Raw genomic sequence first — 104,976 nt, forward strand, 5'->3', positions numbered from 1 at the left:
AGGAAATCACTCACCCAAGAATCGATCTGAACCTTTCTGGAACCTGCCTTGGCTCTGGGAATGAACTCCGTTTACTTACCATTGCTGGGTGAAGAACAATTCCTTTTGTTGAGTTAGAATCGACTACCTAGCACTTAGAATGGTGCTTCACACATAGTAAGGACTTAACAAATGCCATCATCATTATTACTATTATTATTACCCTGTGAGCTTCAGGGGTTATCCCCATCCTGTTTGGCATATGGTGAACAACAATTCTGTCCACACCCTGTCCACGCCCTTTGTGACTTCGGAGACTTCAGTCACACCACCTCTCAGTTTGCATCTTTCAGGCAGGAGATCCTAACTCGATCAATGCTATTTATTGAGTGTTTACTGTATGCAGAGCACTGTACTAAGCACTTGGGAGAGGACAATACAGAGAGAAGCATTATGGTCTAGTGCAAAGAGCACAGTCCTCCAAGTCAAAGGACCAGAGTTTCAATTCCAGTTCTGCCACTTGTCTGCTGTGTGGCCTTGGGCAAGTTATTTAACTTGTCTGTGCCTCAGTTACACCTGTGAAAAGGGGATTAAGACTGTGAGACCCACATAGGGCATGGACCATGTCCAACCTGATTAACTTGTATTTATCCCAGTGCTTAGTACAGTACCTGGCACATAGTAAGCACTTGACAAACACCATAAAAAATAGCTCCTTCCTGGATGCAAGCCCTGCAAAAAGGAGCAGTTAATATTGAGAATAATAATAATAATGATGATAATAACTATGGTATTCGTTCAAACCGCACCATTAAAAAGAAAACAAAATGGTAGAGATGATCCCTGACCACTAGGAACTTTTCTAGACCTTCTCCAGGTTGACTGTCATTTCTGGACTTTTCTGGTTCTCTTCTATTTTTTCTGAGTTGTGGCAGCCAGAGCTGAACACCATATTTCAGGTGCCGAGGGGTGCAAACAGACCAAGTGCTTAATACAGTGTTCACCACATTACAAGGGCTCAATAAATACCACTGATTGATTGATTGATTGAAACTCAAACTTCTGGTCATGGTGCAGCCCTAAAACCTTACTTCCCTAGGAGGTTAGCCTTTGAGAGCACTCTTTGAGAGTCTGGTTGAAATAAATCTGTCAGAAAACTCTTCTCCCTCCCATTCAGCAAGATAACAGAAAGTTAGCATTATTTCCCAGGAGAGGTCTTTCACACTAGGATGACCAGACAGTTAATTTTGGATGGTCTGGTTTTCAGCGGGTATTCCTGGGTGCTTGTACATCCAGTATTTTAATTTTCAGCATGCAGCCTCCCTCCGCCTCAGCTTCTGTAGTCGAGTTCCGTGGCTTGGAAGAGGCTCCCGTGCTCACAGGGATATAAGAGAGGAACTCAAATGCTCTGGAGCAAGTTGGGGAGAGATTTGCTCAGCGATACCCTGAGAGAAACGTTTTAGGGTCTTGTGAATTTGGATTAACTTCCACAACATGGTCATTTATTCATTCAATCATTTATTGAGCGCTTACTCTGTGCAGAGCACTGTACTAAGCGCTTGGGAAGTACAAGTTGGCAACATATGAATAAATGGCATTTATTGAGTGCTTACTATGTGCAGAGCACTGTACTAAGCACTTGGGAGAGTGTAGTACCATAGAATTAGCAGACTCATTCGCTGTCCACAATGATCTTACAGTCTAGAAGGGGAAGCAGACATTAATATATATAAGCAGCATGGCCTAGTGGATAGAGCACAGGCCCGGGAGCCAGGAGGACCTGGGTTCTAGTTCCTGCTCAACCACTTGTCTGCTGTGGGACCTTGGGCAAGTCACTTAACTGCTCTGTTCCTCAGTTCTCTCATCTGTAAAATGGGGATTAATTCGGGGAACCCCATGTGACTGTGTTCAACCTGATTACCTTGTATCAACCCCAATGCTCAGAACAGTGCTTGACACATAGTAAGCACTTAACAAATACAATTATCATTATTATTAATGTATTTTCAAGATATGTGCTTAATGCTAGTGATGGCATTTATTAAGCGCTTACTATGTGCAAAGCACTGTTCTAAGCGCTGGGGAGGTTACAAAGCGATCCGGTTGTCCCATGTCTTAATCCCCATTTTACAGATGAGGGAACTGAGGCCCAGAGAAGTTAAGTGACTTGCTCAAAGTCACACAGCTGACAATAGGCAGAGCCGGGATCTCCCATTCTCCTGTCTCTCCCCACTTCAGTCTATACTTCACCTGCTGCCCGGATCATCTTTGTGCAGAAACGCTCTGGGCATGTTACTCCCGTCCTCAAAAATCTCCAGTGGCTACCAGTCAACCGACACACAAGGCAAAAACTCTTCACTCTCGGCTACCAGGCTCTCCATCAGCTCGCCCCCTCCTACCTCACCTCCCTTCTTTCTTTATACAGCCCAGCCCACACCCTCTGCTTCTCTGCCACTAACCTCTTCACTGTGCCTTGTTCTTGCCTGTCCCACCGTTGACCCCCGGCCCACATCCTCCGCATGGCCTGGAATGCCCTCCCTCCACACATCTGCCAAGCTAGCTCTCTTCCTCCCTTCAAAGCCCTACTGAGAGCTCGCCTCCTCCAGGAGGCCTTCCCAGACTGAGCCCCCTCTTTCCTCTCCCCCTCCCCATCCCCTCCGCCCTACCTCCTTCCCCTCCTCACAGCACCTGTATATATGTTTGTACAGTCTTATTACTCTATTTATTTTACTTGTACATATTTACTATTCTATTTATTTTAATGATGTGCATCTAGCTTTACTTCTATTTATTCTGATGACTTGACACCTATCCACATGTTTTGTTTTGTTGTCATCTATCTCCCCCTTTAGACTGTGAGCCCATTGTTGGGCAGGAACCTTCTCTATATGTTGCCAACTTGTACTTCCCAAGTGCTTAGTACAGTGCTCTGCACACAGTAAGTGCTCAATAAATACGATTGAATGAATGAATGAATGAATGACCTCTGACTCCAAAGCCCGCACTCTTTCCACTGAGCCACGCTGCCTCTCATGGTATATGTGAAGTCATTATGGAACACTGCCCCTCCGTTTCATCCTGTGCCACTGGGACTCCCATCAGCCCCTGCTCCAGCCCAGGAAGAATTCAAACAGTGGGAGCCACTTGGGCCACCCACCACCCCTTACAAACGATCTCCAGGGCACAGCATTTTGGGAAATTGCTGCCCCTTCCCCAAGACACCAGCATTCCCAATAAACTCTTCTTCACTCCAGATCGGCCAGAACAGTGGTGGCAATCTGAGGCCTTCTCAACTTGAAAACATGGAGATGCTCACTGCCACTTCCACAACAGGGACTGCTGGTTTGAGCCGTGAGGAGTCCCAAATCCTGTTGCTCCTTTCGTCCTTGTCTTCTATAGTTTTGCTCACCTTTCTTTAGAAGTCTTTCCTCTATTATTCTTAGACTCTGATCCCCTCTGGGAGATGGGTCTACATCTCATTGGTGTATTTCTTCCCCAGAACAGGGAAGTGGTTGAGCTGGGATTAGAAGACAAGAGTGCTAACTGCCAGGCCTGTGTTCTTTCCACTAAGGATTAACTCAAAGATGCCACTGAGGCCGGTTGGACTTTTTGACAGCTTTGGAGTCAGCCTCCCTCCACCAGGTGATTGGCTATTTGGGCCAATAGTGTGGCGATGGTACTGGGGTTCCAACTGGAGAATGTGAATGGAGAGAAGTAGCATAGCTTAGGGGAAAAAGCATGGCCTTGGGAGTCAGAGGATGTGGGTTCTATTCCCTGATCTGCCACATATCTGCTGTGTGACTTTGGACAAGTCACTTCACTTCCCTGTGCCTCAGTTACCTCATCTATAAAATGGGGATTTAGACTGTGAGCCCCATGCAAGATAGGGACCACGTCCAACCTGATTACCTTGTATCTACCCCAGCGCTCATAACAGGTTTGGCACATAGTAAGTGCTTAACAAATGCCACCGTTCTTCTTCTTCTTCTTCGTATTTCTGTTCCCAGCAGAAAGTAGGAATCTTCTGTCCCCACGCCCATCCCCAGCCCGCAATCACCAGACCAGACGGCAGGCGCATCCAGGGCACAGACTTCGCCCTTCTAGAGCCTTCTGCTGCAGGAAGCACATACCATCTGGTCTGGCAGCACTGCTCCCCTGCCACCCTCCATTCCACCCATTCCAAGTCCCCAGGGACACCCCCCTATCACCCCATCACCCCGACACGGGGATCCGTGGCCTGCTAAGTGGGCAATAGATGTCAGGGATAGGCAGCTCACCTGGGTTTGTATCCCTTCCCTGCTACCCTCCCCTCACCCTCTGCAGCTTCCCTGGCCTCCCTGAGGCCCTCAGACCAGACAAACACTATGAAACTGAGGTCTCCCTCTGCCCACAGATCACTGGTCCTACCTCAGTAGTTCTCCCCAGGGCTTGCATATGGAGGCTGGGTTCCTTGGGCTGAACTCTTGCGGGGTATCCACAGGGTTCTCAAGGAGGTCCAGGCCAATTCTGCCCCCATTCTGCCCACCTGGGGTTTCTCCATCTCCATTTTCTCTGTGGCAGGTTGATAATAATAACTGTGGTATTTGTTAAGTGCTTACTATGTTTCAAGCACTGTACAAAGTGCCGGGGTAGATACAACATCATCAGGTCCCACATGGGCCTCAAGGTCTAAATACAAGGGAGAACAGGTATTGAATTCCCATTTTGCAGATGAGGGAACCGAGGCCCAGATAACTTCAGTGACACACCAAAGGTCACACAGCAAGCAAGTGGCAAAGGTGGGATTAGAATTGGTTCCCATGGCCCTGTTCCTCCCGACCACAGGCACCCTGACCCCGAGTTTACTGTACACCCCAAAGCACTGAGTTCACCAACAGGGAGAGGAAGGAAGTCCAATAGAACTCACTCAGGGCTTTGAGGCTTGGCTATTATAATAATCTCTGGCCAGAAACCTCTGGCCAACACCTTCCTCTCAGGCCTGCTGCTTCTCTCTCTCTCTCTCTCTCTGAGTCTGTCTCTCTCTCTCTCTGAGCCTAGCACAGAGAGGAAGGCAGAAAGCATCCAGGATTCCAGTCCCCAACAACCCATCAGGTCTTCTATGCCCACAGCTGAAGCAGCTGGAGAAACATTTTATTAATCTCCAGAGTGAATCTGCTCTTGAACAAGGAAGATCCCCAGCTCCTAGTGCTTTCTCAATCATTGATCAGACCTCAGGTTGGGTGCTAGCCCCCAGATAAGTCCCCCAGATAAGTCTTGTACATAAGTGTCCTCCGATGTCCCAAGCAGAGGCCGATGACCACCCTCTCCATGGATGACTCAACCCTCCACCCATTCCCAGCCAATCCATGGCTTTCCATCACCCCTCTACTGATAATCCGGAGCTGTTTCTGGGCTCCCTCAGGTCCCTGATGCCTTCTTGGCTGGAAACTGGGCCGGTTTCAGCTGTTCGACTTCCTGTTGTGCCATGGTGGAGGATCCCTCAATGGAGAGGAAGAGGTTCAATGGAGTCCCATGCGTCTGTTTCCAGTGTGATGTCTGCCTCCTCCATTCCAACTGTCCTCTTGGGGCCTGGACTGAAGCCTGCGACCGAGGCATTCTCCTGAAGAAACAAGCAGAGGCAGGAGCATTGGAGCCCTTAGCCAGGGTTGAGCAGGCACCAGAACTGTCTGGCAATTTTTAGTGAAATCCAAGCCCCTCAGATGTCCCTCTTTAATAATCGTGCTATTTGTTAAGCGCTCACTATGTCCTAAGCACTAGCCTATGCACTGGGGTAGATACAAGATGAACAGGTCAGACCCAATCCCCATCCCACGAGGGACTCCCAGTTTAAAGGGGAGGAAGGACAGGCAATGAATCCTCATATGATAGATGAGGAAACTGAGTCCCAGAGAAGCAAAGTGAATTGTCCAAGTTCCCAGAGCAGACAGGGGATAGAATGAGGATTAGATTCCATGTCTCTGAACTCCCAGGCCTATGCCCTTTTCACCTGGCCAAACCCCTTCTCTTTCTGCAGAGTGGGGGTGGGGGGCGGATCTGGGTTTTCAGGTGCCCCGCAAGGAGGTGGAAGCCCCTGGCAGTGCATGAGCTGGTAGGATTTGAGTGTGAGATTGGTCGACTTGTGTGTGGGGTGAGATTGGTGGTAGGGGGCAGCTTGCTCGGACCTGGCATGATGATCAGTGTTGGGCCAGTCAGAGGCGTTTATCGTCTCTCTCTGACTCGCTGTCTCCCAGGATGTGCCTTTGGGATGCCCCGTCTCCATCCAAGCACTTGGCTTGTTTGGTCGCAAAAACGTAAGCTCCTTGAGGGCAGAGACCATGTTTGCCAACTTTATTGTATTGTATTCTCCCAAGCACTTTGTACAGTGCCAAGTACTCTGTAAAAAATCAGTTAACACCACTGATCGATTGAGTGATTGACTGATGGGAGGAAAAGGCAGGACTTTTTGGGTTTTGGGTGCCTGACCCCTGGTGGGTCAGTCAGTCAATAGTATTTATTGAGTGCTTACTGTTTGCAAAGCACTGTAACTAAGTGCTTGGGAGAATACAATACAAAGATAGAACAGAAACATTCCCTGCTCTCAAAGGGCTTACAGCCTAGAGGGTGAGACCCACATTAGTATAAATAAATAAAATTACAGATATGAAGATAAATGCTGTGGGGTTGGAAGTGGGATGAATAAAGGGAGGGTGACGCAGAAGGGCATAGGAGAAGAAGAAAGGAGGGTAAAGTCAAAGAAGGTCTCTTGGAGGAGATGTGTCTTCAGTAAGGCTTTGAAGGTGGGGAGAGTCAGACCTGGCCTGTGTTAGTCACCACAGGGCCCGCACTCTGCCAGTCGGGCTTCATCCCAGCCAAGATGGACTCCTGCCTGCCAGCCAGCCTGCCTGGGGCTGCTGATGCTGGGCCACCCCTGGCAGGGGCAACTCAGGATCTGAAGCAGAACCATCTTCTTGGCTCCCTAAGCCTCACCACGGGGAGGCAAACCTGGGAGCCTCTCCTGCCTGCCCTGCTGCCATGCAGATCCCAGAAATCCACCTGAGCTGGTGTCCCAAGGGGGCACAGATCCAGCCAAACGAGAAGCTTGGTGGGCTGCATCCTGGACTCTCTGGCTTTCTGCCAAACTCCCCCCACACTTTTTTTTTTATATGGCATTTGTAAAGTGCTTACTATATTCCAGGAGGCACTGTTTTAAGCAATGGGGTAGATACAGGCTAGTCAGGCTGGATACAATCCCTGTCCCACATGGGGCTCACAGTCTTAATCCCTATTTTACAGCTGAGGTAATTGAGGCACAGAGGAGTGAAGTGACTTACCCAAGGTCTCATGGTCGACAAATGGTAGAGTTGGGATTAATACCCAGTGCCTTCTGACTCCCAGGGCCTGTGCTCTATCCACTAGGACCTGAGGCTTCTCTGCTACAGCACACTCCCACCCTCACCTTACCGTCCACTGCTCTGGACTCGCTTAGCCTCCAACCTTTCACTGATGCCGTCTCCGCTCCAAATCTACCAGCCCCCAGTTCACTCCGTCTGCAAATTCCACCTCCTTCAGGAAGCTTTCTCCAGTCAGTCCCCAAACCCACAGCTGCCTTTAGGCACTGATGCAATTTACTACCATCCTCAGCATGCATGCACCCAGGTAATTTCAATTGTCAATTCCAATATTTGATCTGGATCATTCTCACACCCCTCTAATATCCTTGTTCCACTGCCTCCTGCTCACATAGTGTGATTGACTTCTGTCTGTCCCCTCCCAAGTTAGATGCAAAGTTCCTAGAGGGCAGAACATGTGAGCCTTGCTTCCTCCGTCCTCTCCCAATTGCTTAGTACAGTGTTTCCCACTTAGTTGTTGTTGTCTGATGCTGTTGAGTCGCGTCCAACCCATAGCGACGCCATATATGCATCTCTCCCAGCACGCCCCACTTCCACCTGCAAATGTTCTGGTAGTGTATCCATAGAGTTTTCTTGGTAAAAATACGGATGCGGTTTACCACTGTCTCCTTGAGTGCAGTAAATGAGTCTCTGCCCTTGACTCTCTGCCATGCCGCTGCTGCCCAGCACAGGTGAGTCTTGACTTGTAGCAGATTGCCTTCCACTCACTAGCCACTGCCCAAGCTAGGAATGGAATTGGTAGGCCTCTGCTTGACTCTCCCTCCTGTAGTCGTGACTGGTAGAGTACTGGAAACTCTCCAGGTACGACCCTGAGAAGGGTTCCCACTTAGTAGGGACCCGGTAACTCCGGCTGAATCGATCGATTGAAGTGTGGTCTTCGGAGTGGCCCCCCTGTACTTGGGAGTGTCAGGATTGGGCAGGAAGCCAGCAGTGCTCCGGGGCCAAGAGGCTACTCTGTAATATGGACTCTAGACTGTAATCTCACTCTCTAGACTGTGAGCTCATTGTGGGCAGGGAATGGGTCTGTTATACTGTTATGGTGTGCTCTCCCAACCGCTTAGTACAGTGCTTTGCACACAGTAAGCACTCAATACAACTGACTGACTGACTGACTGACTCCCAGGCCTCTACAACCTACCTTTCCCCACACACCCACTGACTTGACTTCCCTTAGTGGCCAGTGATTTATGGCTGGTTAATCTGGGCAAGAAATAAGGTAGAGGTGGGTGGGCACAAAAACTGCAGGTAAAATTCTCCTCCCTCCCTTGCTCCATCCCTCCCTTCATCCCCCTCAGCTCCAGTCACGGCACCGGCCATGGGGCCAACCATAGCACTGGCCCAGAGTCACCATGGCAGCTTCCCCTGTGATGGGCGGGCAGCCGTCTTGCAGCTGAGCTCAGCACACAGAAGGAGGTGACCCTCCCCCCCCAACACACACACACACAAACACACACAAAGCTCCCACCATGGGTGGTGGCGTGAAGCAGGAAGCAGCCCCGGGGACAGATAGTGTTTCCTGGAGGAGGGCTGGCCCGGAAACCTCAGCCAGCAGGAAGGGAGCGGGCATTTGCGCCCGCCTGAGCCTCCTTGCTGGGTGGGTGGGAGGGCTTGGGTGATCTGCTACCTTCCCGTCGTCCCCAGACTCCCACCTTGGCGTTGCAGCCTGGCCTCTTTGGGGACGTTTGTTGTTTAGGAAGCTCTGGACAGAGCCTTTTCTGTCTCAAGCCTTTCTCACTAACTCCTTCCTCTCACAGAGGGGCATGCTGGTTGGGGTGGGAGTCAGGGAGCTGGCTGAAACTTCTGCTTTGGAGTCCCTGGGAGAGACAGGGGTGGGAGGCAGTGGGCCAGGGTGGGGTTGGCGGGAGGAGGGTGAGGATTGGGGAGGAGGGGAGACACTTTATTTTCTCTGCGGTTTCCTCACAGCTGCTGCTCCCCTCCTGAGTCACGCCCCCGTCACCCCCCCAATCCCCAGGCTCCGAGCCTGAAGGGGTTCCCGCCCACAGGTAGGCCGTCTCATGCGAACACAGGGCCCGGAAGAGGAAGAAGCAGGGGGGAGTGGGGAGAAGGGGTGGGCTGGGGGGTGGGGAGAGTGGGGAGAAGGAGGAGGAGGAGGTCAAGCATGTGGTGAAGCCAGCAGGAACTGGGCTGGGGATGTAGGGTCTGTTATTATCTCTCTCACGAAGGACTTGACATTGGACTCCAGCTTCCCTGCTTGGCTGGCCTACCCTTTCTAATTATTCAAGCAATTAATCGATCGATCGTATTTATTGAGTACCTACTGCAGGCAGAGCACCTTCCTCAGCACTTGGGAGAATTCAGCAGAGACAAGACACTCCTGGCCTCAAGGAGCTTACAGTCAAATGGAAGAAACAGACAGACAGACAGACAATATTTAGTAAGAGTAGTAACCACATTTATTGAGTGCTTACTGTGTGTGGAGCACTGTACTAAGCACCGGGAAAGATGACATAGGTGGGAGTTAGAGATGGTCCCTGTCTGTAGGAGGGCTCATGGTCTATTTACATTGGCATTCCTGGCATTTCTTCAGGAATCTTGGAGGAGCCTCAATCCTGAGTTTCAGGGCAAATAGTCATAATAACAATAATAACAATGGCATTTATTAAGCTCTTACTATATGCAAAGCACTGTTCTAAGCGCTGGGGAGGTTACAAGGTGATCAGGTTGTCCGACAGGGGGCTCACAGTCTTAATCCCCATTTTACAGATGAGGGAACTAAGGCCCAGAGAAGTTAGGTGATTTGCCCAAAGTCACATAGCTGACAATTGGTGGAGCTGGGATTTGAACCCATGACCTCTGAATCCAAAGTCCGTGCTTTTTCCACTGAGCCAACCCTTCTTCCCCATCATAGTAATGATGGTATTTGTTAGGCACTTACTATGTGTCAAGCACCGTTCTAAGCCCTGTTACAAGCTAATCAGGTTGGACACAGTCTGTGTCTGACATGGGGCTTCCACTCTTAATGTCCATTTTACAGAGGGGGTAACTGAGGCCCACAGAAATTAAGTGACTTGTACAAGGTCACAAAGCAGGCGTGTAGTGGAGCCAAAGGAATTGATGATGGTGTTGACAGTTTGCTCAGTGCCACCTACATGCCCTTGCCCCTGTAGGCAGCCGTGCTCCCACTGGTGCAGGGAGGTCTACAACTGAATAAGGGAGCAATATGTGGCAAAGTGTTTGTTTTATGGTATTTGTTAAGTGCTTACTCTGTGCTGAACACTGTTCTAAGTGCTGGGCTAGATAAAAGTCAATTAGGTTGGACCCAATCCCTGTCCTGCATGGGGCACACAGTTCCAAATAGCAGGAAGAACAGGAGAATTGAGGCACAGAGAAGTGAAGTTACTTGCCCAAGGTCACATGGCAAGAAATTGACAGAGCCAGGATTAGAACCCTGGTTCTCTGACTCCCAGGTCCGGGTTCTTTCCACTAGGCCTTGCTGCTTCTAATGCTTGCAAAGATTCTTAATACCAACCCCTGTTGGGCCCAGCAGCTACAGCATGCTGGGACCCTCGGCAGGAACTGGGGAGAGACCCCCTAATCTGGGAAGTCATGTTGGGGTCCTATTCCTGTCAGTTTTCCCTTCGGCTCTTGTCAGGTTTGCTGCTGGCTCTTCTAATGACGTGGGCAGAAAGCAGGTAGCAGCGGCCCGTAGCCGTGGTCAATAGGGTGATGAGTTCAACTCTCGAGGAGATTTTTAAATGATGTGAAGATGACCTGTAGGAAAATGGGGGAAGGAGAAGGGGTGGGAGTGGGAGGAAGGGAAATGGAGGTCCTGGGGGAGGAGGGAAGGAGAGGGAGCCTTGGGACAGAGAAAGGTTGGGGGCACGGGAGGGCAGGGAACAGCTTAACAAACAGGCAGAAATCAGTAACTGTCCCCGCCCCTGGGGCCACTGCAATATGGCACCAAAACCCGATGCTGGAAGGGAGATAGGACGTGTGCCAAGTGAGAACAGCCTCTGGCCCTGGCACCTGGCACCTGGCAGGCAAATCGGGGCAAGGTGCAGGCCTCACCCACCCTCAGAGGCAAATCACTCCAACTTCCCGGCCCCAGGAACCGCCCTTGGCCAAGGCCTCTCTGGCACTCTCGCCCGCACCCTCTCCCGCACTCTTGCCCGCACCTCTCCCACACTCTCACCCAACCTTCGTCCCCGTCTCAGTTCCACATCTGATGTCTTAGTTCCACAAGCGAAATACAGCAGAGCAACATCGCCAACTTCCCGCCCGCGGCCACGCTTCCTTGCAAAGCCAGAAACTTGGTCTGAAGTCCTGGGACCTGTTCAAAACTCCCGGCCCCGGGGTTGGGAGAGTAAGGGAGGGGGGAACCTGTCCAGAGATCATCCCCTTTGGGTTTGAGAGAGGGGAATTTGTCTAGAGACCCCTCCCTCTAGAGTTGAGAAAGTGTGGGGGTGGGGAGGAACCTGTTCAGAGACCCCCCCCTACTTCTCTGAGCTTGGGAGAGTGTGGGGAAACCTCTCCAGAGACACCCCCTCTCTGGGGTTGGGAGAGTGTTGGGGTGGGGAGGAATCTATCCAGAAATCTCCCTTTCTCCTGGGTTTGGGAGAGTGTAGTGGCCGGGGGGAACCCATCCAAAAACCCCTTCCTCTGGGCTCGGGAGAGTGTGTGGGTTGGGGGGAACCTGTCTAGAGACACTCCCTCTCCAGGGTTGGGAGAGTGCTGGGGTAGGGGAGGAACATGTCCAGAGACCTCCCCCTCAGGGCTTGGGAGATTATGGGGGTGGGGGAGGAACATGTTTAGAGACACTCTCCCCTCCAGGGTCGGGAAAGCATGCCCAGGTGTCCTGGCCCCATTTCTTCTGGGAGCCTGCCATTCATAACTCCTTCCTTCCAAGCCCCGGTCCCTATTCAGAGCATGTGGAGTGCGGGCAGTTTCAGTGGGAGGGAAAAATTGGGTTCCCTTCGCCAGCATCCCAGCGTCCTGGGCCGGACACAATGTGGGTACCCTGTCAATGCCAAATTCTTCTACCTGGCTGGGTTCTTCCATGGGTCAGCGGTAGGGGACAGGCTGCTGCAATATACCAATGGGCTGATAACCTGCTCTCCTTATTTGCAAGGCTGCCCTCCCTAGCTCGTGCGTAGCAGCTCGGTGAGGTCAAAGGTCACTCTCTTCAGACTGCACAGTGGTGGGTAGGCAGCAGGAAGCAGCACCAACAGCCCTGGCCCTGTTTCTGATTTGCTTGTCTCTGGGCAAGCTCCAGGTGAAAGCAAACTACAGCTGAGCTCCTCAGATCACAGGCAAGCTGCTTGTGCCCTGTGGGTCTGGCTAGGGAAGTACTGGAAAAGAGGGGAGCTATGTGCCAGCCCTGGCCCTCAGAGCACCCACTGGCTGGGGACAAGTGGTTTGTGTGGAATAGCCTCGCTGAAAAGCAGTACAGCCTAGTGGATAGAGCATTGTCCTGGGAGTCAGAAGGACCTGGCTTCTAATCCCAGCTCTGCCACTTGTCTGCTGTGTGACCTTGGGCTAGTCAGTTAACTTCTCTGTGCCTCAGTTACCGCATCTGTAAAATGGGCATGAATTCTGTGAGACCCCATGTGGGATGTGAACTGTGTCCAACCTGATTTGCTTGTAGTTACCCCAGTGCTTAGTGCAGTGCCTGGCACATAGTAAGTGCTTAACGAATATTTTTTTTAAAATAGCCCCTTCCTGGACACCTGCCCTGCAGAAAGGAGCAATTAATATTATGATGATCATTATTAATAGGAATAATGATAATAATAACTGATATTCAGCCCTTATAATGTGCTAAACACTGGGGTAAATTCAATACCATAAGATCAAACACAGTCCTTATCCTACACAGGACTCATGGTCTAAGTAGGAGGAAGAAGAGATATTAAATCCCCATTTTACAGATGAGGAAACTGAAGTCCAGAGAAGTCAAGTGATATGCCCAAGGTCACAAAGCAGGCAAGTGGTAAAGTCAGGATTAGAACCCAGGTCTCCTGACTCCCCAGTGGCTACCAATCAATCTGCGCATCAGGCAGAAACTCCTCACCCTGGGCTTCAAGGCTCTCCATCACCTCGCCCCCTCCTACCTCACCTCCCTTCTCTCCTTCTACTGCCCAGCCCGCAACCTCCGCTCCTCCACCGCTAATCTCCTCACTGTACCTCGTTCTCGCCTCTCCCGCCGTCGACCCCCGGCCCACGTCATCCCCCGGGCCTGGAATGCCCTCCCTCTGCCCCTCCGCCAAGCTAGCTCTCTTCCTCCCTTCAAGGCCCTGCTGAGAGCTCACCTCCTCCAGGAGGCCTTCCCAGACTGAGCCCCTTCCTTCCTCTCCCCCTCGTCCCCCTCTCCATCCCCCCATCTTACCTCCTTCCCTTCCCCACAGCACCTGTATATATGTATATATGGTTGTACATATTTATTACTCTATTTATTTATTTATCTTATAAATCCTATTTATTTTATTTTGTTGGTATGTTTGGTTCTGTTCTCTGTCTCCCCCTTTTAGACTGTGAGCCCACTGTTGGGTAGGGACTGTCTCTATGTGTTGCCAATTTGTACTTCCCAAGCGCTTAGTACAGTGCTCTGCACATAGTAAGCTCTCAATAAATACGATTGATTGATTGATTGATTCCCAGGTCTGGACAGTTCTGCAAAGAGGCCATCAGGCAACTGATTCAGGCCTGAGGGGTTTGCAGTGAGCCTTGGTGGGGATCCGGTCATACCATGGTCATCTCTCCAGAATGTCCAGTCCTCCATTCTGTAGTCTGCTCCAGACCAGGGCCGGGGGAGTGGCGGGATTGAACAACAGAGCCCTTGATTGGTAGGTTTTGGATGGAGGACCAGTCCGGGGAGAGGCAAGAGCCCCAACTTTCAGGAAGCAAGATCCTAGTCACCCTGGGACAAGAGAGCAATAAATCACTCAATCAAGCAATAGGTATCAATCAGTCTTATTTTTCAATCAATCAATCGTATTTATTGAGAGCTGACTGTTCAGAGCACTGTACTAAGAGCTTGGGAGAGTTTAATATAACAGACTCCATACTTCACTCTGCTGCTCAGATCATTTTTCTACAAAAACATTCAGGACACGCTTCCCCACTCAAGAAATTCCAATGGTTGCCCATCCACCACTGAATCAAACAAAACCTCTTCACCATTGGCTTTAAAGGACTCAATCACCTTGCCCCCTCCCATCCCGCCTTGCTACTCTCCTACTGCAAACCAGCCCATACACTTTGCTCCTCTAATGCTAACCTTCTCACTGTGCATCGATCTCCTCTATCTCACCGCCAAACCCTTTCCCACTTCCTGCCCCTGGCCTGGAACACCCTCTCTCCTCAAATCCGACAGACTCTCCCCGCCTTCAAAGCCTTACTGAAGGCACATCTTCTCGGAGAGGCCTTTCCGAACTAAGTCCCTGTTTCCTCTTCACCCATGCCCTTCCCGGTTGCCCTGACTTGCTCCCTTTGTTCTTCCCCTCTCCCAGCCCACAGTACTTATGTACATATCTGTAATTTATTTATTTGTATTGATGTCTGTCTCCCGCCCTCTAGACTGTAAACTCGTAGTGGAAAGGGAATGTGTCTGTTTACTGTTGTATTGTACTCTCCCAAGCACTTAGTACAGTGCTCTGCACAGAGTAAGCGCTGAATATATATGATTGATTGAATGAATGAATGAACAGAGTTGATAAAGGCTTTCCCGGCCCACAACAAGATTACGGTCAAAAGGGGGAGATTGATATTAATGTAATGTAATGTAAATAAAGTAAAAAAATAATGGATATGTACATAAGTGATGTGGGGCTGAGGGAGTGGTCAATAAAGTGTGTAAATCCAAATGCAAAGGAGATGCAGAAAGGAATGGGAGTAGAGGAAATTAGGGCTTAATGTGGGAAGGCCTCTTGGGGGGATGTGCTTTTAACAAGGGTTTGAAGGTGGGGAGAGTGATCGTCTGTTGGACATAAAGAGGGAGGGTGCCCAGGCCAGAGGCAGGAAGTGGGATAGGGGTCGGTGGTGAGATAGACAAGAACTAGTTGCAGTGAGAAGATTGGCATTAGAGAAGCAAGTATGGGGCTCAGTTGTAGTAGGAGAGTAGCGAGGTGAGGTAGGAGGGGGCAAGGTGATTGAGTGCTTTTCAAGCCAATGGTAAGGAGTTTCTGTTTGATGTGGAGATGAATGGGCAGCCATGGAGGTTCTTGAGGAGTGGAGAAAAATGGACTGAACAGTTTTAAAGCCCTACTTTGAGTGCAGGACTGGGCTAAACCCTTGAGAGAGTGCACCAGACGCAAAACACACAACCACTCAATCAATCAATTAATCATCATTATTTATTCAGTGCTTGTACTAAGTGCTTGGGATAGTAATAATAATAATAATAATAATGTTGGTATTTGTTAAGCTCTTACTATGTGCCAAGCACTGTTCTAAGTGCTGGGGGGATACAAGGTAATCAAGGTTGTCCCACATGGGGCTCACAGTCTTAATCCCCATTTTACAGATGAGGAAACTGAGGCACAGAGAAGTGAAGTGACTTGCCCAAAGTCACACAGCTGACAACTGGCGGAGCCGGGATTTGAACCCACAACCTCTGACTCCAAAGCCTGTGCTCTTTCCATTGAGACACGCTGCTCCTCTACATTCTCTACATTACATGTACATTACAATACAGTTGGTAAGCATGATCCCTGCCCATAGAGAGCTTATCATCTAAAGGGATCTGGTCTGGAAATCTGTCAGGAGCCTGGCACTCCAGGATGGGTAATAATAATAATATTTGTTCACTACTATTATTTAATTGCTTACTATGTGCTAAGCACTGCTCTACAAGCAAATTGGGTCAGACACAGTCCCTGTCCCGCATAGGGCTCACAGTCTTAATCCCCATTTTACAGATGAGGTAACTGAGGCCCAGAGAAGTCAAATGACTTGCCTAAGGCCACACAGCAGATGAGTGGCAGAGCTGGGATTAGAACCCATGACCTTCTGACCCCCAGGCCCGTTCTATCCACTATGCCACGCTGCTTCCCAGAACAGTGCCTCCATGTTCAGTATCAATCAATCAATCAAATGATCTATCAGTTGTATCTTTTGAGAGCCTATTCTGTGCACAGCAAGTCAATACCATGAATTGATCAATTGACTAGCTCTGAAGGCTCAAAGCTTTGTTTGTGGTATTTGTTAAGCGCTTACTGTGTGTCAAACACCATTCTAAGTGCTAGGATAGGTACAAGTGAATTAGCTTGGATACAGTCCCTGTCCCTCATGGGGCTCACAGTCTAAGTAGGAGGGAGAACAGGGGATCCGAGGAACAGAAAAGTGAAAGGAACTGCCCAAGGTCACACAGCAAGCAATTGACAGAGCCAGAATAAGAACTCAGGTCCTCTGACTTCCAGGCCTATGCTCTTCCCATTAGGCCACACTATTTCTCAAGCTCTGTCTTCTGCATCCCCCTTTCCCACATTGATATGTTCCCTGGATGGGGCCACCCATCCCAGCTAAAGCTTGACTCCACCCTCTGTGCTCCGCATGCTCTGCTACTATGTTGCAGAATTTGGGGGACAGGGGGAGTTGGGGTTGAGAAAAATGAGGCCGTGGGCCCGACTCTGGGCCAGTCAAGACCCGTCTCCCCCAGCCAACGTCCATCCACCTCCTGGACCAGGGGCAGGCTTCGCTCTGAGAGAAGCGTGAACTTGGACCGACAGACGGATGGACGGACGGAAGCTTTCCAAGCGGCTTGAGGGCTCGCTCCCTGCTTATGGCTTGGGATCAGGTTCCGTTACAATGAAGGGATGCTAGCCCCAGCGTGCTTTGGCCCCCCTGCCCAGCCAGGGTGTGGGGCCGAGTGGGGCCAGATGGGGTGCAACCGGGAGTCAGGAATTCAGGATTCAGTCCTGGCACTGCTCCTGTGGGATTCTGGGCAAGTTACCCCCTCTCCCCAGCTAGGGAGTAAGCTCCTTATGAGCCAGGAATGTGTAACTTTATTTCATACTTCCCAAATGCCTAGTACAGTGCACTATGGCAAGTGGGCACTCATTAAATTCTTCTACTATTACTACTACTACTACTACTACTACTACTACTACTACTACTACTACAACAACTACTACTACCCAGTCAATCTTATTTATTGAGCACTTACTGTGTGCCTAGCACTGTACTAAGCTCTTTGGGGAGTACAATATAATAACAGATACATTCTCTACCCACAACGAGTTTACAGTCTAAATCTACTACTAATACATCCACTACTGCTGCTATTACAAGGATGACTACTCTCTCAGCCTTGATTTTCGCACCTGTGAAAGGGGAAGACTCCAACGGGGCTGGTGGGAGAAGAAATGAGACCATTAGAGGGTTCTTGGATATTCAAGTTCCAGTGAGCACACCTAGCCACTAAGGATTGAGCGTGGACTGTATGTTGGTTTTTTTAAATGGTATTTGTTAAGTGTTTACTATGTATCAAGCCCTGTTCCAAGCTCTGGTGTAGATACAAGATAATCAGTTCGGACACAGTTCCTATCTAATACAGGGCTCACGTTCCAAATTGGGGGAAAGATGAGGTAACTGATGGGTAACTGAGACACAGAGAAGGTCAGTGACTTGCCCAGGGTCACACAGCAGAAAAGTGGCAGGCCCGGGATTAAAACCCAGGTCCTCTAACTTCCCTGTCTCCAGGCCTACAGTTCCTCTCCCTTGAGCCTCCCTGACTCTAGTGACCTCTCTCACTCTCACTCCAACCGAACCCCTGCTTCTCTTTCCTCTGCCCCCCGCTGCCCGGTCCCTGGAAAATACCTAGAAACTTCCCCCAGCTCAGCCCAGACCCAGAACCATTACAGCTGCTGAAGCAGCAACATCACAGATGGACCAGAAAGGGGGCTCAGCAATCAGTCAATCAATCAATCAATGGTATTTATTGAGCACTTACTGTGTACACTTGGGAGAGTACAGTACAACAGAGTTCATTCATTCATTCAATCATATTTATTGAACGCTTACTGTGTGCAGAAGCACTGTACTAAGCGTTTGGGGGAGTATAATATAAAAACAAACGGACACACTCCCTTCCCACAACAAGCTTACATATGAGCCCCACCCCCACGTAGTTCACAGTCTTAAGGGAGTTAATAATCTCAGCGACCAACCACTGTCCCTAATCTTGTCCGACCAATGTCCTGGGGCCTGGAGATTTCTAGTTACGCTCTCAGGTCAATCCTCAAGTCTTGCCTTTGGCCACTCGGCGGGGCGGAATAAGGCGAGGGAGGCATGTGAGGCCATGGAACCAGCATGGCCTAGTGGAAAAAGCACACGTCTGGGAGTCAGAAGGATCTGGGTTCTAATCCCAACTCTGCCACTTGGCTGCTGGGTGACCTGGGGCAAATCGGTTAACTTCGCTGTGCCTCAGTTCCCTCATCTGGAAAATGGGGATTAAGACTGTGAGCCCGCTGTGGTACAGGGACTGCATCCAACACAACTGTCATATCTAATCCAGTGCTTAGAAAAGTGCCTGGACAATAGAAAGCGTTTAGCAAATACTATTATTATTGTTATTATTATTATTAATAATATTATTATTATTATTACTGGATTAGAGGCCCATCCCCACTGACAAGACACCTGGATTCTAATCCCTGGTCTCCTGGCTTCCAGTCCCAAAAAGGCCATGTTGCTTTCTCATGAAGCTTGCTGGGATTGAAGTTTCTCTTGAGTTCTCCCGAGAGTCTGGGCCCAGGACTGTCCCGGGGAGGAAACCCTGGCTGGCACTGGGGTGGGGGTGAGGGAAGTAATTGGTCCTGTGGGGGCTTCAGGTGTGTTAGGAAGGGGGCAGAACCAGTGGTGGCCACAGTCAAACTCCCTCAGATGGAGGACCCAGCTGGGTCTGGTCAGATCAGGGGGCATGTGGAAGGCCCTCTGGTTTTGGGCATTGCCGAAATTCTCCCAGTCTGAGTTTCCCTTTATCTTAGTCCTGGCCCAGTGAAGTCTGGAAAGTGAGACGTCTCCCTACCCCATACCACCCAGGGATGCACAGTGGGGCAGCAATATTACATTTAGATTGCACTACTGGGGGAAGAGAGGTAGGGAGGCCTAGTGGAAAGAGCATGCGTCTAGTAGACCCGGATTAGAATCCCGGCTCTGCCACTGCCTGCTTTGTGATCTTGGACAAGGTACATAACCTCTCTAATCCTCAGTTTCCTCATCTGTAAAATGGGGTATGGCTTATTTGAAAGAGCATGGGCCTGGGATTCAGAGGTCCTGGGTTCTAATCATTCATTCAATCATATTTATTGAGCACTTACTGTGTGCAAAGCACTGTTCTAAGACCTTGGGAGACTACAATATAACAGACACATTCCCCACCCACAACAAGCTCACAGTCTAGAGGGCTATCTACTTCCCAGGTGGCTTTGGTCAAGTCATTTCATTTCTCTGTACCTCAGTTCCCTCAAATGAAAAATGGGGATTCAAGACCTGTTCTCCCCCCTACTTAGACTGTGAGTCCCACCTGGGACCTGATTGTCTTGTATTTACCTCAGCTCTCAGTACAGTGTATGGCATATAATTAATTAATGATGGCATTTATTAAGCGCTTATTATGGGCCAAGCACTATTCTAAGCATTGAGGTAGATACAAGGTAATGAGGTTGTCTCACAGGGGGCTCACAGTCTTCATCCCCATTTTACAAATGAGGTCACTATGGCCCAGAGAAGTGAAGTGACTTGCCCAAAGTCACACAGCTGACAAGTGGCAAAGCTGGGATTTGAACCTATGACCTCTGATTCCAAAGCCTGGGCTCTTTCCACTGAGCCACACTGCTTCTTTAGTAAACACACAGTAAACACTTAATCAAACTAATCAATTGTATTTATTGGGTTCTTACTGTGTGCAGAGCACTGTATTAAGCACTTGGGAAAAGACAATAGAACAGAGCTGGCAGACACTTTCCCTTCCCATAATGATCTTATAATCTAGAGGCTTAACAAACACCACAATTATTATACTGCTCCCCCTTCCCTTAGTAATAACTGTAGCATTTGTTAAGTGCTTACTATGTGCTAGGCACTGCACTAAGTGTTGAGGTGGATATGAGCAAATCGGGTTGGACGCAGTCCCTGTCCCTCATGAGGCTCGCAGTCTTAATCTGCATTTAACAGATGAGGTAACTGAGGCAGATAAGTATTTTACATATACAATGGAAAGAGGAAGAAAATAGCAAAAGTAAGGAAAAATGAAATAAATGAATGAAAGGAAATAAATAACTTGGGTAGGTAAATTGATATGCAGTCAGTTCTGCAATGGTATTTGTTTTCATGACACAATTTGGGTATAGCATGATGGAAGAGTTTTAGGGACAATCCATTCTGGTATAGTACAATCCACAATTCACAGCAATTATATTCAGAGGAAGAAGAAAGGATTGGATGTATGATCAGAAAAGAAGCTTGAGAAACAGCGTGGCTTAGTGAATAGAACATGGACCTGGAAGTCAGAGGGCCTGGTTCTAATTCCAGCTCCCCCACGTGCCTGCTGTGTGACCTTGGGTAAGTCACTTCACTTCTCTGAGCCTCAGTTACATCATCTGCAAAATGGGGATTAAGTCCACATGGGATATGGACTGTGTCTAACCTGATTAATTTGTATCTGCTTGGTATGGTGCCTGGCATATAGTCAGTGTTTAACAGAGACCATAAATATATATATATATGGGCACAGGAATGGTCAGAGCACAATGCTGTTATACTTGTGAGCCCCTGCTTCAGCCTTCAATTTAGGATAGCCCAGTATGCTCTGATTCTGCAAATTTATGGAATTTGATACAGTAAAATAACAATGTGCAGCAAAGATGAAAAGCATTCTGCTAGTGGTGGACATTACAATAGTGTAGAGATCTGTATTTTCAAATGTCAGTCATGGTGGCATCTTCACACCATCACCCCCCAACCCATCAATTCACACTGAATCAATTGCTTCCATAATCATAATTGTAGTCTTAATTAAATGCTTACTATATACTAAGAGCAGATTAGATGACAGAGTCTCCTTCTCCTCTTCTTCCTCCCCTTTGTCCTTGTTCTCCTCAGTCACCTTCTCCTCCTCCTCTCCCTCCTCCTCCTCCTCCTCCTCTTCCTGCTCCTCCTCCTCAGCTCTCCCCCTCTGGTCGGCTTCCATCCCAGACCCTGCCAGTTTATCTGACAGCCCCACCCAGGCACCTTCCAAGTGGTGGAACCTTGGTTTTCACTGTAGAAAAACAAAAAGGCTCCAGGATTTCCTCTCCCAGCCACTGAGGTCAGGCTGCTTCCAGGGTCCTGGGCCAGAGCCTGGGGCCTGGCAAAGATGCCAACTCCACCAATGGGCTTCCCTGGGGACCTTCCCTCCTGTCTGGCAGCCCATGAGCCCTGGGCCAGCCTGGTGGCCCTCTCCCTTTCCCTCTCGCCTGGGCCTCTGTGGGGGCTGGCACCCCTCCCCCAAATGATCTTGTCTCCTTCTCATGATCCACTGTCAGCAGGCACTGAAGCCCTGGCACTGCCTGCTGACTCCTTTTTCCTTTCCCAAACCCCTTTCCCTTGGAGATGGTCCCACCATACCTCTACCCGACCCTTGGGTGACCCGTCCAACTCCTCTTCAGGCCAGGCTGGAGACTTGGCTTCACCTAACCTCGCTAGGACTCAGTTTCCTCATCTGTAAAATAGGGGCATGATGCCTACTCTCTCTATCTCTCTCTCTCCGTCTTGGACAGTGAGTCCAGTGTGAGACAGGGCCAGCCATCTTTTACCTACCCCAAAGCTTAGCCCATAGTAAGTGTTCCAGAAATGCCATCCTCAATTGCCTCAAAACAGGATTGTCCTGAGCTACAGAGCTATCTGGTCACCTATCCCAGAGGACAACTTACTCTAGGGACGCCCACCATCTATCGGAACACTCAGACCCTTTCAGGGCAACAGCAGCAGCAGCAGCAGCATGGCCACAGGAACACAGACAAGCTGCTCCTTCTGCCTGAATGGAAAGACTGGGGGTTTCCCCCAGGAAGGAGGAAGAGCTGCCACTTCCTGTCCCACTCTGCCCCTCCCTTTCCCCCCACCCAGAGTGTTTCCCCCACAGCCCACCACGCCTCTGGCCTGTGACCCTGCTTCTGTAGCAGCAAAGCCAGGCAGGAAAAAACCCATTTCTGAGGAAAAACCCCATTTCTGCCAGAAGCAAGGAGGAGGCCGTCTTCTGCCCCTTGGGAAGAACGATCATGAACTTTGGCTCTGGGGCGGGGCCTTTCGTCAGGCTTAGGCCTGCACAGCCAGGTCAGGCCCTGGGGGTTCTGTCGTCTTAGACCGCAGGCTCCCTGCCCCAACCCAACTGGTGATTTGGGGGCTGGGCTCCACCCCCCTGCCGCCCTCAGGCGACCCTTGGAGAAGCGGCCCACCCCGGAGTATTGCTAACCGAATCCTCGTTCACCCTAGGGGACGGGGAGAGGACATCTCTAGGGGTCTGGCATACTGCTTGCTGCTCAGACACCAGATCCACAATGCATCTGGCAGTGCTGCCCCCCTGCAGGACCTGCCCCACTGCCCAGACCATTCTGCCACCACTCCAGAGCAAAGTGGGGGTCAGGACTTATGTCTGGGGAGTGGCAATGCCAGTCAGTCAACGGTATTCATTAATCAATTATTGTGTGAAGAGCACTGTACTATGTGCTTGGGACAGCACAGTAGAGATAAAAGATCCCAGTGAAGGAGGTTGCCTTCTGTTTGGGGAGGGAGGGGTGGGGAGAGGAGGATCAGTAGTTTCAACTGAAAGATCACTGCCCTTGGCCAGTCCCCAGTTAAAGAGGATGGGCGTGGCCAACAAGAGCTATGTCTGGAGGAAATGTTGGGGGGGGGCTTGGAAACATTGCATTCTGGGCCCAACACACACAGCAGACGGAACTGAGGTGATTCTGGGGGCCGAGAGGGATCCTGGTTGAGTGGCTTTGTTTGGGGAAGCACCAGGGTTGGGCTAATTAGGTCCCCTAGTATGAAAAACAGTATGGTCTAATGGAAAGAGCATGGGCCTGGGCGTCAGAGGGCCTGGGTTCTAATCCTAGCTCTGCCACTTATCTGCTGTGTGATCTTGGGCAAATCACTTCACTTCTCTATGCCTCAGTTACCTCATATGTAAAATAGGGGTTAAGACTGTGAGCCCTATGTGGGACAGGAACTGTGTCTAACCTAATCATCTGTACTTTCCCTAGTACTTAGTACAGTGCCCTGTACATAGTAAGTGCTTAGCAAATACCATGAAAAACAAAACAAAGTCATGGAAGGGAGCACCCTGCTCCACTTCCCCTTACTTCTCCAATCAATCAGTCAATCAATGGTATTTATTGAGTGCTTACTCTGTACAAGCAGGGCACTGTACTAAGCACTTGGGAGAGTTCAGTAGAGTATAGGAGAGTGCAGTAGAGTAGACATATCCCTGCCTTTGAGCTGGGCTTTCTCCCAGTGCCAGGGGAGAGTCGCCGCCTAAGGTCTTGGACAGCTGGCCCCTTGCCCCCACCCAGATTCCGAAGGTCTGCGAGACCAGTGCCCAGGACCACCCTAGTCCAGCCCCAGGCTACTGTGAGGCTCTGGCGTTTTGGCCCCTGGGGCATGGTCAAAGAGAGTTCTGCTCCTCCTAAAAAGGTGCCATTGGAAGGATGGAAGCAGCCTCCACCCCCTTCCCTCCTGCTCATCGCCCCTGGCCTTAACAACTCCCCTTCCCTCCAGGACTGTCCTACCAGGAGGCTGGCCAGCCCCTCTGAAGGGCAACACTGTCTTCTTTGTTGTTCTGCGGGAGCGGGGGGGGGGGCGGGGGGGGGCGGGGAGTGGCGGCGGGCCCTGACACCTTTATAGGGAGGCCTCAAGGGACATTCCAAGCCCGGGAGCTCTGTCTGGGAACCGGGCAGTCCAAAACCAAGGCCTAACTTCCTGTCCTCCTCACGAACAGCCCCAGGCGCTGGCTGGCAGCTTGTGGGAGCAGCCGTGAGACACAAGTTTGAGATGTTTATACGAAGCATCTGCTGCTCAGCTCAGGAATGAACTCTGCCACCCAGGGAGCGTCTGAGAGAGGGGCAGTTAGGCCACCCGGCATCAACTGCAGTCCGGTCCAGTCACAGTCCAGCCCAGCAAACAGCTGCCCGGGACCCTCCGCTTCCCTCCCCCACCACCAACCCACAACTGGGTATCAGGTGCAGATCTGGGACTTGGAAGAAAATGAAGAGAAGAGAGGACTCGGGCCACCATTCAGTGATATTTACTGAATGCCTATTGTGTGCAGAGCACTGTACTGAGCAGTTGGGAAAGTACAATACATCAGAGCTGGTAGACATGCTACCTGCCCACAAGATGCATACAGTCTACATTGGAGACGGACATTAAAATAGATTACGAATAGGGGAAATAGTAGAATATAAGGACTGTGAGGTTCAGGCTGGGGGGATATAAAAGTGCTTAAGGAAAAACGGGTTTGTTCCATTCTTTCTGGCTTTCTTGACAAATAGGACTACTTGGGGAATCCAAGGATGTTACCTGAGTTCAAGTGTGCGGGGAGAGTGACAAAGAGAGAAGGGAAGGAAGAGAGTAAGTGTGTGTTCTGGGTGTATGTGTTGTGTGGGTATATGTTGTGCGTATACTCTCAAGCAGCCGAGCTGTGGAACAAGTGGAGTGGTAAGTTTCTGGGTTCTGTGAAGCAACTGGGCCTTTATGGAATGGCAGTGTGTTGGCGAATCCCTTAAAGATTGGTTGTGGTGTTGCAGGATGATTCAGCGCTTTCCCAAGTCCTTAAAGTGTCACTAGCAAAGAGGAGGCAGGGCAGGGCAACCTAGCAGGTTCGGATCTTCCTCTGAAATGCCCCACTTGAGTGATCGCTGAACCTAAACTATGCTAAGGAGGGTCTCCATCACAACCCTCCACCACCCCCATTCCCTGACCAGACCAGTTGTACTACAGAATTTTCATTATACACATTTTAAAACAAAAACCTGATTTTTTATTCTTTAAGGATTCTATTTTTTCTTTTAAATAGTATTGGTTAAGCACTTATTATGTGCCAGGCACTGTACTAAGTGCTGGGGTAGATATAAGATAATCAGGTTGGACACAGTGCCTGTCCCACATGGGCTCACAGTCTTAATCCCCATTTTCCAGGTGAGGTAACTGAGGCACAGAGAAGTGAAGTGATTTGCCCTGGGGCTCACAGTAGAGTCAGGAGTAGAGCCCAGGTCCTTCAGACTCCCAGGCTCTATCCTCTAGGCCACGCTGCTTCTCCAAACATTTCAAATTATGAAACATAAAATTCCCTCCTGTCAAAAGTTGCAGTCCCTGCCATTTCATCACCCCTTCCAACACAAATCTCCACCCATCAGATCCTCAACTGGCAGATTGGCAGATGGGTCCCCCTTCTAGACTGTGAGCCCACTGTTGGGTAGGGACTGTCTCTATATGTTGCCAACTTGTACTTCCCAAGCGCTTAGTACAGTACTCTGCACACAGTAAGCACTCAATAAATATGACTGAATGATTGAATGATAAGGTCCTGTCTGGGGGAACCAATGGGAGGAGGCAACCCATAAACCTCCCATAAAGCAATGCTTTCAACTGGTGGAATGAGATCTAAGACGGTCTTCTGGGACCAATTGTTCTCTAGTCCTTCATACCTTAGCAAGGTGCATCTTTATCGTGAACCCCGTTTCCATTGCTTGTGGGCTTCATATCTTCATTTGTGCTGCGCAGCCTCTCGGTTCCTTGAGCACTCCTCTAGGCCGGTCTGACATCTGGCTGACCCCTCAGGCTGACCCCTCCGGTGGACGCCCTGCATCCTCAGTTCCCTGGGATTGTGTTCCTGTGAGTCAGAGTCAAGGGGAATGTCAAAGACGATGCAGTCACTGGACTTGGTGCCTTATCTCACTGGCTCCAGCAGCGGGGGGAATTCTGCTCCTGGGTGATCCAAATCAAGCTCAGGAGCTTGGTAGATAAGGAGCTCACTCTAAAGTCGCTGCTTCAGGGGCTCCGTCTTACATCATTTTCCGAAATCCCCTCAAGGCCCTGAAAACTCCCCCTCTAAACCGGAACCCCCCAAGGGGAATCCCTCACCGCTCCTGGGGCCAGCCCTGGACTCTGGTTTCTGAACTTTCTGCTCACAGAACTTGCCTTGACCCAAATTTCTCCGGATTCCAAACAGTCAATGTCTTCCCTCGCCCCTTGTGGACCACGTCCAGCTAACAACTTGATTTTCACAGGTCCCTTAGGATGAGGGCCTCTCTTGCGCCTCCCCCATCTCTCCCCAGAGCAAGGTGAGGCCTGAGTGTGGTCTCCCCGGCTTGGAGCCTCTCCCAGAGTCCGGGACTCCCTGCCATACCCTGAAAACCTCTGAACTAGCCCACTCCAGGCCTGGCTCTAGCCCCCTGGTAGGGCTCCCCTGAAGCGGAATGGCCAACGACACTACGTTTGCCTGACAACCAGATGGGAACAAGATCTCCGCTCCCGGCGGGGGCCCCTATGGGCCGGGGCAGCTCTGGTCAATCATTCAGTCAGTCAATAGCATAGTGAGCACTTTACTGTGTATAGAGCCTTGGGAAGCTCTGAGAAAGGACAATATAACAATAAACACACACATTCCCTGCCCACAACGAGATTACGGTCTAGAGGGGGAGGCAGACATTAATATAAATAAATTATAGATATGTACAGAAGTTCTGTGGTGATGAATAAAGGGAACAAGTCAGGATGATGCAGAAGGGAGTGGGAGGAGAAGAAAAAAGGGCTTAGTCAGGGAAGCCCTTTTGGAGGAGATGAGCCTTCTATAAGGCAGTGAAGAAGGGGAGACAAATTGTCTGACAGATAAGAGAGAGGACATTCTAGGCCAGAGGCAAGACTTGGGCTAGATGTCGGTGGTGAGAAAGATGAGATCGAGGTCCTGGGAGAAAGTTCGCATAATAATAATAATTGTAGTATTTATTAATTTCTTACTATGTGCCAGACACTGTACTAAGTGCTGGGGGGGATTCAAGCAAATCAGGTTGGACACAATCCCTGTCCCACATGGGGCTCACCCTCTCAATCCCCATTTTACAGATGAGGTAACTGGGGCCCAGAGAAGTGAAGTGACTTGCCCAAGGTCACCCAGTGGACAAGTGGCAGAGCCGGCATTAGAACCCATTACCTCCTGACTCCCAGACTCGTGCTCTGTTCACTAACCATGCTGGTTGGGATGGCTCTGTGCCTGTCTGGGTGATGTGGACTCCGGGCAGATTGTGGAGGTGCCTGGGAGTCCCTGAGGGATGGCCGGAGGATTTAGTTTTAGTTTAGGTGGGATGGGGAGTCTCTTCCACTGGGATTTAAGATCCTCCAAGTCTTTCATTTCTATGTTCCCCAAGTGCCCAGAACAGGGCTGTGCACATGCTAGGTACTCAGGTGCCCAGCACACAATAGGTGGAAAAGCACCATGGCCTAGCTGAAAGAGCAAGGGCCTGGGAGTCAGAAGCCCTGGGTTCTAATCCCAGCTTCCCCATTTACCTGCCTGTGCAAGTCAAGGCACTTTGCTGTGCCTCAGTACCCTCATCTGCAAAATGGGGATCCAATATCTATTCTCCCTCCTTCTTGGGAGCCCCATGTGGGACCTGATTATCTTGTATCTACCCCAGTGTTTGATACAGTTCTTGGCACATAGTGAGCACTTAACAAATACCACAATTATTTTTAGTAGGCACCTGGTTTGGTGCTCTTGATTAGGTTACCTACCACACAACTATTTCTCCTATCCCTAATCTTCTTAAATGTCTATGTCCCCCAGAGATGGTAAGCTCCTTGTGGACAGGCATCATGTCTACCAACTCTACGGTACTGTACATTTCCAAGCGCTTAGTATGGTGTTCTGCACACAGTAAGCACTCAATACATACCATTGATTGATTGAAGAATTGAAAATAGGTGCTCAGAACAGTGCTCTGTACACAGTAGATGCACAATGCTCTGCACCTAGGAAGTGATAAGTACAGTGCTCTCACACGGCTGATGCCCAAAACAGTGCTCTGCACATTTTGGGTACCCAGGGCTAACCAAATGACCATCAGTACTAGCCATACAAAATTATATGGAGACACACACACACACACACACACACACACACACCACACCCCCCCCCCCCCAACCCATAAACACCTAGAAGACTCATTTGCTCTTTTGGGGGGATTCAGAATGATTTTGTTAAAGACTAAAAAAGGAATTCAGTTGTTTCACTCTGGCACTGAAACAATAAGCGGGCTGGATTTTTTTCTGCATTTCCAGAGATCACTGTTCCTTAAAAAAGGCTTGGTTGTTTACACCTCTCTCCGGGAAATCACTGCAAATATGCTTCCTGATTTCTCATTTTGGCCAGAGGCCTTAAAATTCCATCTGAGAAGGGGCCATGAAATGGCACTGGGGATATAGAGCCTTTCTTACGGGTGACATTTGCTTTTAATCAATCAATCAATGGTGTTTTATTGAACACTTACTGGGTGCAGAACACGGTACTAAGCGCTCAAGACAGTACACTACAACAGAGTTGGCAGACACATCCCTGACTTTTACCCTGTGACCGCTGGGCTCCTGGTTTTAAACTCTTTCTTGGTTTCCTCTTCTCCCTTCTGATTTGGTCGGTTGGGTGGGGCGATACCAGGAGGCCCCCTTCCCGGGCAGAGGTGCCAAGGGCGGTGGGGCAGGTTCCGTGGAGGAGTGAGGGACTGGGATTGGAGGGCAGGAGCTGGTTTGTGATGGCAGTGTCGGGGTGGGGCAGAAAGAATGCTGTTTCCAGCTGGGGCAGGCCATGTTTCCAAGAAGGACGGTTGTGCTGTCGTTGTGGACGGCAAGCCACAGGCAGGGCGGCAGTGGGTGGCAGCGGCATGAGGAGTTCTTTGTTCCCCTGCAGGCAGGCCCAAGATAAAGTGGGCAAAGGAGAGGTCACTGCCTACCTCAGCCCTGTGGTCAGCATGCCCCTGGTCTGCCAGCAGAAATGGATGGGGAGGTGATGGGAAGAAGCTGCCCCTTCAGGATTACTTGCAGGACCATCCTAGCAGGAGAGAGGGCTGTTCTAGTTCTGGATCGGCCCCCCTCCAGGGGCTCTAAGGAAATGGGTGACTCACAGAACCCTTCCATGGCCTTGATTTCCTCCCCCTCCCAGTAAATGAACGTACCATCAGTAGGGATTTCAGGGCCTGGAGGAGCCTAGAAGATAGGTTGGAGAGTCATCATAGCGTGGAATGGGGGCTGGAACCCTCAGTACAATGATCTGCCCGGAGAAGACACCCAGTACAGTGCCCTTTGCACAGCAGGTGCTTAGTATGGTACGCAACATAGAGCAGGAACCCAACCAGTCCTCTGCATACAATAGGAGCTCAGTATAGTGCTCTAACATATAGTAGTAGGTACCCAGTATAGTGCACGGCCCACTGAAGACACTCAGCAGCATTCAGCAGTACTCAGCATATAGTAGTCAATCAATCCATCAATGGTGTTTATTGTGTGCAGAGTGCTTGGGAGTGTACAATAAACAGCCAAGATCCCTGCCTTCAGGGAGCTTACACTCCAGTGGAGGAGACTGATATTAAAATAAATTACAGGTAGTGGGGAAAACACTGAATATATAAGTATATATTCTTCTTTTTATTACAAGAAGAATAATGGCATTTATTAAGCGCTTACTATGTGCAAAGCACTGTTCTAAGCACTGGGGAGGTTACAAGGTGATCAGTTTGTCCCAAGGGGGCTCACAGTCTTAATCCCCATTTTACAGATGAGGTAATTGAGGCCCAGAGAAGTTCAGTGACTTGCCCAAAGTCACAAAGCTGACAAGTGGTGGAGCCGGAATTTGAACCCATGACCTCTGACTCCAAAGCCCATGCTCTTTCCATTGATCCATGCTGCTTCTCTCTTATACATGTCTAAGTGCTGCGGATGGTGGGGGTGGTAAGTATCCAAGTGCTTAGGGGTTAGGACTAACCCCTAAGTTAGTCCTTTTAGACTGTGAGCCCACTATCGGGTAGGGACTGTCTCTATGTGATGCCAATTTGTACTTCCCAAGCGCTTAGTACAGTGCTCTGCACATAGTAAGCGCTCAATAAATACGATTGATTGATTGACTAAGTAGCATTGGTGAAACAGAAGGGAGAGATAATGAAGTGGGGAGATGAAGAATCAGTCAGAGAAGGCTTCTTGGAGGAGATCCAATTTCTGTAGAACTTTGAAGATGGGGAGAGTGGTGGACTATAAGGTACAGATTAGATTCCAGACTGTAAGCTTCCTGTAGACAGGGAACATGTCTACCAACTCTGTTATATTGCACTTTCCCAACTGCTTAGTACAGCGCTGTGCACGATGTAAAAGCTCATTGAACTGGACTGATTGATTGGCTGTAGGCTATGAAGAGGAAGAGAGCTTCAGGCAGGAGGGTGGGTGTGAGGGAGGGGCCAATGGCGTGAGAGGCGAGGGTGAGGCCCAGTGAGTAGGTTGGGGTTAGAAGAGTGAAGTGTGCAGGTGGGTTGCAGTTGGGAATAAATGAGAATTTAATTGCCGGGTTTTATTCATTTATAGAGAAGCAGCATGGCATAGTGGATAGAGCACACGCCTGGGAATCAAAAGGTCATGGGTTCTAATCCTGGCTCTGCCACTTGTCTGTTGTGCGTCCTTAGGCAAACCACTTCATTTCTCTGGGTCTCAGTTACCTCATCTGTAAAATGGGGATGAAGACTGTGAGCCCCATGTGGGACAACCTAATTACCCTGTAATAACAATAATAATATAATAATAATGATGGTATTTGTTAAGTGCTTACTATGTGCCAAGCACTGTTCTAAGCACTGGGGTAGATATAAGGTAATCAGATTGTCCCATATGGGGCTCACAGTCTTCGTCCCCATTTTACAGATGAGGGAACTGAGGCATAGAGAAGTTAAGTAACTTGCCCAAGGTCACACAGCAGACAAGTGGCAGAGGCGGAACCCACATCCTCTGACTCCCAAGCCCGTGCTCTCTCCACTAAGCCACACCGCTTCTCTGCTGCTTGTACCTACCCCAGCACTTAGAACAGTGCTCGGCACATAGTAAGTGCTTAACAAATACCATTACTATTATTATTATTAAAAGGGTTGGTTGGGCTGGGGCTGGGGTTGGAGCTGGGGCTGGGCTTGGTGTTCAGAGGTCAGAGTGGTTGTCGGGGTGGGGGCCAGACTGGGGCTGTGGCTAGGCTGGGTCAGGGGGGCTGGGGCTGGGCTAGGAGTAGTGAGACTTGGGTTGTGGCTGAGGGGACTGTGGCTAGGAGCAAGGCTGGGGCTGGGGCTGGAGGACTGAATCTAGGGTTGGAGGTGAGGGGGGCTGTGGCCAGGACCGGGGCTGGGGCTGGGCTTGGGGTACTGAGGCCCGGGGGGGATGTTGCTAGGACTGGGGCCGGGGTTGGGGCTGGGCTTGGGGTACACAGGCTGGGGTTGGGACTGAGGGGGGCTGTGGTCAGGACCAGGGCTGGGGCTGGGGCTGGGCTTGGGGCACGGAAGCTGAGGGGGGCTGTCACTAGGACCAGGGCTGGGGCTGGGCTTGGGGTACTGAGGCTGGGGTTGGGGCTGAGGAGGGCTGTGGCCAGGAGTGGGGCTGGGGCTGGGCCTGGGCTTGGGGTACTAAGGCTCAGGGAGGTTGTCGCTGGGACTGGGGCCTGGGCCAGGATGAGGACCAGGACCAGGGCCAGGACCAGGATTAGGGTTGGGGCTGGGCAACGGTTGAGGCCAGGGCTGAGGTTGAGTCTGGGGCCAGTGGATGGAGCCCGGGCCTGGGAGTCAGAAGGACTGGGTTCTAATCCCAGCTCCGTCACTTACCTGCTGTGTGACCTTGGACAAGTCACTTCACTACTCTGTGCCTCAGTTACCTTATCTGTACACTTTGCACATAGTAAGCGCTTAATAAATGCCATTATTATTATTACAATGGGGATTGATCGTGAGTCTCAGGTGGGACATGGACTGTGTCCAACCTAACTAGCTTGTATCTACCTTAGCGCTTAGTACAGTGCGCCTGGCACAGGCTAAGTGCTTAACAAATACTATTTAAAAAAAAAAATCAGGGCTAGGGTTCAGTGGATGATTGTGCTGTGACATTTCTTGATTGATATGTCTAGAGCCATACAGCTCGGCTTTAGAGTTCTGATTTTCTGTCTGTGTTGCACTGGTTGGAACAGCATTCAGAGAAAATGACGAATCTAATCTGCAGGGCCTTTCCCATCTCCACCTTTGAGTAGTTTTATTGTTGGGGGGTGGGGAGGGTTGACCCTGTTTTTACCTCTTGGTTGTTTTTAACTATTCTTCCACCATAAGATGTTCTGGACTGATTTTTAACCTCTCATTTGGGGAGGGGTGGGGAGAGCCCGCATTTGACTGAGTAAATTCTGGACAGACAGAAACTTCTGTTATGCATCAAAACAGTCCTGCTTTCCCCGGGGCCAGCCCCCAGCTCATTACAGCCTTCTAATGTCTTCATTTCCTCCCAACCACCACCTCAGCCCCTCTGAGCTAATCAGTCAGTCAAACCACATTATCTACGGAGCACTTACTGTGTGCTGAGAGCAGTGCTAAGAGCTGGAGAGAGTACAATACAACGGCATTGGTAGACGTGTTCCTGGTCGACAACAAGCTTACAGTATGGGGGGAGAAGGACATTAAAATAAATAAATACATATATACTTATGTGCTGTGGCGCTGGGTACAGAGCCAAGTGCATAGATGGCTCAGAAAGGAGAGGGGATTGGGGAAAAGAGGACTTAATTGGGGAAGGCTTCTTGGAGGGGATGTGACCTTAATAAGTCTTTGAATGGGGGGAGACTGGTGATCTGGCATATATGGAGGGGGAGGGAGTTCCAAACCACGGGGAGGATGTGGAAAAGGGGTTAGCAGCAAGATAGATGAGACTGGGGCACAGTGAGCAAACTGGTACTACACGAGTGAAGTGTATGTGTTGGGCTATAGTAGATCAATGAGGCAAGAGAGGAGGGGGAGAGTCGATTGACTGCTTTAATGCCGATGGTAAGGAGTTTCTGTTTGAGGCGTAGGTGGATGGGTGCCTGCTGGAGGTTCTTGAGGAGTGGTGAGACATGGACTGAATATTTTTGTAGAAAAATGATCTGGAAAGCAGATTGAAGTATGGGCTGGAGAGGGGAGAGACAGGAGGCAGGGATGTCAGCAAGGAGGCAGATGAAGCAGTCGAAGTGGAGCTCTCTGCTCAGTAAATATGATTGAATGAATAAGTGCTTGGATCAGCATAGACTGGACTCCATTAATAACCAAATAATAATAATAATAACAATAATAATAATAATTGACTGTAAACTAGACTGTAAGCTCGTCCTCTACTTTTTATGCTCACTGTGGGCAAGGAATGGGTCTAACAGCCTCTGTTATATTCTACTCTCCCAAGCGTCTGATACAGTACTCTGTATACAGTAAGCACTCAATAAATAAAGTTGATTGATTATTGGATGGAGAGGAGAGGACGGACTTTAGTGATGTTGTGAAGGTACAATCCATCACTCAATGGTATTTATTGAGTGCATACTATGTGCAGAGCACTGTACTAAGCACTTGGGAGAATACAACAGAATCTGCCCATGATGAGCTTCGAATTACCCATCCAGAGTCATCCATTAATCAATCAGTTGAATTCATCAAAATCCACTGTGTGCAGAGCACTGCACTAAATACCTGAGAGGATACAATGGAGTATTTCCTCAGTTGTAAAATGATAATGATAGTATTTGTTAAGCGCTTACTATGTGCCAAGCACTGTTCTTGGGAATGGGAATTAATGCTGTGTGCCCCATGTGGGACAGGGACTGTGTCCTAACCAATTTGCTTATAACCATCCCAGTGCTTAGTACAGTGCCTGGCACATATAAAGCACTTAACAAATACCACAATTATTTCCATGTATATGGACTTTAATAATTCAGCACTCATTCAATTACAAATCCATTTTTCTCTTCTCCTCTCTGTAGTTCGCTTTGTGTCTGTCTTCCCAGCTAGACTGTAAGCTCCTTCATCAGTCAATTAATCAGGTTATAACCATTCCAAGATGATGATGATGATGATGATAGTCATATAATAATATTTTTTAAGCACTTACTATGTGCAAAGTAATGTACTAAGCACCAGGGTAGATACAAGATACAAGTCCCTGTTCCATTAAGAGGTCTACAGTTTAAGAAAGAGGGAGCAGAATTTCATCCCCATTTTACAGATGAGAAAACTGAGGCATGGAGAAGTTAAGTGACATGCCCAAGGCCTCACACAACAGGCAAGTGGTAGAGCCAGAATAAGAACCCAGGTTCTTGCCCTTTTCCATTAGGCAACTCTGCCTCTCCCACACACCTTCTTGCCAAATCCAATGGCCTCTATGCCATTCTACTCCTCCTTGACCTCTCAAATGCCTTTGACACTGTGGACACTTCTCCTGGAAAAGTTATCAAACCTTGGCTTCACTGACTCTGTCCTCTCCTGGTTTTCCTCTTATCTCTTTGGCAGTTCATTCTCAGTCTCCTTCGCAGGTTCCTCCTCTGCCTCCCACCCCCTAACTATGGGGGTCTCTCAAGGTTCAGTTCTGGGTCCCCTTCTCTTCTCCATTTACAGCCACTCCCTTGGAGAACTCATTCGCTCCCATGGCTTCAACTACCACCTGTATGTGGATGATACCCAAATCTACATCTCCAGCCCTGACCTCTCTCCTTCTCTGCAGTCTCACATTTCCTCTTACCTTCAAGACATATCTATTTGGATGTCCTCCCGTCACCTCAAACTTATCATGTCCAAAACAGAAAACTCCTTATCTACCTACCCAAACCCTATCCCCCCGTGACTTTCCCATCACTGTAGATGGCACCAGTAACCTTCCTGTCCCACAAGCCCATAACCTCGGTGTTATCTTGACTCCTCTCTCTCATTCAACCTACATATTCAATCCATCACTAAATCCTGCTGGTCTCCCCTTCACAACATCACTAAAATCCACCCTTTCCTCTCCATAAAAACTGCTACACATTAGTACAATCACTCATCCCATACTGCCTGGATTAATGCATCAGACTCCTTGGTGAACTTCCAGTCTCCTGTCTCTCTCCACTCCAGTCGATACTTCACTCTGCTGCCCAGATCATTTTTCTACAAAAACGTTCAGGACATGTTACTGCGCTTCTCAAAAAAATCCAGTGGTTGCCCATCCACCTCCGCATCAAACAAAAACTCCTCACCATTGGCTTTAAAGCAGTCCACCACCTTGCCCCTTCCTAACTCACCTCACTACTCTCCTTCTACAATCCAGCCCACACACTTCACTCCTCTAATGCCAACCTCCTCACTGTGCCTCGATCTCACTTATCTCGCTGCCAAACCCTAGCCCATATTCTGCCTCTGGCTTGGAACGCTCTCCCTCCTCAAATCTGACAGACAGTTATGCTCCCTGCCTTTCATTCATTCGGTCGTATTTATTGAGCACTTACTGCGTGCACAGCACTGTACTAAGCACTTGGGAAGTACAAGTTGGCAACATATAGGGACAGTCCCTATCCAACAATGGGCTCACAGTCTAGAAGGGGGAGACAGACAACAAAACAAAACAAAACATGTGCACAGGTGTCAAGTCATCAGAATAAATAGAAATAAAGCTGATGACACATCTCCTCTATGAGGCCTTCCCAGACTAAGCCTTTCCTTTCTTCTTCTCCCATTCCCTTCTGTCACCTTGACCTGCTCCCTTGGTTCTTTCGCCCCTCCCAGCCCCACAGCACTTATGTACATATCTGTAATGTATTTATTTGTGTTGGTGTCTGTCTCCCCCACTCTGGACTGTAAGCTCATTGTGGGTACGGAATGTGACTGTTTATTGTTGTATTATACTCTCCCAAGTGCTTAGTACAGCGCTCTCCACACAATAAGTGCTCCATAAATACGACTAAATGAATGAATGATCATGAAGGAACAGACGTTATGGTTTGCTACTCTACTCCAGGATACCCCATGATACCCGTTGTTGGGTAGAGATTGTCTCCATCTGTTGCCGAATTGTACTTTCCAAGTGCTTAGTACAGTGCTCTGCACAAAGCAAGCACTCAATAAATACAACTGAATGAATGGGTGAATGAATAGCCTGAGACTAAAACCCCTGGGGATACACCCATCATCATCATCAATGGTATTTACTGAGCACTTATTGTGTGCAGAGCACTGTTCTAAGCACTTGGGAGAGCACAATACAACAGAGTTGTTAGACACATTCCCTACCCAAAAGAAGCTTACAGGCATGATAGCTTGATACCTCTGCAATCGATGCACCCTTCCAAGATTCCAAAACACACAAAGAAGCTATGGCCTCTTCACTGTCAGGAAATATTTTGGAATGAAGAAGTCTTGTATCAGTTTGAAAGAAAGCAGTTCAAACAATCAATCATTTAATTGATGGTATTTACTGAGTGCTTACTGTATGAAGAGCACTGCACTAAGTGCTTGAAAAAGCATAATACAAAATTGTTGGTAGATGGGACTTTATCAAGAAAGCATTTATTCAGTTAAAATTGGGTCATCAGAGTTGAAAAACCACCATCACAACCAGCAGAACAAGCTTCTACTTTTGCAAAGATTCACACTCATTTTACAACTCCTGAGTTAACATTATGATCTTATAATAACTATAGCATTTGTTAAGCACTTACTATGTTCCAAACACTGTACTAATTGCTGGGGTACTTACAAGATCATCAAGTCCCACATGGAGTTCACAGTCTAAGAAAGAGGGAGAACATTTAGCAGATGAGGGAACTGAGACATACAGAAGTTCAATGACTTGCCCCAGGCCACAGAGCAGGTTTGTGGCAGAGCTGGGATTAGAACCCAGTTCTTCTGATTCCCAGGCCCGTGCCCCTTTCACTTGGCCTCAGTGCTTTCCCAGCATCTTATGCCATGAATTACTTTCACTGAGATTAAACAATAATTTAGCAATGCTTAATGTGACAGTAGGGAGTACATAAAAACATTTCATATTATTTTCCCAGGGGTTTAGGAAGAATGAGTATTTAGAACACGTAAGTCTGTGGGCAGACAATGACAGCATTTGTTAAGTGCTTACTATATGCCAGGCACTGTACTAAGCACTGCAAATTGAGTTGGATACAGTCCCTGTTCCATGTGGGGCTCACAGTCCCAATCCCCATTTTACAGATGAAGTAACTCAGGCACAGAGAAGTGAAGTGCCTTGCCCAAGATCACACAGCAGACAAGTGGTGGAGCTGGGATTAGAACCCATGACCTTCTACCCTTCTGCCCTACGATACAGTCATTCATGATATGTCCCCGTTTTCATCATCCCTGTATCATGGGATACATCTGTATCACCCTTTCCCAAGGACTTAGTACAGCTCTCTCTCCCAGTAGACATGTGACAAATACTACTTACTGAAATAGAATTGACTGATTGATCGATTGATTGATTGGTGTCCCGTGAGCTGGTCATCCCTTTCCCTGGCACTCATTTGGACACCTCTTTCCTGGTGCTCCAGGACCCAGTAGGTGACCCTGGAGGTTGGAGGAGAAGGGGGTAGCCCCGTAGGCTGGGGAAGGTCCCTCTCTCTCCTTGTTACCCAAGAGCTTATTCCCCAGACTCTGGCCTGCCTGGCCTTGCCAACGAATCCTAGAGCAGCTGGTGGCAGCCTCCAACACAGGAAGAAAGAGGTTTAGAGGGAAACTGTTCTCCCTGCTACATTCACACTTCCCACCGAAAACTGTCTCACTTCACTTCAATGCCTACTCAGGAGCTCAAAAGTGATTTTCTCTCCCCGCCCAAAATTTCCATGACTCGGGTCATCCCCTTTTCGCTGTATCCCAGAAAAATTGCTCCAGGGAGGGACCTCCAGATTGTGTTTCACAAGTGCTCTGAGATCGTCGGGATCTCCAATAGGGGAAGGTCAGGCAAGACTGATGGTCTGCCCTTAAATTTGGGTCTACCGTCCAGCAGAGAGAAAGCTGAGGGGCATGTTGGCTAGTGGAAAGAGAATGGGCAAGTCTGGTAGTTAAGAGACTCCAGTTCTAGCCCCACCCCTGCCACTGACCTCCTGTATGACCCTGGGAAAGTCACTTAACCTCTTTGTGCCTCACTTTCCTTACATGTAAAATGGGTATAAAATATCTGCTCTCTCATCTTAGATTATGAGCCACATGTTAGACAGGAATCATATCTGATGTTTATCAGATCGTAAGCTAGTTTTGGGCAGGGAAGGTCTCTGCTAATTCTATTGCATTATATCATCATCATCATCAATCATATTTATTGAGTGCTTACTATGTGCAGAGCACTGTACTAAGCGCTTGGGAAGTACAAATTGGCAACATATAGAGACAGTCCCTACCCAACAGTGGGCTCACAGTCTAAAAGGGGGAGACAGAGAACAAAACCAAACATACTAACAAAACAAATTATACTCTCCCAATCACTTAGTACAGTGCTCTGCATACAGTGAGTGCTCAATAAATACCATTAACTGATTGATTGATTGGAAGGAGTAGTAGTAATAGTGATTTTTTGAAGTGCTTGCTTTGTAGAGAGAACTATACTAAACACTGGAAAAGAATACACAGGTGAAAATTAAGCAAGGTTCCTGGCCCTCAAGGGATTGAGAAACTAAGAATCAGGGAGGGGAGAAGGAGATGGTGACAGACAGATAAGAAAGGGTGAAAGAATAAAAACACAAAAAAAATTTCTAAGACATAACAAGGATAAGTTGTTATATGATAACAGGGATCAATCAGTCAATGGTATTTCTTGAGCGCTTATTGCAAAGCACTGTACTAAAGCACGTGGGAGAGTACATTACAATAGAAGGGGTAAGCTCACTGTGGGCAGGGAATGTGTCTGTTTATTGTTGTATTGTACTTTCCCAAGTGCTTCGTACAGTGCTCTGCACACAGTAAGTGCTCCATATATACAACTAAATGAATGGTAGGCACGATCCCTGCCCACAGGGAGTTTACAGTCTAGATAGGGAGGCAGACATGGAAATAAGCTACAGGTAGGGTCAGTGACAGAGTACGATGATACGTACATAAGTGTTGTGTGGCTGAGGATGGGGTCACCATCAAGGGCTTCAGGGGTGCAGATCTGAGTGCATAAACATGGCAGAAGGGAGGTCGAATACAGGAAATGAGGGGTTATAGAGCACTGTGGCTACAGCAGCAGTGATTCGGCACCCTGACATTCTGAAAGTTGAGACCAGTCTCATGCCACTTTTTGTGACTACCCCAGTGCCTGGCACTTAGAAAATGCCTAAGAGATACCGTAATGATCATTATTCATGGCATTTGTTATGTGCTAACTCTGTGCCAGGTACTCTAATGTGCGCTGGGGTAGATACAGCTAATCAGGTTGCACAGAAACCAAGTCCCACATGGGGCTCACAATCTAAGTAGGAGGGAGAAGAGGTATTGCATCCCCATTTTTCAGATGAGGAAACTGAGGCCTAGAAAAGTTAAGTGAGTTGCCCAAGGGCATGCAGTAGACTAGTGGCAGAGGCAGAATTAGAATGCAGGTCCTTCTGACTCCCAGGCCCTGATTCTATCCACTAGGCCACGCTGCTTTTCAAAAATGAGGCCTCAAAATATTAGTTACAATGCATAATTGTTCCTCTCCAAGAAAATCTTTAGTAAAAGACTGTGTCTAACCTGTGTCTGACCTAATTCACTTGTATCTACCTCAGCGCTTAGACCGGTGTTTGACGCAAAGTGTTTAACAAATACCGTTGTCTTAAAAAAGGATGAAAGATGTATGCAATCTGAAGAGAAAACAGAGTATTTCAAGGGAAGCATTTCTTCACTAATAATGAGCTGCCCTTGGCTGTCCCTCTCATCTTGAGAGAGAGAGAGAGAGAGAAAGAGAGACAGAGAGAGGGAGAGAGAGAGAGAGAGAGAGAGAGAGAGAGAGAGAGAGAGAGAGAGAGAGAGAGAGAGAGAGTGCTGACCGTCCCTACCTTAGGCAAGTCCCTCAGGGTTCACTCTGGGACTGTCTTGTGAGACCAGAAGGGAAAACCTGGGACCAGAACACCAGGGTCCCCATCCCCCAACCCTCAGGGGGCTCTAAGGGGGCCCAGCAAATTCTGGGCCTAGAAGGAAGGTAGGAACATAGCTATCCTTGATTAAGGGGTAAATATAAAGCTGATCTTCAGAGGTGTGTGGGGGGTGTGAAGTGGGGAGGTATTTAGTGGGACATGCTTCTTGTCTGCAGAAGAAAATCTTTGGCATCTGTCAAATACCGTAGGTAATTCAGAAACACAAAAGTCTCAGGTCTGGTGAAGGATCTGGCTCTCTCTGCCATAAGACAAGCTATTTGTCAAGCAAAAACTCCTCATTATTGGCTTCAAAGCTCTCCATCACCTTGCCCCCTCTAACCTTACCTCCCTTCTCTCTTTCTCCATCCCAGCCCACACACTCCACTCCTCTGGTGCTAACCTTCTCACTGAGCCTCATTCTTGCCTGTTCCACTGTCAACCCCTGGTCTGGAATGCCTTCCCTCCTTAGATCCGCCAAACAGTCACACTTCCCCCCTTCAAGGCCCTACCGAAGGCTCACTTCCACCAGGAGACCTTCACAGACTAAGTCCCTCATTTTTTCTTAGTTCCCCCTCCCCTCCCCATAGCCCTGACTCACTCCCTTTGCTCTACCCCCACCCCACCCACATCACTTGTGTATATATGTACATATATATAATTCTATTTATTTATAATTAATCCCTGTTTACTTGTTTTGATGTGCTTGTATCTATAATTCTATTTATTTATATTGATGCTATTGATGCCTGTTTATTTGTTTTGATGTCTGTCTCCTCCCATGTAGACTGTGAGCCCGTTGTGGGCAGGGATTGTATCTCTTTGTTGCTGAACTGTATTTTCCAAGCACTTAGTACATTGCTCTGCACATAGTAAGCACTCAATAAATATGATTGACTGAATGAATATTCAAGGACACTCCTCCCACCCCCTAAAAAAGCCCGACCACTGAGCAGTTAAAGGGGAGCGCATACTCCCATTTGCACTTGGATCTGTGACCTCTGATTTGATATTTGGTCATTCGATCATTTGATACTCCCACTACTGACCCTACAGCACTTCCATATCTTTAAATTATAAAGTATAAATTACATATTTATTTATATTAATGTCTGTCAGCTCCTTATGGGCAGAGATGGTATCTATGCTCTATTTAATTATACTCTCCCAAGTTCTTAGTACAGTACAGTGCTCTGCACATAGTAAGCGCTCAATAAATGCCACTGATTGATTGTGGAACGTAGTGGTCCTTGATTTAGCACTAAACATTAAAGCGGGTTTTTGGAGGTTGGGTGGTGGTGTTTCCCCATGCAACTGCTGATCCAGGGAAAAAGCTGGAGGGAAACTCCCCAAATAGCACGGAAAGCCCAGTCTTCCCTCCTCTAGACTATAAACTCTCTATGGGCAGGGACCGTCTCCATCAACTCTTTTGTATTGTACTCTCCCAAGTGCTTAGTACAGTAGAATGATTAGCATACAGAAAGCACTTCATAAATATCACTGACTGATTGACTCTCTTCACCCTTGACGCCCTCCCCTCCTGCCTCCGAGATTGGCCACGCCACTGTGTGATGGAATGCAGGGTGCCAATCTTCAGTCCCAATCTCCTCTGGGATCCCCAGCGACTCCCCTCTCCCGGCCCCTAGAACCCCAAGTTCAGGGTTAGTGACCCGGAGGGTCCTTCATAAGTAGGTATGAAGATGTGGAGAAATAATAGTAATGATGTATTTGTTAAGCACTTACTATGTGCCAGGCATTGGGGTGGATACAAGCAAATTGGGTTGGACACAGTCCCTGCCCAAATGGGGCTCACAGTCTCGATCCCCATTTTATAAATGAGGTAACTGAGGCACAGAGAAGCGAAATGACTTGTCCAAAATCACACAGCAGACAAGTGGCATGGCCAGGATTAGAACCAATGACTTCCAGGCCCATGCTCTAGATGGTGCCAAGCAGGGCTGGACTCCCCCAGAGACCTCTAGGCACTTGCTCACAAGTCAACCAATCAATCAATCCATCGTAATTATTGTGTTTTACTATGTGCAGAGCACTGTACTAGGCACTTCAGAGAGTACAATATAATACAATTAAAAGACAAGTCCCCAGCCCATAATGAGCTTACAATCTAGAGGGTGAGACAGAAGGTAATATATAAATAAATAATACAGAATATATTTTAAAGATATGCACATAAGCACTGTGATGTTAGAGGTGGGGTGAATATCAATTGACGATGCAGAAGGGAGAGCAAACATGGCCTAATGGATAGGGCCTGGGAGTCAGAAAGACCCAGATTCTAAACCCAGCTCCACCACTTGTCTGCTCTGTGACCTTTGGCAAGTCATGTAACTTCTCTGTGCTTCTATTACCTCATCTATAATTAAGACTGTGATCACCATGTGGGACAGAGACTCTGTCCAACCTGACGACCTTGTACCTACCCCAGGGTTTAATAAAGTGCTTGGCACATAGTAAGTGCTTAACAAATACCATTTTTTGAAAAAGGGCTTAGTCAAGGAGGACCTCTTGGAGGAATTTTTTTTTAATGGTTTTTGTTAAGTGCTTATTATGTGCCAGGTACTGTACTAAGTGCTGGGGTACATACAAGCTTATCATTTTGGACAAAGAATGTCTTAATAAGGCTTTGAAGGTGGGGAGTAGTAATGGTCTGGTGTATGTGGAGGGGGAGGGAGGTTGAAGCCAGCAGGAGGATGTGGGAAAGGGGTTGGCGGAGAGATAGACGAGATCAGGGCACAGTGAGCAAGCTGGAGGTAGATGAGCGGAATGTGAGGGCTGTGCTGTAGTAGGATTAAGTTCTGTGGTGCTGGAGGTGCAGAGTGTGCAAGCTGGACTGTAGTAGAAGCAGTGTGGCATACTGGATAGAGCCCGGGCCTGTGTCACCCGTCGTCTGGGGAGATGTGTTTGTTCAGTAATCGGTGCAGTGGTGAGAGAGAAAGAGAGAGAGAGAGAGAGAGAGAGAGAGAGAGAGAGAGAGAGAGAGGGAAGTCGGGGACGGAAAGCCTGAGTTTTATATGAAATTAATTCCACAAGGCGAATTGAATTATTTAATTGGTTAGATGCAATGGATTGAACTTCCCTTTTGGGAAAAATGTAATCAATTAGTAATATTAGAGCTTCCCTAATGGGAGGAACACACGTATTCATTACTCTCGCATGGCAGAACCCCCAGGTCCCACCCAGGCGGAATTCCCTTACAGTTTGTTTGCACTCATGTGCACTTCCCACTCGGGAGGAATCCACTTGAGTTACACACCCATAGGGAAAGCCCCTAGCTCCCACCCACAAGGATTTTCCATTTGGGAGGAATTCATTCATTTGTTACAAACCCATGGCGAAGCGCCTGGCTTCCAGCCCACAAGCGTCCAGTGGGACGGGACACTTCCCCATCCCAGGGCTCCTCACTTGGTGCAGGCAGAGCGGGCTTCTCATGCTCTGGATAGAGGCGCCCTGCAGCCATCTGCTGCAAGTCTGGATCCTCTGCATAGAGGGCCAGAGGCCTCAGGTATTTATCACCTGTGCTCCTAGGCCATTCCAGCTTCTGGCCTTAGTTTATCCAATCTCTGCCCTCCCTCTCCTCCACACCTAATTTGATTGGCATGGGGGCGAGGGACACCTTCTGTATTCCCAGCTTGGGCTGTCAATCTAGCAGTTTTGGTTGTGGGGACGGTATCCCACCCTCACTTCTGAGTTCCGCCTGCTGGCTCAGGTGGCCACGAGATAGTATTTGACCTTGAGATGGCTGGTACCCAAGGGTCACCTTGGGACAGCCTGGGAGTCAGAAAGACCTGGGTTCTAATCCCTGCTCTGCCACTTATCTGTTGTGTGACCTTGGCCAAGTCACTTAACTTCTCTGTGCCTCAGTTACCTCCTGTGTAAAATGGGGATTAAGACTGTGAGCCCCATGCGGGACAGGGACTCTGTCCAACCCGATTTGCTGGTACTCACCCCAGTGCTTAGTACAGGGTCTAGCACATAGTAAGTGCTTAACAGATACCATAATTATTATTATTATAAGTAGGATCAGATCCTGTAGTGTGGCCTGCCCCAACAGATCATTCCCAAAACTGCTCTGCTTCTAGTGATATCTCTTGAACTATTTATTCTATTTATTTTATTTTGTTAATATGTTTTGTTTTGTTGTCTGTCTCCCCCTTCTAGACTGTGAGCCCGCTGTTGGGTAGGGACCGTCTCTATATGTTGCCAACATGTACTTCTCAAGCACTTAGTACAGCGCTCTGTGCACAGTAAGTGCTCAATAAATACGAATGAATGAAAACAGGGCCCTGCCCATTGGAACCTCTGCCCACTGGACTGTTGTCACAAGACCGTGTCCCACCAGAGAGCTGATTCCAAACCAGTTCGGGGCTACCCCTTCCTGACCCTTGCTACCATCCCCTTGCCTAATCCAGAAGCCAAGGAGGAAACCATCTCACTCCTGTCTATCCCAGGACGGGTGAAAAGCCTGTCTCATTTTAAAAAAAGATGTTTTTAAAAAGGTGGGGGTGACACTCTCCCTCAGAAAACAGCCAACATGGTGGACCCAACATCACACTCACTAGCACCATAATGAAACCTGCCTATCTTCCCCTCTCCTTATGGGTCCATGGCCTTTGTCCCCGAACAGCAGGGGTCTGGGTGACACCCACATTCCCTGGGCCTCCTGGGAAGCCCCAGGAATTTCCCCTTGAGTAAAGGGGACCCTAAGATGGCCACGATCCAAGTCTGGCCATGCTCCAATCCACTCAGAATTGGAACCCGGAGGACTCTGGGAACTCAGCAGAGATGCTCACCTCTTCCTCGGTTCCTTCTGCCAGCCTCCCTCTCCCCGCGGGCCCCCAACCCCAATCCCATTTCCCATCCCATCTCCTCTCCCTGGTCTGGAGGGTCCCTTCCAGGCTCCCTAAAAGCAAGAACTCGGGGCAGGGGGATGGCCACTCGGAACACTGGGGCCAACGGGCTGACCACAGGGTGACATGAGCTGTTCCTCCCACTTGGCCCCAGCCTTGGTCCGGGAACCCTAGTCTGGACCAGAGAGCCGGGCAGGGGTGGGGGTGGACAACCCTACCTCCTTCAGGAGAAGTTTCGACGTGGCGTCCCTGCTCTCTCTTCTGCTCACGTGGCAAGGGAACTACAGTTGCAAAACCCCAGACTCACGAGAATGTGGTCAAGAAAGGGAAGCCCCAAGAATTTCCCATTTGCCTGTGGTGGGGCTGATGAGGGCCTAAGACAAATGCATTTTCAAACGTGAACTTGGGGGTCTTTCCGAGCCTGCAGGAAAAGTCATCCCCGGGCCAATGATAACGGGTGTCAAAGAGCCAGGAATGATGAGGCAGACAAAGGGGTCAGAAGACGCTGCGGGCAGGGATTCCTCGGGAGCATTTGGGAGGGACAGAATACTGCCGTGAGGTGGGTCCTGGGGTCAAAGGCAGGCAGAATTCGGGGGTCCAGCAAGGATGAGACCCCGAGGTGGGAGGGCTGAGGTTGTCAGAGATGTGTAGGGAGGAGAGTCTCCTACTGTTGAGATGGGAGGAGGTCGAGCCCCTCGCTCCCACCACACACACCCCTCATGGATAGGCCAAAGGAATGCTGGCAGCAGCCACACCTTAACAATAGTTTGAGTTCTGGAAGGTTGCACCTTTTGGGGTAGGGGCGGCTTGGAAGCCAAGGAGCAGTAATAATAAACCCCACCTCCTTATTGCTGTTTTGTTTCCAAGCTCTTATGTTTGGATTTGGCTGTGTGATTTCTCATGTTATTGTTTCCTCAAGTTCCCTGGGTTGCCCTTTACCCTCTGCCCTTCTTGAGATTCTGACCCCTCTTGGCCGGGTTGGAATAATCATTCATTCATTCCTATTTATCGAGTGCTTACTTTGTGCAGAGCACTGTGACTTGGGAGAATACAATACAATAAACAGACATATTCCCTGACCACAATGAACTTACAGTCTAGAAGGGGGGAGATAGACATTAATGTAAAAAAAAATTACAGCTATGTACAAAAGTGCTGTGGGGCACAGAGGGAGGAAGAAAAAAGGGAGCAAGTCAGGGCGATGCAGAAGGGAGTGGGATAAGAGTAAATGGGGGGTTTAGTTAGGAAAGGCCTCCTGGAGGAGATGTACCTTTCATAAGACTTTGAAGCAGAGGAGTAACTGTCTGTCGGATTTGAATCATCCTTGCAACTTTCCCCAGTTCTCAGGACAGCACTTGACACAGAGTAAGCACTCACAAAGTGCAATAAATAAAAATAACGCAAATGATGAGCGATAATAACGAGGGGTCCAAAGAAGTCATCTGAACCCAGTCTCCGGCGCTGGTGGAGGGCCGAACCACCCAGTTGTGTGTGGCTGTGTGTATGTGGACTGCCTGTAGACTTGCCAGTAAAGGGGAAGATGCACTGAAGATGTACCGCCTCCCTGAAGACCCCCAAACTGGGCACAAACACCCAGAAAAGCCCCTGTTAATCCTAGGGGAAGCCCTCACAGGCCTGGCCTGTCTTCTGAGAGGAGTCCCACCCTCTCCAGAGCTGAGAGAGTCGGCAGGGAGCTCATGACTCAATCTTCTGAGTCTTCTGGGGGAGGCACAGAGTCCCCACTCCCCACTAACTCTGGCCACAAGGGAGGCCCAGGACTATTCATCTCCAGGAGTGGAGATACAAGGTGGTAAAGCCTTGGGGTGGAGAGTTCTCAATCTCTGTCTCACCCTCTAGACTTTAAGCTCATTATGGGCAGGGAATGTGACTGCCAATTCTGTTGTACTCTCCCATGCTCTTAGTGCTCTGCATCTAGTAAACACTCAATAAATGCCATTGATCACTTGATTGACAGGTAGGCAAGGAGGTGGAAATGCCTAAGGGCATTGAGCCCCTCTGCAGAAGGAAGACCAGAGGCCATGTTGGGCAGAGAGTCATTCACTCATTCAATCGTATTTATAAAGTGCTTACTTTGTGCAGACCACTGTACTAAGTGCTTGGGAAGTACAAGTCGGCAACATATAGAGATGGTCCCTACCCAACAACGGGCTAACAGTCTAGATGAGGGAGAGCCAAAGCCTCCCACCCTAGACTGTAAGCTTGTTGTGGGCATGGAATGTGTCTGTTTATTGTTGGACTGTACTCTCCCAAGAGCTTAGTACAGTGCTCAATAAATACAATTGAATGAATGAAGGAGAAGCATGGCATAGTGGATAAAGCACGGGCCTGGGAGTCAGATAGTCATGGGTTCTAATTCTGACTCTGCCACTTGTCTGCTGTGTGGCCTTGGGTAAGCCACTTCACTTCTCTGTGCCTCAGTTACCACAGCTGTAAAATAGGGATGAACACTGCGAGCTCTGTGCGGGACAAGGACTGTGCCCAACCCAATTTGCTTGTATCCACCCCAGGGCTTAGTACAGTGCCTGACACATAATAAGTGCCTAACAAATACCATAATTATCATTATTATGAATGAATGAAAGTGTGAGTGGGACGTGTGCATGCAAAACAAAGGCAGCCCTGTATAAAAGTGGGAGGCTAAGTCTTGAGAGAGCCCCATGGTGGGGGTGGGAGGGTGTTCCACTCCAAACTGAGGTTGAATTCCCAACCCCCGGCCCAGTCAAGGAGTCCTGCCTGGGTCAGGGGGAGAGGGAAAGAGAGGGAGACAACAGATGGGAGTTGAAGCACAGCACCTGAGAACCTCAAACTCCACCGGTGTGAAGATAGCTTTGCCTGGGTTTCCTGGTATCAACTTCTCTCCAGGGCAATCCCAGGACAGCCCGCCTTCCCTCCAACCCCCAGCCTCTTGTGCCCTCCAAGTGCTCTCCCCTGGACGGGGTTTGAGGAAGAGGGGAAAAGGATCACATCCGGCCCCTAACCCAGTTTAGGAGCACTCCAGGGATTTAGGTCTAATCTCAGGCAAGCCCAAAAGCCAGTTTGCATCCTCTGGCCATTTTGGGGGTGGGGCTTCGAGTCCCAGGAAGTCCCAGTTTTGTCTGGAACAATAATCCCTCAAGCTGGTAGTGTGCTGTTACTTCTCCAAAGTGCTCTCACATCAATCCTCTCACTTTATCCTCAAAAAAATCCCTGTAAAGTAGGGAGAGGCAGGCATTGTTCCCCATGATTTGACAGAGGAGGACCCTGAGATCCAGAAATGTTAGGTGACGTTTCCAAGGCCATGCATCAGAAGACTGACTGAACAGGTATGAGACCCCAGAACTCCATCCTCCCAGAATGGTGAATTTCAGCCTCCAAGGGTCCTGAGAAATGTTACCATAAGAGAGCAACTGTGGTATTTTTAAGCACGTATTATGGGCCAAGCATGGTGTGAAGTAGCATGGCCTAGTGGATAGAGTATGGGCCTGGGAGTCAGAAGGACTTGGATTCTAATTCTGGCTCCGCCACTTGTCTGTTGTGAGACCTTGGGCAGGTCACATAATTTCTTCATGCCTCAGTTCCCTCATCTGAAAAATGGGATTAAGACTTTGAGCCCCATGTGGGACATGTACTATGTCCAAACTGATTAGCCTGTATTTACCCAAGTGCTTAGTACAGTGCCTGGCACATAATAAGCACTTAGCAAATACCATTAAATAAAAAAGCACTGTGTTAAGCCCTGGAGCAGGTACGGGATCTCTGGAACTGCTTTAGGCTGAATCTACCCTCTGGTCGTCCAACCCTCTAAAGGATAAGGGGAGTAGGAGTTTGGGGCGAAAGACCACTGGATGTGCAACTTTGTGTTTTTTTCTGTTCCATGGCTAGGCCTACCCCAGCCCCAGTCCAAGCTCAACCACCTTGACTTTTTTTGGCTCTTTAGGCCCAGGGGTTCTGTGGATTTGCTCCGAGTGATGAGTCAGCTCCCTGTGGGACTCTTGGTCTGGTCCTCTGAAAACCTCTAGGTTTCAGTCTGACTTCTGTCAGGTATGTTCTCCCCCTAGGCTATGAGGCGAGCCCAGGACAGGCCCTGAATAGGCACCCAATCTCTTAACTAATAATAATAATAATAATAATGGCATTTGTTAAGTGCTTACTATGTGCAAAGCACTGTTCTAAGCACTGGAAAGGATACAAGGTGATCAGGCTGTCCCACATGGGGCTCACAGTCTTAATCCCCATTTTACAGATGAGGTCACTGAGGCACAGAGAAGTCAAGTGACTTGCCCAAAGTCACACAGCTGACAATTGGCAGAGTCGGGGAATGGGTCCGTTAGACTGTAAGCTCCTCAATGGCAGGGACCAGGAACTTGCTCTTGTTGTACTCTCCCAAGCGCTTAGTACAGTCACCAGCATCCAGCAGGAGCAGGTGCTCAACAGATACTCCTGAGTGATTAGCCCATCCCCGATTTCCCCAGCCTCTCCACCTCATAATAATAATAAGTGCAGGGTAGATACAAGTTCATCAGGTTCCACATGGGGCTTACAGTCTAAGTAGGAGGGAGAACAGGTCTAGAATCCCCATTTTGCAGATGAGGGAACTGAGGCACAGAGAAGTTAACTGACTTATCCAAGGTCACAGACCAGGTTCGTGGTAGAGCAGGGATTAAAACACAGGTCCCCTGCCTCCCAGGCCTGTGTTCTTTACACTGGGTCATGCTGGTCCTCAGACATCTAGCCATGGGAGTGCTTGGCTCTAGCCCTGGCAGGGCCTGGTGGGGTCCCAGTAGATGGAGGCAGGAGCCCTGAAGCTGGGATGGGGTGGGGATGGGAGGGGCCCTGAACACATTTGGGTTTGCACACTTAAGAGAGGTCTATGTCTCAGAATGTGTTTCCCTAGGCCCTCATCAGTACCACCAAAAAGGGGACATTCTCAGGTTCTGAATCCTGAATCCTAAATACAGAAAATTCCTTCCTCCTTTGGATGCAGTTTCCCTTGGCCCGGTGAACAAGTCCCTAATCTGCTGAGGAACTACCTGTGACTCAAAAGTAGCCAAGACCCGGGGATCGATGACAGGGCAGCTAAACAGTGCTTTGCACACAGTAAGCGCTCAATAAATATGATTGAATGAACCAAACTGGGGATGACCCCTGAGTTGAGGATGAATGAGGGGTCTTCAGGGTTCCCCCAAGCAGAGGCTAGAGGCCACAACCTCTGGGGTGCCTCCTCTCAATGTCCACCGGTGAATGGTCTGGCCAATGAGCAATCTCCCCCTACACCCTGTTCACTGATTGGTCATCCCAGGCTCCTCCTCCCCCTCCTATCCCCTTACTGTGGGGGTTCCTCAAGGTTCAGTTATTGGTTCTCTTCTGTTCTCGATCTACACTCATTCCCTTGGTGACCTCATTCGCTCCCACAGCTTCAACTATCATCTCTATGCTGATGACACCCAAATCTACACCTCTGCCCCTGCTCTCTCCCCCTCCCTCCAGGCTCGCATCTTCTCCTGCCTTCAGGACATCTCCATCTGGATGTCAGCCCGCCACCTAAAACTCAACATGTCCAAGACTGAACTCCTTGTCTTCCCTCCCAACCCCTGCCCTCTCCCTGACTTTCCCATCACTGTTGACGGCACTACCATCCGTCCCGTCTCACAGGCCCGCAACCTTGGTGTCATCCTCGACTCCGCTCTCTCGTTCACCCCTCACATCCAAGCCGTCACCAAAACCTGCCGGTCTCAGCTCCGCAACATTTCCAAGATCCACCCTTTCCTCCCCATCCAAACCGCTTCCCTGCTTGTTCAAGCTCTCATCCTATACCATCTGGACTACTGTATCAGCCTACTCTCCGATCTCCCATCCTCTTGTCTCTCCCCACTTCAATCCATACTTCATGCTGCTGCCCGGATTGTCTTTGTCCAGAAACGCTCTGGGCATGTTACTCCCCTCCTCAAAAATCTCCAGTGGCTATCAATCAACCTGTGCATCAGGCAGAAACTTCTCACCCTCGGCTTCAAGGCTCTCCATCACCTCGCCCCCTCCTACCTCACCTCCCTTCTCTCCTTCTACAGCCCAGCCCGCACCCTCTGCTCCTCTGCCGCTAATCTCCTCACCGTGCCTCGTTCTCGCCTGTCCCGCCGTCAACCCCCGGCCCACGTCATCCCCCTGGCCTGGAATGCCCTCCCTCCACACATCTGCCAAGCTAGCTCTCTTCCTCCCTTCAAGGCCCTACTGAGAGCTCACCTCCTCCAGGAGGCCTTCCCAGACTGAGCTCTCTCCTTCCTCTCCCCCTCCTCCCCCTCTCCACCCCTCCGCCATACCTCCTTCCCTTCCCCACAGCACCTGTATATATGTACATATGTTTGTACATATTTATTACTCTATTTATTTATTTATTTTACTTGTACATATCTATTCTATTTATTTTATTAACATGTTTTGTTTTGTTCTCTGTCTCCCCCTTCTAGACTGTGAGCCCACTGTTGGGTAGGGACCGTCTCTATATGTTGCCAACTTGTACTTCCCAAGCACTTAGTATAGTGCTCTGCACACAGTAAGCGCTCCATAAATACGATTGATTGATTGATTGATTGATTGATCCCAGGGCCCTGCGGCAGCTTCCAGGCGGGCGCTGAGGGCTCCCGAAGCCACCCCTGGGCCAATGTGAGGATAGCAGATGCTCTTGGCTTTGTGTGTCAAGGCAGATTGTGCACTGCAGTGGGACGATGTCAAAGTGAACATTGGGCGGAGGCCAGCAGGAGCCTGAGTGTGTCCCCGGGGGCGGGGCAGGGGGAACCTGGCTCTGGGATCTGGGCATTCCCCTCCCAGGTCCCAACAAATCCAGGCATTACTTCCGGGCCTCAGGACTCAGAGGCAGGAGCCGAGGTGGAGGGAGGCCGGGTGTTGGTCTCATGTAAAAATACAGGACACGATGGCACTTTGTGCCATCAGATTGGGACCTGACAGGAGGCAGACTGGAGGAGAAGCTGGCTGCCCAGTAATAATAATAATAATAATAATAATAATAATTGTGGTATCCGTTAAGCACTTACTATGTGCTCAGGACTATTCTAAGCGTTGGGGTACATACAAGGTAATCAGGTTGGACAAAGTCCCTGTCCCACAAGCGCCTTATAGTCTTTAACCACATTTTCACAGATGAGGTCACTGAGGCACAGAGAATAATAATTATGGTATTTATAAAGCACTTACTATGTGCCAAGCACTGTTCTAAGAAAAGTTAAGTGACTTGCCCTAGGTCACTCAGCAGACATATGGCAGAGCCGGGATTAGAATTTACGTCTTCTGACTTCCAGGCCCAGGCCCTTTCCCCTAGGCCACACGGCTTCTCCTAGAGTAAGGCAGGATGGAGAGTCAGCCTGGAGCTGTGGAGCCGTGTTTCCGTGTGGCATGCTCGAGTTGGGTGCAGGTGGGGCTGGAAGTCAAGAGTCAGAGCAGGGGAGCTTCATGGAGTTTCAACAGATAAGCAATTGAGTCCCTCGGAGTCCACGGCGGCCTTTGCCCTATTTGGAGATGTTGATTAAATCTGCCATAGAGCTGGGTTCTGGGAGAGCAAAGCCTCACCCACTCCTCTGCCAGGCCCAGGGCCGGAAGCTCCTGGAATCCACTTGGCCCCAAGCCCGGACCTGACTGTCCTTCTCCTTTCCTTTCCTGCAGAGATCTCCCAAGATTTCGGTTCTCATCGGGGATGTTTGTGAGGAAGCTTCAGGACACAGGATATGGCTAGATTGGATCACAAATCCCCATTAGGTAGGTAGTAACTCCATTAGACTCGGGCTCCTCTGTCCCCAGCAGACTGCAGAAGCCCTTACGAACTGAACCACACTGAACCATGAAATCTGAACCCTGGCGGAGTTCACCTCCAGGAAGCCCTGATGAATCAATCCCCAACCTCCCCAAGTCTACGGCCAACCTTAGCACCTCTGCTAGGCAGCATGGTCTGCTGGGTATGGGAGATAAGAGGCAAGAGACCCGAGTTCTAGTACCAGCTCTGTCACTGGCTTGCTGCATGATTCAGTAAGTGCTCAATAAATACGATTGAATGAATGAATGAAGTGATTTGCCCAAGGTCACACAACAGACAGGTGGAAGAGACAGAATTAGAACTCAGGTCCTCTGACTCCCTTGCCCATATTCTTTACTCTAGGCCAGGCTGCTTCACTTCTATTTCTACAATCTCATCCTGATATATTTGGGCCACTATCCATGATTTCCTTATTCTTCTTCCTGCTCCCATGATTTGTAAATAATTTTGGTTTCCCTGTCTCCCCCTAGAGTGCAGGAGCCATGTCTTCTGGTTCAGACAGACTCTTCCAAAGGACTTAGGGTAGGGCTCAGCTCACAGTAGATGCTCAAAAAATATTACTGGCAACAATGAATACTAGGATTTGGATAATTGCCTCTGGACAACATCACTAACTGAGTAGCTTCAGTACTTCACAGTACTGACCTAAGTGCTAGGGTAAGAAACCAAAATGACAGAGGTAATCTTGTCCTCAAGGGTTTACCATCAAATGTGGAAGACAAGCAATCAATCAATTAATCAATTATATTTATTGAGCCCTTACTGTGTTCAGAGCCCTGTACTAATCGCTTGGGAGAGAACAACATAACAGAGTTGGCAGATACATTCCCTGTCTACACTGAGCTTACAGTCTAGATGGGGAGACAGACATTAATATAAATTAATAAATTATGGCTATGTACATGAGGGCCGTACAGCTGAAACAGGGGTGAATGAAAGGAGCAAATCCAAGTGCAAGGGTGGATGGAAGTTAACAAATACGCAATAGTGAAAAGAGGGTGTGAGAAGATGTGAATAATAAACACAAGCGGATGAATGAAAAGAAAAACAGGTCAGAAGAAGGCTGAGGTGGTTGAGGAGATGGCATGACAGGCGATCCTCCAGCTTGTTGTGGGCAGGTAACGTGTCTGTTTATTGTTATATTGTACTCTCCCAAGAGCTTAGTTGAGTGCTGTGCACAAAATAAGAACTTAATAAATATGAATGAGTGAATGAATGAATGAATGAAAGCATTTAATGAGCATCTACTGTGTGCAGAGCACTGTACTAAGCATTTGCTTACTGTGGGAGCAGAACATGATTACCAACTCTGTTGAATTGTACTCTCCCAAGAGCCCAGTACAGTGCTCTGCACACAGCAAGCACTCCCCACCCTTTTTCCCTTCCCTATTTCAATACCGATACACATGGCCTAGTGGCAAGAGCACGGGCTTGGGAGTCAGAGGCCACGGGTTCTAAACCTGGCTCTGCTACTTGTCTGCTGTGTGACCTTGGGCAAGTCACTTAACTTCTCTGTGCCTCAGTTATCTCATCTGTAAAATGAGGATTGAGACGTGAGCCCCACGTGGGACAACCTGATTATCTTGTATTTACCCCAGTGCTTAGAACAGTGCTTGGCACATAGTAAGCGCATAACAAATACCATAATTCTTTCAGTAAATACCACTGATCAATTGGGAGAGTACATTAGAGCTAACAGACCTGATCTCGGCACTCAAGGAGTTCTCAGCCTACCAGAGGAGACAGACTCAGAGATGAGGAAGGTGAAAGCGTGCAGTGTTTTCCCCAGCAAGTGTATATACCCTTGCTCCTGTGACTTTATCATCCAACTCACGCTTTCTCTTTCTCTACTCCCTCTTCCCAGAGCTGTAGCCCAGAAAAAACAGCAAGGGTCAAATAAATAACATGGCCTCATGGAAAGAGCACGGGATTGGGAGACCTGGACTCTAACCCCCCTCTTCCATCTGCCTGTTGTGTGACCTTGGGCAGGTCTCTTAACTTCTTGGTGTCTCAGTTACCTCATCTGTAAAATGGAGATTAAAATTTTGAGCCCCTGTGGGACAGGAACTATGTCCAACCTGACTATCTTAACACCTTCTTCCCCAACGTTTAGTACAGTGAATGGCATATAGCAAGCACTTAACAATACCATTTAAAAAAGAGGGATCTGGTTCTAGATTAAGTGACTTTGGGCAAGTCCTCGAATCTTGCTGAGCCTCAGTTTCCTCATCTGTAAACTGGAGATAATAACACTTGCCTCTCCCTATCTCACAGTGAGATAAATGAAGCAAGAGTGCTTTGGCAAACTAATAGTTCTAGACCAATTCAAGGTATTATTATTATGGTATTCCATCCTCTTTCTCCCTACCCAGTGCTCTTTTTCTCCCACATCCTCCTGTTTCACGAATGCTCCCTGGTGCAGATGATAAAATGCGGCCCAAGGTATTACAAGATGTAAAACCTAGGCAAAGTGCAAACCCTCTAAAGGCAAGGGGTTTGAGAGATTTCTACCCCAAGCGCACCCTGAGCTGAGTGATGAAGGTAAATGATCAGTACCTTTGGATGGTACTAATGACAGAGTGGAAATGGCCCACAAGGAAAGGAGGTGCTTATTGTGGTTAAATTCTTGGGTGGCAGGGGGGCTCTTCCTCACAACCCCATCCAGATTCCAGTCCTGCCGCCACCCAGCTTCCCTTTCCCCTCCAACCCTCAGTGTCAAAATTCCCACAGCGTTGAGTGACGAAGCAAATTCTGCCTCCAGGAATTTGCTAAACAAAACTACAGCCCCAAATAAGTTTTAGGTACTTTTGAAAGTTCCCACTAAAAGGGAAATATCCTTCGTGGTGTGATTCAGCAGTTTCAGCCGTAAAATAAGAACCGTCCCCGAGACTGACTCGTCATGGACGGGGCCTGAAAATGGGGGCTTGGGAGGAGCCGTGGGTCTGGCGGCTGCCACTCAGGAAACCCCGAGGGCAGTGGAGATTTTCGGTGGAGGCTGAGCAGGGGCAGAACCATGAGCTTCCTTGTACCTCACAGGCCTGCCCAGCCGCCGTTAGCCCTCCTACAGGCTCGGGTCATAGGGACGGATGTGACGACCGGTTTCCTTCACCTTTCTGTGCGGGTTTTGTGTGGCTTCCGAGCTCCAGGGACAAATCCACCCGTGCCATCCTCAAACCACACTCAGCAGCAAATGACAAAAGAGGATCACTAACAGTGAGGTCCAGGAACCAAGTTAAATCACAAGCAGCAGCGTGGTCTGGTGGAAAGAGCGTGGGTCTAGGAGTCAGAGGACCTGGATTCTAATCCCAGCACTGCCAATTGCTCACTGCATGACCTTGGGCAAGTCACTGCACTTCCCTGGGCCACGGCTCCTCTGTTCTCCCTCCTACTTAGATTGCGAGCCCCAGGTGGGGCAGGGACTGAGTCCAACCTAATTCACTTGTAATCTACTCCAGCACTTAGAACAGTTTTGACATATAGCAAGTGCTTAACAAATACCATAAAAAAAAACAACAAAAGGAATAGCCATAGCTGCTGTTGGGTGGGCCAGGAGGGGACACACTCAAGTCAGAAGGGGCGAACACACAGTGTGAGGACACAGTGAAGCCCAATCTTAAATACCATGACCTGGCATGCACTGCTGAGATTCGGCACTAGGCAGTAAGGTCTTTGACGGCAGGGATCATATCTACGAATAGTTTTGTATTGTGCTCTCCCAAGCACCTAGTTCAAAGCTCTGCACACAGTAAGTGTTCAGTAAATGTCACTGGTTGGTAAGGAGACCCCTGCGCCAGACAGACCAGCCTGGCGGGCAGCGGTCGGACAAAGGCTCCGTGCTGATCGGAACATCAAGTGAAAGACTCAAAAGCAGAGAAAGGCCCCATGGGGGACAAACTCATCAACTCAGGAGGAAGGATCTTTACCCACCCATAGTACAGGAGGGAATGGTGAGAACTCATTGGATTTATCAGCATTTCTATTCTTCCTCCCGCTTAGGCTATGAGATCCATGTGGGTCAGGGACTGTGACCAACCTGCTTAGCACATAGTAAGTGCTTAACAAATACCATCATCATCAGCATCATCATTATCATCATTATAATAATAATTATTATTGCCTGCATACCTGCACACATCGAGAGGGCCTCACCATCAATAGCAGCGTTTCTGCAAAAGAAGGGCATACAGACAGTCGATAAATGCATGTGTCTCCAGTGAGAGATAACATCTGGTCTCCCAGGCCTGGAAGGGGCTTCGTGAGTTATCAAATCGATTCTCTGTCAACAGGTGTTTCCTAGGGCCAGCCCAACTAATCGGAAATCTCCAGCAAAGACAATGCCCCACCTCCCACCCTAGTGTTTAACAAGCCTCATAGAGATCAAGTTCTGCCTCTGCCTAATGTAAATGTCTCTTGCTCCAGTTTAAACCAATTCCCTCTTTTCTAACCATCCATGGCAATAGATAGAGGATAGCAGGCCCTCCTTCTCCTCCGTCTCTACCTCTTCATCCCCTTCCTCCAATTCCTTACTCCCCTTCTCCTCTTCCTCCTCCTATTTTTCTCTTCTTCCCTCTCCTGCTCCTCCTCCTCCTCTCTCCTTCTCCTTTTCCTCTTCCCTCTCCTACTCCTCTTCTCTCTCATCCTCCTCTTTTCCTCTTTCCTCTCCTACTCCTCCTTCTCCTCTCTCTTTCCTCCTCCTCCTCTCCCCCCCCACCAACCTCCTCACCTTCCTCTCCCTTTAAGAATAGAGCCTGGGGAGGGAAAAGTGGTGAAGAATCCAAACATCCGCTGGATTTGCTGCTCAAAGAGACGTTGCAAGGGTAGGGATTGTGTCTCCCAACTCTGTTGCATTGTACTTTCCAAGCTCTTAGCACAGTGCTCTGCACCCAGTAAATGCTCAACAAATTTATCGATCTTTAGCAGCCCTAATTTATTCAGTGCCTTTCAATGCCACCTCTGAAGGCTGAAATCCTAGGGGTGAATCCCTTGAGGGTGTTAGAAAGGATTGAAAAGACTCAGTGTGTTTCGCAAACCCAGTGAAATCCCTTTTACACACCCAGCTACGCACACATTGAATGTACATCCAACCAGATTAAGGCATTATGGGGTTTGGGGCATGTAAAATGGGGCAGGGGTTTGTTGGAGAGATAGGGAGAGGAGATGAAGGCACAGGAAAGAGGGGAACTGGGAAAGAAAGTGGAGAAGCACGAGAGGTTCGGGAAGAGAGGGGGCAAGGAGAGGGGAAGCAGAGAGACCAAGCAGAAAGAGCATGGGCCCAGGAGTCAAGGAACCTGGGGTCTAATTCTGGCTTTGATAATTCCCTGCTGTGTGAATCTGGGCAAGTCATTCAATTTTTCTGTGCCTCAGTTACCTCATCTGTAAAATGGAGATGAACTACTTGTTCTTCTCCCTTAGACTGTGAGCTCCATGCGAGAAAGGAACTGTGACTGTTCTGATCGTACTGTATCTACCACAGTGCTTGGCGCATAGTTAGCACTTAGCAAATACCTCTATTATAATTATTAGGAGGAAGAGAAGGAAGAGGAGGAAGAGGTATTAGCAAATACCTCTATTATAATTATTAGGAGGAAGAGAAGGAAGAGAAGGAAGAGGAGGAGGAGGAGGTGGGGGAAGGAAGAGAAGAAAAAGGAGGATGAGGGAGAGGAAGAGGAGAAGGAGGAGAAGGAGGAGGCTTTCAGTCAGAGGACCAGAGGCTGCTGCCAATGGGCAGTGGTGGACCCGGCTTCAGGGGGGCCCAACGACTTGTTCCACTGGCCCCGTGGGATTTACAGGCCGGACACTGGCTTGGTTATGGAGCAAATACCAGGCTGTTTGGGAGCTGGGGGGATGGTCTGGGGGCAAGGTAGGCTCTCAGACCGCCCCCCCGAGCTCTGCAGGTCAAGCTTCTGGTCCAGCCCCTACCTCAAAGGAACCAACCAGTGGGCTGGAGGGAAACAATAGAGTCGAGAAGTTGGCTTTGATGCCAGAAGACATGGTGGGCTAGCTATGACTCCCCGAAGGGGGGCCTGGGGCACTGCCCACCACCCCCTTAATCTGCATTCTCTCTCTCTCTTTCCCTATGTGTCTCTCTGCCTCTGTCTCCCTTTGCTCCGGCTGGCCCCCAACCGCCAGCAACCTGCCCAGACCCAGGGGGTAGAATGGCAAGGGTGAGTCAGGCAGCAAGTCCTCCCCCTGCAGAGTGTGTGAGTGTATGAGTGTGTGTGTGTGTGTGTGTGTGTGTGTGTGTGTGTGTGTGTGTGTGTTTGTGTGTGTTCAGCAAGCAGGAAGACTACCAGACACATGCCCAGGCTTGTTCACTTGACAAAGCTGGGATAGCAAGTGGGGTCCAAACAGGCCAATTTCAGAAAGACCTCGTGACAGCTCTCTGGGTGTCCTAACTGGCCCCAGGGGAAGGTGTGGCCCACCTGGGCTTTAGGGCGGGGGGGTGAGGGGATGGCACTTCAGGATGTGATCCTTGGCATCTCACCATCCCCATTTGCATGAAGCCCCAAGGTTCCCCAGGTCAGCAAAGGCCAAGACCTTGACATGGCTGTGGCAGGAGTGAACCCCACGGGGACAGATGGACATTTTTTCTCCCCCTTTTCAAAGCCTTATTGAAGGCCCAACTCCTTCCCTGACTAAGCCCTCCTTTCCTCTTCTCCCACTCCCTTCTGTGTTGCTCTGACTTTATTGACCCACCCTCCCAACCCTGCAGCACTTTTGTACATAACTGTAATTTATTTATAGTAATGTCTGTCTCCCCTCCAGACTGTAAGCTCATTGTGGGCAAGGAATGTGTCTGTTATATTGTTATATTGTACTCTCCCAAGTGCTTAGTACAGTGCTCTGCACACAGTAAGTGCTCAAAAAATATGATTGGCTGACTCACGGGGAGACTGGCTGCATCCTGATTGGTTGGTCTCCAGAAAAAGCCACAAAACAGTGTGCTTGGGTCCAGTGATGCACCCCAGCGTGTAAGTACTTGCTTCCTCCCACCAGGGCAGCCGGCGTGGATCAAACAATTGACTAATTGGGGGGTTTCTTCCTGACCCCCAGGCAGTGATGACCCCTGGAACCTCCAGATGACCCTGTAGCCCTGTCCAGATGTCTGGATAATAATGATAATTGTGGTACTTGTTAAGCACTTACTATGTGCCAGGCACTGTACTAAAAGCTGGGGTAGATAATCAGGTTGGCACAGCCCCTGTTTCACGTGGCACTCACAGTCTTAATCCCCATTTTTCAGATGAGGGAACTGAGGCACTGATAATTAAGTGACTTGCCCAAGGTCACACAGCAGACAAGTGGAGGAGCCACGATTAGAACCCAGGTCTTTCTGAGTCCCAGGCCTGTGCTGTGTTCACTAGGCCCTGCTGCTTCTCAGGATGAGGCAACCATGGCAGCCATCGAGGTCCCGAGGTCCGGGCACTGCAATGGCTGCATTGCCAGCCTGTGGTCCCAGAGACCCCCATGGGGACGGGCAGGCCAGTGGTGAATCAGACTCTGCTCACCCACCCCACAGCCTTTCCCTCCACAAGTATGCATGTTGGAGCATGCAAGTGGGTAAACGGCTAACAGGGAATGGGATTGGCCTGGCAGACTGCCTCCCAGGTCCCTCAGGCAGGCAATCGTATTTATTGAGTGCCTGCTGCATGCAGAGCATAGTACTAAGCACTTGGGAGAGTACAATACAACAATCAGCAGATGTAACCCCTGACGTGAACAGGTGAATATCATGTCCAATCAATCAATCAATCGTATTTACTGAGTGCTTACTTTGTGCAGAGCACTGTACTAAGCGCTTATGTCCACTGAGCTCCCCGCTGATCCTAGCAGCTAGCAGGCATGCAGGACATGGATACATGAACAGGTGAACATCATGAACTCCATGCTGTCCCCAGAAGATAGCATGTTTACAGGCAACAGACAGGTGAACAGGTAAACATCATGCCCACTGGCCTCCCTGCTGTACCCCATCTTAGCTCTGGGCTTGGGCTGCTTTTGCTCTAAGGTTCATCTCTCTCTGGCCTGGACTTCCAGAGTACCCAGGTCCAGCTACAACCTTTCCCTCTGGCGACAACCTTCCTGGTCACCAAGAGTGTGTGTGTGGGGGGAGAGGGGAGATGGAGGGCAAGGAGACAGCACCCTCTTCCACACCCATTCCCTGCTCTGGGCTGCTCTGGCACCTCCAACCCCTCTGGCCGGGCCTGAGATGGGGCTACCTTGGTCGCCAACCTCTTGTTCCCGGGGGAACTCAGAAAATCCAGCCGGCAGAGGCAGCAGAGACATCTCCCAGACTTTGGTCTCTTCAGCTGGCTCTTCAGAGATTGTAGGACAGGTGCTCTCTTTATCCCCTCCCCACACAAGGGTCACCTCAGGTTCCCAAGGCACCTGTGAAGCCTGGCCAGCCTTGGTTAGAGTTCTCAAAACCACCACTGGATGGGACTTCCTCTCCCAGCAGGAAACCGAGCCTCCGACCATTTGCTCCCGGGGGCTGCTGGAAAACAGGCCGCGAACCTCTTGAATGAACTCGTCTGTCGTCTGCCCTTGGCAGTGGAGTTTCCTTCCACTCCTGGCTTTCTGGATCAGATTACCGGTAACCTGGAGTTGGATTGACCCTCAGATCTCCCCTCTCAGTCCAGGGCCTTTATGCATCCTCTGGTGGTCTCTCTGTGACAAGGAGACTATGGGCTCTTTACCCAGTGGGCCTAGGGACCAGTGATGCCACTATTCCCAAAAAGTTGGGTGGGGTGGCCAAAAGCAAAAGGGAGATTACAGGTTATCTCTGGCTAAGCAGTTTTCCCGGGTGATAAAAAGTTGGTTCTCTAAAATCTTCCAGCAGGGCTTATGCCTGGGATATCTCCCAGGACATCTCTTGGAACAGCCAAGAGAAGGAAGAACGGAAACACGGACCATCGGATAATTTGGTCGTGAGAGGAATCAAGGATTCTGGGGGGACTGCTTCAGCTTTCAGCACAGGGAGAGCGAGGCGGCCAGCTGTGCACACTTGGGAAACTCCGTATCCAGCACAGTCCTCTGAAACTGTTCTGAATCAGACGAAGAAGCAAGCATGGTCTAGTGGATAGAGCACAGGCCTGGGAGTCAGAAAGATCTGGGTTCTAACCTAGCTCCACCGCTTGTCTGCTGTGTGAGTTTGGGCAAGTCACTTCACTCTCTGTGCCTCAATTATCTTATGGGGATGAAAACTGTGAGTCATAATAATAATTATGATCTTTGTTAAGTGCTTATTATGTGTGAGGCACTGTGCTAAGTGCTGGGGTGGATACATGTGGGGCAGGGACTGTGTTGAACCCAATTAGCTTGTATCTACTGCAGTGCTTAAGAACAATGATGATAACAATAATCATTGTTTTTGTTGAGAGTTTACTATGTTCTGTACTGTATTAAGTGGAAGGACAGATATAAGATAGGTTGGAAACAGTCCCTGTCCCACATGGGGCTCACAATCTTAATCCCCACTTAACAGATGAGGTAACTGTAGCACTGAGAAATGAAGTGATTTGCCCAAGATCACACAACAGATGATGATAATAATAATAATAATAATTGAGGTATTTGTTAAGTGCTTACTATGTGCCAGGCACTGTACACTAAGCGCTGGGGTGGATACAAGCAAATAGGGTTGGACCCAGTCCCTGTACCATGTGGGGCTCACAGTCTCGATCCCCATTTTACAGATGAGGTAACTGAGGCCCAGAGAAATTCATTCATTCAATCGTTTTTATTGAGCGCTTACTGTGAGCAGAGAACTGTACTAAGCACTTGGGAAGTACACATCAGCAACACATACAGATGGTCCCTACCCAACAACAGGCTCACAGTCTAGAAGGAATGAAGTGATTTGCCCAAGGTCACGCAGCAGACAAGTGGCAGAGCCGAGATTACAACCTTCTAGACTATGAGCCCATTGGTGGGTAGGGACCGTTGCTATATGTTGCCGATTTGTACTTCCCAAGCGCCTCGTACAGTGCTCTGCACACAGTAAGCGCTCAGTAAATATGATTGAATGAATGAATGAATGAACCCACGACCTTCTGACTCCCAGGCCCGTGTTCTATCTACTACACCATGCTGCCTGATGGAGCTGGGATTAGAACCCAGGTCTTTCTGATTCCCAGGTCCATGCTCTATCCACTAGACCATGCTACTTCACCAGTTCAGTCCCTGGCACATAGCAAGTGCTTAACAAATACCATTAAAAAAAGAGAATGACTAGGCCCAAGGAAGGGAGAAGCAACATGGTGTAGTGGATAGAGCACAGTGCTGAAGAAAGCCTCGGCCACTTTGAATTGTTACGGACAAAGTCAACATGGTATGGGGACTGATTTACTGATTGATAGATTGAAAGGAACAGGAGGATGCCATAGAAGGTCGGGAGGAAAGTCGGGAGGAAGCCTCGCCTCAGACTCTAGTTCGAGAAAAGTGTCCAGTTTGGAGTCCAACCTTTCAGAAGGGGAGGGAAACTGGAGAGGGAGCAGAGAAAGCCACAGAACATTTCAAAGCATTGGGAATGGGGGCTTGGAAGAACTGGAGCTGTTCAAGTCTAGAGGAGGCTGACGGGGAGGTGGTCTTTGGAAGTGCCTTCAAGGCTAGGCTGGGTTTCCAGGGAGAACTCTGATCAGCTGTTTTTTCCTGTCCCCCAAAGGCTGAACAAAAAATCCGACTCAAAGGAAGGTAGGAGAAATTTCATTTGGGCCCCCGGGAAAGATGGGGTATTTATGAGGGTGATAAAATGTTGGAAGTTTACAAGGGAGGTGGTGGCATTCCTGCCAGCACCGGAGAGCTTTATGAAAGGAACAGTCTCCCTCCTCTTCTCTCCCTCGCCCCCCCACCCCTACCCCCCATTCTGTCCTGGAGCAAGGGCAGGGAGACCCGTCTTCCCTGGGACAGGGGGCTGGAATCTGCTTGAGATTAAATGCAGAACATTAAAGTGACTTGTTTGGCTAGACAGGAATGGCAGCTGAATACTTCTGATTACAGTCCATTTACCTGCTGCCAGATCCCGGTTAGGAAAGGTGTCAGGAAGTCACACCCTGGTGTTCAACTTTGACACCACTTACTCCTATTTATCATGGCCAGAGGAGGAGGAAAGTGGTGTTAGAAGGAAACAAGCAAGAGTTGAGAGGCTAGGATTCTACTGCTTGGTTTCCAAGAATGTTTGGCCCTAACTATGCCTAAAGTTTGAAAAGATCCGCCCTTTCCTCTCCATCCAAACCGTTACCTTGCTCGTTCAAGCTCTCATCCTATCCTGTCTGGACTACTGCATCAGCCATCCTCATGTCTCTCCCCACTTCAATCCATACTTCATGCTGCTGCCTGGATTGTCTTTGTCCAGAAACACTCTGGGCATGTTACTCCCCTCCTCAAAAATCTCCAGTGGCTACCAATCAATCTGCGAATCAGGCAGAAACTCCTCACCCTCGGCTTCAAGGCTCTCCATCACCTCGCGCCCTCCTACCTCACCTCCCTTCTCTCCTTCTACAGCCCACCCCGCACCCTCCGCTCCTCCGCCGCTAATCTCCTCACCGAATGGTGAGGAATGCCCTCTCTCTGCCCATCCGCCAAGCTAGCTCTCTTCCTCCCTTCAAGGCCCTACTGAGAGCTCACCTCCTCCAGGAGGCCTTCCCAGACTGAGCCCCTTCCTTCCTCTCCCCCTCGTCCCCCTCTCCAACCCCCCCATCTTACCTCCTTCCCTTCCCCACAGCACCTGTATATATGTATATATGTTTGTACATATTTATTACTCTATTTATTTATTTTACTTGTACATATCTATTCTATTTATTTTATTTTGTTAGTATGTTTGGTTTTGTTCTCTGTCTCCCCCTTCTAGACTGTGAGCCCACTGTTGGGTAGGGACCGTCTCTATATGTTGCCAACTTGCACTTCCCAAGTGCTTAGTACAGTGCTCTGCACACAGTAAACACTCAATAAATATGATTGATTGATTAATTGATTGATTGAAAAGGAATGATTGGGCTGCCGTTTCTGTTCAGAAAGCATTAACCCCTGGTGTTTATACCCTACCTGGCACTTCCATTCTTCTTAGCATTCTTCTTTTTTATTACTACTAATAAGCAGTGTGGCTTAGTGGATAGAGCATGGGCCTGAGAATCAGAAGAACCTGGATTCTAATCCCAGCTCTGTAACTTCCCTGGGCCTCAGTTACCTCATCTGTAAAATGGGGATTAAGAGTTTGAGCCCCATGTGGGACAGGGACTATGTCCAACCTGCTTAATTTGTATCTACTCCACCACATAGTAAGTGCTTAACAAGTACTATTATTATTATTGTTATTATTATTAATAATAATAAGGATAATTGTCATAATTGTTAAGGTCTATGTGCCAAGCACTATTAGAATACACCAGAGTTTTGCACAAAGCAAATCCATTGGCATTTGATGGACTCTATCTAGAGAGCTCTATTATTTAGTGATAATAAGCGCTTACAACATGCCAAGCCCTGTACTAAGCACAGGGGTAGGTACAGGATAATCAGGTCAGACACATTCCCTTTCCCACAAGGGGCTTACAGTCTAAGTAGGAGGGAAAACAGTTATTGAATCTCTGCTTCACAGGTGAGGAAACTGAGGCACAGAGAAGCTGAGTTACTTAGCCAACATCACCCAGCAGGGAAGTGATGGAGTTGGGATGGGAATCTAAATCTGACTACTAGCCCAAGGCCCTTTCCACTAGGCCTAACTACTTCATCAGAATGAAACTGGATGAAATAGCTGAACCAACAACTGAGTGTACTGATAAATAAGTAAATAGTATTTACCTAAATACAAAAATAGTAGTGGACATGAGTGCTGAAGAGAAGGTGAAAGAACCCCAGTGCTAACGGTGGGCATTGGCCTGTTGTGACTGCCTGACTGTGGGTGACCTCTCCAATTCCCTCAGAAATCATTTCCTTCTGGCTTGGCTTCCTGGGGGAAAGGTCCTGGGGCTGATTCTGTGGCACCCCCCCCACCCCTCCCTCTTTCTGCCATCTTCTCCTCCCCACCCAATTCAGGCTGTGCTGCTCCCTCCCCTTCCACCCCAAGTCCGAAGAGTGTAATCGACCCCGAGCCCTGAACCCCATGGCCCAGATCACTGAGAAACCAGGGCAAGGACGGCAGGTTTCTGACACGGGCTATGCAGGCTCCAGAGTTTCTGCCCTGTATAACTCACAGAAGGGAAGCCACGGTCAAATGCAAGGAGGTGCGCCTCCTACCCCCATCCCCTGCTATCCCCCCACCATGCTCTGGGGACATTTGAATGGGTCTCCACAAATCCTCCCTGCCCCCCGGATCTGCCAGATGCCTTTTCCTGCTGATGCTTGCAAATCCCATCGCGCTGATGCTCATGGATTCTGGAGGCAGTCATACCAGTCATTTATTCATTCATTCATTCATTCAATCACATTTATTGAGTGCTTACTGTGTGCACAGCACTGTACTAAGCGCTTGGGAAAATACAATACTGCAATAAACAGTGATATTCCCTGCCCACAACAAGCTCACAATCTAGAGGCAGGGAGACAGTCAATCCAGCAGTTGGCCTCTGCTCAGTTAAAATGTCCCTTGAGGACAGGGATGTGGTTTTGCTTCTGCCATACCCTCCCAAGTGCTGGGTACAGACTTTATTATCACTATCATTATGATAGTTGTTAAGCACTTACTATGTGACAAATATTGTTTTAAGCACAGGGGTATATACCAGTTAATCAGGTTGGACAAGGTCCCTGTCCCACGTGGGGCTCACAGTCTGAGTAGCGGGGAGAATAGGTGTTGAATCCCCATTTTACCATTGAGGAAAACTGAGACACTGAGAAGTTAAGTGACGTCCAAAGTTACACAACAGGCATGTGGTAGAACTGGGATTAGAATCCTGGTAACTGACTCCCAGTCCCACTCTCTTTCCACTAGGCCATGCTGCTCTTTACTCAGAAAATGTTCAAAATCATCTCTGACTGACTGAATGATTCCCAGATTGAGCCAGACCTTGGGCAAACAGGTGGAGTCACATGGGCCAAGACTGTAATAGAAATCAGGCGGTGGCCTAGAAGAAAGCTAACAAAGCTTCACCTCTCCTCTCTATGGCCTATAGGGCAGTAGTTCCTGGGAATTTCAGGATATGGGAGACATCCAGGTACATGAAACTGGCGATCATTAGTCAGACAACAAATAAGCATCAAATTGAACAGCCACTGTATCTAGGGCAGTGGACTGTACATCTTTGGGTTGCTTAGCCTAGACTTCTGTGCAGTAGGAAGTAAAGGTGAATGCTGGGAGGAGGCGAAGGGGTGGTATTGGGAAGCAATTCCCAGTGGCTAGCGCTTTCCTTTTGGACCCACTAGCAGTGCCCCGGGGCCTCAAGCAACTCGGGGAATCCCTCCTGGCCACTGCGGGCCCCGGCCCAGAGCCTTGGTGTTTCACGGCTTGGCCGTGTGTCTGCTGTGGCCCTGTCACTGCCCCCAGGGCCACCTCCATGGGCCCATGTCTCCCTTGCCCCCACAAAACTCATCTGGACCCCAAATACAGAGCTGCCACCATCCAGGCTGGGCTAGAGAAAGCAGGCTGAGACTGACAAGCCTTGACTGGTGATTGATCAGTGAATAGATTGATCCGAAGGCAAGAGGCCACCCCTTTGGCAGTCCTTCCACCAGGCCCTCCTCCTGCCTTGTAGATAGGTTCTACACACACACAACCCCCTCTGCCCATCCCTGGGTCCGGTCCCTGGTCTAACCAGCCCCAGATCTCCCCAAAGTAGCAGGAAGCATGGAGGAACCGGGTGACTGTTGCCATCTTCATAGTCAGGGATGACCACCCAACACCCCCAGCATCCCCCCTTCTCCACCCATGAATTTCTCTCAACCCCAGATCTAGCCAAAAGCTTCTTGGACCTACTCATATGTTTGGCCTTTGGACTTCCTCCATCCTCTTCAGAAAGCATTTACAAGCGCCCTGGTGCCTGTGACATTGGGTCAACTGGATAAAAGAGACCTGACCCCTACCCTCAGGGAGTGGACCACTTCACGTCTGACTGGCAGTGATGGGCAGATGGAGTTGGAGAAGGGGAAGAGGAAGAGGAGCAGGAAGAAGAGAAGGAGGAGGAATAAGACGATAAGGAGAAGGAGGAGGAGGAGAAAGAGGAAGAGGGTTTGAGTCTCTCTGTTGGTTCTAACCCACTTGCAGATTCTAGAGGAGAAGGACCCTGGTTGGTCTCTTCCCCTGGGATCCCCTCCTATCCCCCGCAACAAAACAGTTTTCAGTTCTCATTTCCGAAGCCAACCTGCCACCTGGAGCCCAATGTGGATCTGGGCCTGAGAAAACTGGGAAGGGCTTAGGCAGGGGTGGATGTCTGATGTCTGAGATGGCAGCCTAGGGCCCAGAAGTTCATGGTACCCAGCAAATGTGATAGCTGGGCCATAGTGACAAGTCCCTGACTGCCCCCAGATGCTCTCTGGGACAGCAAAACCCTCCCCCAAATAACCCCAATGACAAGCTGGGCTCCCTGGGTGGCCGACCAGGCAAGGACTGACCCTCTTGGAGACACATCCATGGCCGACCCCAGGATCCTCCCTCCCCGTGCTGGGGCCAGCAGAATCCCCCTGGGGTGCTCAGGACTGAGGCGAGACAATCAGATGATCGTGGGCTGCTCTGAATCCTGAGCCAGGCCAAGGGGCGCCTCCCCTTCCCAACCGCAGAAGTCGGGCTGGTTCAGGAATGTCCGGAGCCAGGATCCCAGGAGACTGGTCTCAGGCCGGCTACAGGCTGGCGGGAATCGGAGCCCCCGGGTAACAATCTCAACTGCAGTATTTGTCAAGAGCTTACTAGGTGCCAAGCTCCGGGGTAGACATCAGATCATCAGATTGGACACAGTCCCTGCCCCTCACGGGGCTCACAGTTTCAGAAAGAGGGAGGACAGGGATTGACTCTCCATTTTACAGATGAGGAAACTGAGGCACAGTGAAGTTAAGAGACTTGCCCAAAGTCACTGGCAGGCAAGGGGCAGAGCTGGGTTTAGAAAACAGGCCACCTGACTCCCGAGCCAGTGCTCTTTCCCCCGGGGCCACATGGCTTCTCCTTGGGTGTTCCTGTGGGTGGTGTCACCTCCCAGGGGCCACCCCAGGACTTGACCTCTCAGCTCCGGGTTGGTGATTCCCACTGAACTTCCCTGTCTCCTAGAAACCCTCCTATTTACTGGAAACAATAAACTGTGGGAGGCGTCCAGTCCATCAACTTATCGCCCGTCCACTGAACACCCTTTCTTAATATTTAACCATGTATTTAAGCAAGAGATTCCCACCTCCCCGAGAGCTTTGCGAAGGCCCTGATGTTGAACCTGATAATCAGGAGCAAATTTGATTCTCCGAAGTCACGTGGTTTTCTCTAAGGCAACAAGATGTCAGGTGGCCATTTGTTGAGGTTTAGGAGGAGAATGACTTATTGTAAATGGAGCTGGGACGTGCTCACGCTGACACCCAGCGAGAGACTCGGCCACCGCCAGCCAGCCGGCGAGCAAGCTCTCTGCAAAATTTAGCTGTGGGTCTCGGTGCCTCAGCAAACAGCGAGGTCTCTATCAGGGACGGGGCCTGAGGGATGTGTGGTGTGAGAAAATGTGCTGAGGAAGTGCTGGTGAGAAAACAGAGATGATCTGTGGGAAAACGTGGTGGGGTGGTGGTGCTACTGGTGGGGGCAGTGGTGGTGGTGACCACGTTCAGTTCAGGCTCCCCTGGGGATAGGTCGGGGCACGCGTGTGCACATGCCTGCACATGCATTCATGCACATGTGCACACCCAAAAACATGCACCCGCAGCCTGGGCTTCCCCGAGTATACTGTCTGGATATTTGAGACCTACTGCTCCATCTTAGTCTGAATCCTCTGGACTAGGGTGTAAATAAGATTTACGGGATGCTCCACAGAACCTTTCCACCCAAAGTGATCGGTCATTTCAGGCTAGGATAGGGGAAGGGGGGAGTAATGGGGGGGAGTGCCATGCGCTTGCACACGTGTGTGCCTGCATGCGTATGTGTGTGTGTGTGAGCCATCCTCAGAGCTCAGGAAAAAAAATTAGTCCTTGCCCTTGGGGCAACTTTCCCTCTCAATTTCCCTCTCTCCCCAGGCCTGCTCTATGGGTGTCCTGAACTCCATTGACCCATACTTCCCCCATCTTCCTCATAACTTGGACAGGCAGGGAGAGCAGAGTGGCATGCAAGTCCTTCCCCCTCTCCCTCCCTATTTCCTTTCCCTTGCCCTACCACCTTCAGGAGACACCCGCGCCCCTTCCAATCACCGCAACCTGGCTCAGTTCCCAACGGTCCCAGAGAAGGCCCTGAGTCTGGTGAGAAGACTTAAAGCCAGGGAGACAGTGTTGGAGCCGGGAGAGGGACTCAGTCCGGGACTGGAGAGGGTGCAGACACACTGATGATCCTACAGTTGCATTCACACAGTCAGGAGACCTGGGTGGGTCCCAATCTCAGCTCTGCCATTGGTTTGCATTGTGTCCTTGGGTAAGTCACTACTCCAACTCCCTGAGCCTCAGTTATTGGAGAGAGTTACCTGGCAACTTTGTATTTTACTGTTAGAGGCCAGTGAGTGAGAAAGAGAGAAAGAGAGTGTGTGTGTGTGCAACCACGCATGCATGCGTGCCTACATGCCCCATATCAAAATACCTGTTGTCAATGGGAATATGTCCACTGACAAGCATTCTTAGCTGGTAAACAAGCAGAGAGATGGAGGGTGGGAGCAGGTGTGAGTCGGCTGCAAGTTTCTCCTCTATTCCTTAGTGACAAAATGGATGCCTGCTCACCTCCGTCGGGTATCACGGGGTGAGTGGCTAAGGCAAAGATGCTAAGGGTGCCAAGAGGTGGGCTGGAAAGCAGACATGGGCCCCACAGAGGGCAAAGCAATCCTGATCTCAATCCATCCAAGCAATGCCAGGGGGACCACTCGTCACACACCTATCTTCAGCTAAGGCAAGACTGGTGGGTAAGGACGCCCCATCGGCCAGCTAGACCCCCGAAGGCGATACTTCTCATAGAACAGTCCTTGCTATTCTTCTCCCAAGTAGCATGGGTTTTGCTGGGAGTGGGGGGAAGATGACCTCATAGCTGAGAAGCAGTGTGGCCTACTGGGTACGGCATGAGCCTGGGAGTCAGAGGACCTGGGCTCTAATTCTGGTTCTGCTGTGTGACCTTGGGAAAGTCACTTAACTTCTCTATGCCTCAGTTACCTCACCTGTAAAATGGGATTTAAGACTTTGAGCACCATGTGGGACATGGACTGTGTCCAAACTGATTAGCTTGTACCTACCCCAGCACTTAGTACAATCCCTGGCACAAAATAAGCACTTAATGAATATTACTGAAAAATAAAGTGGGGTGGGGGGGGTGAGTAGGAGAGGCCATGGCTTTGTCCAGCACCCCACAGAGCTCAGTGGGGGTCAGTGATACTATTTATAATAATGCCTGTCTCCCCCCACCGCCCACTAGATTATTAGCTCGCTGTGGGCAGGGAACGTATCTGTCATATTGTTCTGTTGTACTCTCCCAAGCAACAAGTACAGTGCTCTATACACAGTAAGCGCTCAATAAATACAATTGACTGATCAACTGACTGACTTCAGAGTCCCGCTCCAGCTCTGAAACAGCAGGGTTCCCTCTTTCAATAAACACTATAGATTAATTGATTGATCAATCAACTCCCCTTGCCCTTTCCCTGGAGCTTCCTTCAGAAGTAGTCAACCACCCTTATGGGTCCCTCGGTGCCACGTGAGAGGCCAGTCCTCACCCCAGCACAATCAATCGTATTTATTGATTGATTTATTGAGGTCAACAAGCTGTTGACCTCTCCTTGTCTACGCACTGGTGAGACCGTGGGGTCAAAGGTCCCCCGAGCCACTCCAGAATCCTCCTGGTCAGACGCTCACCTGGGGAGCCAGCAGATTTAGAAAGCTGTAGACCACCCTAGCAGCCACTTGGAGGAAGATGCAAATTTCAGGGTCACGTGTGCCATAGCTACCCGGGTGACCCAAATCTGCTTGTGGGGAATCACCCCCGCCTGGGCAGGACCCCGGCTCTCCAGACACCGAGACCAACTGAGAAACACAGAGCAAAGGCCCCAAGACAGAAGCGATCTTGCCCAGCAAAAATCCCCCAAAACACAGCTTCGCTCACCTGGCTGCCCTTAGCTTTCCTAATAATCCGAAGGATGGTTCATTCATTGTCGTATTTATTGAGTACTTACTGTGCACAGAGCATTGTACTAAGGTCTTGGGAGAATACGGTATAACAATAAACACATTCCCTGCCCACAGTAAGCTTAGGGTCTAGAGGACGAGCTTACAGTCTAGATGGTTCTGATTAAGCGCTTGTAAAAGGTCCAGCACTGCGCTAAGCACATTCAAGCTGGCCCACTTGGGCTGGTTCAGAGAGACCTCACCATGTCCCCTAAAACCAGAGCAAGAAAACAAATTCCTTAAAAGGCTGCTTGGAGACTGAGGTTGAATGAGGACAAAGTTCACTCTCTAGCGAGCATTGCTCAACACACAAACCAGCGACCCACAGAGGCTAGAGAGCCTCCTTCTGAAGATCAATCGGCCAATGCACTGCATTTAAGAGAAGCAGTATGGCCTAACGGCAAGAGTACGGGCCTGGAAGTCAGAAGGACCTGGGTTCAAATCCTAGCTCTTGCTGTTACTTGTCTGCTGCTGTGTGACCTTGGGCAAGTCACTTCAGTTCTCTGGGCCTCAGTGACCTCATCTGGAAAATTGGGACTAAGAGTGTGAGCCCCACGTGGGACACAGGCTGTGTCCAACCTGATTAGCTTGTATCTGCCCCAGAGCTTAGTACAGTGCCTGGCGCATAGTATGTGCTTAACAAATACCATTTACTGAGGGGCTGGGGCCTGCTGAGCATTGTTACTGAATGCCTGGGGGAGTAAAGCAGAAGCAAACTGCAGTTCCCTGCCAAAGGGAAGGGAGACTATGCTCTAATAATAATAGCAGTAATAATAATGGTATTTGTTAAGTACTTACTATGTGCCAAGCACTGTTGTAAACACTGGATGCCCCGATCTTCTCAGCTGCCTTTGTGCTCATCAGAAGAGGGGAGGAAAGATCATTTCTCATGCACCTTTCCAGCACTTGCATTGGATGAAATGAGCCCATATCCATCTTTCTTCTTATTATCATTATTAATACTAATAATAGTTATTAGTAATAATAATTTTTAAAAAGCACTGCGCTATTAGCTGGGGTACAAATAAAATCATCGTGCCAGAAAGTGTCTGCTTCACACAAGGCATCCAGACAGGTAGTTAATTTTATGGGCCAGGCAGGTCTTTAATCCCCTTACTATAGATGAGGAAACTGAAGCCCAAAGGAGCAAACTGACTTGCCCAAGGACACGCAGCAGGTCAGCTGCAAAGCCGGGATTAGAACCCAGATCGCCCGACTTCCAGACTCTAGCTCTTTTCACTAGGCAAGGCTGCCTTCCAAAAGGAAACCAGACCAGAGGGAAGGGATGAGCAAAAAGCCCGACTAATCCTCAAAGGGGAGCAAACTGAATTAGTTGTCCTTGACCAACCGAAAGTTCGAGCACATGAAAAATAAGACAAGCTGCTGCTCAAGAGACCTTTCACCCCCAGACCAAACATTCCCCTTCTCCTCCCCACTCCCACCCCCGGTTCCCAAGAAGCAATCCCACTTTCCCAAGAAAACTCAAAGGCTCAGATAAACCGGCTCTTTATCAAGCGGACGGCAGTAAGAGCACACCCACTGACAGGCTCACTGTTCAGGTTGGCACAGCCCTTGGGAAAAGAAAGCTGTTGGGATTAGCCGGAGGGGGGAGTTGCTTTGAACTAGAACAACCTGGGTCACTTCCTGCCATTCAGTGAGCTGCAGACTCTGGTAAATAGCTCAGACTAGAACCTGCAGCATTTCCCGTAAATGGCCAACTTGACCACGTGAGCAGCCTGGGCTGTGAGGAAGCCAGTTTGCTCTGCTCAGGCACAGTTTCCCTGGGGCTGGGTCCTTGTGGCCTGAGGGGCTGACATGTCCCTGGTTCTGCTCCCCCGCACACCCGTATTTGTTAAGCCCTTACTATGTGCCAGGCAATGGGGTAGAGACAAGCTAATCAGGTTGGACACAGTCCATGTCCCACATGGGGCTTAGAGTCTTTATCCCCATTTTACAGCTGAGGTAACCGAGGCACAGAGAAGTGAAGTGACTTGCTGAAGGTCCTACAGCAGATGAATGGTAGAGCGTGGATTAGAAGCCAGATGCTCTGACTCCCAGGCCCGTGCTCTTTCCACTTAGGCCATACTGCTTCCCCAAGAACTTCCTCTCTTTCCTACTGCATCGCTTAACAGATAAGCCAGAGGACCAAGAATAATCAGGAATCACTGAGTCCAGGCACGAGTTAGGGGAACAGGAACCTTGGTGAAATGCTGCGTCTTCCCCGACCCCCTGCCAAGAAGGAGACCTGAGAGGTTAGCCAAGATTAGGACAGAACCTAATGGTCCCAGTTGGCCCTATAAATAACCCAGAATTAGGGTGTAAATAAGATTTACGGGATGCTCCCAGCGGGCATAAGGACAGCACGGCTGATGGAAAGGGAGACCAGGAGAAACAATTATGTAATAGGAGATGGATTGTTCATTGGGGGGTTGGTGGCGGCATTCCAAAACATCCAAGGAACATGTGACATCACACACGCTACTCCAGCAGTCAGGGTGATGTAATGACATTTCGTGAAAGTCTGCTGTATTTGGCCTGAATCGGCCGGCACCTAGAGCATATCCTGACCATCTTGATTGCTCTGGGGCCTCTGCGCTCCCATCCCAGGTCCAATCTAGTGTGGGAGACAAACAGACAGAACTGATTTCTAAACAGTAGAAGCAGGAGGATAAATAAGGACAAAAGCAGCATGGCCTACTGGAAAGAGCACGGGCCTGGGAGTGTAAGGACCTGGGTTCTAATCCTGGTTCTGCCAGTTGCTTGCTGTGTGACCATGGGCAAGTCATTTAACTTCTCTGTGCCTCAGGTTTCTCAACTGTAAAATGGGGATTCAATACTTGTTCTCCCTCCTACTTTGTCTCTGAGCCCCATAGGAGACAGGGATTGAGTCCGACCTAATTAACTTATACCTTCCCCAGCTCTTAGAACAGTTTGACACATTGTAAATGTTTAACAAATACCATTAAGATAAAAAAGTGAGTGGGTTGGGATGAAACAGCCAAACAAGTTATTATTATTGTTGTTGTTATTTATATTAATATATAAGTATATCATTGTATATTAATAATTATTGTTATTAATAGTGTTTTTTAAGTGCTTACTATGTGCCAAGCACTGTACTAAGTGTTGAGGTAGATACAAGATAATCGGGTCCCTCATGAGGCTCACATTCTAAGGAGAAGGGAGCACAGGTATTGAATCCCCATTTTACAGACGAGGAAACTGAGGGAAAGAGAAGTCAAGTGACTTGTCCAAGGTCACACAGCAGGCAAGTGGCAGAGCCAGGATTATAACCCAGGTCCTCTGGCTCCCAGGCATGCTCTTTCCACTAGGTCATGCTGCTTCCTCATGGACTATACAAATATTCACACGTGTTGAAGGCAGCTGTTAAGTTGCGTGACTGGGGTGTTGGGAATCTACTGGGGGAAGCTTCCTGGGGGAGGAAGAGGATTTGGGACAGGGCTTTAATGATGTCCCCGGTTTCATCCTCCAGTGGCAACTTTGAGTCCTAACTGCCTCACGAATCCACCTCAACGGTTCTTCTCTGTGACCCCTATCTATTTCCAGTTCAAACTGCTGACTTCTTTTCCTGCAGCCCAAACAGGAAAAAGAGGAAGTAATCCAGATAAACCCCACAATCCTGGCTTGGAAAATTAAATCGGCACAGGCTGGGGTTCAGATTAGTTGGGATTCAGGAGTCAGAACCAGAGCCTAAGGAATTGTGCTGATAAGGCAGAATGGCCTCAGTGGGTGAAACGATTCAGACCTCTGGTTTGGTTTGGCTTCCTGTTTCCTGTGAGACTGCATGATCTTGGATGGAATCTAGGGCTAAGATCATTAACCCTTCCCCTTTTCCCCCTACACACACACACACACACACTCACTCACTCACTCACTCACTCACTCACTCCAAAATTGCCCTTGGATGCAAACACTGGTTCTTTTGGGATGATTTTTCTCACTGGGAATCTCTCCCCAGTGTGCCTCTTGCTTTCACTGGCTACTCACTCTCCCTGGAGGTATTTCTGCAGCTCTTGGCATTTCACCACCCAGAAGAGCTCAGTGTCACCTGCTAAACCTAAAGCTTTCACTGCATGCTCCCTCTCCCCAGGACCCCTCACAAGCAAATTGCCCCCACTGCCTCTGGACAGTGATGAGAGCATATAAATTATTCTGCACTTACCACAAATGCTAAAATCCACCCCTCTGTGCAAGTTCTCAGTCCCAAAGCCTTCGTGACTGGACCGATGTACACAATGGAAGACTCCATCATCCACTCACCCAGTCATAGTAGCACCGAGTGAGTGCGACACACTCTACTAGTCGATTGGGAGAGTCTATCAGAATCACCCAATCAGTTGTATTTACTGAAGGCTTATTGTGTGCGGAGCACTGTACTAAGCGTTGGGAGAGTGCAATATAACAGAATTGTTAGACACGTTCCCTGCCCACAAGGAGCTTACAGTCTAGAGGGGGAAACAGATATTAAAATAAATTGCAAATATGTACAAAAGTGCTGTGGGGCAAAAAAGGGAACAAAATCAGGAGCAAGGGTAACATGGAAGGGAGAGGGAGTAAGGGAAATGAGGGCTTAATTGGGGAAGCCTTTTGGAGGAGATGTGATTGGAGGAGACTGTAATCTCATTGTGAGCAGGGAATGTGTCTGTTTATTGTTATATCGTACTCTCCCAAGTGCTTAGTATAGGCACTACCATCCTTCCTGTCTCACAAGCCCACATCCTTGGTGTCATCCTCGACTCTGCTCTCTCGTTCACCCCTCACATCCAATCCGTCACCAAAACCTGCTGGTCTCACCTCTGCAACATTGCCAAGATCTGCCCTTTCCTCTCCATCCAAACCACTACCCTGTTGGTTTAATCTCTCATCCTATCCCGACTGGATTACTGCATCAGCCTCCTCTCTGATCTCCCGTCCTCCTGTCTCTCCCCGCTTCAGTCTATACTTCACGCTGTTGCCCGGATCATCTTTGTGCAGAAATGCTCTGGGCACGTTACTCCCCTCCTCAAAAATCTCCAGTGGCTACCAGTCAACCTACGCATCAGGCAAAAACTCCTCACTCTCGGCTTCAAGGCTCTCCATCACCTTGTCCCCTCCTACCTCACCTCCCTTCTCTCCTTCTACAGCCCAGCCCGCATCCTCCGTTCCTCTGCCGCTAATCTCCTCACAGTGCCTTGTTCTTGCCTGTCCCGCCGTCGACCCTCGGCCCACATCCTCCCCCTGGCCTGGAATGCCCTCCCTCCGCACATCCGCCAAGCTAGCTCTCTTCCTCCCTTCAAAGCCCTACTGAGAGCTCACTCCTTCTAGGAGGCCTTCCCAGACTGAGCCCCCTTTTTCCTCTCCCCATCGCCCCACCCTCTGCCCTACCTCCTTCCCTTCCCCACAGCACCTGTATGTATATAAGTTTGTACAGATTTATTACTCAATTTTACTTGTACATATTTACTATTCTATTTATTTTGTCAATGATGTGCATCTAGCTTTACCTCTATTTATTCTTATGACTTGACACCTGACCACATGTTTTGTTTTGTTGTCTGTATCCCCCTTCTAGACTGTGAGCCCGTTGTTGGGTAGGGACCGTCTCTATATGTTGCCAACTTGTACTTCCCAAGTGCTTAGTACAGTGCTCTGCACACAGTATGTGCTCAATAAATACGATTGAATGAGTGAATGAATGAATGAGCTTTGCACATGGTAAGCACTCAATAAATACGATTGAATGAATTAACGAATTAGCAGTAGGGGCCCTGCTTCTCTTCCTATCCCTTTGCTGTTCTCAGGATGCCCCCAGCTGGGGCAGAGTGAGGATTTGGAGGACTTGAAGCCCCGAAAGGTTCAGGCTTGAGGTGTCCTGTGGCCCCTGGAGAACCTGTGTGACCCCATGACCCCAGCAACACTGCAGAGGATCGGACGGGTGGCTTGGTGACCAGAAGGGTGAGAAGCAGGGAAGCAGCATGGCCTAGTGAATAGAGCATGGCCTGGGAGTCAGAAGGACCTGGGTTCAAATTCTGGCTTGTCGGCTGTGTGACCATGGTGAAGTCACTTAACTTCTCTGTACCTCATCTGTAAAATGGGGATTAAGACTGTGAGCCCCATGTGGGACATGGCCTGTGTTCAACCTGATTATCTTGTATCTACCCCAGCATTTAGTACAGTGCTTGACACATAGTAAGAACTTAACAAATACCATCATTATTATCATTATTAAGCAGTGCAGGGACAGAGGAGCAGAGATCTTGCTGCCTCCCTAGCCGTGGGGCCAGCTACAGGGAGCAAAGCAGTCCTCCACCCCCACCAACTTCAAGTGCTTGAAGATTTCTCTTCTCCCGCAAAGCTTCCTGGTACCTAGCTAACCACCCCTCCAGGCTGCAGGTGCCAGAACTGGGAGCTCCTCACTCAGAGGGGTAGTAAGCAAAGCATAGCCCAGCCCAGGAAGAAAGTTGATCTTCAAAGCACTCTGGGAGGACGGGCACATGGGCAAAAGTTCGTGGGAAGGGCAGTTTTGGGTGTCCATTTGCAAGACACTTTATGTCTGTGTGCAAGAGTGTATGTGTGTGTGCTTGTGAATGATTGGGAGTGTGCATGGGATAGTGTTTGTATGTCTCTGCACGCTGTCTGACACCTGCCAATGTGAGCCCATACAGGGGAAAGATGAGTGTACTTGTAGATGGGCACTGACATATATACAAGTGTGTAATAATAATAATAATAATAACAATGGTATTTGTTAAGTGCTTACTATGTGCCAAGAACTGTTCTAAGCACCGGGGTAAGTACAAGATAATCAGGTTGGACACAGTCCCTTCCCCAAATGGGGCTCACAGTCTTAATCCCCATTTTAAGATGAGGTCACTGAGGCACAGAGAAGTGAAGTGATTTACCCAGGGTCACACAGCAGACAAGTGGTGGATCAGGGATTACAGGATGACTCTGGGGAGACAAAGAGAGTGTGGCACCAACCCAGATCCAAGATTCAGAACAAACTGAAGGTCTCGCGGGTGCTGTGGTGTCCAAACATCATCTTGGGGGTGAGACCGGAAATGCCTCCTGAGATCTGGGCCTTTCCCAGGTGCCCCTTTGGCCACCTTGGGCAGGTCCCGCAAGCACCGTCTATGTGCCCTACTTCATTTCGCCAATGGGTAGGCCAGGATCACAGACAGGTGGGTGCTGGCGCCCATTAAGACCACTGGCTTCAAAGCGGGGCCCTGGTTCCATCAGCCTTTGCAGGGCAGGGCTGCCCAGGAGAATGCTGTCCAGCTGGATCTCGGACTGGCCGCTCTACACTGTGCTGATGAGGGGTGGAGGTGAATGGGGCAAGCTCAAAAACACTTTAAAGATGTAGCAGAATCGATCCTCCAAACAAGGTGGCCCAGCAGTGGGATAGCTGGAAGTTGGCAGATGGAGCTGGGTCAGCCTGGCAGGCAGCTACAGAAACAGGGCCACGGCCTTAAAGCAGTGGCTTCAGGGCAATCCAGACACCAGGAGGGAGAGATGACAGGCAGTTGGGAAGTCAGTAGATCGTGTTTATTGAGTGCTTACTGTGAGCTTAGGGCTGGAAACTCCCTCTAGACTGTAAGCTCATTGTGGGCAGGGAACTTGTCTACCAACTGTTATATTGCTACTATATTTAATGATGGTAATTATGGCATTTGTTAAGCACTTACTTTGTGCCAGGCACTGTACTAAGCACCGGAGTGGAGACAAGCAAATCGGGTTGGACACAGTCCCTGTCCCACGTGGGGCTCACAGTCTTATTCCCCATTTTACAGATGAGGTAACTGAAGCACAGAGAAGTAGAGTGACTTGCCTAAGGTCACACAGCAGACAATGGCTGAGCTGGGATTAGAACTTATGACCTTCTGACTCCCAGACCCATTCTCTATCTACTACACCACACCAGGGAGTGTATCTATTTAATACTATATCATACTCTCCAAGCTCTTAGTACAGTGATTTGCACACAGTAAGTGCTCAATAAATACCATCGATTGATTGACTGCACTAAGTGCTTGGGACACACTCCCTGTCCACAATGAGCTAACAGTCTAGAAGGGAGGAGTTTTGCAGGCCCATGGTGCAGAAAAGACCGTCCGTCACAGATTGGTCGAACGGTCCCCCACCCGTGGAGAAAACTTCACTGTTGGTGGGGTCCCCATTGGACTTGGAACGAGGGTGGCAGGGGATGGCCAGGAACCCCACGGAAATTCCTGATTTTATAAAGGAGGAGACCAAATTCACTGAGAAATGGGAAAGTCTGAAACCAGATGAGGGAGGCAGGAAAGACCTTGAGTCAGAAAAGGAAGAAGCAAAATAGAGAGCAGATTGTGCAATATTTCCTAATGCAATCACTGGGCAATTCTGACATTTGAAAACCTCATTTGAAACTTTAGAGGGGAATTTATGATCACTTTAACCTGGACTATGTCCCAATTAGTACACTGTCTTGTAATAATAATAATAATGATAATAATAATATTTGTTAAGCAATTACTCTGTGTCAAGCACTGCTCTAAGTGCCGGGATAGATATAAGTCAATCAGGTCGAACTCACATAGGGCTCACAGTGTGGACAAGAACAGGTGTTGAATCCCCATCTTACGGATAAGGAAACTGAGGCCCAGAGAAGTTAAATGATATGCCCAAGGTCACCCAGCAGGAGAGTGGCAGAGTCAGGATAAGAATCCAGATCCTCTGACTTGCAGGCCTGGGCTCTATCCACTAGGCCACACTGCTCCTCATTGCCTCATGTTTCTTGGGAAAGGAGTTTTCTGCATTAAAGAATGCCAACACCTCTGCCAAAGCTTCCTCTGGCCTCTTCTTTGGCCCCACACCTACCCCATGCAGGGTCACCTGTCCCAAGAGACAACCACCTTGCAGGCAACAGAGTTAAAGATGTACTCCTCATGTTGAATTCCTCACTATGGGTGATGAGATCGAAAGAACTCATGGATTGGTTCAGTGCAGTGAGACTGCATTCATGAGGGTGAGTGAAGCTGATGAGCTCTAACAGACTTGCACACCATGGGGTGTACGGGTCATCGCCGTCTTCATAATAATAATAATAATAATAATGATGGCATTTATTAAGCGCTTACTATGTGCAAAGCACTGTTCTAAGCGCTGGGGAGGTTACAAGGTGATCCCCCCCTTCTTACCTCCTTCCCTTACCCACAGCACCTGTATATATGTATATATGTTTGTACATATTTATTACTCTATTTATTTATTTTACTTGTACATATCTATTCTATTTATTTTATTTTGTTAGTATGTTCGGTTTTGTCTCCGTCTCCCCCTTTTAGACTGTGAGCCCACTGCTGGGTAGGGACTGTCTCTGTATGTTGCCAATTTGTACTTCCCAAGCGCTTAGTACAGTGCTCTGCACATAGTAAGCGCTCAATAAATACGATTGATGATGATGATGATGGGTGGCTTGCCAACTTACAACTTCCACGACAAAAGAGAGGCTTCCGGGAAACCTATGTTTGGATTTGAGGCACTTTGATAAGCCGCCTCAAAAACAGTTAGTCTTGGAGCACTTGGCCAAAGGGGAGGATTCGCTGGTCATAAAGTCAAACGGGCTTCATGGTACCGCAAGTCACTTCACTTCTCTGGGCCTAAGTTAGCTCTCAAGACTGTGAGCCCCAAGTGGGACAGGGACTGTGTTCAACCTGATTACCTTGTATCTACCTCAGCACTTAGAAGAGAGTTTGGCACATACCACAATTATTATTATTATTGCTACCACACTGCGTTCATAGAAACACAGCAGGGCACCTTGCTGGTCCTCTGCCATTTAGATGAGCTGTACTCAGACCCCAAGCTATCAGAGGGGAAAGGTGTGTCCCACCCCTGGCAGTTGACTGTGACCAACCATCTGGGCTGAAGGACTTACAAGACTGAAGGCGGATTTTGCATCATGACCTACTGGAAAGAGCCCGGGCCTGGGATTCAGAGAACCTGGGTTCTGATCCCAGCTGAGCTCTGCGACCTCAGGCAAGTCACTTCATTTCTCTGGGCTTCAGTTTCTTCATCTATGGAATGGGGATTCGATACCTGTCCTCCCTCCTGCTTAAACTGTGAGCTCAATGTCAGGCAGAGACGGTATCCAACAGGATTAACTTGTGTCTACCCCAGCGCTTAGAACAGTGCTTGACACAGAGTAAGTGTTTAACATATATCAATGTTATTATTGCAGGGCCTGGTTTCTATTCATAGTGCAGGTGCACGCTACAATAATAATAATTTTGGTATATATTAAGGCACCAAGCACTATGTTAAATGCAGGGATATGTACAAAATTATCTGGATGTTTTGGTTAATGAGCACAGATAACTAAGCCATAAGTAGGTCTGGGGACCATGCCATCCCTGGGTCAGGGGGTAGGGCAGGGGCAGGAGGGAGGGGAAGGGGCAAAACACCTAGGGTGGGGCCATAGGGCCAGGAGTCAGGGGTATGTGGGGATGCAAGGATGGACACCACTTGTTGGTGCAGTAGTTTCACCCTTAAATTTCTTCCCTTGGCAGACTAAGGGCCTGGTGCCAATGATTCCAAGACTCTTTTGACCCTCCCCAATTAACTCTACCATTCGCCGGGAGGAGTGGTGGGCATGATACCTGAACCCACTTTGCCTTCCCTCAGGCCTGCCCTCCCCAGGAGAGGTATCTCCAGAGACTCAGACCATCTTAGAACAGTACTTGGCACATAGTAAGCGCTTAACAAATACCATCATCATCTTCCACAGCTGTTCTGCCCTTCCACCTCCCCTGGGACCAGGCTGGGGTGATTCAGCCTTGGGCCCCAGGCTGTGGTGAGTTCTGAGGCCAGGGGTAATGTCTTGGCAAAGAGAAAGCAGAACAACCGCTGACACTGTCTGAATAAGGCAGGGTCACAGGGGCCTGAATTCTGGACAAGGCGATGCCCATGATGTGATGATGTCAGAGCTGCCATTTTGCTGCTGGTTTCACGTGCTCCTACAGTATTTCTCCCAGGGAGACCCCTGAACCCCCCGACTGCTCAAGAGCCTTGTTGCTCTCCTCCCAGATCCGTGTGAAGTCCAGCTAAATGTCTGAGCTACAGAACCTGGAGGCAGAAGTAGAGGCGGAGGGAGGCTCAGGATCAAAATGATTAAAAAAATACTGCTTTAGATGAAAGTATCTGGTGCCCAATCGGAATGCGAAAGGGCCAGGCCAGCTGAAAAACAGACTATCTGGGGTGAAGTGGGAAGACTGGGCACCCTGAAGAGGAGGAGGTGAAGGAGTAAGAGAAGGATGAGGAGAAGAAGAATGAGGAAGAGAATGAGGAGGAGGAAAGAATGGATGGAACACAGGTGGGGTCAGGAATATGAGAAAATGGCCACCAAATCAATCAATCAATCGTATTTATTGAGCGCTTACTGTGTGCAGAGCACTGTACTAAGCACTTGGGAAGAACAAGTTGGCAACATATAGAGACGGTCCCTACCCAACAGTGGGCTCACAGTCTAAAAGGGGGAGACAGAGAACAAAACAAAACATATTAACAAAATAAAATAAATAGAATAGATATGTACAAGTAAAATAAATAAATAAATAGAGTAATAATAATATCCCCAAGCAGTCCTGCAGGTCATCAGAATCCAATAAGAACACATGTAGCCACAGTGACCTCTTGTGAAGAAGAGGTTTGTTTCCCCTCCACATATCTAGTGCCAAGTCATATGCTAATTCTGCAGGATAAAGGAAACCCCTTTTCTGGACAGAATTGCCCTGGGGACCATTACTGGGGTAGGATGCGTTCCCAAGCTGAAATATTGGGATGGTCTTTATTAGGCGGTGGCAGTGGGGTGGGGGCGGTAATGAGGCCAGAAGATATTACACTCCCATGCCTCTCGCCCGCCCACTCCCTCAGCCACTTGAGCCCTGGCATATAAACAGGAACTTGAGAGGTAAACGGGATGGAATCAAGAAATTCGGAGCTTAGGAAAAAACATCTTAGTGGTTTGCAGACGTTCGGTCACCAGAGGGAAGGTGGGAGGGGCGGACCATCTCTCTGATTGAGGCTGAGAGTCAGGAGGCCTGGGTTTGAGCTGGGAATCCATCCTTAACTGAGCACTAGGTGGGGGCCATTTTGCCAAGTGGAGGCAGAACCAGAGCCCAGGGGATTCTGGTCCCTCCCTGCCGCCACCACCACATCCTGCCTATCTCCTCCCATCCCTGCTTCCTCCATGGCATTCTAAACTCAGGAGCTGGAAGGGACCGTTGCAGGTCATCTGTTCCAGCCCCCTGTCTCCAGCCCGATTTTGGCATCTGAGACTGACGGACTTTAGCTCATTGTTTTAAGACTCTTCGCAGCCTCTCTGAACAGGCTTTGCAATGCTTCATCCTTGTCAGGGGCCCAACGTTTTCCCTTATGGGCACCTGAACTCTTACTCTTTGAAACTCTCTTTTGGAAGCTCCATGGCCCAGAGAAAAGAGCATGGGCCTGGGAGTCATAAGACCCAGGCCCTAGTCCCAGCTCTGTCATTGGCCTGCTGCGTGACCACCGGACGAGTTGCTTAATCTCTCTGTGCCTCAGTTTCTTCATCTGCTAGAATAGATGCCTGTTCTCCCTTCCTCTTAGATTGGAAGCCCAGAGTGGGGCAAGGACTGGGTCCAATATGATTATCTTTTATTATTATTAATAATTAATAATAATAATAATAATAACTGCCTATTTTCTCCACTCCCATATTCATCATAATTGTGGCATTTGTTAAATCCTTTCAGTGTGCCAAGCACTGTACTAAGCACTGGGGTAGATAGGCGAAGCAGCGTGGCTCAGTGAAAAGAGCCTGGGCTTTGGAGTCAGAGGTCATGGGTTCAAATCCTGGCTCTGCCAACTGTCAGCTGTGTGACTTTGGGCAAGTCACTTCACTTCTCTGTGCCTCAGTTACCTCATCTGTATAAATGGGGATGAAAACTGTGAGCCCCCCCGGCACAACCTGATCACCTTGTAACCTCCCCAGCGCTTAGAACAGTGCTTTGCACATAGTAAGCGCTTAACAAATACCATCATTATTATTATTATACAAGATAATTAGGTCCCACAGTCAAAGTAGGCGGGCAAACAGGTAACGAATTTCCATTTTAGAGATGAGGAAACAGGCTCGGAGAAATTAAGTGAGTTGCCTAGACCCATGCTCTTTCTATAACCTTGCATCTGCCCCAGAAGTTAGTACAGTGCTTTGCACAGAGTGATGCAGTCTCCCATCAAGAACAACAGCTGAGCAATGGTCCTGAAGTCTTAATCAATCAGTCAATCAATCAGATATATTCACTGAGCACTTACGTTGTGCAGAGCACTGTACTAAGTGTTTGGAAGAGTACTATACAACCGAGTTGGTAGACACATTCCTTGTCCAAAGCAAGCTTACAGTCTAGAGGGGGAGACAGACATTCATATAAAAATATATATATTACAGATGTGTACATAAGTGCTGTAGGGCTGAGGGTGAGGTGATATCTCAAGACCGAGAAGCCACACATAGTAATTGATTTTGAGGCCAGTGATTTGCCTAGCATTACTCACATTCATGTGAGTGTGCATTCTTGCTGGGGCAGGGATTATAACAAGCGAGTCAGCAAGTGCTTAATAAATAGATATACCGTAATGATTACAAATAATATCATTATACTACATATTATTATATATTAATTGTATTACTAATTAATAAATGCCATGATTATTATGATGATTTCAAACTACTGGCTCCTGTGGTTCTTATAAGTCCAGAAGAATGACTGGCTAGGATTTTCTTCCACCTCTTCCCAACACCCCTTCAAACCTGGACTGGTCTAAGTCCCAGGGTAGATACAGGATAATCAGATGGAACACAATCCGTGTCCCAGCCAGGACTCACAATCTAAGAGGGAGGAAGAGCAGGTATCTTATCTACAGTTCACATGTCAGGGACTGAGGCCCAGAGGGGTAAAGAAATTTGCCCAGGAGAAAGTTGGGTGCCCAGGTTCCCAATTCCATGCTCTTTCCCTAGGTTGTGCTGCCTCCCATTTCCACCTCAAAGTTACCTGAAGGTCGAACTGACCCCCCAAAGTCATTTTCTTCAGTTCTTATATCGCTCCAGGTTTCTTTCTCCTGTTCCTGTGTTGTTTGGTTTTAACCCTAAGGGGGCTTCTTTGAAGCAGTGTGGCTTACTGGATAGAGCATGGGCCTGGGAGTCAGAAGGATGTGGGTTCTAATCCCGGCTCTCCCACATGTCTGCTGTGTGACCTTAGGAAAGTCACTTCACTTCTCTGGGCCTCAGTTCCCTCATTTGTAAAATGGGGATTAAGAGTGTGAGCCCAGAGACTGTGTGCAACCTGATTAACTTGTATCTCCCCCAGCGCTTAGAACGGTGCTTGGCACATAGTAAGCTCTTAACAAGTACCACAATAGTTTGTATTCCCTTCCTCCCCACTAGCCCAGCAAACTTCCATGCAATTTTGCAAGATCCTTTTTCTCATTTTTCCAGACCAACTCAGAATTCTATTTTTGATCCAAAGCGCTAGCCACCTCTCCTTATTTTTGAGCCATCTGCTCTTCTGCCATCCACTTGGTCCTGCCTGAATGTCTACCTTCCCTGGACACTTTGGCTAGGATGCCATTAGAGAATGTCAGTCAGACAATGTGAGCCTGTTTGGGAGAAAGTGCTCATGTGTTCACAGGAGCTGTCAGACTCTGTGAGGGCTGTAACGCGAGTTTTCTGCAAGATGGGGTTGTGCAAGAAAGCAACTCCCAGAAGAAATGGCGATCCGGGTTTCCGATTCCACCCTCCTGGGCATCAGTAAGATCCCCGGTTGGAAGGCTGTACCCCCAGGCTGACCACGAGCAGCCGCCTGCTCCACTCACCTATCAGTAGCTCAAGATGGTCTTCCCGCAACCGCTTTCCGAGCATGGATCCAAAAATCCTTCTTGGCGATGTAGATTCACCGATGGGTGATTTGTTTCGGTTCCTTCCCAGGCCTCGGTGCCAGGCTGGCCGTCTTGTGACTAGCAGGGCCTGCCTTCTCCCCATGTTGAAGACAAAGATGGACCCCTGCATTCTTCCCATCCTCAGACTCTTGTCCCAACCTCCATGAGGTCTCCCTAATCCTGGCTCAGAGCTCTGCATGGCTCTGCCGCATCCTTGGCTCCTAGGAGGCAGGCAGAAGTAATTCATTAGTTCACTGTTTCTGCTTTTTCATGGTGTTATTTCTTTCCTTGTGTGTCTGTTCCCGGCTCCCACAGGGCCTATTAATTTTCCAATAATTAATAAGAATTATGGTACTTGTTAAGCACTTACTATGTGCCAAGCATTTTTCTAAGTGCTAGGAGAGATGAAAGTTAGTCAGGTTTTGTGTAACCCAGGCTGTGACTGAATTATTATCCTTGTAACTGACCCCAATACCCTGCAGTCAATCAATGGTATTTATTGAATTCTTGTTGACTGCAGAGGCCTGGACTATTAATTGCGGTATTTGTCAAGCGCTTATTATGTGCCAAGCACTGTACTAAGCTCTAGGGTAGACACAAAATAATCAGGTCAGACACAATCCCCATCCTACATGGGGCTCACAGTCTAAGTAGGAGAGAGAACAGGTAGCCCTATTTTACAGTTGAGGAAACTGTTACATGAAGCAAGTGTCTTGCCCAAGGTGTCACAGCAAGAAATTGGAAGAACCAGAATTAGAATCCAGGTCCTTCTGACTCCCAGGCCTATTTTCTTTCCAGAAGGCCACGCTGCTTGTGGTGCTTGGAGTGTTCACCCAAAGCAACATGTTTGCTGCCCTCCAGGATCTTACAATCTAATGAGGAAGACAGACACAAATTAGTATCAAGGACTGGGAATGTAAGTGCTCTACAAAGGCTTTAACGAACATAATGGTGATCATAATGAATATGAGTAGCAGCTCTATTGTACGGGCCTCAGAGTATGGGCCTAGGTGTCAGAAGGACATGGGTTCTAATCCCGGCTGTACCACCTGTTTGCCGTGTGACCCTGGGCAAGTCACTTAATTTCTCCATGCCTCAATTCCCTCATCTGTAAAACGGGGATTAATACTGTGAGCCCCATGTGGGACATGGACTGTGTGCAACCTTATTAGCTTGTATCTATCCCTGCGCTTACAGTGCCTGGCACATAATAAGAGCTTAATAAGCTCCCATTTTCCTCTCCTCCTCCCCATCCCCCCCACCCTACCTCCATCCCCTCCCCACTGCACCTGTATATATGTCTGTACAGATTTATTACTCTATTTATTTTACTTGTACATATTTACTATTCTATTTATTTTGTCAATGATGTGCATCTAGCTTTACTTCTATTTATTCTGATGACTTGACACCTGTCCACATGTTTTGTTTTGTTGTCTGTCTCCCCCTTCTAGACTGTGAGCCCGTTGTTGGGTAGGGACTGTCTCTATATATTGCCAACTTGTACTTCCCAAGTGCTTAGTACAGTGCTCTGCACACAGTAAGCACTCAATCAATACGATTGAATGAATGAATGAATGAATGAAATACCATAAAATATATTGACCAGCACAGAAAATTTTAAGAATAAATAACTAACCTGTATCTACCCTAGTGCTCTTCAGAGGGTGAGCACTTGACAAATATCATAAAAACTAGTACATTAATAATAACGACGACGATTCCATTGATTGAGTATAATGTGCCTTAGAGATCTTGGAAGAATGAAGGGCCTCAGGGGGAAGGTGGGGGGAAGATCTAGGGTCACAGTGGGAGAAAAAATTCCAACCCTAGGCCTACCCAGCACCTGCCCAGGGTCTCCAGGGAAATGAGCCAAGATTGGGTGTGGGGCTGCCCTTCCTGATGCAGGCTGCTGTGAGTGAGTGGGAGAAAAAATTCCATTCCAACCGTAGGCCTACCCAGCACCTGTCCAGGGCCTCCAGGGAAATGAGCCAAGATAGGGCGTGGGGCCGCCCTTCCTGCCACAGGCTGCCGTGATCCCCGCTTCCTGCCCATATCAGCCCCAGTTGCCTCAGCGGCCTGGAGAGACTCAGGAGGCACTGCCACCTGCAGTTCAAACGAAGCAAAGCCCCAATCCACCCAATCCACCCAATTAATCAATCATTCAATGGTTTTTATTGAGCTATGTACAGAGCACTATATTAGGCACTTGGGCAAGTATGATGTGCCAGAGCTGGTAGACCCCATTCCCTGCCCATAAGGCACAAGCCACCTAATCTCACCACCCAATCTCACCCAATTCCATGAGCCACACCTCCTCCTTCTCCCCTGAGCCAGGGGTAATAAAGAATACCTTCACTCCTCTGCGGACAACATAACGTGGCCTACTTTAAGTCAGGGCATCGAAAAGCATACTCACCCTAAAGGTTCTTTGCTAACGTTCACAGAAACTGACGCCCTCCCTCACTACCAGGTCTGTTCAATTCCCCACCCCTGGTCCCTGTAAACATGGCCGTCGCTTGTGAGTTGCAGGATTCAGTGGAAGAAGGGAGGCGAAGGGAGGTGAAGGGAGACCGAGTGCCTAAAATAAAAGCCCCCGACAGAAAGGCTCCCACTTTTGCATATATTCTAGACAGAGGACGAACTAGCTGAAAACCAGGCTGGCCGGTACACAACTGGATGAATGGCCACCCAACATCTATGGGGGTCTCCACTGGGGTGGGCTATAATAATTGCAGAGGACTTGCAGTGTGCAGCAGACTGCCCACTGTATCCCAGGCAGTTTTCAGCTCAATATCTCCCCATGAATTCCCTTAATGTGGCCTTCATCCGATTTTGCTTCTCTCAATTCTTTCCCACACACTCTCTGACCAGTCCAGATCCTCTACTTGAAAAGTAAGGGAGCAAGGTAACAGACAGTAAGACTATAAGCAGGTCAAATCATGGGAGATCACGGCCTCAGGTGCTCAAGTTAAGCCCGAGTTCAGTTTCCAGAGATAATCGCCTCAGGCAGAATTTCCTGATCACCAGCTTCAAGGCTGTCCACCAGCGCACTCCTTTCTTCTTACTTCTCATTCTGCCCTCTTCACCTGCTACTTCCAAACAGGCTCTCTCTTCTTCTCCAATCAATCAATAGATCAATCATTGATATTTTTAGAGTGCTCACTGTAGGCACAACAAGCAGCAGCAAGGCCCCGTAGAAAGAGCATGGGCCTGGGAGTCAGAGGACTAGGATTCTAATCCCGGCTCTCCCAATTGCTTGCTGTGTGGCCTTGGGCAAATCGCTTTGCTTCTCTGTGCTTCAGTTTCCTCAAGTTTAAATGGGGATTAAATCTTACCCCTCCTACTTAGCTGTAAGCCCCACGTGGGACAGGGACTGTGTTCAACCAGATAAACTTGTATCTACCCCAGCACAGCATGGCCTAGTGGATAGAACCCTAAGCTTGGAGTCATAAGGATTTGAGTTCTAATCCCGGATCCATCACTTGTCTGCCATGTCACCTCAGGCAAGTCACTTCACTTCCCTGTGCCCCAGTTCCCTCATCTGTAACTTGGGGATTAAGACTGTGAGCCCCACATAGGACCTAATTAGCTTGTATCTACCCCAGTGCTTAGTCCAGTGCTTAGAGCAGTGCTTGGCACATAGTAAGTGCTTAACAAATACCATCATTATTATTACAGTGCCTGGCACATAGTACATCCTTAACAAATACCATTTTTAAAAAAATAATAAAGTTGATAAACATGATCCCTGATTTCCAGGAGTTTACAATCTAGTGGGAGACATTAACATAAATTATGAGTGGGGAAGCGGCAGAGTATAAAGACATGGACCTAAGTGTTGTGGGGCTGGGGGAGGGGTGAGTAGAAAAGTGATCTAGGGCAAAGATGACATTGGGGAGGGCAAATAGTGGAGAAATGAGGGGTTAGTCGGAAAAAGCCTCTTGGAGGAGATTGATTTTAGTAGGGCTCTGAAGATGGGGAGTGATGGTCTGTCAGATATAAAGGGGAGGGGGGAACAGGCTGGAGGGAGGATGTGAGCAAGGAGTTGGTAGCGAGACAGGAGAGACTGAGGAAGGGTGTTAGAGGTTGGTGTTGGAGGATTAAAGTGTGCAGGCTGGGTTCTGCCTGCTGATCAGTAAGGTCAGGTAGGATGAGGAGAGCTGATTGAGTACCTTGAAGTTGATGGTAAGCAATTTCTATTTAATGTGGAAATTGATGGGCAATGGCTGGATTATTTTGAGAAGTTGGGAGACTCCGAAGGAACATTTTTTTAGAAAAATAATTCGAATAAATGTTTGGATCAGCACGCTAGCAGTTTGGATGGAGAGGGAGGGGCAGATTCTAGAGTTGTTGTAATGGGAGACCCAACAGGATTTGGTGACTGACTATGTGGATTGAATGAGGGAGATGAGTCAAGGATATTGCCAAGGTTATGGGCTCGAGAGCCAGGGAGGATGGTGGTGCTGTCTACAGTGATGGGAAAGTTGCAGGGAGGACAAGGTGGCAATATGATGGGTTCTGTTTTGGATATGTTAAGGGTCAGTGGGATAACCAAGTAGAAATGTTCTGAAGGCAGGAGAAAATGTGAGCCTGCCCAGAAGGAAAGAGGTCAAAGCTGTTGATGTAGATTTGGGAAGAACCAACCTTCTCTTTGCTCCTTTGACTTCTACCATTCATTCATTCAATCAATCGTATTTATTGAGCACTTACTGTGTGCAGAGCACTGTACTAAGCGCTTGGGAAGTACAAGTCGGCAACATATAGAGATGGTCCCTACCCAACAATAGGCTCACAGTCGCCCCCAGCCATCATGCTCCTGCCCTCCTCTATTGCCTGGAACCCTCTCCTCCTTCATATCTGCCAGAACACAGCTCGACCCCAACTCCAAAGCCCTTCTGAAAATCCACCTCCTACAAGAAAACTTCCCTGATCATTTCCCTTCTTCCCAAGTCATATCTTCCCAAGCACCTATCATCTCAGCATGTAAACTCTCCCAACTACTTACCACCTCAGCAGTTGGGCTCTCATAATAATAATAACAATAATGATGGCATTTATTAAGCACTTACTATGTGCAGAGCACTGTTCTAAGTGCTGGGGAGGTTACAAGGTGATCAGGTTGTCCCATTTGGGGCTCGCAGTCTTAATCCCCATTTTAAAGATGAGGTAACTGAGGCACAGAGAAGTTAAGTGACTTGCCCAAAGTCACATAGCTGACAATTGGCGGAGGTGGGATTTGAACCCATGACCTCTGACTCCAAAGCCCGTGCTCTTTGCACTGAGCCATGCTGCTTCTCCCCCTGCAGCTCTCAGGTACAAATCAGTTTCGTATCTACAACTGAAGTACTTTAGTTACTCACCCATCCATCTTTCTATTCTCTTTTCCCATGTCTCAGATATTTTGATTTCATCTCCCTTATTCAATTTTAAGTTCCAGGGAACGCATGTCTTGCTTACATCGTACTTTCCCAAGTGATTGGAAGAGACTTTTAGCTCCTTGTGAGCAGGGTACATGTCTACCAATTCTATTATATCTGTACTTTCCCAAGTGCTTTGTACAGTGCTCTGCACACAGTAAGGCTCAATAAATATTGTTGATTGATTGATACAGTGCTGTGGACACAATAGGCACTCAGTAAATATTGTTGATTGATGAACTGATTGACATATCCTTTGACATTCACCTCTGAAGTCTGTCACACCTCACCCACCAAGGTGAATATTTTGGAACATTTTAAAGAAGCAGCAGGGCATAGTGGACAGATCATGGGCCTGGAAGTCAGAAGGTCATGAGTTCTAATCCTGGCTCCACCACTTGTCTGCTGTGTGACCCTGGGTAAGTCACTTCACTTCTCTGTGCCTCAGTTACCTCCTCAACTGTAAAATGAGGATTGAGACTGGGAGCCCCATGTGGGACAGGGACTATGTCCAACCCGATTTGCTTGTATCCATCCCAGGGCTTAGTACAGTGCTTGGCACATAGTAAGCACTTAACAAACATCATAATGATTATTATTATTATTATTTATGGCCCATCAATTTGGGTCAACTTTTGTTTCTCTGTCTTCTGGGTGGCATCACGCTGTGCCACGCAGGGACGGGGGACATGCCTCTACACGTCATGTGTGAGGTGGGTCAGTTGGGATGAAGAGTCTCTGAACCATCAGGGTCCCTGCTTTCAGGATGACCCCCGAATGGCAGGCAGGATTCAGCTGGCAACCCCCAAAGAGTCCAGGGTGGCCCCTGGCCTGCACCCAGGGCAAAGCCTTTCCTCTGTCAACTCTAGCACTGAAGGATGTCCATCCCCCAGCCTTCCCTTTCCCTCAGGCAGTTCTGGGGGGGAGCTCTGAGGACCCCCAGGAATTAAACCAAGAGGAATACAGGGAGAATTCGGCAGCAGGAGAGAACTATATCCCATGAAGCCGATGGCCACGTTGGGGAATGGCATCTCCCAAACCTAAAGGCACCCCACCGACACCATGCTGACTCCCCACCTCCCCAACCCAGGTCTTCATCATCACTCGCCACACACTTGGGAGGCCTTCAACTCCTGCCTTCCAGCCATCCAAAGTGAGGACGGTACAGGCCCGGGACAATAACTAAATCAATGGGTCCGCTGTCCAGGAAAATCCTATCAGTGGTATTCATTGAGAGCCACTTGTCTGCAGAACACTGTGCTGAACACTTGGGGGATAGATGTGCTACCTGCCCTCAAGGAACTGACAGTCTAGAGGGGGAGGCAGACATTAAAATAAATTACAGATATGTGTTCCAAAGTGAAGCGGGGCACCCGCCATCTCAAAATCAAAATGTTATCTAGTGGCTGCCAAAGCGGAACTCAGAAGCGTGGGCGGGACACCACCCTCCACAACTAAAACCATTAGAACATCCCAGGTCCGGAATGAAGAAGGTGTCCCTCACCCCCGTGCCAACCAAATAAGTTATAAATGGAGGTTGGACAAGCTGGAGCTGGAAGACCCGAATGGCCCTCTTAGGTTCTGGGCAAAGGATCTAGACTTGCAGTAGCTGGCCACATTTGCCTCTGCCCAGAGCGTGAGATGCCCGCTCTGTCTGCACCAAACAAGGAGCCATGGGACAGGTAAGTGTCCTGCTGAACGCTCGTGGGGCTAGAAGTTAGGGTGCTTCGCCAGGTGCGTTTAACGCATAAATATATTCCTCCGAAGTGGGAAGCATTGGTGGGTGGGAGCTAGATGCTTTTCCACATATGAGTAACACATAAATGAATTCCTCCTGAGTGGGAGCTTGATTGTTCACCACGTGTGAGTAATGCACAAGTGAATTCTTCCCAAGTGGGAAGTGTTTGTGGGCGGGAGCTAGGTGCTTCACCACATCTAAGTAACACATTAGCGTATTCTTCCTGAGAGGGAAGTCTTTGGTTTGAGTGGATGCAGGGCATCATAGGGAGCAGGGCACAAAACTAAAATAAATGTATTGCTCCCGAAAGGGAAGTTCAATTCGCCACCTAGAATAAATCTTGGATGGCTCAGCCTTTCTGACTCCAGTCTCTCACTCTTGCCGCACCGATCCTCAAACCCGTCCCCATGCAACGTGAGACACAGGGAAAGGAGCAGAGCATAAGGATATATTAATTCAGTGAAAGAAGATGCCAAGGACACACACTCCACAGAGCCCAGAGTGGGGTGTCAAAGGCCTGAACACCCCAGTTTCACAGCCAGGGTCCAGAACTGTATGGTCTAGTGGAGAGAGCACGGGACTGGGAGTCAGAAGCTCTTGGGTTCTAATCCCGAGTCCACCATTTGTCTACTGTGTGACCTTGGGCAAGTTACTTTACTTCTCTGGGCCTCAGTTACCTCATCTATAAAATGGGTATTAAGACTGTGAGCCCGATGTGATTTGCTCGTATCTATCCCCAGGGTTTAGCACCAGGCACATAGTAAGTGCTTAACAAATACCATAAAAAAAGAGACCAAATCAAACCAACCAACAAAAAAAAAACTTGTTTTCAATCTAATAGCACAGAGAAACAGGAAACAGACCAGAGACTTGGGTGGGGGTGGGGTGGTCTCACTCCAGCTCTTGGGAGCACTTGCTGCATGCACACAGGTATGTTGCCTAGTGGAAAGAGCACTGGATTCGGTGTCAGGACACCCTGGCACTGGTCCCAGTTCTGCCACTGGTCTGCTGTGTGCCTGGGGCAAGCCACTTAACCTCTCAGAGCCTCAATTTACAGTCTCTAGACTGTAAGCTTTTTGTGGGCAGGGAATGGGTCTGTTTATTGTTATATTCATTCAGTTGTATTTATTAAGAACTTACTGTGTGCAGAGCACATGGCCAGAGATTAATGTTGCCTTCCCCAAAGAGACAGACCAAAGAGGAGGCCTCCCTTAGCTCCTACAGATTTTATTTCCAAACTCAATACCTATGTGCTCAACACCTAGGTAGGTTTTCATTTGTATTTTTTATCTCTTTTCTGCTAGGATGAACAACTTCACACTAGTTGTAGATAATGTATGCTGTCTCCCTCCTTTGATGGTAAACTCTTTGAGGGTAAAGAATGTTTGTCTTGATTCTCTTGTACTATCCCAAGTGGGGATAAGACCGTGAGCCCCACGTGGAACAATCTGGTCACCCAGTATCCCCCCCCCCCAAGTGCTTAGCACAATGCTTCGCACATAGTAAGCACTTAACAAATGCCATCATTGTTATTATTATTATTATAAGTGCAGACAGTGCTCCGTACCCAATCGTGCTCAATAAATGCCCTGGGTTGATGGATTGCTTGTGGTCCTTTTCAATCTTGAGTTTAGATTTCCTGAACTGTAAAGACCTTAGCCCTATTTTTCCAAGTTGTCTTCGGGGGGTGGGTAAGTGAACTCTTTCTTCGTGGCAAGTTTAAACAAACTGATCCTGCACTTGGCTTGACCAGTCCTCAAGTAAACTTAGCAAAACATCAGGAAGTGACTTTAGAATTTATAAATACTTTTCCATGTCATGGTGCCAGCAAAGGTCATATAGGAGTCAGAAAAATAGCGCAGGCTCCAAAGAAATCAGGCCAGTAAGAGGAAACAGACCATGAGGTGACACTGATTATTTTGATCTTTGGGACACTAACAGTCTTACTTTGTGCTGGATCCACTGCCACCCCCTGGAGTGGTCAGCCCTACCAATCTAAGGCTGGCCAGTGCTCCTAATCCTGGGCTGACCAGTCACCTTGTTCTGGGGCTGGTCACCAGCCTGGAATTCCTGAATCTCTGGAATTTTTTTATGATATTTGTTAAGCACTTATTATGTGCCAGGCACTGTACTAAGCATTGGGGTAGATACAAGCTAGTTAGTTTGGACATGATCCATGTCCCTTGAGGGGCTCACAGTCCTAATCCCCATTTTACAGATGAGGTAACTGAGGCATTGAGAAGGTAAGTGACTTGCCCATGGTCACAAAGTTGACAAGAGGTGGAGTCAGGATTAGAACCCAGGTCCTTCTGACTCACAGGTCTGTGCTCTGTCCTCTAGGCTATGCTGCTTCTGCTGGATCTGTTCTAGTCCTGTTGTGAGACTGGCTAGTGGTGCTCAACTTTGAAGCTGGCTGATGGAATGGGGACACTTTCGCAGACTGTTCCTTGGTGGTCACAATGGACCAGATACAGCATGTGGGGAAGAAGGAAAAGGAGGGAAAGATGAGATAGGTTTGGGGGTGGAAGGGCCTTCACAGAGGAGAAAGGCAGGAGGAGACAGACAAGGGGGAGACATGCAGGAGAAGTGGAGAGTAGAGGTCAGAAAGTGGAAAAAGGGCCCAGTGGAGGGGAGGGAGAGGGACAGGGGAAAGAAGGGAAAAAAATCAATGGATGGGGGGTGGGGGAGGGAGAGGCCTAGGATTGAAGGGGAGGAGTTCAGACATCACAGCAGTAGCAGAGAGAGCTGGAGAGAGAACCAAGACTGCCAGCCATGGCAAGCAGGTCTGCCCAGGGGTCTAGCCAGGCCCCAGGCTCAGAGGGGAAGAAGGGAGGGGGAGAGAAAGGAGAAGGGAATGGGGGAAGGAGGGGGTGAGGAGAAGGAGGAGTAAGAAGAGCAAGAAGAGAAGATAGAGGAGGAAGAGGAGGAAGAAGAGGGTGAGGAGGAAGAAGAGGAGCAGAAGGAAGAGGAAAAAGCAGAGGAGAAGGAAGAAAAGAAGAGGAAAAGCAGGAAGAAGAGGAGAAGGAGAAGGAAGAAGAGGAGGAGGAGGAAAAGGCAGAGGAGCAGGAAAAGGGAACTCAGGAAGAAGAGGAGGAGGAGAAGAAGGAACAGGAAGAAGAGGAGGAAGTGGCATAGGAGGAGGAGAAAGAGAAGGAGGAGGAAGAAAAGGAAGAGGAGGACTTCAGGCTCAGGACTGGAAAACAAGCTGAAGTTGAACAGGCAGGAATGGTAGAGAACACAGGAGCCCCGCAGATGGGAGGCTGAGCACAGAGAGAACCTGAAACCACAGACTGGGAAAGAGGCTGTGGGAAAAGTTGGAAAACTGGATGGGGGCCTGAGCTGGGAAGGTCAGAAAAAAATACTTATGGAAAACAGCAAATGGAAGGGCGGGGCTTACAGGAAGCGAAAACAGGGGAAGCTGACAGAGGAGAGAGTTAGCCCTTGGGAGAGGAAAAGCAAATCATCGGCAGAGACAGAGGAGAAGGGCTAGGAGGAGAGATGGAGCAGGCCAGGAACCCAAACCAGAACCAATCCTGGAGACAGGTAGGAGGGGAAACATCAGACTTGGACAAAATATTGAAAAGGTGCTAAATTGGGGAAAAGACTACAGAGCAGGTGAGAAGTGGAGGAGGCTCTTAAGGGATGATACTGTAAAGTCTACTGGCTGTAAAACTGACAAAAACCAGGGTGAGACAGTCACCGGGCACACAGACAGAAGCAATGATAACTCAAGTGCCTGAAAGACCGGACACTACACCCAACCCATCTTCCGGGACTTTAATTAAGCTTTGGATGTCTAAGACTTATGCAGCCAGTCACTTTCATGCCAACTGAATCCCTGAGTCCAGGGTGTGGCTCAGTAGCACAGATGACAACCACAGCCTGCAGGAGGGCAGTGCGGGTGGACTCTCCCTTCCCCCTGCAGAGACATGGGGAGGTGGTAACACACTTCCTTCCCTGGGACTGTTGGCCTGAGATCTGCCCCTCTGAGAGGGTGTGTCTGGAATGCTTTCCTGCCAGGATTTTGACTTGTTTTCATTGCCGATTGGGATTGCCAACCTGGTACTTTCTCGTTTTAGTAATGCAGGTCACTAATGCAGGTCAGCAATGCAGGGAGAGAGTTCGGAGAGGCCTGGGGGAAAGAGAGCTGCAGCCCAAAGGAAGGAGGCGGTGGAAACGGGTGGGGGCCATGGCGGAGGACGCTTAGGACAGAGCAAGAGCAGACGGCCCTGACATTAGCTATGCACACATTTTAGTTCTCTTTGTGATACCGGGGCGTTTGGGCTTTCTGACTCTGGGATGGCCATAACACGCCCCTTGTCCTCCAGCCCACCCCAGGGATGGAAAGGATCCAGGTAACCCCTAGTGCATCTACATTTCCAAATCCAAGCAGAAGGGCAGGCTGTTTTAGCTCATCTGGGCCCAGCTCCCACCAGGGGTATGGGACTATAAGAAACCAATCAATCTAGTAATCATATTTATTGAGTGCTTACTGTGTGCAGAACACTGTACTAAGTATTTGGGAGAGTAAAATATAACAGAGTTGGTAGACACATTCCCTGTCCACAATGAGCTAACAGTCTACTGTAAAATCAGCAGATGTTTGGGTCCAATTTCCAGTTAATCCGTGGTATTAATTGAGTGCTTTCAGTATTGCTGAGCACTGTGCTCAGCTGAGCACGCTTGGAAAAGTAAAACATAATGAAGTTGGTAGATGTGGTCTCTGCCCACAAGGAGCTCACAGTCAAAGGGAAATTTCTGATCCTGAAGTGGGTATGGGGACCCTGCCTATCCTTAAAAAATGAATTGCCTTTATTTTGAATTGCCTTATTCCCAAATGACTTCCAAAACCAGAATGTGTCATATTCAGGGGCGAGTGCTATTTGGATAAAGACAGTCCATCCATCCCTCACACCACCCCTCCCCACAACCACCAGACCCAATATTTCAGGCTGAAGTGGTAGAAGCAGATTTCTGCGGGTCAGCTCCAGATGAATCCCCAGCAGCCCCCTGCCCACCTACTGACTAAACAGAGTTGGTGGGGAACGACAGTTGAGAAGCAGTGCAAGAGGACCTGAATTCCAATCCCAGCTCCACCATTTCTTCTGCGGGGAGATCCCGGGCAAGTCACTTCACTTCTCAGGGCCTCAGTTACCTCATCTACAAAATGGGGATTATGACTGTGAGCCCTATGTAGGGCAGGGGCTGCGTCCAACTTGACCACCTCAGAGCCAACTGTGAGCCCGTTGTTGAGTAGGGATTTCTCTGTTGCCAAATTGTACTTTCCAAGCGCTTAGTACAGTGCTCTGCATACAGTAAGCGCTCAATAAATACGACTGAATGAATGAATGAATTACCTTGTGTCTACCCCAGTTCTTAGTACAGTGCCTGGCACAAAGTACATGCTTAACAAATACCATTAAAAAACAATGAAACAAAAAACAGAGAGGATGAGATGACTTTAGAGATGGCAAAATTTCTGCCCCGATGGCCATTAGGATGGGAAGAGAGATGCTGTGACCATCTGGCCATATAAAAAGTAGTCATTTCCCCCAGAAGCGATAAATGAGGCTGGACCCTGGCCTGAAAAAGAGTACAAACAAGAGGCTATCCTGTATGGATCTCACAGCATTTGGACTGTAAGCCCCGGGTGGGGCAGGGGCCACGGCTCGCATCTCCTCCTGCCTTCAGGACATCTCCATCTGGATGTCTGCCCGCCACCTAAAACTCAACATGTCCAAGACTGAACTCCTTGTCTTCCCTCCCAAACCCTGCCTTCTCCCTGACTTTCCCATCTCTGTTGACGGCACTACCATCCTTCCCGTCTCACAAGCCCGCAACCTTGGTGTCATCCTCGACTCCACTCTCTCATTCACCCCTCACATCCAAGCCGTCACCAAAACCTGCCAGTCTCAGCTCCGCAACATTGCTAAGATCCACCCTTTCCTCTCCATCCATACCGCTACCCTGCTCGTTCAAGCTCTCATCCTATCCCGTCTAGACTACTGCATCAGCCTTCTCTCTGATCTCCCATCCTCGTGTCTCTCCCCACTTCAATCCATACTTCATGCTGCTGCCCGGGTTGTCTTTGTCCAGAAATGCTCCGGGCATGATACTCCCCTCCTCAAAAATCTCCAATGGCTACCAATCAATCTGCGCATCAGGCAGAAACTCCTCACCCTGGGCTGCAAGGCTCTCCATCGCCTTGCCCCCTCCTACCTCACCTCCCTTCTCTCCTTCTACAGCCCACCCTGCACCCTCTGGTCCTCTGCTGCTAATCTCCTCACCGTACCTCGTTCTCGCCTGTCCCGCCGTCGACCCCCGGCCTACATCATCCCCCGGGCCTGGAATGCCCTCCCTCTGCCCATCCGCCAAGCTAGCTCTCTTCCTCCCTTCAAGGCCCTACTGAGAGCTCACCTCCTCCAGGAGGCCTTCCCAAACTGAGCCCCTTCCTTCCTCTCCCCCTCGTCCCCCTCTCCATACCCCCCATCTTACCTCCTTCCCTTCCCCATAGCACCTGTATATATGTATATATGTTTGTACATATTTATTACTCTATTTATTTATTTATTTATTTATTTTACTTGTACATATCTATTCTATTTATTTTATTTTGTTAGTATATTTGGTTTTGTTCTCTGTCTCCCCCTTTTAGACTGTGAGCCCACTGTTGGGTAGGGACTGTCTCTATATGTTGCCAACTTGTACTTCCCAAGCGCTTAGTACAGTGCTCTGCACACAGTAAGTGCTCAATAAATACGATTGATTGATTGATTGATCTAAGAATCTTGTACTTAACCCAGTGCTTAGCTCAGGATGTGGCTTACAATAAGCATTTAATAAAAAACATTTCTAATAACACTTGCCCTGAGCTAGGCGGAAAACCTTCCAACCTTCCAGTGGAGCCAGAGAGATAGAGAAATTCAGCCCCAGAGTAGGTGTCTTCTAGGCACCCAGACCAACCCCCTTTCGGGTTTGTTGGGTGGGGGGTACTTCTGCCGTGACTCCCCTCACACCAATCGGCAGCACAGGGAGGGGAGGAGGGGAGTGGGGTCTCATCATGTCCCCCACCCCATCAGCCCTTCCCCCTCTCTGGCCCTGAGATCCCAGAGGGGTTGGTTTCAGGGCAAGGGAGAAAGGATGCCAGGGTGCTTCCCAGTGTGGTTTTAGTTGCTGCTATACACCCACCTCAATCGGTGGTATTTATTGAGCACTTATGATATGCAGAACATTGTACTAAACACTTGGGAGGGGGTAAAATACAACACTCTCCCAAGTGCTTAGTACAGTGCTTTTCACAGGTGAATGCTCAATAAATACTATTGAACGAATGAATAAACAGAGTTGGAAAATACTTTCCTTGCCCATGACGAGTTTTCAGGCAAGCTTACAGTCTTAGGGTTTACCTACAATACCACCCTCTAATCCCACCTCTGGAACAGCCCCCCATAGGCGACTGATAGCCTGTTGGGGGTGGGGGAGTGGCTGCCAGGCTCCAGGGGGGCACTGTGCACCTTGACCAAGGCTTGGGTCAGATTATACTAGACTGTGAGCCCATTGTTGGGTAGGGATTGTCTCTGTTGCCGAATTGTACTTTCCAAGCACTTAGTACAGGGCTCTGCGCACAGTAAGCATTCAATAAATACGAATGAATGAATATACATCTCTTTGCTCCCAGAGACTCAAGTGACTCTTCTCCCACCCCCAGGCCTATGGGCCAGCGGCACCCCAGGTCACCTCCGATGATGACAAGGTTGGCAGCTGAGCACACATATTATGAGCTCCACTCCTCTTCTCTCCCTCCCAAAGCCCCTCTCTGGGACCCGTGAGAATGGGGGCTTCTCGCTGCAGGTCCCCAAATCAGTGCTCAGAGGCGGGGCTCGGGCTGTGAGACCTGGCAACATTTATCGCCTGCCAGCCTCGAGAAGCCAGCTGTTTGCAGAGGGGGCAGAGCTTAGCACACACCATGGCTCTCCCAGGGGCTCTGGGATCTTGGCCATGGCCCAAGTGAGTGGCGGGAGAGGTGTGTGGTCACCCAGCCGAACTCCAAGGACATCACATCCTTCTGGAGAAGGGAGCTGGTGGTAGTGGGGAGGTGGGCAGAATGGAGAGGGGAGGGGGTGTGTAGAAATGATTCCCCAGTAGCCTTCCGAGAGATGGTAAGATTTTTGGTTTGGGGAGTTGAGGACCTGTGCCCTGGGGACGGGCTATAAACTCTATTATACTGCAATAATAATTGGGGTATTTGTTAAGCGCTTACTATGTGCCAGGCACGATACTAAGTGCTGGGGTGGATACAAGGTTGGACACAGTCCCTGTCCCACATGTGGTTCACACTCTCAATCCTCATTTTACAGATGAGATTAACTGAGGCCCAGAGAAGTGACATGACTTCCCCAAGGTCCCACAGCAGACAAAAGGCAGAGCCTGGATTAGAACCCATGACTTTCTGATTCCCAGGCGCGTGCTCTAACGGCTATGCCATGCCATACTCTCTCAAGCGCTTAGTACAGTGCTCTCTACACAGTGAGTGCTCAATAAATCCAGCTGACTGACTGATTATAAAGTGTAGCTAAATTATAACGCTTAGCTAAATCCCACTGGGAAGAGAATTCAAACCAGCCTATAGCCAGCAGGGCCAGCAGAGCCAGTAGGGGGGCTGTGGAGGAGGGTGGCCATTGGCAAAGTGATGGCCAGGGGAACCTCATTCTGCACAAAGAGCCCTCCAAAATGACCCTGGTGGGAGGGTGGAGGGGGCAGAAACTCTCTTAACCTCCTAGCCCCCAGCCCACCCCTCTCCCCAACAGGTGATCCTCTCCCTGGGGGCTAATAATAATAACAATGGTATTCGTTATGTGCTTACTATGTGCCATCCTCTTTTCTAAGAACTGGGGTAGATACAAGGTAATCAGGTTGTCCCATGTGGGGCTCACAGTCTTAATTTCCATTTTAGAGATGAGTGAGGCACAGAGAAGCTAAACGGTTTGTCCAAGGTCATACGGTGGACAAACTAACTCTGCCAATATTTATCAGTGCTGGCACAGAGTAGATGCTTAACAAATACCATTACTATCATCTCCACCGCATCCCAGTACTGCTACCAACTAGTCCACCTCTGCCCTGCTGTGCCCACCGCCCCCATCCCCCAGCCTCGGACCTGGGCCTCGGTGGCCCGCGGCATCCTTCGGCCTTCAGCCCTCGGGGCTGGACGCTGTACCTGAAGGCCTGAGTCTGGAACTCCTCGGCTTGATGACCTCTCCTGGAGGCTGGTGCCCCGGGGTGGGGGCGGTCATTCCGAGGGGTACCTCACCCAGTCCCTTCATCCTGGGCCCTGTGGGCTCCATACGGGCTGTGGGAGATCCTGGGCCGCCAGGGCCACCTGGGCCACCAGGGGCGTCTCCTCCAGCCCCAAGCTGCAGCTGGGCCCCCAGAAAACGAAAGGGAAAGGAAAGGCCAGGGTGGCCGCTGCCAGGGCCAGCGAGCCCGGGAGGGGGTGGCCAGTCCCCGTCCCGCGTCCCCATCCCAAGGCGGTCCGGTCCAGCCCTGCCCTTCAACCCCCATCACCGCCCCCCACCGCGGTTTGTCCGGGCCGGGCCAGGCAGGGCAGGGCTGATGCCAGGCGGGCACATCTTTCCCCCAGGTTGGAGGAGGGGCGCGGGGTTGGGGAGGGGGAGCCGGGGGGTGGTGGTGGTCCTGTCCGCTCCTATCCGGGGGGGCGGGGCTGCTCACCTGGCTGGAGGCTCCTGTGCCCCCGCGGCTGTGCCCCCACGGCTGTGCCCCTCCGGTTGCGCGTCCCGAACCCCGGGGGCGGTGGCGGCACTTTCGCTTTCTCTCTGCTTTGGGGGGCGGGGCGGGGCGGGGCGGGGAGACGGGGGAAACGAAAGGAAACGGGGCACCGGGGCACTGGGGAAGATGCGGGGAGCAGGGCGGCGGGCGGCGGAGGCCAGGGCCGGTGGGGATGCGGGGATTCGGAGGGATGGAGAGGCCCGGGGCGGGACCAAAGGCGATGGAGGGCTGGGGGGTGGGGGGGGGCGGGGGATGGAGGGAGAGAATAATGGGGGGCCGGAGGGGGGATGGAGGAAGAGAATGATAGGGGGCCGGGGGGGGGGGGGGGACGGAGGGAGAGAATGATGGGAAGCCGTGGGGGATGGAGAGAGAGAATCATCATCATCAATAGTATTTATTGAGCGCTATGTGCAGAGCACTGTACTAAGCGCTTGGGAAGTACAAATTGAAATAAGTTTAAGTGCTTACTATATGCCAAGCACTGTTCTAAGCGCCAGGGTAGGTACAAGGTAATCAGTTTGTCCAACAGGGGACTCACACTCTTCATCCCCATTTTACAGATGAGGGAACTGAGGCACAGAGAAGTGAAGTGACTTGCCCAAGGTCGCACAGCAGGCAAGTGGCGGAGGCGGGTTTAGAACCCACGACCTCTGAATGATGGGGGGATGGAGGGAGAGAACGAAGGGGGGCCGGGGGAGATGGAGGGAG

At 49.3% G+C, this 104,976-nt stretch overlaps 1 non-coding gene and 1 pseudogene across 1 annotated transcript; both read right to left on the reverse strand.

Moving 5' to 3' along the window:
* Positions 1 to 8,048: 8,048 nt before the first annotated feature.
* LOC119920204 lies at positions 8,049 to 8,186 on the reverse strand. The gene has a single exon (XR_005447963.1). It is a non-coding gene; the product is annotated as a small nucleolar RNA SNORA7 (small nucleolar RNA).
* A 2,660-nt stretch (positions 8,187 to 10,846) lies between these two features.
* Positions 10,847 to 104,338, reverse strand: LOC119949851 (annotated as a pseudogene).
* Between the last annotated feature and the right edge of the window lie 638 nt (positions 104,339 to 104,976).

Source organism: Tachyglossus aculeatus, chromosome X1, assembly GCF_015852505.1.
Source record: "Tachyglossus aculeatus isolate mTacAcu1 chromosome X1, mTacAcu1.pri, whole genome shotgun sequence".
Classification (NCBI taxonomy): Eukaryota; Metazoa; Chordata; class Mammalia; order Monotremata; family Tachyglossidae; genus Tachyglossus; species Tachyglossus aculeatus.